This window comes from Thermobia domestica, chromosome 14 (genome assembly GCF_964235325.1).
Source record: "Thermobia domestica chromosome 14, izTheDome1.hap1.1, whole genome shotgun sequence".
NCBI classification, from domain to species: Eukaryota; Metazoa; Arthropoda; class Insecta; order Zygentoma; family Lepismatidae; genus Thermobia; species Thermobia domestica.
Genome location: NC_137467.1, coordinates 144455432 through 144558559, shown reverse-complemented (window position 1 = coordinate 144558559; position 103128 = coordinate 144455432). Strand labels below are relative to the sequence as shown.

At 36.6% G+C, this 103128-nt stretch overlaps 1 protein-coding gene and 1 pseudogene across 3 annotated transcripts; one reads left to right on the top strand and one right to left on the bottom strand.

The window, feature by feature from the left end:
• Nucleotides 1-5807: 5807 nt before the first annotated feature.
• On the bottom strand, nt 5808-6290 carry LOC145670031 (protein GVQW3 pseudogene; annotated as a pseudogene).
• Nucleotides 6291-9119: 2829 nt separating this feature from the next.
• On the top strand, nt 9120-99265 carry LOC145670386 (mediator of RNA polymerase II transcription subunit 25-like). Of its 3 annotated transcripts, none has more exons than XM_081739003.1 (15): nt 9120-9367; nt 12031-12181; nt 15470-15515; nt 24117-24241; nt 31429-31648; nt 37528-37673; nt 49699-50345; nt 53866-54292; nt 58699-58861; nt 61215-61391; nt 66701-66967; nt 67309-67536; nt 72869-72928; nt 80452-80628; nt 99048-99265. In XM_081739003.1, exons 2-15 carry the CDS (start codon nt 12060-12062, stop codon nt 99192-99194), a joined length of 2952 nt encoding a protein of 983 aa, XP_081595129.1. In that variant the 5' UTR covers nt 9120-9367; nt 12031-12059; the 3' UTR covers nt 99195-99265. The 3 variants fall into 3 exon arrangements, with proteins under 3 accessions (XP_081595129.1, XP_081595130.1, XP_081595131.1); XM_081739004.1 differs by lacking the exon at nt 9120-9367 and adding an exon at nt 9394-9934; XM_081739005.1 differs by lacking the exons at nt 9120-9367; nt 15470-15515 and having other exon boundaries at nt 12044-12181.
• The last annotated feature ends 3863 nt before the right edge of the window (nt 99266-103128 follow it).

Genomic DNA, 103128 nt, shown 5'->3' with positions numbered 1-103128 from the left:
GTACAGGATTGCGCACAAAAAAATTAAGCAGTTTTGTCAGAAGGAAAATATTTTCTCTTCTGTTATGTTTGTACATGTGTGTGACTTTATTGACAAGTAAAAGGTGTTTGCAAAAATGAACCCCAGATGGGTAATGTTCTCTCTTCTGTTATTTGTGTGTGTGTGTGTGTGTGTGTGTTACGATATCGACAGTGTTTACAAGAACTGACTACTGTAAATAATTAGACGATAAATGATGGCTCAGTAGCCTCCTCTGATTGGTGGAATGGAAAATGAACTTTTCAGGTAGCTAAAGTAATCATTTTAATTAGAGGATGAATCGGATTGATTGACTGGGATATGACGGTCAAAGAATCTCCTTATTTATACCAAAGGTGATGAGCTTTTATAGACAGAAGTGCTTGTATCTTTTTTGGGTTTGTGTTGTGACTGCCTTGTTTTGACACTGGAGAATGGCAGATTTCCGAGTAAGCGTTACTGAAAAAGAAGTTACTTGTGTGATTAAAGATGGATTTAAGTATCGTCGATTTCGGGAGAATAAGAAAGGATCACAGTGGCGGTAAGTAAAAGCATAGACTAACTATAAAAAGTCTTATTATAATTTTTAGTATTATAGTATAGGTATAATATATAGGAAAGTATTAACGATATATTACATCTATCTAACACTCTTGACAAATTTATTTTCCAGGTGTACGTTGAAATCATGTTGTGCCGTCATTGTCACCGATTGCGAGAGAACTATTATTTTAGAAGAAAGAGGACAGCACAATCACTTGAGAGATTTTTCAAATGTTCAAAGGCACGAGCTACGAGAAATCCGTAAGAAAAGAGCAGCGGAATCCGGAACGAGAGGCCGAATAAAATTATTAGGACTGAGCTATCTAATTTAGAAAATGCACAGGAATTAACACATAAAGACATGAAGAGGTGTAGAGAAGCTATGTACTGTATTCGGAAAAAACTCACACCAGTTCGTCCGAGAAGTATTACAGAGGCTGTTGAGCAAATGGTTGAAAGAGAAGATGAGTTCAGTCATGATGGAGAGAAGTTTTTATTTGTAAATAAAGAAGCTAAAATTATCGTCCTAACTTGTGCAAGTAACATTAGGTACGTGAACATCTGAATAGTATGAATTTTTACATTTGTAGTATTAATGTTAACAAATTTAATGGTCGGGTCGGGTCAGCTCGGGTCGGGTTGGGTCAGTTCACTTTGGCCAACTGAGTTTAGGTTGAGCTTAAACTCGGCTGGAGTCGAAAGCTGCTGTTATTCATTAGCTGCCTAATTAAAAATAGCAATTTTCAATTGATTTTATAGAAACCATAAATCTATTTTGAACACTTGCAGCTAGTGTTTTTTATTGTAAATGCTTATTTTTGTACTTGTGTGTACTTTAATTTTTAAATGTGGAAGATTGATTTTACCAATCGACTGTAATATTAATATCTACGCCAATATGGAGTCTGGATTTAGAACAAAACTAGAAGTTGTTTAAGCAAGGCCAAAAGAAAGATTGGATATGGACGACCAAGCCCAAACAGGGCCGCGGTGGCTCAGTGGTAGAGAATTTATCTATGGTGCATGGTGTCCATGGTTCGATCCCAGCTTGTGCTAAGTAGGCTTTGTGGTGGAGAAACGCCGTGTAGTGGGTTTTCTCGAGGTTCTCCTGTTTCCTCCCACTTTCTTTATTCCACCATTGCATTCATTTCTCATGGTCACCATATCCCTTAGCCTCGGTGCAGAATCGAGGGACCTTAAACTGAATATTTCATGTTATTTCACCAAGCCCAAGAACATCGATACAAGAATAAGATAAAGATTGCACATGCAATACGAAGTGTATAGTAATCTTGCTCTTGGCCTTGTTTTGGTGATCACAAAGTAGCGATGAGCATATTTTCTTGCTTTCCGTATAGTATGAAAGACCATAATCAAAATCACACTTGGTCTTCATTTGTACCGATGAGACGAGCATTCTTGGCTCTTGTATAGCATGAAAGACCACCAAAACTACGAAATGCAGGACCAAGACTTGACTGCAAGACAAAGAATAAGACGCAGTATTGATGACCAAGACCCAGGGTGCGAATTGTTTGAATTTCATTTGCTGGGCTGAAAATGATGAAATAAAATTAGTACTTTATAATTAATTATCATACTGTATTTTTAAATTTTAAATTACAAAATTCATATTATGTATCTTCTTACTTGCAACTATATATACTGTAAAAATACGTTTTAATTACCGAGAAAGAAAAATCAAAGTAGCGCGGGTCCCGGAATCGTAAGAACCTATTTTGGAATGAAAGTTGAATGGTTGGAAAATATCACATGTGTTCCTCCGTTTCCTCAAACCTTATCATTGTAGTTAAGCGATTTCCTTTTGTCTCCGCCAAGAGACTCTTGCTACTGCCTTCCGAGAAGACCCCCTGCCGTCCGAGCAGGTGAGAACACTGACCTTGAATAAAAATTTCGTCACATAGAACTAAAGCAATAAATAAATAAATAAATAAATTTCTCCCACATCGGACATTGGTATCAGTTATAAAAAGAAATAACCAAACCTCAAAAGTGCCAAATATTCATTAAGATGCATATACAAATCCCCCGCTTGATCTAGCTAGTGGTTAACGTGTAAGACTTCGGTACACGTGGTCCGGGTTTAATTCCCAATGGGAATGCATTTTGGCGTTCACCCAGTGTCGTGACCATAGTGCTCTCAAACGGGTCGGGTCGGGTCGGGTCAACTCGAGTCGGGATGTCAGGTCGGGTCAGCTCGGGTCGGGTTGTCGGGTCAGGTCAATCGGATCGGACCACGGGTCGGGTCGGGTCGGGTCAGTCAATTCGGGTCACGGGTCGGGTTGGGTCGGTCATCAACCCGACCCGTTGAGTGCACTATTCTACAGGTACTGGCTCAGGAAGAACCAATACATTTCCAGGTAGCAAGACAGGCTTATAAAATGTGGACAAAAAATAACGAAATGACAAAAATTTTAGGAATACTAGGACAAATTCCAGACAACGAGACAGAGTTAGATAAAATTATTGAAAGGAAATGGCAACAGGAATGGGAAAGCTCAAGTAAAGGACAAAAGCTAAAAGAATACATACCGACGATACAAATAAGGAAAGAGATGCCAAGCCTGAATAAGGAGACCATGGAGATACTTTCTGGGCATGCTCCTTTTAAGTCAAATTTATATTGGATCACAATAGAAGAAAATCAGACATGTATCTGCGGAATGACCCAGACACCCGAACATATAACACGGACTTGTCTGCATTTCATAACTAGGGAAGGTATAATAAATATCAGAGATAAACTCAAAAATGATATGTGGGAAAACATCAGACAGGATAAAATAAAGCTACAGAAGTTCCAAGAATTGACAAAACACATAGTGGGAAACATGTGGAATAGAAGAAATGAAAACAGAACAAGGACAGAACAAAACACGAACTAGATTTAAAGAAAAATATATCATACAGAATTTTGTTTACAAATAATAATTTTTAACAATCCTGGAATGAAAAGCGGAATAGGAAGACGCTACTTTTGTGTTTAGTGTTTAGTGTCAGTGTTAGTGTCATATTGTAATTTGTGTCTTAAATGTGAATGTTTGGTGCGATGGCAAGAAGTAAACAAAATACTAGCATAAAAAGAAGTAATAAAAGACAGGAATAAACTCAGAAGAAAGTTGTACAAACCAATATTTGTTTCGCACTGTGTCTTTTGTCGTTATATTGTTATTAATGTATATTCTTTTTAGTTTATTTTCAGGTGGCGGTAGAAGAAGCAGCCCAAAATAGTGCAATGAAAATTTTAATGAATGAGAAATGAAAAAAATATTTTATGTATATACAGATGGTGATCAGAAAAATGGAAATACCTGTAGCTGGCAACACGTGAGATGTATGGGTTGGCAGTGGTATCGTGGCGCTCGCAGCGCCGGACCGCTGGTGATGGTGTGTTAGGTCGGTCTCCATACTACGTTAGGCGCAGTGGAACAGCAGTGTCCAGTGGCTGCAGCAGACGGAGGTAGTGTACAATGGGAGACCTCTCAGATTTTCAAAGAGGGCAAATTGTTGGTGCGCGGTTATGTGACGGCAGTGGCTACTGTGTTAGGTGTGACGCGTGGGACAGTGTCGAAGGTGATGACGGCCTACACAACACACGGGAAAACCACATCGGGGAAGCGGAACAGTGGGCTGAAGAAAATCATGAGTGACAGGTCACGCCGGGTATTAAAGCGCATTGTCACGCAGAACGGTCGTGCCACTGCGGAGCAAGTGACGGAGGAACTCAATCAACACCTCCCCAACCCTGTTTCGACAATCACAGTCCGCCGCGAATTACATGACATGAACTTACGAGGTCGTGTTGCACGGGCCAAACCGCTCATCAGGGACCATAACGCTTTCGCACTCCGCAAATTGTGCCGCGACCATGCAACTTGGACCGTTGAGAACTGGAAACGTGTGATATGGTCGGATGAGTCATCCTTCACCCTATTCCCAACCATAGGCCGTGTTTATGTGTGGAGAACGCCCAAAGAAGCTTATGATCTGCAGTGTCTCTGCCCAACTGTGAAACATGGCGGCGGCTCGGTGATGCTGTGGGCCGCCATATCATGGTTTTCATTGGGTCCTGTTGTCACACTTAGCGGTGAATTTACTACGCTGAATTGATTACAGAAACCCACTTCTCGATTTCGAATACAGTTTTTATTCAATTTCGATCTACGTTAAATCCGGAAGTTATTCATTGTTGCCTCTTCCGGTTTGAACAGAGGTGGTTAAGAGAAGATTAGAACCTATTCTTAGAACGCTAAATCGATTCCGAAAACAATTTCTCACTTTCTGTTATTGTTTTTTTTTTTCTCTGTGTAAATCAATATTAAACCGGAAGTTCAAATGAATTTCTACTACTTCTGGTTTCAATAAAAGATTACAGATGAGTAGGTAGTGTATAGTTGGAATGCCCAATCGATTGCAGAAAACCTCATCGATCTATGAAATGTTTGCTTTAACGACCAACGTTAAAACTTGAAATGGTTAATTTCTATCACTTCTGCCTTGAATATCGGATCGGAAAACTATGTCCATTTTTAACTTTTGATCCTCTACAGTTTGACGCAATTTGTGATAATTGATCAATTAGTTCTTGAAATTTTTTTGTCTCCCGGACAGACGTCGGGTGTTCTAAAAATGACGCCCACAGATCACAGAGCACTATTCTACAAGTCAAAATAAACTAATATATATATTTGTATATCTTTCGGGTTCTCGTCTGGAAACGTACAGGGTCAGTCCTTACAGTAATATTACTGAGTCAATTAAAAATAAGATATTGACAGAAATAACACTTACGCTTAGTATTCTTCGAAATATGATCCTCCTACATCCACACACCGCTGCCAGCAGGATTTCCAGTTTTCATACGCTTCCTGAAAGGCGGAAACTGGAATGCTGTTCAGCTGCCTCGTCCCGGCCTGTTGTAATGCTTCCACCGTGCCGTGATGATGCGCATTGTCATGATGCAGTCGCCAGGAGTTGGCGATTCCTGGGCGGACGAGGACGATGCGTTTTCTCAGCCGTTCCAGGAGCTGGAGATAAAAAACTGCATTGACAGTCTGTCCGTGTGGAACAAATTCCCTGTGGATCACTCCTTGTAAATTGAAAAAGCAAATGAGCATGCTTTTCACTTTTGATTTCGCCATGCGCGCCTTTTTGGGGCATGGGGAATTTCGGGTGTGCCATTCCGCGCTTTGACGTTTGGTCGCAGGGTCATCATACTCAAACGTTCACGTCTCGTTCCCAGTCACCACATTGTCTAACAAGTTTGGATTTTCACTCACTTCTTCGAGAAGGTCCTGGCAGATCCGTTTACGAACGTCCTTTTGCTCGCCTGTCAGCACTCGCGGCACCAACTTTGCACAAATTTTCCTCATTTGTAATTGTTCGTGCACAATTTCGTGAACTTGGGTTTTAGCAATGCCAAGTTCATCGGCAATCATGCGAACAGTTAATCTTCGGTCACTGTCCAGGAAATTCTTCACTTTTGCAACATTTTCCTCCGTTTTGGAGCTCGAAGGTCGTCCTGACCGTGCAGCGTCTTCAACTTCTTCTCTCCCCTCCCTAAACAGCTTGTGCCACTCAAACACACTCGATCTTCCAATGGCGTTATCACCGTACGCCGTCTTGATCATTTCTTGAGTCTCTTTCCCAGTTTTACCGAGCTTCACGCAAAATTTGATGGCGTAACGCTGTTCCAAAAGATTGGCCATGACGCAACGTGACGAGGGTCACTCGGAGAGATTAATATGACGAGCGATCTTTACCCTTCTATGGCTGGCAGCCGACTGGCGCTGCTTCCTGTCTTTCCTTAGACCCACCTCAACCAACAACAGGTGGAGTAACCGCCGTCAGTCTGTAAAAAAGAAAAGAAAAAAATCAGTCGTACTACTTTAAGGACTGGCCCTGTAAATTACACTAAGTGGCAACGTCGCAGATAAAGAACCATAGATTAAATCTACCAATCCATCAAATAATTACATCGATTCTTCCCAGACGACAATTAAAGTCAATAGACGTTGACACTAGCACCACTTATTACCTTAACAATCGATGTAACTGTTTGATAAATTTGTAGAGCAATGCTAATGGCTCCAAGTTAATATGCGATGGTGTCACGTAGTGAAATTTTGATTCCCCATAACGGCTGAAGGAGGCACCAGAGGGTGTTCCATCATATTACATTTTCGCTTTATTTTGACCTGTAGAATAGTGCTCTGTAGTCCGGGCGCCATTTTTAGAACACCCGGTTATATATATATATATATATATATATATATATATATATATATATATATATATATATATATATATATATATATATATTGTGGGGTGAGAAGATTTTATTCAGTTATCTGGAATATGGGGATGTTCTGACTATTTTACGCTTGAAGCATTTTTTTTTTTTTAATGCAGGGTATCTAAATGTGAATACTTCTTTATTTTGGTTTGTGGGCTTTCAACAGATAACCGTTTTCACTGATTTCGCTGGTCATTGGTAAGAACATGTATAATAAATTAGCACCCTAAAGATCGTTTACATTGCCTTAAACCTTACTACACAGCAAGAAATGAAGTGTTGAAACAAGACAAAATGACTACCACTTTAGCGTGTTACTTGTGTGTCAATTCAAAAGCAAGCTTTTTTTTTTTATACATATATATATTTTTATTTTACCATGCAAAACCCGTAGAAGGGAATACCTTCTCTTGGGAGTGAAGTTAATTATATAGGGAAACTAAGGATAAAGTGGAAGGACAAAGAGGTTTTATTTCATTTATTTGATATCTTTATTTATTCATTATATGGGGATCTTTATTCATCAATTGATTAATATCAGCAAGCACATCGCCTTCAGAGCATATCAGAAATAACTCGTTACTACCTGGGAGAATTTGCATTGTTTTATATTGTTTGGTGTGAGCAAAGGCTTTGCGAAATATATATTTCGCATTTATGGCAATCACAATAATATTGTTGTAAACCTGTGAATCATCTGACAACAGTTACACAGATAGCAGTGCTTCCAGCTATTTTCTTTGTCTGTTATGCTTGTGTCTTAGCACGTATGAACAGAAGATGGCAGAACTTGAAATTCTTGGGGTGCAATGTCCCTCATAAGTTCATCATTGAAGATAAATCGCTGTTTAATATTTCGCAATGCGATGTCAATGATAACAAAATAAACATGTCCTTCAAATCTCTTGGATGGTGTAGTGTCTATCAATCTCTCCTTATCAGCAGCCAATTTCCCAGGTCTTTTGTTAGCAATCGATATTCGCTTTGTTGACAGGCTCAGTTCAGTTGTGATGTCGACTTCCCTTTCAGCTAATCGGTCGTAGATGTGTACCACAAAATGACTGGTGGTGTTGTGGAGTACTTCAGACTTTTCTCTCTTTTCAAGGATTGTCCGTAGAAAATATTTACCATTTGGCTTCCTGCCAGATGGCTGAGACCACTTGTCTGGAGATACTTGGAGGCAGGAGTTGAAACATTAAATAAGTCTCTATAAATAAAGGCCTCCATAATCTTCTCAAACTTGCACAAGCTTCCGAGCAACGTATTTGCTGTGAATTTCACATCAACTGCAAAATTGTTACTATCTGTAATTGTGAAGAGTCAGAGTAACACTATTAGATTTCACTGTTGCTTTTGCTTGCACCGACCTAACTCTGAAGCTGGCATGACCCATTCTTACTTTATAGAAGGCATGAGTCGAAACAAAATTTTAATGAAACGCTCAAAGAGCTTGATGTATGCCGATTGTCACCGTAACTGTTCTTAAGAATATTTGCCGCACACATTTTCTACATTTTTTCCCTCTTCCTCCTGACCTCTCTTTATTAACATTTTCATTTGCCCCCCCTTTTGATTTGGTTCCTGTCTGGGCGGCGATCGCCGCCTAGCCACCTGGGCCAGTCCGGGCCTGTCCAGAAGATTTATTTGGAGGAGGCGGATTGCATCAGGGACGATTAATAGGACTTTGAAATAGTGAGTTTTACATCAAATCAGAATATAGTAGTACAGTATTTTATATATAAGCCTATAAAAAGTAACCGTTAGGGAAAACGGTCGCTCCACCTCTCTGTGAATCCCAGATGGAAAAGTTCGGAAAGTGCATACTTATAGATACTTTGAATGAATGAATGGGGAAAATGGGGACGTCAGCAGCGAGGCTATTGTAAAGTATCGGGTGAGAGGGGGAGGAAATGTTAGGAAGAACGAAAAATATCGTTTAGTTTTTTTAGCAGTACTTTTATTACTCAGTAGTTACGAAACTAAATTCGAATAGCAAATGTAATACAGTATCCACCGATCCTCCTTCCATAACACCATTCACAAATTTTGTAGGGGTCAAAGCAACGCCAAACAAACAAACAAAAAAGTGGCATTCTTTTCATAAACACAAAATTTGTGTTACATTGACGCAAACCGTTACAGGAAGTCAACTATGCCACTATGAGGACGGAAAATTTAAAGAACATTTCTTTCTGCTTTCAATCAATTTGCCCTGCATCGACGTCCGTACTAAGGGAAACTGCATTAAAATGCTTTGTTTTTATTGTCGTTTCGTTGAAGAAAGAAGTATAGAAAATATATGGTTGAAAATTGTGACAAATCTTAAGCTCTCGTATTGTTATCATTAACTAAGCATAATGTGAGGGTTTTCCACAATGTTATCAACATAAAAACTCAAAGTTGTTAATGGTTGAAGCGGTGGTTATAGCGCTTATTTGCGGTGTAGAATGAAAGACCGGTGATTCGGAGTTGTAAATCATCGTCAGTTTTGTAAGATTTTAATTCATAAACTTAGTTGAATGGTCATTGATTGAAAGCGAAAATTTTAAATCATGGATAACTGTCTATTTTTTTTAATTATGAGGAAAACAGTACAAACAAATAGTACATGTATTTTTACTATGTGTACATACAATTCTTAGTAGTAGTTAATAATAAACAGTAGACGACGCTAGCGAACTAAATGAGCATTTAGTAGAAACTTTTATGGTAAAGCAGAATATTACACGACAATTTGTATACATCCGTGTAGGTGAAGTTTACAGTAAACCACTCGAAAGAATTGTTGCAAAATTATAATTCTTTCACTAATTTTCTTATTGTCCTCCAAAACACTTGTTCTGTGCGACATAGCTTAGAAGAAGTTCAAGAGGACCACTCGAAGTTATTGACAAGTTAGAATTCTTTCACGATTTGTGTATAGGTACAGCGTCGGGTATATGCCATAAGTACAAATGAATCAACCTGTGCTAGGTGGCAACTAAAAACACGAATGCTACCAACAACCTGAGCAGGGCGAAGCTGCGGGTTCAAAAGGAGTGATCCTGTAAAGAATAGGTGCGTGAACGACGATAGAGTTATGCGTAAGCAAGAATAGTGAAAAACTCATATTGCTAGATGCCTTACCTGTCGGGCAGCTTTATTGTAGAATAAGTTAGGTCAGATTAGAACAAAATGTTAGTGGTTGATACTATATATTGCATTTTCAACTACCATAGTATGGGTCTTCGCAGTGATACGAGTTCTGCACTGGTTTCACACTACTAATGCTGACATAGTCTAGGTAAATTCAAGTAGATAAAGAAAAAGATATTAGTGCAGATTTATTTTACGGATCCATATATAAATTCATTGCATATATACATCTTTTTTAGTTGATCAATTTTTTGTGTAATCACTTTTGGGATATGGACCTGCATGTCTCTGTACAGTTTCACTTTAAGGGGGTTTCAGCGTACGTAAACGATAAGAACTATTGTGCAAAAGACAAACCAAGTTGTGCTAGGTGGCGACTAAAACGAATGCTATCTAAGCGAATCAGGGTAGGAGTATAGCCGGGTGGCCCAAGGGGATGCGTCCGCAGGGAGCAGGCGTGTCAGTGAAGATGAGTACATGCATAAACGACGATAGCACTAAATACTGTATATGGCATAAAATTACTTATATTATGTGTTGAATTAGGTACTTGTACGTTACTAAGCCGTTAGAAATGATATTCGATTAGTTCTTATTGCTTGCATATTTATGATCGAAACTAACAATACATTACTAACGTAAATTTCACAATTATGTGACGAGCTCCATGGCTAAGCGGTTAGTGTACGCGCCTTTGGAGTGGGAGACCCGGTTTCGATTCTCGGTAGGGGCTCATGTGCTTTGGATTCCACGTTAATCAGTAGGTCCAAGTGTCCTATAGCCTTACTGCTGAAAGGGACATAAAACTCAAAATCAACATCATTCACAATTATGTGGATCCCTTAACTCTCGGACATTCTCTTTAGTTTGCGCGTCATGAGTTACACTAGCTACCTTATGGGCGAAACCGTGCAGATTCCCCGATGGCAGAACTTTCTGCGATGAGATTTTGTAAGTCAAAATTTTTGTGCAGAAATTCCAAAATAAAAATCAAGATGATACTATCATGTTTTTATTACAGCGTTACATGAAGCATAGTAAACGGTTTTCAGCGGTATCTGTAGTTCGAGTCACAACCTCTAAAGTCACATTTTTTCAGAAAGTTTCGCTAAAAGAAGCAGATTTAAAATATTTATGATACGATACACGGTATTTTGTAATGAGAGCAGCTTTAGGGAATTTTCTTGTTTTTTATGTCCTGATGGAGGTCCATTTAGGATAATGTAAGCTCGTGTGTTGTTCCAATATCATTACTAAGTCCATCCTTTGCTGCTGGCCTTTTCTCCGTCACATTAGTAATCACTGAGCTCCAGCTTTCACACATGGCCTCAGACAATGGTATACTCAAACAAAACATTAGCTTTACTGCGACAGAATATTTGTCTCGGAAATCTGTTATTGCAACTTTAGAGAGTCTTCAATTACGCTTTACGCGACATAAAAAAAAACAGTCCAAACTATATATTTATGCAAGTCGTCCGTAAAGTTTTTTTTTTTTTTTTTTTTTTTTTTTTTTTTTTTTTTTTTTTTTTTTTTTTTTACTGGCAATTTTTCTGCACGGCGCGGCAGATTTTCTGCGATGACATCGCAGATCGCGGCATGTTCTTCTATGGGAACAGGTTCGACATTCATTAATTTATTTTTAATGAAATACGGATCTCACAGGTAAGAACACAACACATTTAGATTGGTGCGAGTTCACTTTGTATCGAACATTCATAGGAATTATACCTAAACGAGCCCTGCGGGGCTTCTAACCCCCTTCGCTCGCTGCCGCTTGCTGAGCTATATTTTGTAAAGGAAGTAACACTAGAGATCGGACCAATTATTTAGCTTCTTTATCACTAGGCGAATGTTGGGATTGTGCCGTTAATAGGTTGTGTAAGTCCCTTTCAAAATCACTTTCCACTATGAGAAACGTAAACCTCTTATATTTCATTGTTAAGTGCTTGCTGCATCAATAGAAATCATTGCGGAACATGAATTAATTAATGTTACTCTTGTGTGTTTAATTTCAGAGTGAATATCTCGTGAAGACGACTCCAAGATGGTGGTCGGACCAGGAGAAATAGGATTATTAGCTGATGTAGTTTTTGTCATTGAAGGCACAGCAATAAATGGTGCTTACCTGAATGATATTAAAACTAATTATATAGTTCCTACACTTGAGTAAGTAGTTTTCATTTTTCCTAAGTTCGAAATGCACAAAAATCTTTAAAAAACCTTTTTAAATATTATCACCTATTTTTAAGTGATAGGATAGTGTCTTCATTATTGGATTAAAATAGTGCACGTAAACCTTTTTACTTCGGTTTTTGTTTTTTGAAGTCTGGAGGCATTGTAGAACACGTTACGAATGTTTTCACGCTTTTCTGCATCGAAAGGGTATTCTATTCTGAAAAAAATGCGGGTCAAAACATGACCCTAGGATAAATAGGGATGTCTCAGGAAATTTTTATATTACATCCGAGTCTTTTGGAGTAATGCATTGTGGGGCTCATTGGTAAATATTTTTTTCCCCTTAGTATTTTTCACTTGATTTTGAGATCTGTGTGTTGACACAAGAGGGGGGGGGGGTCCAGATGCGCTTATTTTTCTTTTTTTTAAATCCTGATTTCTCTCAAAATTTCTTGCCTCAGGGACATTATAGGGAAATGTGGATTATACTGTTTGAAAGGCTATTCTATTCTAAAGAGAATGAGATACAAACCATAATCCTAAGATAATAGGGATGATGCTGTAGCTGCTTGACTGAAAGTCTATAATAATTTACCTTTAAAAAAAGCCAAAATTTAAAAGGGCTATAAATTTTGCTAGATTATCTGTGTAAATGAAATGCTGATTATTTGATTTTGTAACTAGTGACGTCCAATAAATCATTGCAATTTCATGAGTCTGCAGTGGTTCAGTGGTGGAGTTTGTCTCTGGTGCGTTGTGTGTCTGGCTATATAACAGCTCTCGCCAAGTGGGCTTTATGGTAGACAAATACCGTGTATGTGTATGGGTTTTCTCGGAATTTACCTATTTCCTCTGCTTTCTTCATTCCAGCATTTCCTTAATTATCATCACCACCACCTCCCTTAGTCTTGGAAAATAAACGTGGGACGTTAAACTAAAAAGAAAGGGAGAAAAAAATTTAAAGGAGATCGATTACTGGAGATTTTAGCCTAAATAACGGTCATGTTTCCTCATTTTTGCAGACTATGTAGTTATTATAATGTGTTAAAGCACGCAAAGAACATGTGTTTTGGATATAAAATTCGCCAAAGTTGAAAATGTTCTTTTAACTGTATTGTTATGATATATTTAATTGACTTAGTTTGTTCTGTAGGAAAAAGAAAAAAAATCCTTATATCTTGAAGACTGAAGGATGATTAATGTAAGAAATTGGGATTTCAGCAGGTAATTTTGTAAACAAGGAACAAAGTAATTTACATCATTCATTAAACAAAGAAAGCAAATTAGAAGTACAGTATCGTAATTAATAATTCGTTGCCATAATTAAAAAAAATCAATGAAGCTCTTAGGGTTGTCTTGGTTATCGGTAATTGGCTATAAGGACTTGGAATTCTGTCACCCTGTTTTTTCATAATTACTAGTTTGCCTGAAGCTGCCTTATGTGACCTATCGTGTATTGCAGTGTATTAATGAATCATTTATTTATGAAACATGAATAAAAATCGCCTGAATAATTTTTGAAAAGATTATTCGGAAGTATCACCCTTAGAGTAAATTAACTCTTGTGGATTTTTCAGGACAAATGAGTTATGCTATATTGTTAGATTATTGATGAAATATTTATTTAATAAATGCGAACAAAATCGCCTGAGTATTTTTGAGAAAACCACCCCCAACAAAAAGAAAAATAAACTAGCCCTCGTAGATTTTTCCAAGAAAAATAACGTATATCACAGTATAATATGAATAAGATCGTTCATGATATATAATATATAAATAAGTTTTTTTTTTTTTTTTTTTGAGAAAATCCGTTATTTTTGTGGAATAATACACACAGAATAATAGAATCTTATGGAAAACGTAAAGTTTAAAATTTAGTGCGGATATGTTTTGTGGTATGTCCTCTACGCGAGTGTATATTCACCTGGATGGACAGAAATTGAAAATTACTTTTTCGATATGTAGGGGCCATAAAACTTGTAGATCTACCGAATCCTCGATTTTCAAAAGATGGTGCCATAAATTATTTAGATTTAAACAGTAAACCCACAATGACAGTGCCGTAAATTATTTAGATATAAAATAAAGAAGGCCTCTATTCTCTAAAGGCAGTACCACAAATTTACCAAAAAGAAAAAAAAAAAGTAAAGGATATAATTCTCTAAAGACGGTGCCATAAATTAGATTTAAACCAGTAAAGCCCCCGTTTCTCTAAACGTTATGCCAAAATTGTTTAGATGTAAACCAGTAAAGCTCCCGATTCTTAAGTTTTCGTTCAAGTTATCATGTTTATTAACAGATGTACGTAAGTCACCGTTACCCGTTAAAATGTTAACGGATCGACTGTTAACGAAAGTACGTACAGATATTACGATATTTTAAGTCTCACTTGCATGATCCTGATAAAAAAAATATTAAATGGTAGAAGTAAAGGATAGCGATAAAATCAGTGCTCGAAGAAAGAAAAAGCAATAAAATGAGTGGTCGAAGTAAAAAGAAGTAATTAAGTTCGTGGACGAAGTAAACAATAATGATTAGGTGGTCGAAGCAAAAAGAAAAGGAAAAAGCAAAGAGAAAAACGATAAAAAGCAATTATTGAAGTAAAAAATTTCTATGAAATTACAGAAGTCAGTGAAAAAAGGAATACATGTAAAATCAGTGATTTCAATAGAAGTCTGCACTGAATCGGACCGACCTCGAGCCTGCAATGTATTTAGAACTTCTAGTTCGACTTTTTTTGTACTGCTTGTATAAACTCCTCTAAGTACATAATAATTTATATGCTGCGAAGGGATAAGAAGCGCACGCGTGAGTTTCTGTTATGTGAACTCTGACTGGACCTCAGATTGTGCGAGTGGTCCCGGGTTCGACGCCCAGTGGGGACACTCGGTCGAAAAAGTGTAAAAACCTGTTTCAAGCCAGCATTTCTGAGTGAGCTTTAATTCATTCACACTAAACAAATGCCGGGATGATACCTAATATACGAGTCCCAGGCAGCTTTCTCCGGATAGTGTGATCGCTGAGGGATTCATCCCTCATACGTGACTGGCTAATGTGACCATAGATGCCGAAAGCCTAAAAACCTAATTTCTAATTCTTCCTAATCCTGAACCTCAGATTTTAAACTTACGAGTCGTGCCAAAAAATCCAGGTTCATAAAAACCTGTAGGTCGAAGTGAGATAACAAATGCTATTGAACGTAATTGTAGAATTTTTTGGTTGTGAAATTTTTTTTGTAAGGAAGTACTAAATATATGTTCTTTCCTTTTTTCTTCTAAGGTACTTTAGCCAAGGCTCTCTAGAAGATAAAGAGTATGTGTCTGAAGTAAGTATTAACTTCAACAGTTTTAAATGGAAAATAAAAAGTAGTTTCACGTAACCACTTCTATTCATTTAATAACATAGAAATGTGCACTCGATCCATCATCAGAAGCCGTTTTCTAGTAGGAAAGAGTAAAAGGATCGGTGAGGATGACTTTTTTTTTTTTTTTTTTTTTTTTAGATATAAATGTTCCATTAATATGAAGAACTGTAATAAATGATCAACGGAATGTCTATTTAGATGAAACTTGATCTCATTTTGTTTATTGTGTATGTCTGCTTTATTAAGAGTCTGGAAACAGAAAATAATGTATCTTATATACTGTCGCCATGAGGTCTTCAGCATATTTCTAATTTTTGAGAATAAAGACACGAAAATAAAATACAGTGTTCATTATTCCTTGAATACGTAACTTTGAAGACAGATGTTGGTCATGGGAATGAAGAAGAGCTGTGACCAATCTTAGTTGTCGCTGACTTGAACTCCAATTTTTTAATAATTTAATAAATAAACTAGATTAAATCGTATTTTTTCTTTTCTACATGTTTCATTATTAGTTAATCAATATCGGACATCCGAAGAAAAAATTTATTTGAGTTTATTGACCGTGTCGATAGCGATAACTCCCAGTCACGACTTCTCTTCAGTTTTATTTAAAAGTAAGGAAGAGTGAGGAAGAGGTTTATGAAAGTCGAGAAGGAGGTAGAAGAAAGGAGGAGAAGAAGAAGAAAAATAAAATGAAGAAATACTGAATAATTATGGAAATATAGTGAGAATGTTTACATAAGCATTAAAAGGTGATTCATACCCGAATTTTATTGTTCGAGGATCGATTCTGAATTGTTCTTGATGAGACACATGTTCCCTGATACTACTCTGACCCAGATCCAGGTAACTACACAAATGGGAGTTACCCTGACCCAGCCCAGATAAGAAGTATTAATTTAATTGGTTGTATATTATTTCTGAACATTAAACAACTTTTATCCAGTAACTGAATATCCATAGTGAAGATCGAACACACGTTTAAGTTAGCCAGGGGAAGAAAATAAATCCACATAAAACATGTGTTTCCACAATTTGAAGTTCTTGGAATTCTTGAAAAGACTGTTGTTATCCCAGCTCATTCTGCTGCTTCGGCTTTCCTTTCAGAGCCGATTTGTATTAGTTTAAAACTGGTTATCCTTCATGACCTCGGCCATGAACCAATACACACATATTATAGTAATACACACATATAGTAAGTACTATTATTGTAAATCGAGATTAGAGGTCAGATCAAAACTAAATCGAGAGATCAAAACTAAAATTATTACTCATTCACACACACAAGCATAAATACAGGACAATGTATTGATACAGGTAAATCAGCTTTGAAGAAAACTATTTCCTAACTACAGTTTGTAAACATGTATTATACCTATTAAGAAAAGCACAAAGAAAATGTCAATGACATGCAAATGAGTATACATATGGTTCTGTCATTACATATGAAATCTTAAATTACGTCAATATAGATTTAGTAATAAAAACAGGATGACAGAAAAAAAATGTAAATTTGAAAATTTAGTTACATTAAATTGTATCTTGTATGAGGTAAAAAAAAAAAAAAAAATAATATAATATAATAGCGAGTCTTTTCTCGTAGTGTCAGGTAATATTTTATGTTACGCGTCTATAATGCACCCTTCTGGTGTCCACGCACGTAATTTAACTTTATTTGGGTACACACTTGACATACTATCTGTGCATTTGGGAATTACACGTATTCAGTTTATAGTATCATTCGTTTATGCATTTTTTTCAATTCATAGATTAAAAAGCAAAGTTTTTTTTTTTTTTCATTAATTATAATGTAGAAACATCACACATTTCGTTACTTCATTTGTTATTTCAATTCACTAACTCTTAAATCACCATCACATCATATGCTGGGTGCACACATTGGCAGTAATATTAATAAAATGTAGAAAAGACGAAAATTTCCTGAATTCAAAGAGATTTCGGTTATAGGCACTTCTGTATAAAGACCACAATCACTAAATCGGAAAATACTATTCAGGTTCGAAGGTTGTAGATGACGAATGAAATGGAAACACAACTGTACAGGAAGATTCTAGGTTTATGGACTTGAGGATGAATATAGTGGTAGCTGAGGGTTACGATAACCTGCCTTAGTTACATGCCACATGTAATTAGTACAACAACAGTAGTTGTTAATACATACACATACAAGTTAACCACGTTACAAGGTTAAGGATAATGTTTAACATGGGGCGGTATATTCTAAATTTCCGCTTTACATTTGTCGAATTAAGGAAATTATGGCAACCAACTTAACCATTCGGGATAGGTAACAAAACCCTTTATACATATTTATCCGAGTAATTCAACATCATACACTTTTCTTCAATATCACATTTATATTCATTACGTATTTATATTTCAACATACATATATTTATTCATTATTTAACCTTTCAAATTAATTACTCCGCTCAATAAGATTCTTAGGTTGCAACACTACATACAATACAATAAATTCGACTATATAACTAGTGAATAACCGCGCATTATAGTCAACATTTATGTTCTTGACGATTTCAAAATAGTAAATATTCAAACAAGGCAGGTACGTAAACCAAATTACAAAACAGAAATTTTATTTTGACAATTTGTCATCGGATGATGAAACCTTAAAATTTAACAGCATGTGAACTTTGTGGTGGACAAACACCGTGTGCGTGGGTTTTCTCGGGGTTCTCCCGTTTTTTCCCACTTTCTTCATTACACCATTTCATTCATTACTCATCATCACCGCCTCCTTTAGCCTAACCAGCATAACCGTGGGACGTAAAACTCAAAGATTTCATTTCATTTCATTTAAAATTTAACAACACTTATGGACCCAAACATTCACACGAAATTCATCTCTATTGTACTCGATAGAAACAAAAGTGAAGACAACGAATAATGCATGGTGAACTCTAATCAGAGAATGGTAAAAGAGACGAAAGCAAAGTTAGATTGTATACCGAACAATCGCCCGCGACTGCAGTAGGTCGAATTGCGATGGAAACGGTCCCTTGATATCTGACGAAAGTGAATACCTCCACGAATTGTGTCTCCCAATTGAATATTCAAGTTCAAATAATGTATGTTACATGGTTAAAATTTTTCAAGTTAAAACGGGGGTTAGGTTTGGGTTAAAAAAAAAAAAAAAAAAAAAAAAAAAAAAAAAAAAAAAAACTCTCTTAGAGAAGAGAATAGAAAGATAGCTAGAGAAGAGGAAAAAAAAAGCGGCTCGCGAAAGGAAATAAGCTAGAATACTAAATACTACAAAGATAAGTGGTCGAATTTAACATATGATAATCGTCAACTTCATAGCCAAAAATATGTAAATATGCCGAAACAAGTGGCCTATACTAAATGCGTGGCCTAAAATAAGTATCTCCAAGTGCGTGACTAGTCCGTGCTCAGAATAAGATTTACACAAAGACAAGGGCTTTAGATCTTACTACTCACTGTATCCGGTCAAACGCCAATGGAAACCCCGGCACTACCGAAAGGTCACTGTGGTCTCTTAATTTAGAATCTGTAATAAAGAAAAATATATTCGACCCCTCAGAAACTGAGAAGAGTTCAGATAAAAGTATGGAAAACTAGTGTAAAAGTCGATAAAAATAGAGAAAATCCTGGGACTTGCCAAAATTAAAAGAATTTAAATAAAATAAAGTTTGTACTATCAAATTGTTTGCCAGATTCTTGCTAGAGCTCCCAATCCCTTCAAGGGCGCTAACCTTGAAGTGTCAATTAATTTCGATTACTACATAGTTTAGAACTAAGGAAAATGAAGATATTGGGGGGGAGGGGCATCGACACCCTGGTACGAGATAATGAGACTCTACTGTAATAAATTTACTATGTTAGTCACTCCTATTCATTTCGTCACCTCTGCGAACAGTAATGAACTCGACTTAGTAAGGTGACGTGGAAAAAAATCAATGTCACAAAGTACTATCGCAAGTGTAATGCGTATCCTTAAACTATACCAATTATAGAAACAGCTATTCTGTTCTGTAATTACTAGGAAATTATCCGGAATCATTTGCTACATAAACACTATTCACATCGTCGGACTAGATAAGCAGTTAGTATGTACGGTTACTATTAAATGTTAAGCTATGAAGTGAAAACATGGTCAGTCATTTTCACACGACACACTTCCTCACACGAAATTCTAACGTAATGGTCAGTGCTCGAAACATTCATCATTGTATATATGAACAATCAATACCTCGTGGCAAAGAATACTACTGGGCTCATATATATACAGGAGTCCTATTATTTATTCAAACTCACTATATTATATATTAATATATATAATAATAATAATAATATTACTCATTTATATTCATTCACATTTTATAACGTAGATTTATTTCTAGACACCCTATTCTATAATTATGTCCAAGACTGTTCAAAGCATTCTTATTCTATATGTTAAAATCAACAAGCCACTACAGGAATTATCACGCACTGATCAATACGTGGGAACTCGCATGAACCAACGCTAGATTCTTTCAACACAAATCACACAATATTCACACTTCACAGTTTAAAAATCATATATACGCAAGGAAAATTCAGTATTATTGACTGTACTCATGGATAAATGTGTTTATATTCTGAAAACAACAATGAGGTTAATCACGGAAAGCAACGAAAGGAAAAAAATTGAAATTGCAATCTGGCGGCGAAATAGCGTCATGTTTAAGCACGAACGTGAAGTTCGTTAATTATTTAATTACTAGACTACATAACGTATTGTGCTTTTCAGAACAGTTAGTTAGTAATGTAATTTATTGATTTGTCCACGCATACATTACACCTACTAACAATATACTAAACTAGTGACCTCCTTCGTGGCTAAGCGGTTAGCGTACGCGCCTTTGGCGTGGAAGATCCGGGTTCTATTCCCGGCGGGAGCTCATGTGGTTCGGATTCCACGTTAATCAGTAGGTCCACGTATCATATAGCCTTGCTGCTGAACGGGACGTTAAACTTGAAATCAACTCAACTCAAAATACTAAATTACACATATACACACTACATCACATATAAACTAAATCTACACATACTAATACATATTACTACACAAATTAACTACATGTATAAACCAAACAAATCACTGATATTACCACATCCTGAATCGGCTCTGATACTGAAAAAAGGAAGGGAATAGTCGGAACCAGGTGGCCCTTCTACCAAATTAACCCATGTTTTCAATTATAAAATTATTGTTAATGCCCCGGGAGGGACATATTGAAACTATTCAACGCATTTCAGTTAGAAGCTGTGATTAATTTAGGGGTAAATTAGAGTCCCTACAAACGCTTACACTGACGTTTTAGTATTGAACCTAACTAACACTAAATCATATACCGCCATGTTAAAAAAAAAATCACATAGACTACACACAAAACTATATATGGACATGTTTATCGTAACCTAACGGAAACTTTAGGGGTGGAGAGGATATCCTAAACGTTTTCGAAGCACCAAATCTTAGCTGCAAGGTTATACAGCTGGAAATCAAAATCCACACTGATGAATCTGTGCACAGCTATTCATATCAGCAAACATGGCGTCCCTGACTTGAAATACCATATTTTAAATTTTCTGACTGTTTTCAGATAAAATTCTAATAAATTGAGACTCCCGAAAGCTTCCACACTGTCTATTTATTTATAGCATTATTTTTTTTTCCTGGTTATTTCACAAAAATCTGGTCCTTTATAACAAATTTACTGCATCGCTGCGACGTATAACGTTTCTCCAATGAATGCTTTCCGACAAAGACGAAGTAAATCGCGGAGCTCCTCCCTGGCTAAGCAATTAGCGTACGCGCCTTTGGCGTGGAAGACCCGGGTTCGATTCCCGGCGGGAGCTCATGTTCGGATTCCACGTTAATCAGCAGATCCACGTCTCATATAGCCTCGCTGCTGAAAGGGACGTTAAACTCAAAATCAACTCAAGTAAATCGCACCAGAATACTGAGGCGGAAAATAGTTTTCAAATCAGAGCAAAAGAATTTTCGCGGAGAAAAATACAAAGCGAATAAAAAATTGTAAAAACTGGATTAAACCGGATTTTAGCAGGGTATGGTGGGCATCTAAGAGGGACGAAGGGAGTCAATTATTTTACCAAATATTGGATTGGTGGACAAATTCAGTAAATTCTGCCCGATTACTGACCTATGATTTATATTGCAATAAAATATATAATTTCAATAATCATTGAGGTTCCCACATACAGAAATTTATGAAGAAGTAATATATAAATAAAAAATTATTCCCGAAATATAGTTTTTTCCTAGTTATTATGAAGCTCCTGAGTTAATTTTTATTGGGACAAGAAACAAACAGATTTAATACATAGACCGAAAATTATGTAGTAAAAATTAACAATACACAGTACGTTAAAAATTTCGGAGGAAACAAGGGAGTATCATGATGGCAGTAGAAAATAAGAATGGGAAGGTAGTCAGCGAGAGAAATGAGGTCATAGGAAGGTGGAAAGAATACGTTGAAGACTTATATGAGAGTAGGGATAGACCGTGTAGCCTAAATGTTGAAGTAGAAAATCAAGTAGGCGAGGATGATAAAGGATTTAGTATTCTTCGGGATGAGTTTGAAAAGGCTATATCCGAGATTAGGAATGGAAAGGCAACAGGAATAGATAACACCAATTGAATTCATTAAAAATATAGGAGACAAGGGAAAGAAAGAATTGTGGCGACTATGCAATGAAATATATGAAACAGGAGAATGGCCAAGAGACTTTCTGAAAACGATCATGATACCGATGGCTAAGAAATCGAACCCAAAGAGATGTGAGGATTATAGAACTATTAGTCTTATATCTCATGCAGCTAAAATTCTGCTCCGAATACTGAACAGAAGGTTATATGGAAGAACAAATAAAGATGTTGAGGAAGAGCAGTTCGGGTTCAGAAGAGGCAAGGGCACAAGAGATGCTATTGGATTATTAAGGGTGATCGGTGAAAGATTTATAGAAAAAGGGAAAGAGGTGTATGTTGTATTTATTGATCTAGAAAAGGCTTTTGACCGCGAGAATTGGGAATTGTTGTTGGGAGTTCTAACAAAGATAGGGTTGGAATGGAAAGATAGAAGACTCATAACAAACTTATACATGAACCAGCAAGTAAGTGTTAGGATAGGGGAAGAACTGACGGAAGAGAGTGCAATTGGAAGGGGAGTTCGACAAGGATGCTGCCTCTCGCCAACACTATTTAATGTCTATCTAGAAGAGATAGTGAAAAAGAGCCTACATGATGATGATGGCATTTCGGTAGGAGGTAGAATGATTAGATGCATAAGATTTGCAGACGATATGGCCCTTGTTGCAGAATCTGAAAAGAAAATCAATAAAATGTTAGAAAAAATGAGAAGGGGCTTTGAAGAATATGGGATGAAAATAAATGCTAGAAAGACAAAAGCCATGGTGATTGGAACAAAGGGGTCTGTGTCAAATATAAAAGTAGGAGGGGAGAAAATAGAACAAGTGAATAGTTTTCGATACCTGGGTAGTGTTCTTAGTGATGACATGAAATGCGAACGTGAAATAAAAGCAAGGATAGGAATGGCGAAAGAAGCCTTTAAAAGAAAGAAAAGTCTGTTTTGTGGGACCTTGAACAAAGAGTTGAGAAAAAAACTCATAAAATGCTTCGTGTGGAGTGTTGTGCTGTATGGGGCGGAAACGTGGACATTGCGTAAGGGTGACGAAATCGACTGGAAGCCTTCGAAATGTGGGTGTGGAGAAGAATGGAAAGAGTTAGTTGGGTCGAGCGGAAAACGAATGAGAGAGTGTTAGAAATGGTGGGTGAGAAAAGAACACTTTTAGATATTATTAGGAAGAGGAAGAGAAACTGGTTGGGACATTGCCTAAGAAGAGATTGTATCATGAGGAACGTCCTAGAGGGTATGGTGGCGGGAAAGAGAGGGAGGGGGCGAAGGAGACTACAATTAATGGATGATATTAAAACAGAAAGATCATACGCGAAGACGAAAAGTTTAGCGGAGGACCGTGGAGCATGGAAGCTTCTAAGCTGCGGCAAGTGACCTGCCAATAAAGGCAGAATACCTATGATGATGATGATGTACGTTAAAAAAGTACTGGACTTCCCCCCCCCAAAAAAAAAAGTAAATTTACACTACCGTAACTGTAATAGCATATTACAACTTTTCTCTTTCTTACAAAATGAAGAAATATAAAAATGATTTTAGGTTGGAGTAAAATACACTGTCCTTGCCATAGAATATTTATGCAACCTGGAAGCGGTTATATAGGTATGCTTTATATACATACATTAAAAGTTTTTACGTTTATCGCACTTTTAACTTAGTACATTCTTAATTTGTCATCATGAGTAAGTCGGCTGTTCCTTGTAAAGCCGAGTACTCAGCGTGGTTTTATTGGAATTTTTATTAGATAGATTTAACTTATATAAAAATATTCATTTAATATTAAAGTAAGTAGTATGTTCTTACTTTTAATACATACTTTTTTTTTCTATTTACAGAATAATTGTACCCTGTATGCAATAGTAACATACCAAGCTGCTGATTGCTTACCATGTCCGAGTAGTGATTGTTATGGACCCTACTCAAACCCTCAGAGACTCCTTACAATGGTGGATAGATTAGAGTAAGTCATAGAAATTCTATTTAGATCTGCTTTCAAAGGTTTATAGATAAGATGTCTCAGATTTATATATCCACTCTTTAGATATGTATAGTTGACCACATAGTACAAATATAATTTGTGTTGTATTGTGAACTTTAAACTTTTAAATGTTCGAAATGACGTTCGCTAACATGAAGGTATCGTTGACAACGTCGAGAAGCAGAACTGCATAACAGACGTGATTGTTTGCTAGTGGAACAGCAGCTCAGGCACGTTGTCCCTTATATCTATCAGATTTCGGGGGTATGTTTGGGTATACACTGTGTCCTTTAATGTACCCGAAACGTAGATGTCCACGGGTGTTAAGTGCTGAAATCTAGGAGAGTGAACCACAAATCCACACCCTCCTATTCATATCTGCGGGGATGTGAGATCAAGAAAATATCTTTATGGCGGAGAAAATGTGGCGCACCATGCTGTTGAAAGTAAGCCAAATCTGCACCGGCAGAGATGTTAGTAGTAAAAGCTTTCATATTGCAACTTCTGCTAGGAGGCACATGTGATTGGTCCTTCGAAGTCCAGTCAATCCTTTGGATAATAGGCCACATCACACGGGTATTCGTGCTAAGTTGACGTAACATTCGACAACGATATATAGGTTATTCCTAGCCTAATACATAGAATTTTGTTGATTTACAGTGCCAGTAAGTGTAACATTCGCTTCATTAGACCACAGAACTAAACCTTTAAGTCATAGTTTTTCATACCATTCGCAAAATTCTACACAAGTGTCTGGTTATTTCTCATTCGAGGCATGCAACAATCTTGGGGTGTGTGGCCTCTACTTTCCCGTAACAGAACACTCAGATGGACACTGCCTCTATTGACACCAGTTTACCAACCATTTTTGTCTCACGAAATTCTTTCGGAATTGTGTGAATGCCTCCGTTACCATCTTACTCACTTTATTCCCTATCAGTGTACTGTTCCTTCCACACTGGTCGATTCTTATATAATACTCAAACTTAGCTTTTTTGCTCTTCACCTTTATGTACCGACCCGTAGTTTTTCTTCCTTCAGTAAACTGTCCGTCTGACAACACTATAACTTGAAATGTCATTAGGGACTGACATGTTCTGTAGCATTTCTTTCTTTCTACTATTTCCTATTTGACTATTCTTTTTGCGAAAGTTCATTTGGTTTTGTAATTTTTTATATGCCTATATCGACCTTCTTCAGTCATCAATCTTTCGATTGGTTTGACAAAACTTTCCCTGCTGTCTTGTCTTGAGCCAGACTTGACAATTCTTTGCTTTTCTTTCTTACATTTTATATTGTTTGTTCTGTTCATTTTAGTGTTGCCCTTTGAACATTTTTCTTTCGTCATTTCCTCCATAATCAATTGCGTGATTTTTCCGTGTCTCGCTGCTCGTCCAGTCAACCTATTCCTTCGAAATGAAATGAAGCTTCTAGTTTAACGTACCAAGGTTATGCCCTTCAGGCTAAAGAAGATGGATGATTAATGAAAGTGAATGATTGTAAAACAGTTAGTGAAATGAGAATGTGGGAGGAAACGAGAGAACCGCGAGAAAATCCACGGACACGATGATGTCTACCTAGGGTTGTCAAATTTTTAAAATCAAAAAGGATACTTTGCCCCTTCATCACCAAAATGTTCCGCGATTTGTCTATATTTAAGTTTATGTACAGTAAACCTGTTTCCCGGCTCACCAAGTGGGCTTTGTGGTGAACAAATATCATGCACATGAATTACTTTGAGGCCCTCCCTTTATTTCACGTTTTCATTCATTATCATCACCGTCCCCTTTAGCCTTGGTGCATAATCGTGAGACCTTAAATTCCAAAATAAATAAATAACGAAGATAATATAACAAGGTGTCTATCAGTCACGAAAGTCATGTAAAAGTCACGAAATCAGAAAACGGTCATGAAAATCAAGAAAAAGTTACGAAATTTAGCTTTTGGGTCACTTTTTTTTTTTTTCTTACAAGTATAAGTATAGACTGGAAAATTTTGTTCTGTATAACGTCAAAATTCACCATAAATAATGTCTATGGTCAGCTTTAGACGCTATAAATCGCAATCAAAGCATGGTTCTATCACTCGCATGAAAATTCGTTTCAATTCGCACCCATATTCGCTCTTGAGAATGTTACTAAATTTTATGGGTTGGGAAAGAAAAGGTCACGAAAAAGTCATGAAATTTCATTTTGGAATTTTAGTAGACACCCTGTATAAAGAGAAATTTAAATCTACTTGAGACTCACCACAAGAAAGCAGGTTTAGTGGTACATCCTGCCACTTTGAGCTTTGTCAATTAGAGCCTTGTAAATTAAAAATTTTGCTATACATTGTAGCACACAAACGCGTTTCAAATTCAATATCATCATTTTGGCCATAAATTATACAACCCTTGAAGTTCTGCTTTCACTGTATTGACTTTGATTTTGTTTGTAGTGTCTGTTAATTTATTTTTATTTTTTTAATTTTATTTATTTATTTATTTTATTTTTTTATTTTATTTATTTATTTATTTTTTTTTGAAAATGGTCCTTCATATTCAGCATTGCACTTGTATATGGGAAAACAAAGGTAAGAAGCTAATATTTTGTAGTGTTCTGTAGTGAATCTGTAGAACATTCCTTAATTAACGTATACTTTTCTTCGTCTGATGTAACATGTTTTAGCTTCTCCTCTGACATATTTCCTTAACCCTTAAGTACTCGCGCGGGGTGTACACAGACCCCCAAACAGGTAAATGTTGTGTTGCTAGCCAGAAGTCCTGATGAAAAAATATAACAAAATGTCTCAAAACGAGTACAAAAAAAAATCTAATTGCAGCAAATACTTTTAAAAACATGTCTTAGAGCTATGCTACATTGTCTTAATTATTTTAAAAAATATTTTTATTGTAAAAAAAAATATCAATTTGGAGGTCTACTAGACCCCCGCGCGAGTACTGCTGTCACAAAAAAAAAAAAAAAAAAAAAAAAAGGCGCGAGTACTTACGGGTTAACCAGACAATATTCTTCAGAGAATTCGTCTACATGAAGATCCTCAATTTTTAGCAAGAATTATTTTTAAATCTTGAAAGGAGGACAAGACGCACTCAGCTTACTTACAATGGGAGGCATCAAGTTTGCTTCTTCAAATTAGAACAGTCTGGCTCAAAGCCGGACATCTGGTAAACCTGTGTCTATCACAAACTCACGTGGACTGCGATCAAACTATGAACTTCTTTACACCAGAGGTGATCACTCCATCACTGAGCCACTTTACGTTACGTAAAAGAAACAGAAAAATATTAAAATGTTAAAATCTTCCTAAATACTCTTTTTTAGTTATGCTCTTAGTATGACTACATAGTTAAACATCAGAATATCGTTATCAGGCCTTTAGCCCAGATGTATCCAAAAATGTATATTGATTTCCGTCAAGTACGAACAGAAGGAATTCTCTTGTAAATAATCCAAAAGACTTAGGCCATTATTTAAGAAATTAATTATTTATAACTACTTTCCGTTCTCCACATGGCTCATGAGAAACATGTAATAGATATTCTGAAGGGCTTTATCCTTTTGAATGAGCTATAATCCACCTCTTTCTTTCTTTTTTTCCCTCTCTGCGTGTGTGTGTGTGTGTGCCTGTCTGTCTGTCTGTCTGCCTGCCTGCCTGCCAGCCAGCCAGCCAATCTCCACTCATTGGATTTTCATCAAGAGAGCATTGCGACATAAAGTCAATAAATGTACAGTATCATGTGAAAAATGTAATGATTTTTATATTGTTCAACAAAAAGAAAAGACAGTCCGGGGTCCACTAGGACTTTATCAATATGTGCAGATAATAAATTTCTGAGTAGTCACTTAATGCACAATGCGGCTAACTTCTCCTCTATTTGTTTTGCCTTCTAGTTACATCTACACAGGATTATCGATATCGGTTCTGTACAGAAAATCTTGATTACTTTAGAGCAGGGTTGGCTGGTTTAAACCAGATGTTTTTTCAAAAAACCTAACTGGTTTAAACCAAAAAACGAAAAATGTTCGTAAAAGTGTAAGTGTTCGTAAAATCTTGGTAAACACGTATTTGTAGGTTATCGCGTGTCACTCCCGCATATTATTCGTATTATATTCAGACCTAAATTCCCCATTCATTACTCAAAGAGATTATACTACGAAAGCAACTTTTTATGAGTTTATAAATGTTTCTTTTGTGATTTTTTTATAGTTTATTATTATTGTTATGCAATTGCAATCAAAGAAACATTCTAAATATTGTTTGGTTTTAATGGTGTTTACTATTGATAAAATACATCAAAATACCGTACTTTTTTGGGGGGGTCATACAAACCCCACGAGAATCATTTACTGAAATCAGAAGTATTTTTGGTAGCTATTTATGTATAAATGGGTCAGAGCCAATGTGGACTCAAATAATTCTAATCTTTATTCACTTTTCTTACTGATACGCAAATTAAGTCGTCGTGTTGCTTTAACTTGGACTAATAAAAGTCGTAGTGAACTAACTTGGACTTAATTAGTTCTTCTGTACTCTGCAGTATTTTGAAATTGTCCATATGTAATTGTGTATAATGGTTTCACTTGTGCAACTCCTTACCTTTTTGTCCTTCTCATATGACTCTTGACAATTACATTGACAAGTATGTAAAAATTAGTACAACGTATTTTTATCAGGAGTCCTTCGCGAGTGAGTCGGCAGACGTATCGCATTTATGGCCAATTAGTTCCGGTTTCGAGTTCAAATGGAGGACAATTTGTTTCGGATGTAAGTCGAGAAATGGTTTGGACTCCGCTTTAAGCTTATGAGAGCCCGTCCAGGATAATACGGTTGTTGCATAATAACACCAAGATGAAACAAACTTATTTCTGTCCAAATTATTTAAACCAAAAAAACCTGGTTTAAAAAAAAAACAGGTTTAAACCAAAAAACCCGTTGTTTTTTTTTTTTTTTTTTGTTTTTTCAATAAAAACCATGGTTTCTGCCAACTCTGCTTTAGAGTTAAGTTGATTTTGAGTTTAACGTCCCTTTAAGCACCGATGAGGCTATATGAAACGGGAAATACTGATTAACGTGGAATCCGAAACACATGAGCTCCCGCCGGGAATCGAACCTGGGTCTCCCACGCCAAAGGCTCGTACGCTAACCACTTAGCCACAAAGGAGCTCTTGATTACTCTAGAAAAAATGAAGGTTTTTACGTACCTTGCGTTGATTTGATGTTAATCTTCTTAATAATTTTTAAAGATACACTAATTATTTGCTGAGCAAAACTATATACTTTCATTAAAAACTAAATACGTGTTACAGTTTCACCATCTAACTCTTTGACTTCATCAGACGCTATGAGATACAGGATAACTGTACAATCTTATATACATACAACAGCTAAGACATCTTTTTTTCTCTTTTTCCTAATTTTTCTTCATTTCTTACTACATATATTCTGGAAGCTTCCTCGTACGAAATTGTCCCTTGAAGACATTCTTTTTTTTTATGCTCACTGCAAAATTCTCAGACAATTGTTACAATTAAACAAAAAACATTTACAGTCCTTTATACAAAACTGTACAGAAACTGTATTAATAGTCACTTATGAAAAACTTGTCACTTTGTTTCTTGTTACTATAAAAAATTACTAAAAGAAAAATCTTTCATAGGTAAGAAAAATGGGTGCTTCTTAAGGTTAGTATCATTTCCTGGATATCAGCTTTCATCTAGAGATCCTTGAACAAGATTTAATTCAGGCATCTTTTCCGAATGAAGTACGATTCATACTTGGGTTTTCTACTTGCGGTTATTTACCTTTTTAATGGAATGATTTGAGGCTGCCAAATGTTTAGATGGACTTGAAACTGCAAGGTCTTGGTGTTTTGAATCTTTTGTGTGTTCATTTATTTTACTTGTCAGATTTCTGTGGTCATACTTACATAAGTTTGAAGACAATTACATTCCACTAAATATGTGCCTCACGTGCTAAGATTATCCGCGTAGTAGCTTTTGTAACCTGTGAAGTTATTTTCTAATTTCAATAAAGGTTTAACTGTTTCATTAAGGGTATACCATCTTGCTATTGTCTGCAATACAATTCCAGTTAACAAATATCACTGATCGATCAAATACCGGATCCACCCATCATTGTTAACTCACATAACATAGTTTATTCGGTAGCAGTTCCTTTTTCAAGTAATTACCTATGTAACACAGTTTCCCCCTTATTTTCAACTATCTTAAGCTATCTCACCAACAATTTCGTAAAATAATTCTATATCAGGAAGTGATTAACCAAAAATTGAACAAACATGTCTCGCATCAAGATGATCTTAACTTATTTTTTTTATTTACAAGTCAAGAATATAATTTTGAAAGTTTTATTTATTTATTATATACGTCTGTAGTTCATACAGTGCCCATTCAATCGTGAAAACCGTGAATAAGGCGTGCATTTTGATATCGAACCTTAAAAATCTTGAAAATTTTCAAATCAATAGAAAAAACTTACTAGAAGAAAACAAAAATTGAAAAGAAATTCTAATTTTTTAGTGTTTTCCTGTTTCTTGTATGTATAGTTGACATTCTGACGTTGTATGAGGGCAGGTTTAGTTATTCCACTGCAACGTACCAACCGCCGGGTGGTTTTAATTTTCTTGCGGTGAGTAAAAGTTAATTTTATGAACTTTCCGACTATGAAATTGGAAATTTTTTATTGTAAAACCTGTGAATTCGATTATGTAGTTTGAGTGGGAACTCTGTTATATTTTACTCCTTTTTCCATCAAAGAATGAGCTTTACGAAATGCAATATGTGGCAGAGTTTATTATATTGTTTAGCATTACTTTTCTCCGTAGCAGTATGTTCTATACATTCAGTTTCAGAAGAAGTTATTATTATTTTCTGATGTCTGGGGTCCTTGGTTCGATCCCAGCTCGCGTCAAGTGAGCTTTGTAGTAGACAAACACCGTGTGCGTGGGTTTTTCTCGGTGTTTTCCCGTTTCACTCTCTTCATTCCACCATTTCATTCATTTCTCATCATCACCGTCTCCTTTAGCCTAGCTGGCATAACCGTGGGATGTAAAACTTAAAGATTTCATTATTATTATTTTTATTAAATATACAATTACATCCACTATAATGTGTTTAAAAGAAAGTTTATATGAGGTTTTCTTCCAGGTTAGTTGGTGGAAAGGGCGAATCGCATGCCAATATCGCCGAAGGATTAGCCACTGCTTTACAGTGTTTTGAAGACCTGCAACAAAAACGTGAGCCAAATGTAATTCCACAGAAACATTGTATATTGGTGTGTAATTCACCTCCGTACCAATTACCGGCAATGGAATCACCAAATTTTTCAGGACATACAGTAGAAGAACTGGCAGGAATACTACTGGAAGTAAGTCTCTTTATGTTGTATTCATTTTTATTACTGTTCTTAGTTTCTTGTGTCCATTGTATGTTATTTATTCTTCTATCTGCTGTCAGCTATCACTTCTGAACATTCATTTTTATCTGTTTCAATTTCTCTTATTTCCATGTCTGTTATGTTTTCTAAAATGAACATTCAGAATATATTAATGAATATTGAATGAATATTCGTTTCATTAAGCACAGTTACATTTATGTTAAATAATAATGGAAAACTATTCTGCATTTTATTGTGCTCCGTTTTGACTAATTGGTTTATGGCCTTGGTTTCGGCCCATCTAATACGGGATTCTATCCCGTTTACAATGAATGAAATGAAATGAAATCTTTACGTCCCATGATTATGCTGGTTAGGCTAAAGGAGACGGTGATGATGAGAAATTAATGAAATGTGGAATGAATGAAGTAGGAGGAAACGAGGTATCCCGAGAAAACCCACACAAACCGTGTTTGTCCACCACAAAGTTCACTTGGCGCGAGCTGGGATCAAACCCAGGGCCCCATGCACCAGAACTGAACGCTTTACCACTGAGCCACCCGGCCCTGCCCGTTTCATAATAAATATCCTGATAATTGGAATAGTGATTCGGATTCACTTTATACAATAGGTCTCGTCGTATATAGCTTCGGTACTGAATGGGGAGTAAATGTAATCAATCAATCAATCTGTAACTTGACCTGTACTTCTTTTTAATACAGCTTATATATTGAACTAAATGTGAAATGGAACTTACGCCTATCAGTGTATAATACTAAATACAGAATGTAAGAATTTTTAGTAAGAATTGTAATATTTGCTATCACGACTACAAGTATTTACTAATTGAAGGTATAGGATACGTTTTGAATCACCACTTTATATTCGGGGAGCAAAAACTTTTCCATATAATTTTGTCTTGTCTTGCAACCGATCCTAATATTTGCTAAATGAAGCTTTTTTTAAAAAAAAAGTGAGGATTCTTCACAAGAAGGAAGGAGCCTGCCTCCCTGGTATCAAAGTGCAGTTAAAGACATTGAAAAAGATGCTAGAGAATATCGAAACTATTTGAAGATAATTATGCTCTCCGGGTACAAGGTAAAGTATCGTGTGGTTTGGATTCCACGTTAAGCTGTAGGTTCACGTTTCATATGGCCTCGCTGTTGAACGGGACAATAGACCCCAAGTCAATCAAACAAGAACATAAGATCTTTTGTATCCCTGATTTATACGACCACAAGTAGTTCTTGAGAGTTTGGCGTTCAGTGATAGTTTAGCTTTTAACACATTAACACATGGGACATTACTTTACTGTTGTGAAAACTTTCTAATAGAAATTTTCTTGGTATTCGGTGTCCCCTCATAATAGGATCGTTTGAAATTATTTGTTCCTTTACAGAATTGTATTGTTATCAAGTAATGCTGTTGTGGTGAAGGTGGTTCATACATAAAAGTAAACAATTTCTTAAGACAGGTGCTTTATGTATACGGAGTGTTCGATCTTCTCTAAGATGCGAATCACTTAAATATACGGAGTCTATTTCAAAATGTATTGCAATGGTCATTTGCCATATAGTAGTTGCGGAGTTACCAGTCCTGAGCAATGTTTGGACATCATAATTTCTCATTCCGTCAGTAGATGGTGGGCAAATGCTCATAATCGTTCTCTAAGCATATCTTTATGCATGTGTGTTTTCATTTTGAATATCATCTATCATGTCAACTTATTAATTTTAATACATTTTATCTCACATATGGTGAAATTTCCAAGGAAGTCATGTCATTATAATGTAATGTATTATATATATATATATATCAGAATAAAGGGGAAGATTCAAAGATTTCAATAGTGTATGATACATGTATTTCACATTTCTAGATTTTGAGATATAATTTATTAAAAGGTTGCAAAAATGGCCGGCATTCTTGGAATGGCTTGCGACTTAGAGATCAGCACTGTAATGGTTACCCATTTATTTGTGATCTTTCGTGTTACTGGATTAGTGTGTTCCTTAGTTGTGTCTCTCTTCAGCATAGAGACAATGTGAGACGTCGACGTAACAGTTTTACGTGCAATCCGAACCATATGAACTTCTGTTGGGAATCAAACTCAGATTTCCTGCACAAGAGTTGAGAACGCTAACCGTATAATTAAGTGAGAGGTTTGACTTGGAAAAATCACGGCATTAAATGAAGGACAACTTGAATGTGTATGGAATTTTAAGCTAAAAGATTTTAGAATGATATTGTTATCCGAATTATACGCAACATTACCTTGATCTTAGATATTCTGCAGAACTCCCTCGTGGTTAAGCGGTTAACGTATTCGCCTTTTGCGTGTGAAACTCAGGTTCTGTTCCCGGCGGGAGCTTATGTGATTCGGATTCCACGTTAAGCTAGGTCCACGTCTCATATAGCCTCGCTGCTAAAAAGGGACACTAAACTGAAATCTAATTTTTAAAAAAAATAGATCTTCTGTACTTATTACTCGGTCACATGCCACAAATTGAAAAACTTCCGTGCTGCAGATCTTCAGCTAACTTCTTCGTTTTCACGTAGTGATTTCCTGTTTTAACACCTTCTATCGATTGTCAAGCCCTTCGCTGTCCTCTCTTTCTTTCGTACCACTTTACCTTCCATTACATCCTACAAGACACAATTTCTTCTCAAGTAAGTACTAGCCTGTTTCTCTTCTTCTTTGTAATTATATCCAATACTGTTCTTATCTTCTTTACTTATTCTGGCGCTTCGTCAATGGTTCTTCGTTTGACGTGCTAATTCTCTCCAGTCTTCTCCATACCACATTTCGAAAGCCGGCGGTCTTTCTTCATCGCTTTTGCGTAATGTCCATGTCCCCCCCCCCCCCCCAGAGTACAATACTCCACACAAAATATTGTATGAATCTGTTTTCTTAAGTCTTTATTCAAGGACCTGCAAAATATACTTTTCTTCTTAAATGCGTCTTTCGCTGTTCCTGTCCTTGCTTTTAATTCATGTTCGTACTTCGTGTCCTCACTATTAATGTTAGGAATTCAACCTACTTCACTCCCTCTAACAATACAATTGTCCTTCCGTAAAGATCAGCTTTAAAGTCTTCACTCCACTCTTCTAGACACACTCTTTCGATTTCTACAGTGAGTGCTCACTGATTGCGATCATCTCTCCACGCAAGAATGAGTGGCCAGCAGCCAAGCTGATAACATGACCACTTTGACTGAGAGTATTGCAGAGAAAGAACATACTCGAGGTTATATGTTGGCAGACAGCACGCTGTTAAAATGGAGATGGGCAGGATTTATCCGTATTCTAAAAGGGCATGATTGTGGGTACCCGAGCAACAGGTGCGTCAATGACCCAGTTAGTAACACTTGGGTGTGTCCGCTCCAGTGTAGTGAAGGTGTATAAGGAATGACAAGAAAATGGGGTAACGGCCTCCAAGAGACGGAACTGCAAAGGCGTACAGAAGGTTACATCGCGGAGTGAGCGACGCAACAGAATGGTTTGACAGCCAAACGAACCATCAGTGTCCGGGAATTACGTGACCAATCCAATAGTGGATGCACAACACCATTATGTGGCGTACACTGGCACGCACGAAGCTTCACAGCAAACGACGACCCACTCCTCACGACTCGTTACCGACGACTTCGTCGCGCTAAGGCACAGGAGTGCGCTAATTGAACAACGGATGATTGGAAAAGTATGTGTTGGTCCGATGAATCACTGTTCGTGCTACACCACTCGGACAGGCGAGTGCATGGGCAGTGACATTGTTGTGTATGTTCAGGTGTTAGGGGATCACGTACCCTACAATGCAGCAACACTACTATCTACACGGAGACGGCATTTTCCGGGACGACAATGCACAGTGCCACCGAGACAGAACTGTACTTCATTGACTTGAATATTCCACGGAGCTGCAGCATGTGAATTGGCCACCTAACTCACCGGATCGAACATCTATGGGATGTTATGGAACGACGAGTTATGACTCTCTCACCGACATTTGTGGGCTCATTGTCGGATGCCATGAGGAATATGTAATGTTAGATTCCCATAGAAACATATCAGCAACTTGCAGAATCCATGCCTCGCCGTGTCCAGGGACAAAATGAAAAAACAAAGTATTAGGTAAGTGGTCGCAGTTCAGTGATCACTCAGTGTACATTTAATATTTTATCCAATACTATCTATCGAATGACCAATTTTCTGTGATTCTTGAATTTTTTAGAGTGCAGTAATTAAATGCTTTATTCGTGCTATAAAGGAGAGAGAAAAATAGAACGTATTGCTACCTATCCACTAAAATTGTAATATTTAAAAAAAATTCAGGCAAAAAAAGTCTTGAAAAAACTTTTCTTTCTTTAGTAAAGCCATTTACTTTTTTCTTTTTTGTTTCTTGGGCTTTTGTACCTCTGCTTGTGATTCAAATTACCATGTACTGGTATTTCAGATCCAGAAAAATCGGCAACTGCGAAAATAACCTGTGGAGCAGACCAACTAGAGCCTTTCTGTTTCAAGTGTGCCGCTGTTGTCGATGTATGTTTACCCGTACGTCCCTCGAAAGAGGAGAGACAATTTACTGTGGCCGATATCCTTCAATGGTTGGATACCGACAGGGTTGCCACATTTAATTACTTCAAGAGCTTCGCTGTGCACCGTCTTGTTAACCATTCTAAGTAACCTACAATCGTCCTTCGCCAAGACCAAATGACTGAATGACAAATTGGCAACACAGCTGAGCTCATTCATGTCTTTTCCCAAAGCAAAGGGAAGATTCCTCCGTAAGAGGGTGGCGGGGATGAAGCCAAAGAATGTTTCACATATTTTCCGAGGGCAAGCTTGAAATTGAAAGCGTCTAAATTATATCAAGAAAGTAACTGAGGCTATGGAAATGTAGAATGAAGAAGTCGAATCGTTTTATGTACTTTGTCCCTCTTGTCGGCATTCGACATTAGCACAATTACAACACGTTGTCTTTTTATAATATAAAGAGCCATCTTTGTCAATATATTTTTAGCAAATTTTCTCCGTAACCAATATATTTTTAAAGCATATGATGCACGAGAGTTATTTTTTAAGTAAGGTCAGTTTTGCAACTGAAAGGAAAAAAAAAAATAAACATTGTTGAAAACATTTATTTTCTGAATTAACTTGTAATTCTTTATTTTTTCTTGCTGGTTTTATCATAACAAATAAGTTTTTGGATACCGTCCCCATAGAACTTACCACGTGTGATGATAGCCGATTCTTTACTATCGTTTTCACTTCTTGATCATTGTCTAAATCGTTGCCGCCCAGGAAGGCTCGATGGGAACTTCAAAGTTGTACATCTCCTGTTTCCGTGAATTTTGGTTTGAACAACCTGCACTAAATCCTGAAATCATTAACAGATAATAAATCACAACTCGATTCGTCATGGACGTTTTCTATACCTCCCTTAAATATTCTGACCCATTTCCGCTCTTGGTTATACTCATTGTATTGTCACCGTGCACCGTGCATCGCATTTCTGGCGATGAACCTTTCCAGCTGTCATGTTTCTAATGTAGGGACCTGAGGTCTGACATATTTCAGTCAGCAGGTTCGATTTCTTAAACATTTGAACCTCGCACTACGAAGCGTACAGACTGACGCCGTGAATGCAAATGGCTTCAATTTGTACGCAAGAGATGCCAAGAGCCTGCGCGCATACTTTCAAACTGTATTCACCATTAGACCTGACTTAAAAGTAATACTCGTTTCAAAGATAAACTACTTAGTAATGTTTTAAATGAAGAAATAAAAAAGAAAATATCTTTGTGTTATTTCATTTATCCTTTTGTTTCCCGATGAACATTTTCAGTGCCTATTCTTTTGAAACTTTCCAGAGAGGGATCCATTTATCTGTATTGTCACCAAGAAAAATACCTGCTCTCTTCAAGTTATACGAAAAGGCGGGAGGAGATTTACAAACGTCTCAAACAAAAAATTATGCTAAAGATCCCAGACATTTGGTATTATTAAAAGGTTACAGGTTAGTGGTTCATTTTCTTCGACGTTGCTGTCTTCACTATTTATATGTCTTTTTTCTTGATACTATATCTCTTAAACTATCACTTTCTTTTTAACTTATTACATTACACTTTAACACAGATACAATATGGAACAGTTTGTTACGATTAACTAACTCCCAACTAGTATAGCCTTGGGAATTCTGATAGGATTATTATATTTCTGGTACTAGCCGTGAGCACTCGTAGTTGACAGGTTTTAATTGAGAACCTGAATATATATCCATACATATAAACGAAGAAGAATGTCCTTAAAGAATTTCTCTACAAGAATTTGATTGCCGCATAACACGGAAGTAAGGTAGGTTGCATACAGGGTGTACTAGAAGTAGTGACTCACCTTTTGAGTAATCAGTACCTTTTTATTATAAAACAAGAATAGCATGAAACAAAATTGTAGATACAGAGGAATAATGTAAAAATCAAGTGCTTTGCAGTAACTAATCCCTATTCTTCATTTGAAGGTCCACCTGGCGGCCATTAACATTGATGCATCCCTGCATCCGGAGATGTATATTTCTGCACGCATCTTGGCACATCTGAACGGGAGTGTTGTTGAATTCCTCGGTGATTCGCGCCGTCAATTCCGCAGCACTGTTATGGGTTCTGCGTATACCTTGTCCTTCAAATGTCCCTTGTTATTGTTTTCTGCTGTGGCGCAGGATCACCGTAGAGCTCCTTCATTTGTCACAGGACTTCGTAACGTTGTCTGTCTCAAAAAGTAGGCGAACGCATTGGAAACGTTTTTCAAATGTCATGCAAGCCGCCATCTTGTAGTGTTGCCAACTGAAAAAAAGGAAAAACAAGACAAACAAAACAAGAAACAAACAAACAACAAGAATCGTACAGCTTAACCTACCGCACCTAACAACAAGTGAGTCACTTCTTCTGGGACACCCGGTACAGATAAACAGAGAAGAAATGTACATATGTTTGAGTTCTCAAATCCCCTTTCCAAGCCGAAAATAATAATAATAATAATAATAATAATAATAATAATAAAATGAAATGAAATTTTTGAGTTTTACGTCCCACGGTTATGCCGGTTAGGCTAAAGGAGACGTTGATAATGAGAGATGAATGGAATGGTGGAATGAAGAAAGTGGGAGGAAACGGGAGAACCCCGAGAAAACCCACACACACGGTGTTTGTCCACCACAAAGTTCACTTGGCGGGAGCAGGGTTTGAACCCGAGACCCCTAGCACCAGAGGTGAACGCTCTACCACTGAGCCACCGCGGCCCCCTATAATAATAATAATAATAATAATAATAATAATTAATAATTAATAATAAAACTGCTTCATAGACGATTAGATGTGCTGGCTAAGCTCTATGTGTGTTAACAATGTTAGTAGCTCTTTACTATGCGAAAAGCTGATGACACACACACATAGGCCTATACCATTTTATTACTATAAAAGATGATTTCGGCAACCAATTCTGTTGCATACAACGCCCAAATACTAATGAAGAAAAGAAATGAAATTAAATCATTCAGTTTTAAGTCCCACGATTGTGATCTTTATGCTAAGGGAGGCGATGTTTAAGGCAAGTGAATGATGATGGAAGAATTGGTGGAATGAGAAAGTGGGAGGAAACGGGAGTAACCCGAGAAAACCTACGGACACGATGCTGTCCACCACAGCACTAATTAAGAGTTTCGGCTTCAGAAATATTTATACATTTTATTCAATTTTGTCATTTTCGCCGCAGAAAACTCTGAAGTCAGCTTTAACTTTAAAATTTTAGAGAACACTGCACACATTAACTCGTAGCTTAGCGGTACGTATATATAAACAATCTAAGTTGCTTCTAGTTACACACACTTCATACAGTTGAGAGTGTTTCAAAAGCAGCTAAAGTGAAACGAAGTGTAAGTACCAGAAATATAATAATCAAATTAGGATTCCCAGTTCATATTATAGGTGTTAGTTAATCATTACAATACAGCTTCTAATTTCAAGTTTGTAATTGCGCATTTTGTTTTAAATATTTTACAATAATAATAATAATAATGCATGCATGTCAGTGTCAGTCCTTTTAATGATATGTATATTCACATATAGATCAGTTGTAAATGATGTACTAAATAAAGCGCCTGTTTGCATGTCGGATAACTTTGCATTTGTTGCATTAAAAAGATAAATCTTCTCGTTTGTCCCAACCAGAGCAACATTTGTATGAAATGCTGTATGTGTCGAATGTTCTTATAGACTTATTTGGTTTTATTTTTGTCATATCTACCGCAGCTGGTCTCTGAGGATTTAGTTCCACTATTTTGACGTTCTAAATATACAGGGTGAACCATTTGTTTTGAAACACACTTGTATTTTTTAAAGTAATTGATTTCTTTTTTTAAAAAAACTGAAATTTTGTACGATGTAATACCAACAACGGGAAATAGTTTAACATAATCTGCAGTATCTTCAGATTAACAGTGTGGCCAACCGAACATAAAATTGTATTTTTCAAATAGCATTACATCAGATTATTACATATTCAAATCTGCATATTAAACGTAAACTAAAAATACCACATTTATCGTTCAGTGTTACAAAATAAAGAATACTTCAATACCATGAACATCCAAATTTTGGAGATCTCTACAAAAGCAGTAACGCAAGTAAGTCCAGGAAATTACAGGGTGTATCAAAAAGAAAGTTACAACTTTGAAAATATATATATTGGTTTACTCATTTATCTCATAGACATGGTTTTGGTGTCATTTTGTAGCAAAATACATCAAGTTTTGACTCATGTAGTACACTAGTTTAGAGAGAAGCCACCGCAAGCGCTAGCCTTTACTTGTCCAGGTAAATGGATCGTCCGAGCTGGATCTGACATCTCTTGATTTCTTCTTTTTGGGGTTCTTCAAGGATACCGTGTTTGTTCCACTCTTACCGGCTTCTCTACTAGAACCCAGAGCTAGGATTTACTTCTCAATTAAACAAGTCACACCTGATGCTGCAAGTAATCGTCTTAGAAGGGATGTGTGCCCATCACCAATCGAAGCCACATTGAACCTCTTTAGGTATAAGGTAAACAACTTGATGTATTTTCTATAAATGACACTAAAACCATATCTGTAAGCTAAATAAATAAATCAATATGAGTTTTCAATGTTGTAAAGTCCTTTTTGATACACCCTGTACTTTAGTGGCTAATAGTATGGTCGTGATATGACATATTTCGAATGAATAATTACGAAGTAACAAAGAATTGGAAACTTGACTTTTTTTTTTTTTTTTTTGAAAGACTGTATTTCATAAAACTGTTAACAAAAGCATCACTTTCAGTCGTATACACTATGTGATCAAAAGTATCCGAACACCTGGCTGAAAATGACTTACAAATTCGTGGCGCCCTCCATCGATACTGCTGGAATTCAATATGGTGTTGGCCTAACCTTAGCCTTGATGGCAGTTTCCACTCTCGCAGGCATACTTCCAATCAGGTGCTGGAAGGTTTCTTGGGGAATGGCAGCCCACTCTTCACGGAGTGCTGAACTGAGGAGAGGTATTGATGTGGGCCGGTGAGGCCTGGTACGAAGTCGGCATTCCAAAACATTCCAAAGGTGTTCTATAGGATTCAAGACAGGATTCTGTGCAGGCCAGTCCACTACAGGAATGTTATAGTCGTGTAACCACTCCACCACAGGCCGTGCAGTATGAACAGGTGTTCGATCGTGTTGAAAGATGCAATCGCCATCCCCGAATTGCTCTTCAACAGTGGGAAACAAGAAGCTGCTTAAAACATCAATGTAGGCCTGCGCTATAAGAGTGCCATGCAAAACGACAAGGGGTGCAAGACCCCTCCAAGAAAAACACGACTACGCCATAACACCACCACCCCCGAATTTTACTGTTAGCACTCCACACGCTGACAGATAACGTTCACCGGGCATTCGCCATACCCACTCCTTGCCATCGGATCGCCACATTGTGTACCGTGATTCGTCACTCCAAACAACGTTTTCCCACTGTTCAATCGTTCAATGTTTACGCTCCTTACACCAAGCGAGGCGTCGTTTGGCATTTGGCATTTACCTGCGTGATGTGTGGGTTATGAGCAGCCGCTCGACCATGAAATCCAAGTTTTCTCACCTCACGCCTAACTGTCATAGTACTTGAAGTGGATCCTGATGCAGTTTGGAATTCTTGTGTGATGGTCTGGATATATGTCTGCCTATTACACTTTATAACCTTCTTGAACTGTCGGCGGTCTCTGTCAGTCAACAGACAAGGTCGGCCTGTACGCTTTTGTGCTGTACGTGTTCCTTCACGTTTCCAGTTCACTATCATATCAGACACAGTGGACCTAGGGATGTTTAGGAGTGTGGAAATCTCGCGTACAGACTTCTGATACAAGTGACACCCAATCACTTGACAACGTTCGAAGTCCATGAGTTCCGCGAAGCGCTCTATTCTGCTTTCTCACAATGTCTAGTGACTACTGAGGTCGCTGATAATGAGTACCTGGCAGTAGGTGGCAGCACAATGCACCTAATATGAAAACAGTATATTTTTTGGGGGTATCCGTATACTTTTGATCACATAGCGTAGATGTTTTCAAAAGAAAAAGATAGTAATGTCTTAAAGTAATGTAATATTTCGAACCGTTCCGGAGGTATGAAAAACATGGATAAAGATTGCTATACTTTACAAAATGACATAGTTGTGGGAAATGTTTAAAATTATTTTGCTTTCCTTTCTTCTGTTCAGTGGTCCCAGGTTCGATTCTCAGTGGGGGCACTCGGTCGAAAAAGTGTAAAACGTTTTTCAGGCCAGCCACCTTGACTGAGGTTTTCCTGGATTTTCTTAATTCACACCAGGCAAATGCCGGGATGGTACCTAACTTACAGGTCCCAAGCCGCTTTCTTCCTTCCTTCCCCTTCCCCGGATAGTGTGCTCGCCGATGGACGTCATCCCTCAAACGTGACGGGCTAAGTGGCCTTAGATGCCGAAAGCCCAGAAATCTAAATCCTAAATCCCCTTTTGCTTCTATAGCATTACAGGAACAGTTTTTTGGTAGTTGTAATTACAAAATGTTGTCCCAATTACGTATTAAGCAATATAGCAAACTTTACCAATGTTCATCGTATCTCCGGGACGATTTGAGTTATCAAATTGCTGTAAACGGCAGTGTGATCTTTACACCTTTTGAAAACCATCCATGTGATTGAACGTGATACTTACCTTAGCTGTTTTCCGAAATAAAAACTTACGAAAATAGGCAAGTTTTCAGTATTTTCTTATTTTTCTCTCATTTACTCGAAATACGCCACATGACTATTGTAATATTCGACACGAAAGTAGTTTGGTTGTTCATTACCCCATCCGTCTCAATTCCGCTATTACTGTTGTAGAGGTCTCCAAAATTTTGATGGTTGTCATTTTTATTTATTTATTTATTTATATGAAAGTACACAGACATACATAATTAAAGGCAACATAAACCTTACAAAGAAGAAAACCTAAAACATGAAAAGAAAGAAAAATAAAAGTAATCCAGCTATGTGAAAAATAATATACATATATATCAGTACGTTAACAAACAATGATAAATCATACATGGTCATTATTCAATATTTTATACAGAAGTTTAACAAATTTAACTTTTCTATCTGAAAATAGGTCTATCCTATCATTCAATTTATTATAGACTCTCAGCATTCGTATAGTGGGTGAATGTGCATGAGTTGAACTTTTCGACAAAGGTATATAAAAAGATATTTTGATTTCTGAAGCGATATTTTGGTACACACATGTCCAAAATTATTGTCGCATGTCTATAAATATGTTGTTGTAGAAAGATAATTTGATAACGAATTCGCCTGATATTTCTCACAATGTTAGTACATGTATAATCGGCAAAGACATGTATGTGTCAGATTTCATGTCAAAAGAGCAATAATAAGAACAATAAAACTTTCTTGTCCATTTAGTAACATTTTGTTTTACTCATTCTAATTTTCGTATTTATAAATCCTTTTCCATGAAATTTACCACAAAGATACATTTCCCGATTATACACATAGTATCAGTATTAAAAGTACGCTGCAAAATCATTATCAAATTATATTCTTACATAAAGGCAGTTATAGATATGCGACAATCATTTTGGACATGAGTGTACATAGAAAGGGATATGTTGAATTATTAATTCTATTTGTCAATATATTTCTTAAAATAGTAAGAGAATATACAATTCTTCTATCCTTTAAGCTACTTAGGTTACTTAGGTCATATTAGCGTCCTTAGTTTGTAACATTGAATAATAAGCATGATATGGTTTCGTTTAATATGCAGATTTGAAACATGTAATAAGCTGAGATAGTGTGTTTTGAAAAAAAAAAAAAATATAACTTTATGTAGTATTAATAGTAATATTGGCAGCATCCTATCGCACTCGGCTGTGATTGGCTGAGGAACGTCATGTGACCTGATCACGTGGTATAACGTCATAGGGGTCGATGTTCTCTTGATTTTGACAGCAGTACCTTGGCCCAACCCCTAAATTTTGGCAGGTGTCCGTAGGACCAGCCCACTTAAATTTTGGAAATTGCCAAATGTAAATGTTTGGTATGGTAGCCTAGGACCAGGGTATGTACCTCTTAAGTTTCGGGGATCCATTTCGATCCCCCAATAACTTGGGGGAACGAATAAGTTAGGTCAATAACCGAACACGTGGTTGTACTAACTTTTGGCAATTTGTTACCCATGAAACGAAACGAGATGGACCACCCAAATTTATAATGGTATTTATTAGGGTCCTATACTACTATACCACTTTTTTTTTAAATTTGGCAATTTCCAAAATTTAAGAGGTAGGACAATGTACCCCTCCCAAATTTTTAAAGGGCTGCACCAATGTGCCCATGCCTTATGAAAGAGAATGGATCCTTGTACACATCCATATAACCACATAAAAGAATAAGAGATCATGAAAAGGGATAAATTAGGTCAAAAACCTTTGAAATTTGAATTTTTGGCAATTTTTACCCATGAAAGGGAACGAAGTGAACTCCAAAAACTTACAGAGATACATATCCTGGTCCCTGGTCCTAGGTTTCCACACCAAATTTTTGAGTTTGGCAATTTCCTACGTACCCCTGCGAAAATTTATGGGATGAGCCAAGGTAGCCCTGCCAAAATCAAGAGGATATTGACCTATATGACGTCATACCACGTGATCAGGTCACGTGATGTCCCTCAGCCAATCAGAGCCAAGTGTGATAGGGTGCTGCCAATACTAATTTAAGAACACCGTTAATCTTTGATATTACAGAGTATGTCAAACAATGCCCCCGTGGGGATATTTGCATAGTGCAAAATTTCTTACATTTTTAGTTTAAAAGTTTTTAGGTATTTCAAGATAAATGGTCCATTATGTATGTAGCTAATACCTGGTATTGCCATAAATTCTGTCACACATATACAAAAATAAGAAATGGGCTTCTTTTCTCCATATTATTCATCAAAGTGCAATTAAAAGTATTCAAATTGACTTCCTTATTCTTAATTAAAAGTCACAAACGGTCAGGCCATGCATCTGTGATATCATGGACCATTTACAGGGGGGATCGCTTCAGAGTTTCGACAAGGAATCGTTTTACAGATTGTGCGATGAGGTGACGTTTACTATAAATCATCCTCTCCAGTTCATACCACAAAGTGGATTCAAATCCGGACTCGCAACCGGACAATCCATATAATTAGTAAACTCGATTACATTGTTCATGACGTGAGCCACTTTTGTGTTATTTTGGCCTTGTGTGTGAAAGCAGAGTGTTGTTGAAAACCTGATGTCTATTTTTATGGAGTATTGTTAAAGGATTTTATTACACTGTGTAACACACACTGCTCACACATCTTTGCCAGTGTTTTTATCTCTTGTTCATAAAAATTATTATATTTAACCCCATTTCTATTCATCCATCCAATTCATTCATTCATTCATTCAAAGCGACACAGATTCTACGATCATAATGAATAAGAGTAAGAGAAATATATTTGCATCGTATGGCTGTGGTTTTTGGTTTTGCACAGGGTCTGGAGAGATACATTGACAGCTTGTATGGTATATAGAAGTCGCACCTTACGTGGTTTGTCCGACCTCAGCTTATTGTTGATTCTGTTAACCTCATTAAATCTTGCAGGGAGCCGCGGTGGCTCAGTGGTAGAGCGTTCACCTCTGGTGCTTGGGGTCCCGGGTTTGATCCCAGCCCCCGCCATGTGAACTTTGAAATGGACAAACACCGTGTGCGTGGGTTTTCTCGGGGTTCTCCCGTTTCCTCCCACTTTCTTCATTCCGCCATTTCATTCATTACTCATCATCACCGTCTCGTTTAGCCTAACCGGCATAATCGTGGGACGTAAAACTCAAAGATTTCATTTCATTAAATCTTGCAGTAGTTAAGTAGACAAAATTTTAGGTAAGTCGAAATCTTTCCAGAAGCCTTAATAGCGTTGATGCATCATGGTCAGTCTTCTGCAAGCCGATAATCGTCGTTATGTTTTCTTACAGTCCCAAGTCTTTTTTTATTTACTGATATTGTTCAATCTTCTTCACCTGCAAGTGCTCATGAACAGAATAATATGCACTGGAACATGTAAAAATTATTTGGAGCAACTATGTAAGTGGCGTTTGGGAAGAACTTACGGTACTATGTTTATATATACTTTAGTTTTAAATGTAACCTTGAAGATACTGTTTTAACAATTGGTTATGGAAGCCTTTCTTATTGTTCTAATAATGCATGATTATTGTAACTGTTGATCGTTAAGAATTATATTCCTCAGAGTACTGGCGTAGTAGTTTCCTCATTTCCTTCATTCTTTGTAGTTTCCTTTATATGATCATACTGTTCACCAGCTATGGCGTTCCCATTTTTTATTTTTATTAATTAATTATATTGTATCTTTTGCAAATTAATTCTTTTTGCAAAATAAAGAAAGGTGGTTATTAATTTATTTTGTTGATTTTTCAGACAGTTGATTTGTATAGGAAAGTATTCTCTCTCTTTTTTTTTAATTGTTTTATAAAGCAGAACAACTTAGCACTAATGTTGTGTGAAGAATAATGACGGGGCTATTTACACAAATTAACAAACTAAACATAATAAATATGTGCAAGAGACAAGGAATATACAGGATGAACCTGAAAGATGTGCACAAACTCCGCGAGGTGATTCGTTTCTTGCATGTTGTCGAATTCCGCGTCGTGTACGAGTGACAGGAGTGCCAACCTGAAAACGAAAATCGAATCCTGACAATTGGAACGGAACAAACAGATGTGCACACCAGTCACGAATCACCTACCGAAGTATGTGCACATCTTTCTGTTCTGTTCCAATCGTCTACCGACTCACTCACGAAGTAATCCTGATAAAAAATACGCTGTACTGAACTTTACATGCTTCTTAATATAACTGTCAAGAGTCATTTCAGAAGGACAAAACGATAAACAGTTGCACAAGTGAAACCATTATACAGAATTACATATGGACAATTTCAAAGTACTACGGAGTACAGAAGAACTAATTTAGTTCAAGTTAGTTAACAACGACTTTCATTAGTCCAAGTTAAAGAAGTACGACGACTTAATTTGCATATCAGTAAGAAAAGTGAATAAAGATACGAATTATTGAGTCCACTTTGGCTCGGACTCATTTATACATAAATAGATACCAAAGATACTTCTCATTTCACTAAATGCCTCTCTGGGGTCTATGACTTCCCCCCCCCCCCCCCCCACGCACACAAAAGTACAGCATTTCGATGTATTTTATCAATAGTAAGCATTGAAACGAAACAATATTTAGAATTTTTCTTTGATTGCAATTACATAACAATAATAACAACTACAAAAAAAATCACAAAACAAACATTTATAAACTTATAAAAAAAAGTTGTTGCATTTGTAGTATAATCTTTCTGAGTAATGAATGGGGAATTTAGGTCTGAATATAATACGAATAATATACGGGAGTGAAACGTGATAATCCACAAATGTGTGTTCATCAAGATTTTACAAACACTTACACTTTTACGAACATTTTTTTTTTTTTGTTTTGTTTTGTTTAAACCAGTTTTTTTTTTTTTTAAACAGTTGGTTTAAACCAGCCAACCCTGGTTCAAATTATTTTAATACTCTCCCACCGAAAATCTAACCCGGTAGAAGGCACACGTGCTAGCCACTAGACTAGCAAGGAGGCCTAAGGAGTATAGTCTCTCTCTTTCAGTTTTACGTCTTACGGTTCTGCTGTCTAGGCTAAAGGAGGCGGTGATGATGATAAATGAATGAAATGGTGGAATGAGGAATGTGGGAGGAAACGGGAGAGCCCCGAGAAAACCCACGTACATAGTGTTTGTCCACCACAAGGCTAAGAAGTATAGTTATAGCCAAAATAATAAAGAGGAAAAAGTACTAATTTTCGTTATCAAGCAAAAGAATATGTTTGTTGAATTAAAATTATGCATGTGCAGACCTGTTTATCCCTGAAAACGCAATCCACTGTTACATTCATTATAATGATAACACACCTACCACGTTGCCTGAGTAGATAATACAGTAGAAAACTATGCTCAAAACTGAGACAAGATTAATAATTATAACGGCAGACGTTAATACAGTAAAACCCATTTTTCAGGATAGTGAGAGATTTAATTGATTTAAGCCAAATAGCACGGATGAAGATCATTCATGCGGGTCCTAGTTCTTTACGTACTTAAAACTTTAAGTTGAAACAAATGATGTGAATATCTTTGGTCTTCCAAGGGAAAACAGAGACCAAAATATTTAATTACAAGTCCGGCTGTAGAATCTCTCCGAATGTAGAGGTTTTTCTAAGGTGGTACAGTACCCTGTATCAGTGGTTAGTGCTGTGCCTTTCAAGGTGCGTATCCCTACGATTAGAGCTTGAAATATAGGTATTTTCACCTCTAAGATTGATTTTTATTTCTTGAAAGATAAAAATAAGGGCTCATTTGTTTAATTACACGACAATATAAATGGGATTTTTGAATGGTTCGATTTTACCGATTTCTTCGTCAGGTTCGTTTAAATGGCTCATGCTTTATAAAAATGACTTTCACAATACAAGGAACGTGTGAAAAAATGAACAAAATAAAACTGTTAAAATCACCAATCGTTTCATAGAAGAAAGAATATTTGCCCACATAGACCAATGTGCTCAAGAAACCAAAATGCAGCAGGTATTCAGCAACTTTGTTTTTCCTCATTAAATATATGTATGAGTTTCGTTGTGTAAAATCTTTTACATATCATTTCAAGATGAAAAAAAAAATTATCCCTGTACATAAAATGGTTGTATACTTAAGTAATAGAAATGAAAATGAAATCTTCAGTTTTACGTCCCACGGTTATGCCGGTTAGGCTAAAGGAGACGGTGAAAATGAGAAATGAATGAAATGGTGGAGTGAAGAAAGTGGGAGGAAACGGGACAACCCCGAGAAAACCCACGAGCATGGTGTTGTCCACTACAAAGTCCACACGGCGCGAGCTGGGATCGAACCAGGGACCCCAAGCACCGAATGTGAACGCTCTACCACTGAGCCACCACGGTCCCCATACTGCATTTAAATTAGCCTTGAAGATGTAGAGAGAATCTAGCTTTCTATTACTTAAGTGGGGGCGTGGTGGCTCAGTGGTAGAGCGTTCACCTCTGGTGCTTTGAGTGGGTTCGATCCCAGCCTCCGCCAAGTGAATAAACAAGCACCGTGTGCGTGGGTTTCCTCAGGGTTTTCCCGTTACCTCCCACTTTCTTCATTCCATCATTTCATTCGTTACTCATCATCACCATCTTCTTTAGCCTAACCGGCATAACCGTGGGATTATAATTTTTAATGCAATATATATGAAAGTACTACAACTTCCGTAGTTTCTTGGCAGATTTGCCCCTATACTTTCAAGCTTGGCTTACACTTGTTATTAATAAAGTATATCTATACATTATTCTATTTCAGTTTGAAAGAAAGACCGATCAGTCCTACACCTAACGTTCCACCTCATCAAGGTATGCCAGCTGCTCCTGTTCCAGTACCTCCTGGAGTGGTATCAATGCCTAATCAACCTTCTCCCGTGGGACCTCCTATGGACATTCCAGTGACAGCACCTAATATGGCTAACATATATCGGCCTCAAGGGCAAGGATCACCCATTCCACCTCCGCCTACAGGTGGCGTCGTTCGTGCACCAGGAGCTCAACCTAGTCCTAACACGTTCAATCAAGGTCCAGCCGCACAAATGCAACCAGTAAACCAACAACAAGCTTTCCGTTTAAACGTTTCGAATCAAGCTGTCGGACCAAGAGCACCGAATCAACTACCAAGCGGACTTCAACCAGATACTCATATGCTGAGAGGTCCAGGTCCAAGATGGCCACAGTTTCAAGCTCCCAATCAAACTATGTCTCAACAAGGATTAATGTCTGGTTCTATGCCACCTCAAGCAATATTCCAAAACGTGGGGAATTCAGCTGGATTTCAGCCTATACGCCATTTTGGACCTACTGGTGGTGCTCCAACAACCACCACGAGTGCTTTAATAGATCATCTCAATAGGCCAACGCTTCCCCTGCCTAGTCACTTTCAAGCAATGGATAATAATATAGGTAACGAACATAATATTAGATTTTTTCTTTTTTAAGTAGAAGAATAGCTACAATAGTAACTTCGGTATACCGAAGTTTGGTGTATATTTATATTGGTTAGTTTATAAAAGTGTTGTTAGTTGCGTTAATATTCCCGTTACTTCTTTGAGTGAGCTTCTTCAGCTCTTATGAATATTTGAACTTTTTTGTGATCATTATATATATATATATATATATATAGGGTGTTTCAAAACAACACCGACAACCTTTGGCAGGTGATTCCTGACATCAAGATAAGACAAAAAGTATATACCAACCTGGGTGCACAAATGCTTCCTTTCGGAGTTAAAGGCTGCCGAAAACATGAAAAAATTAAATTTAAAAGTCCATAGCTCCAAAACTATGGGACCTACCGCAGTCGGGTCAAGAGTTCACTTAGGAACTAATAAGTGTCCTATCCAAATAGCCATGTTTCAGAGTCTTGCGATACTTCCGCAACAATTTTTGTAGAGGTAGTTGTGAGTATTTCAAATTATATGCCCACAGCCAAACTCCGTTTGTAAAAGCTATTGTGGAAGTATCGCAGGATTCGGAATTATGGATATTTGGGTAGGGCACATATTAGTTCCTAAGTGAAATATTGACTCGACTACGGTAGGTCCCATAGTTTCGGAGCTAAGGACCTTTGAAGTTCATGTTTTCGGCAGCCTATAACTCCGAAAGAAAGCACTTGTGCACCCAGGTCGGTCTATACTTTTTGTCTTATCTTGATGTCAGAAATCGCCTCCCAAACGTTGTCGGTGTTGTTTTGAATATATATATATATATATATATATATATATATAATGTAAACTCCAAGCGTGCTATAGTCGCGAAAATATAGAATTTTCTTATTTTCTTCTGTTCCCTCGTGTTCAAACCATCTTTTCGGTCTCATTAAATGATATTTTAAATATATAAGTTAGCAATTGATTCGTCATTAAATGTTTTGTTCTGTTAGCTTCCAGTAACGCTCAACAGGAGCTACCCATGAAAGTTTGTGTGACAGGCTATAAAAATTGCTTGTTATATCCGTCATTACATCATACATCGTATATAGATAATACAGTATTTATTTTTATATTAATTATGACGGTTCTTATTTTGAACTGGTTATTGATTATTATTTTCAACATGACGTTCCCTTGTATCAACTTACGGGGAGGAAGTTGCAGATCTCAACCTCAAACATTTAAATTTATCTCCACAATTTCAAACACTTAATCTGATATACCTGCCAATTCTTGTCTTAGAACATGCTGTAGAATCACATATTCTAACACATACAATATTGTGTTGCTGGGCTTCTGCAAGGTTCTTCCACAACTTTCTGTACTATCTGTTGTTCGTGTCCCTAGGTTTCTTCGCGGTTTTTCCATAACTTCCTCTTCTATCTGTTCTTTGTATCACTGAGTTTCTTCGAGGATCTTCCACTAATTTCTCTTTCTTATCAGTTCGTCCAGATTCGTTATATATATGTTGTCTCTTAGAGTGTGAAATTATGTATTGCATTTGTTCGTGTCACAAGCACCTGTGGCGGTAATCCTGTAATTCGACCCTCATGTATGCAATGTAGCGTATTGAAGACGATCTGCCAATGCAAGATGATCTTTCCTGATGTCTCCCCAAGTTTAACTGTACCGGATTTAATTCTTGAAGTGACTGAGAGCCTATGTAAAGAATTAGTCTTATATATCACTGCTGAACCGTTACGGACGTCATACAATATGGGTGAAAGACAACTGCAAAAGAAAAGCCACTATTTTATATTTAGCCTCCTCAGAGTTGAATTGAGTACTTGTTAACATGTTCTGTCGCTGTCCCGAGGATTAGTAAAAATCTTAAGTTTACATCTTTCTGCTGGAAAGCATCGATATCTTTTTCAAACGATATGTTTTTGAAAGTAATGATTATATATTAGTATTTTAATTTAATCAGTTTATCCTTCTGTAGATACGAACGACAGCAGGCTACGCTGTTGTATAACGTTTTACTATGTATTATATTATGTAAGCATTTATACAACGCTTTTAGTTATTCGGCGGCTTTTTATTTGTAGTGGCATGATCAATACTTGTGCCCGAGTCTGATATCGTCTGATTGAACTTGAAAACTAATTACGCTACCGGAGTTCGCGGTTCAGGCGGACCCAGGTCAATGTAAATTATTGTTATACGCTTAATTGAATATCACATATTCCGAGAGTTAAATTTGCAGTCATATAGCCACCATTCACGTACATTAATCTGTGGAAGTGTTGCAAGCTCTTCACCTGGCTGGAGAGTTATCATTCGCCCGCCGCTGATATAATAGAATTTTAACATGATGTCTATCGGTCATGAGATTTGTAAATTTGAGTGGTTGGTCCTGGAAGTCTCGAAAAATAATAAATTTTATTGAAGTTATTATCTAGCCAAAAGTTCCACTAGAAGGAAAGTAAGGGTAGGGATGGAGAGTTTACCCTCCAGTTTATCATATGATAGATTTTTTAAAACATTTTATTTTCGGTTTGTATCATTTTCGAAGTAATGTTTTCTACCATGTAGTTTCTTTTTTCTTTAAGTATGCGTAAGAGTAAGAGTTACTCATATTTCTTACTCACGCAAGCATTAACAGATAAAAATGTCTCTCTTAATGTTTCAATGACTGTTTCTCGTCTTTTTCTTTACGAATTCTTTAAGGAAACAGCGTTGATAGAAAAAATAACGTCAGTTGCCTTCCATGTTGAAGCAAATTAAAACTAAAGTGTTCTTCTTCCACTAGCCTGTAGACCCGGCTTCATGGGAAAGCGCATGATGCAATTTACTTCTAGAATAAAATACAAAGCAGAGTCAAATGGTTTCTGCTTTGTGTCTTTCAATAACCTAGGGGCTAAGATATTAAGTTTCAAATTATGCAAACCTTTCAAAACAAGTGTAAATTGTTCCGCGTTTAAAGGGTTTCCTGCTTTTAAAAAGCCCACTGTATGTACTTCTTTACAGAAAAAGAAAGTTAATGTAGCATATTTTGAGGTATTCTTTGTCTTACATTTGTTTTGCTTCCTCTTCTCGTGTGTTGAAGCTGCTGAACAAGCAAGTGACATGTTATATATCTACGCCCAACTATTCAACGCCTACTAGAATAATCATTCTAGTGATATCCTTGAATGAATATTCGTCGTAGCACAATGGATGAAAGATATCTAGAACTGTACTAGGTTTACCCGTTTAAGGTTTTATTTTCACAGTAAAAAACACATACATACAAGTAAGGAACAACACTTCGCTTATAATTTGTTTACACATGGAAGGAAATATAGTTCGAATAATGTTTACTTAAAAAAATGTATTGAAGAAGATGATAAACCATCATTGAAACGTCTACGGTAAAGAGTGTCATTGTTACTTGTAAGTGCGTATGTGAATTAAAAAAAAAAAAAAAAAAAAAAAGCTTCTATTTATATTAAACGTGTGTCCTATTAATTTACATTCGTTAACTCAATAGATTTTTGTAATCGTTTCAGCGAATACAGTAATGGTGACAGCAGTTAGTCAAGCGGGACAACTGAATCCACAAAACACCCAACAACAGCAACAACAACAGCAGCAACAGCAACAACAACAACAGCAGCAGCAGCAGCAACAACAACAACAAGGAGGCCTCCCTCCAGGAGGTCAAGTCGGACCCATGCCTCCTGTCTCTCTACAACCACCAAGTACAATGTCAAATCAAAATCTTCCTTCTGCAACAACCACTGCGTCAAATCAAGTACCTCCCGGTGGTGGTCAAGCACCCAATGCCAATCCACAGGCAGTCAGGGAGAGACGGACGATCTGGCAGGGTGTTCTTGAGTGGATAGAGAAAGCCAAGAATCCATCAGATCAACAGAAATTAACACGACGTGTACCTTGTCAAGTACTGGAGAACCCCAAAGATGGAGATCCAGAATTGTAAGTTTTGGATAGAAAAGCTGCTCTTTTTACCTAAAGTTTTTATAATACTGCAAATAATGACAATACTGTGAAACCTCGCTTAACAGACACCTATAGAATACGGATAGGCTTCTTTGTTCCCAGCCAAAAATACATATATTAGTACGAAACAGAGGGTTCCCATCAACCTAAAAAACCGTGAAAAGTTAGGGAATTCAACTTACTCGTAAAATGTCGTGGTAAAATCAGGGAATTTTAAGCACGGATCTTCAGAATCAAGAACTCAGAGAATTGTCGGTCTGCTGGATTTCTGTTTTTTTCCTTACCCAGCTATTTGGTAGGGGATATTTTGTAAAATAAGTTAGTTTATTCTACGAAACTTATCTAGTTACACAATACACACACTATATGTGCATGCATAGTAAATAAAGAACCCCCTGATAGGAAGAAACATACGTGCTTTTTAACATTTTATATATATAGTCCTGGAAATTTGTACGAGGGGGTGCTGATAAAGATTTAGCCTTATCAAGAAAAAAAGAGCTAGGAAGCTGAATTTAGCAGGGTATATAGGGCAGGATCTGTATAGACTATGTTGCAAAACACAGTGATATATGGTATTAACATCCTTTTCTTTTTCATTTCAGAAGTGAACATGGCAGCACCTCCAGCAAGCTTCAGTCCAGAGGCGCATAGGACCGTCATGAAGTTTCTCTTCCTCCAAGTGAAAGGTGTGACACAGATCTCCGATGAAATGAAACAAACTTTGGGGGACCGTGGGCCGTCATTTGCAACTGTCAAACGCTGGGTGGCAAACTTCAGAACTGGCCATTTTGATGCTGATAGTGCGAAACCCAGTGGCAAGCCTGTTTCTGTATCCGTTCCCGAAAATGTGCAAGCCATTCAGGACATGATAATGGAAGATCGTTGAATGTCAGCAAAAAGGATTGCTACATATTTGGGCATATCACGTGAAAGAGCTGGTATCATTATTCATAATGATCTGGATATGAGGAAGGTTGCAGCAAGGTGGATCCCCAAACTTCTGACGAAGGAACAAAAGCAGGAAAGAGTGAGAACTTCGCGGACAGTTTTGGAACATTTTGTAAGAAGTGAGTGTTTTTTATGAAACTCGTAACTGATGGTGAGACGTGGATCTAGTGTTATGATCCCAAGACTAAACAGCAATCTAAGGAATGGAGTCACAGTTCTCTCCAGCCAAAATAGTGCTGTGTGCAGAGGTCTGCACAGAAACAAATGTCAACAAACTTTTGGGATAAGGACGGAATTCTGCTGGCGTGGTCTCTTGAGAAAGTGACGTGAAAACATCAAGGAGAAATGTCGTGGTAAGATCTCCAAAGGTGTTGTGCTTTTGCACAACAATGCCTCCTCACACACAGCATCTGAAACACAGGACACATTGGTCACCGTAGGCTTTGAAGTGTTGCCTCATCCTCCTTATTCGTCTGACCTAGCTCCATCCGATTATCTTATGTTCCTGAATCTCAAACAACGTCTCAAAGGTCACCGTTTTCAGTGTTCAAGCGGCAACTGATGTTACAGATCAGTGGGTATAACAGCAGACAAAAGACTTCTATTTACAAGGACTTAAAAAGTTGCAGGACAGATGTTGCAAATGCATTGACCTATAGGGGAATATGTGGAATAGTGTGAGAGTTTCAGCTTCCTAACTCATTTTTTTCTTGGTAAAGCTCAATCTTTATATCAGCACCCCCTCGTATATTGAGACCTTGAAAAGTCACCGAATTCGTGCTCACCAGTTAAGTGGGAACCTTGCTTCTTCTTTACGGACATTCAAACATGGATACAGAAAGGAATTACTTTTTGAGTTCATATGTATTTAGCACAGTAAATAGTTTTTGCAATTTGAAAAGTAGTATGTGATGCAGTACAGTTGTCTTTGTCATTTACCTAGCGATCCACCAAAAAGAACAGTTCCTAGCTGAACGTGAAACTTTGGTCCACAACAAATTTTCAGTATTTAATAATATTGTTACATCAGGGTGTCTATCGGTCACGAAAGTCACGAATGTCACAAAAAAGTCACGAAATCATAAAACGGTCATGAAAGTCACGAAAAAGTCACGAAATTTAGCTTTTGCTCACGATTTTTTTTTTAACTGTACAAATGTAAGTGCAGATTGGAAATTTTTGTTCTATAAAACGTCAAAATTCACCACCAAAAATGTCTGTGGTCGGCTTTAGACGCTACCAAATCGCAAGCAAAGTACGTTCCTATCGCATGGATGAAAATTCGGCCTAATTCCCACCCAAATTCACTCTTCAAAATGTTAGAAAATTTTATGATTTGGTAAAGGAAAGTCACGAAATTTCATTTTGGAATTTTAGTAGACACCCTGTACATGTTCTGGGATATTTTAACTGTTTCCTTTAGTTCTAGTACACCTAGTATGTAAATGTATGAAATGATTACGTACATGTGCTTCGGAAGAAAATTACCACACATGCAGTATATTTTGCATCCCGCGTAAACATATTCGCCAGCGCTACTTTTGTTCCTTTACAGAGAATACCTCTCTCACTCCCCCAGCACCAGTAATTCGAACACTGAGTACAGTACTTCGATATTAGACTATATTTTCATGTATAAATAACATAGTTACTGTGTTCTTCATGCAATACCCCATGAGCTGTAATATAAATTCATGCAATCTTTGTGTAACTAACACCTCTCGTTTACGGGCAAATAATCACGTCCCATCGGTGTCGTGTTATTCATAGGTTTCACTGTATTAAGAATGTAATGATGTATGTCGTAGACTGTAAATCATTAATACATGCAGATTGTTGGTAAAAATATCCAGTATTTTGAAGAAATTAGTCGTTCATAAGCAAAACTATGCTCTAACGTTTCACAAGCACTTAAGATTCAATATGTAACCAAAATTCAGTTTATTTCCTGATCATCTTTCTTAGCATGCAAAGAAATTGAAACAGGTATTTTTTTTTTTTTTAATTATGTGAAATTCTTTTTGAAACCAAGATACACATTTTTGTTTTAGAATTATCTTTCTACATTTGTGGGTGCTAGCAGCATCGACTTCGTCCGGAACCAGGGAAGGCAGATAAGAAAAATGTTGGCAGAAAAGGGAACTTTTTTCAGGATTTAAATATTGTATCGTTTTCCTTAAGCCTATAATACACGCATGATACGTATATTCTTTGAAAATATGTTCCATTGATGATATATCTCGAATCAGTTCCACTTCTTGGTTTAGTGGTTTCGTACTTGTCTCAGAAACGAACATGATTAGTTGTTTGAAGCCCCTTTAAACAATAGTTTTCGTCTCATATAGCCTCGGTGCTGAAATGGGACATTAAACTCCATCCAACTAATCATACGATATCTCTCTTCGGTGATTTAACTTCACTTTTCCGCCCTTCGGATTTAACAGCTCCGGACTGTTTACTTTCGAGCTATATATAGGAGAGCATAATATTTAAAGAAATGTTACTTTGATATCGTGGAAAAACCTTGTTAGCAGCATACGATCTTCTTCAGTCTTTCACGATATATTGCATTCCATTCGTTGATGAATCAAAAACACATCAAAGGCTATTTCACAAGGGATACACAAGCTGGCTACATTTTTATTCCTTGTTTGAGTTAATCAGGATTTGTCAACACGTTAATTTGTAGATTTGATTTTATTATTATTATTATTATTATTATTATTATTATTATTATTATTATTATTATTAACACTTATTAGAGTCCGTAAAGTTCAATTTCTACGAAATGAATATAGAAATAAAGTACAGAATTATCTTTGCATTTACTACTCGTGTATTTCAGGAAAAAAATCCTTCTTCTGAAGGAATAGTAGAGAGAGAGAAAAAAATCAGAATTAAGAAGAGAACCGTGCATGAATTCTTCCGCGTGTAAGTAATTTTACTGAAATAAATTTCCGCGGAGACGTCATCTTCACAGTGATATGGCCATGTTACGCCATTACAAAGTTGTAGCTGGCTTGCTACATTCGAAAAACATATCCAGAATTATAATCCAGCCCTGGTCCAATTGTCCCTTTCCCTTTTGTTCTGGATTTCTGATTTGAACAAGAAATTATTCCTTAAGAAACTTCTCTAGTAAATATCTGGTAAATTGATGAAATGCTCGATTTTATGTCATATTAATTTCTCCGGAGGTGTGACTTTAGTTACATACAGAGTAAAAATAAATAAAAAATGCATGATTAGGCATAATAAATAATGCACTAACTTTTTATGCTATAGCTTAGTATTATATCTTACCTTGTTTGAAATCCTGTCCACGGTACTTCAAAGGAAACTTTGTGAAAGTTAGGCGAAATAATAAATAATACCAATGATTTTAGTTAATATAAGGGTAATATGTTAAATTCGTAACTTTATTTTACAAGCAAAGCGGATTCTTGGCCGCCAACTTTGATAATGCAGTTGATGCCGAAGCGCTTGATTGGAACTATTGGTGGAGCGTACTTAAAGAACTCAAAATCCGTTCTGTTCCATTTACAAAACTGTGATGCCTTGGAAGCACTCACGAGGTTGATGAGCACCGGATTTGTAAGTAGATTTGTGTTTTCTGTTGTTTTATTTTATTACAATATTCACATCTGTATAATGATAGGTAAATTTATTATTATTATTATTATTAGTAGTAGTAGTAGTAGTAGTAGTAATAATAATAATAATAATAATAATAATAATAATAATAATAATAATAATAATAATAATAATAATAATAATAATAATAATGCCTAGCAGGTTCAAGAGAACTGTCTAATTGTAACATACTTAGTCGCGGTTTCGTATGTACAAGTTGAGGTACAGGTCTGGAGAATCTCTGTAGGAACCTATGCCTCAACTTGTACATACAAAACCTCTGTATGAGTCGTATATAACCCTTCTAGAAATAATAATATGGAATGGCCCCCTTTTGGTGGGGTATGAGCATCATGACCGCCATCAAGAGTTCAACTTGATAATAATAAACAACACTGTAGTTCCAGAAATTCTCAACTAGCAATAAATCATTTGGCTTTAAGATTAAAATCACTTGCAAAGTCTTTATATTATATTTGTGGCAAGAAAGAGAGAGAGAGAGAGAGAAAGAGAAACTTTAACCATAGGAAAGTTTAAGTACCGTTTATTTAAAAGGCAATAGTTAATAGTATCAAATATGTTAGCAGCCATATTCTCAAATTTTATATGTGCTTTCAACTAATTTAAATTACTGCATGAATGGTTACTGACATCTATTATAGTACAAAAAATGTTACAGTAGAGTTCTGCAAACTCGACCTAATGTAGACCGAGAGGCTGACGACTTACCGAAAATCCAGTTTTACGGAATAAAGGGGGAAATAGGTTATTTGCAACTTATAATATTTTACTCCGTATTACTCTCATGTGAATGTTGACCTTACATTAGAGTACAGCCATAAACCTTCAAGCAAGCCTGGTAATAGCTAGCAACAATAGAAAGAAATGTGAGTGGTAATTGACAGTGAATACCTGACTTTCTTCACCCACTTCGTTACGGAGAAGGATTTCCACAAACAGAACAAAAAATTGTTTCCAAATTCCTTAGATAATTTCAAGAATTATTGTCACAAAAGGAAAAGTACAAAAGCTCCAAAAATTGAATACCGTAACAAATCTCTGAATAGATAGGGAAAACGTGCGGACATTCAAACGTATAAATAGTGTCTACTGTAATTACAATAATACATTAACTATTATAAGATGTAACTAATACAGTTTATCCGTAGAGGCGATGTTAGAAATTAGTACAGACTAACTATTAATGGACCACCATATTACATTGTTTCAAAAATGATGATTTGTTTTAGAAGCAGAAAACATGTAGAAAAAGAAAAAATGTGGAGTCATATGGAATCTTAAGGTATAGAAGGTCTAGTTTGCGAGACTACTGTACTGAGTAACACGACACAAGATAAAATTTCTTACTATAGCATAAGTTTATAAACTATCAGAGTGCATTATAAAATCTCACTTTCAGCATGCTGATGATAACTCAACAACGCGTTTTAAATTCGCATACATATAAATGAACCTTTATTTGACTCCAACTTTTCCTAGACTGTGTATGATTTTCATGGTATTTGGTACATAAGTAGACCCTGCCCTAGCATAAGTGTTAATGTCATTTTCGGCAATGCTATTTAAGTCCAAATTCATCAGCTCATCGGCATGATAATATGATGGTGGGAGGTAGAAAGAGAGTGGCATGTAAAAGTAATCGAAAACGACCGATGTTAGTGTCCAGCCCATAGTTTTCGTGGTCACTGATATGAATAATGACACACTCAGTGCCGTTGAAGTGTAACAGTTTGTTGTTCTCCGTAAATCTATCCTCCTCGTGCAGGATATTTCAGCTCGTAAATCGGATATTTCAGCTAGTTATAGAAAAAAATACTTCAGTGAATAGTTTGTTATTATTACAAAATATTCATCATTCAATGGTTTATGTATTTTGTTTTCAGAATGTTACAATAAATTTAACTATACTGGCAATGCCTTTTCATTCTATAATAGAAGGCATGAGATGTAATCAGAACAGCAGTGTGTGTTTACATAAAAAATTAGCCACTGATAAAGATGGGGCTTTCCATGAAACATTTCGGCATTAGTGAAAATTTTAGACGCATTCCTGAGTTGAAGTTAATAAGATTTGTTGATGTTATAATTTTTACATGTAGCTAGGAGCATCTCTACAGTGTTTGCAGCACCAAAAGTTTCCTAATCCATCCATATTGAACGCTCATAAAAGGTTAAAGTGCTGGTTGCCGAAATTATTTGTTGCAATTAAGTGATAAATACGACTTTTTTTTTTTAAAATATTTACTATATTCAGTCCATATTTATTATGTTTTTTCTTTGTTTTTTGAAACAGGCTGGTATTATAAGCATGCCATCTTCCTCTGCGTCTGATATCAAGATACTTATTCTTCTGTATACTGTCGACAAGAAAGCTTATCTGGGCTTCATACCCAATGACCAGCCGGCGTTTGTAGATCGCTTGAAAAAGGTTATTCAGCAACAAAAGTCGGAGCACCAAATGCAGAGGCAGGTAAGCAGAACAAAGAAAGAAAGAAAAAAAAAACTTAGTAGGAAGCGAGTATTGGCCCAATAAAACTCGTAACTCGTACCAGCAGTCAGTAACGTGCCAAAGGAGAATTTGAGCTTTTTCAATACCTAACTGTATGTAAGGTTCTCACCTGTCCCAAATTAGGCGAAACATTCCGAATTCTACGAAAATATTCAGGGTCCCAAATTACGTCTAAAAGGAAGGGATATATGATGGGACGCCAAATTATCAAAAATACTTATAAAAGACGCGAGTCACATTTGTAAATTTCGACCACGATGTGTACCTATGATTATATCAAGATATCGATATGGTTCTATCGCTAAAATTTTTCGTCTTGGCAACACTGAAGTCGCCCCCAATCATATTATTCTTTATTTGTATCTGTTCAGTGGTTCATTATCTCGCTTCAACTAAGCACCAAGAAGCTAACGCGGCAAGTTCTGTTTCGACTTTTTTAATTTTCATTAGATTTTCATTGATGAATATGTGTCTTTCTTTGTATTATTCTTAATAAGTTGTACCATGTACGAATTTGAGTGTGAGGAACCGCTGATCTGTGTGTTCTGCTTTCAGCTTATCAAAAAATGATAACCCTAACTGTGCATCAAGTTGAGCATAAACCTTGGAAGAAATTCCAGAAAGAAGTAGAAAAGCTAAGTTTGTGTAGTTATGTGCTTGAGCGAGAACGTATCGTGAAAATCTTTAGAATGCCGAGTAGCCGTTTCGCAGAATCGCGAAGCACGTTGTTGAAGAAAGATGTACACACAAACAGGGCCGTGCCGTGGGGGGGAGCGGGCGTCGGCCCCGGGCGCCGAAGTAAGGGGGCGAAAAAATCGGGAGAAAAAGGGGCAAAAGAAAGGAAAATTACTTGGAATATATGTATGGGGGCGCCGTCGTATACTCTCGTCCCGGGCGCTGATTTTCCACGGTACGGCCCTGCACACCAACAAGCCAGTTTCGGATAATAGCAATGCATAGATTCACAGCGGGGCCGCCACATCGGACGAATAGCCATTGCGGTTCGTATGGCGACCATAAGTTAGAGCCAATGTCTTGTCTGGGGTGTTGGGTAGTACTACTTGTAGCCGTTTGCTGAACACAGAACTACAATCATAGATATCAGTCTTTAACCTTTCCGTACTTGCAAGTCACCTTCTACCTCGCCTCTGATAGTGTCGCGAGCATAATGTCCAAACTCGTGATTTTGTTACTCGGGCTCAATCGGCCTCGAGCTCAATTATTGAGAGCGACCGCAAGAGTGCAAACCTAATATAGGATAGCAGTCCAGAGCTCTTAATGAGCTCTCGCTCAATGTAGTTAAGAGCTCGAGTTTAATTGAGAATAACAAGCCTAAATTCACGAATACGACTTTGAGTTTCCTTTGGTTTATTGAGTGCAAGTCTTATTGAGAGTAGTAAGCCTGAACCCGAATGAGCTTCGACAGCAAAACGACCATCTGTGATTACGAAAGAAGCAGTTGGAGGTATCAGTGGCGCAGCAGTTGCGTTTAGTAATGAGATCTGAATCTGCCTTGGCGCTGGTGATAATGAAAATATTGCTTTATGCTCAATTTACTCCTTTTATGAATTAGTTCCCTTTCTGAGTGAGAATGAATACAGATGCCGATGTGTATATACTTGTAATATAAATATCTAAACGTTGAATTGTAAGGCTAATGGCTGACAATTATGTGTATTCAGAGACCAATTAATTAGTAATTAAATGAATATTGTTGGGATAGTGTATAACTGTAGTTGTGAAAAGGAATGTAATTGAAAAATATGATAGAATGCCATAAAAATATTTTATGAAGAATGTAAAGTTGTGATTATAAGATGAATATTTCGATAGGTATTTAAATTTTAACAATTTTAAGGTGTCCGAATCGATAAAATAGTAATTAATATGTAATGTTGTTTTTTGATTATAGTCTATTATCCAATCAATGTATAAAACTACATAGTTTAACTTGTTCAACTAATAGAGCATATTATATATAAGTAGAATATGACATTTCACTTTCGTAGCACTTGTTGCTATATTCTGTTGTTCAGATGATAACACCTTTTGAATTATTTCAAACGTGAAGTGTATCAGTGCGGCAATTGGAAATCAAGACGAGCTATAGAAAAAAGAGAGTGAACATAGAAAGTTTCTTACCTTGGATCATTCAAAGTACAACCCTTCTACATCCATATATAGTTGCGCCCTGGCTGTTAGTGCATAGTAGGATTGCTGGAAGTCCTTTTGTGGAATGCTGCTGAAAACTTTGTCGTAGTCCTTTTGATGGCCGTTGATAGCAGTCATCGAAGTACGAACTTTTGAGTGAAGACTTGATTTTGGGAAATAGAATATAATCACACGGGGCCAGATCTGGTGAATAGCGAGGGTGTGGCAACACAGATTCCCTTTTCGGACAAAAATTCTTGCACAATCACTGCCTTGTGACTTGGGACATTGTCATGGAGCAGACACCACATGTACATCACCCCGATACTCGGCCCTCACACGTGTAATAGTTGCAGTACTGCAACTCAAGATAAAATGAGGCATTAACTGTCTGTCCTGTAGACACAAATTCCTTATGCACAATGACCTTATTATCATTTTTTTTTTTTTTTTTTTTTAAAGCAAAAGTTTGATTTTGAATTTTGACTCGCGCAGATGTTTGGCCTGTGGAGAGTTAGGAGACTTCCACTCTACACTCTGACGTTTTATCGGCGGGTCATATTGAAAAACCCATGTCTCATCCCTAATAATGAAATTCAGGAGGAAGTTAGGATCCCTATTGGCGGTAGCAATCAGTTCTTTGGTTTCTGTTGGTCATTTGTTAAGGAATGAGGCACGAAATGGGCACAGACCTTCCCTCTGTTGAGTTCATGGGATAGTGTATGTCGCGCAGTTTCTTTACTTACGTGCAACTCGTCACCAAGAATTCTCAGTGTCGCATTTCGGTCTTTCGTGATCTTACTTACTCCAATTTCTATGTTCTCACTGTTCTTGCTGCACCCGGATGTTCGTCGTCTTCAGTTCACTCCCGTTCCTTCCTGAAACGTCTGTGCCATGCACGTGCACTGGATAAACAAGTGACCCCATAAACTTTCATAAACTTGTTGCAAGATTTGATAAGTTTTTGTAGCAGTCTTACCCAGACGAGCACAAAACTTGATGTTCACTCTTTGTTTCATGTCGAACTCACGACGCAACTTAACAGGATCTGTCTACATCATCACGCCCATCACGTAACCGTCAGTCAAGATCAATGCACTTGGCACCGGTATCAGTTACTTATGAAACATTCCTCTTGTGTTTGCACCCCAGCTTACTTGCACAGCTGGGCCACATGTTGTGAAAAAAAATCAGTCTCGATTTCAAAAATTGCCGCACTGTGTGTGCAAGACTTAAAAATATTTACATAATAATGTGTGCAATTGATAAAATGATTTTTATCGTAAGCAATTTTAAAGTAAGTTAACTTTAAGAGGTACCATTCGACACAAAACGATTTGGTATTACTGAGTTTGGTCGTGATATTAATTTTATGAAGTACCAAAAGCAGGAGGACAGATAGTTAAAAGGAGATTACTTTTAGCGTTGTTCCATTAAATATTCTAAACTTGTTTCGTGTAACTTACTAATATTTCTTCTTTCTTTCGTCCGCTTTTAAAAAAATAATCTTCCAACAACTGTTCTTGTTTAAGGGATGGCTTTTAAAGGCCTTAAAAACACTTTGAGCTATCTACGACACTTTTACCTAGTTTGAGCTCATTTATTGCTAACAGGCGAAGCTGCTTTTTTTGTCTAATCAGTCAACATTATCTAGAAAACACAAAAAAATATTCATTCAGACAATGAACGACTATGCATTTAAATATATGTTGAGATCGTCGTTTATCCAAATGCTTATGTAAATAACGCAGTAACTTTTACAATAATATAATAAAAATTGCTCTTAGCTAGTTTCGAATTCAGGATTTTTTAAAATTAATTTTTGAACCCCCTCTGAAGATCTTCCTCAAATTGTAGTACAGGTAATATAAAACTGGGTAAAATATTACTGGTAAGTTGATAGATACCTCTTTTCGCAATCCTGTAGTCTTTTTATATATAACTATCACTTGTGACCATGATCTATGTGTGTGAAAGATTGTTGACAGAGGTCAAAGATGTTATGAAAACAGTAAATAAATTGATGCACTTAATTCTCTTTTAAGTTACTAAAAATGGAAGTTATTGAAAACCAAATTTACTCTGTTCAAAACGAACGCACTACTTTTCTGGTAAAATAAAATAAAAACAATTTTGTGTGTGTGTGTGTTTTATTTCTTTAAATAAACGTAAACAAAATTTTGCTTCCTTGTCCATTTCTTTTTCCATTCTTCAGAGTAAATAGTATTTCAACTGCCTGCCTGTACCTTCGAAAAGCCTTGAGATCCACTTAGAGATAAGATTTTCATCAAACACAATATATTCTCTGCTTTTATCAAGCCATTATGAGAAGTCTAAGCGTGAAAAATATCGTGTCCACTGTTTTGAATTGACATTTTTTTTTTTTTTAAATCTCAATATCACTCAACAAAACTTTCTTTGGGATTTCATTTAATATACTCTTTTCGTTCTCATTCGGAGGCACGGTAGGTTAATGTAGAGCGCTTCTGGTGCATGAGGTCCCTGGTTCGCTCCCAGGTCAAATAAGTTTGTCGTGGACAATATCATTTCCGTGGGTTTTCTCGGGATATTCCCGTTTCTTCCCACTTTCTTATTCCACCAATTATTCTATTATCATTTACTTACCTTAAAGCATCCGTATTCCTTAGCCTAAAGGGCATAATCGTGAACGTTAAACTTAAAGATTTTCCTTCTCAGTCTATTGAGTACGGTATAATTAAATGGTTTTTAACAGTGAGATAAAAGCCTGAGAATCATTACATTTTTATTTATAGGATTGTTTAGATTTGCAGCTACGTATAAGTAGTATTGATGAAAGATCACAGTTAAAAAAAAAAAAAAAAAAAAAAAAAGGAAAGTGAACATTGAAAAAAAGATAATTGAATGAGTTAATATCTTCTTAGGGAACAAGCAATGGAATGCGTCTTTTAAGGAGACGAGAAATAAAACTAAGTTCGTTTTTAAAAGAAATCTCCCAAACACTGAATTTACTCCGAGAATTGTGAAAGTTATTTTACACTTTCCGCCCTAACCTCACTGATTGGAATCTTTTTCCAGAACGATTTAGTATTGTTACTGAGTTGGGTCGTGATATCATGACTATGTGGCTTTCGTTTCAGGGTGGTGCGCCTGGTACTCAAGGCATGAATGCAATGTCCGGTGGCCAAGGAATGAATCTACCTGTATCTACGATAGCAGTCACTACTACGCAAGGCATTATGATGTCTCAGACAAATACAATGGCCATGGGAGGCGGACAGATCACGCAAAATGTGTCTACAGGTCCTCCTACTATGAGTGCAGGGGGTCCAATTCAACAAGTGGTATCGATGGCACCGGGTACGACAGGTTCTAGTCAAACGACTAGTGGACAGATTGGATTGCAGGTATGTTGTTTTGTAAATTACATACAGTTGCAACTGGTACGTTATTTAAATTGGGCTTTACCGAAATATGTCTCGTAATAAACCCAAGAATCATGACGATAAATTAATTTTGCAGATACCGCGTAGAATCATTTTTCAAAGTAAGTAGAATCATCTTATGACAAAAAGTAAACTTTTCATGCTGAAATCAAACGATAGCATTGACAGCGAAAAATAATAATAATAGTTTCTCCTTTATCCTTCAAGTACAGTGTTTTTGTAAAATGTGATGAAAGCCATGTTCAGTTGATGTAAACTTGTAAATGTAATTAATTATTTTTTTTTAATTTCTTTTCTGATAGCAAAATCCTGACAGTCATATTGGTAACCAAGGCCCCGCTACATCATCGAGTGGAGGTCAGATGCGTCCTCACGGAATGTTGGGGGCTTCGGTTGGAACTGGACAACAGCGTCAGCCTTACAACCAGATTCATGTGGACAGACAAAAGAATTTAATGAAAATACAGCAATTGAAGCAGACACTAGCAGATGCTCAAACCAAAGAGTTGCAATACAAGTCTCAATTAGAGGTACGTGGATTTCCGTAATTTTTAACATTTATTTTTGATTTAACGTTCCAAAGTTTGTCCATTAAATAGGAAGGCCGATGATTCGAAGTCCGTTAAATCAAGGGTTTACTGCTTTTAAGAGCACTTGTAACAAATTAGAAAATTAGCTGAATAAGTCTACAAACAGGTGGTAGCGCAACATGCATGTCACTACACGCTACAAAAACACTATCGTAGTGATTAATATTGAAGAAGTTAAAATTTATAATTTACAACGTCTGTCCAGAAAGTAATGTGAGTGTGCGGACTGATTTCCTTCGGCCAATCAGGAAGGGCCAAGGGCGTAGTATCCGGGCGGAATGTTAGATAAATGATCGAAATTTCTCATCAGTTGGCTCTCAACTTTTACCGAATGCGGATTGCTTGTGAGGTGCACAGGTGTTTGAACGTCGCGAGTCAAAATGCAGAGAAATCTCGAGCAGAGATACATGATAAGATTTTGTGTTGAACTTGAAAAATTTGCGACCGCGACGCTTGCTGTGATGCAAAAAGCCTACAAGAAGGATGCTTTATCAAAAGCTCAAGTGTTTCGGTGGCACACTACAGAGTCTTCTCGGCCAACAGTTGTTCGTAAGGAATTCGTCAGAGACATCTACACCTTCACGGAGACCAATACCCAAGTTCTGTACAACAAAACTGCTTAGAGAGGACGCGGAGACGTAGTGATAGAGCATTACTTCGCTTTGGTGCGTGGTGTCACTGGTTCGATCCCAGCTCTCGCTAACTAGGCTTTGTGGAGGACAAACACCGTGTGCCTGAACTTTCTCCCGTCTTCTTTAAGCGTGAGACGCGTTTTATTTCAATACTAGTGAGATAATTTTGAAGGAAACAAACTGTGGCAACGCTGCCCAAACTTCCGTACAGTCCGTACTTGATCCGGTTGAGTGCTTTGTTTCCCCGGTTCAAATCCAATTCGAAAGGACACCATTCTAGAATTTAAAAGCGTACTAGCTACCATGACAAGTGCTTTGAGAGTTCCCTGTTCAAGTAGAATAACAACGCGTAGCAACGATGTATTGATGCTCAGTGATAGTATTTCGAGAAACATTAACGGTTAGAAGCGTATCTTGAAATAATTGAATTTTATGGAATCATTCTCATTACTTCCCAGACAAATCTTGTATAAGAGTCTGTATATTCCTTGTGGTACTCTGTGGGTGCGAAAGTTGATCATTAGTGCAATGGAATGGCTATAAGCTAAAGATATTCGAAAATAAGATCTGAAGAAAACATTTGGAGAGGAAAGGGGCATAACGTGGAATTCCACATTATATATACATGTCATAGGATATTATAACTAACTCAGTCGACTGTTGAACTCTCGCTCAGAAAAGCTGTCCGTTGACTTCTGTCCTTAGCTAACTCGATCCAATGTCTACTTTGCATTAATATTTCTCGAGATCATTTTTACATAGTTTTAATATTGTCCTCCCATCTATGTGCCTAGGTCTTGTTAATGGTCTTTTCATATTGAATTTCCAATTAAAATTTTGAAAGCGTCCCTGTTTTCTTTCATTATAGCTATGTGATATGCTCACTTGAAGCTCTTAAAGTTAATGACCGTAACAATATTAAGTAAACTGGATTAATTAGGCACTTCCTCGTCACTACCCATCCCCGGCCCACTTGGGTCCGAATATTCAAATACTCAGGCCTTTGTTTTCTGATACTTTCAGTCTGCGTTCATCCGGCTATACCTCGCAGCGCTACAGCACAAGAGGTAACGTAATCGTTTTATATATTTTAAGCTTCAAAATTATTCGACAGAATTCGCGAAGACCAACAAGTTTGGACTCAATAATTACACGAATTCCCTGCTCTCTGTCGACATTTTATTTCTTCGTAAACATGATTTTGGTTTGTTAATGTTGATCGTAAACATTTGGATGTATCCACTTTGTCAAGAGTATTACTTGATATTTTATCGTAACTATAATTTGCAGTATTTTGCAGTATTACGTCACGACGAATTTCCTGTTTTTAGTTTTGTCTATATTTACCTTTAACCTATATCCCTGCGAGCGTTCAATAACGCATTTCTTTTTGCTGTCTTTTAAAAAAAGTTGAACACAACAATAGGTGTAGAATAAGATGTAAATATTTTGTAAAATAAGACTTTTGGAAAGTAGACTGTACCAATATTATTATTATTATTATTATTATTATTATTATTATTATTATTATTATTATTATTATTATTATTATTATTATTATTATTATTATTATTGGGTCGATGCATAAGTTCGTGTGGTTTTTATATTTTATTTTTATTTTGCTGTTCTGTTAATTCAAATACAAATTCAACATTGACATAACATTAACATATTCTACGGGTGTAACAATACATTGCATACATTTAATATCACTCACATTAACTCACAATCACTCAGTGATGTATTCACTTCCACTACCTATGACCTTCTGCCAACATTCAGGTAGCAGTTCAATGCCTCGCCTGTAGAATTGTTTTGGTTTTGACTGGAAGAAATCTGTTAGCCATTGGTCAAGACAAGCTTTTCTGCGTTCTTTCAGCAAGCTTCATTCCCGTACACTGCACAAATTGTCCTCGCAGCTTCTGTTGCACTGGATCCTCGGTTAAACTCGAAGAGTAAAATATGACGGAAATGATCATTTTTCTCAACTTGACATTCCATATTAGTTTGTCTGAAATATATGTATATAATAATACGGTCACAGTCAAGAAAACCTGTGTTTCACAACACACAAACTCCAAACTACGATAAAACAACGGAATAACGATAAACAATTGCTTCACGCTGCATTGTTGCCTACCCAAAAGCAAACCGCACTAACTTACTCATCGACCTATTATTATTATTATTATTATTATTATTATTATTATTATTATTATTATTATTATTATTATTATTATTATTATTATTATTGTTATTATTATTATTATTATTATTATTATTTGTAACACATCTCGTATAGTGTTACAAGTAGATAAAACTGTTTAAAGAAATTCGGTGAATATATCAACTGTTTAGACAATATTTTATAATGGCTGAATTTATTTTAAATGTATAAATAGACACAAAAGAAGAAAAAGAAAAATGTAAGAAACTTGTACTTTTTTTTTTTTAAAAAAAAAATAGATATTTAAACTAATTCTGTAATATAACAAAGATTTGAAAAATTCCATCTGATAATAAAATATTTTAATATGTAAATCTTCTTTGTAATTTTTATATAATTGAACTGTTATTATAATTATTGCGATTGACGAAATGATAATGGTGTAAAGTTTAAAATATGGTGAGCTATTTCCATGTCTTCACCTCCCATTACCATGGGAGGGAGAATATTGCTCTTACTTTCTTGTGAAATATCTTCACTATTCGGTCGAAATAATCTGCCAACTTGGAATGAAGTTTGGCAAATGTATTTTCTACTAAGTTATACAAATTAAGCGTAAATTGCAAGGCGTTAGTATTAAATACTAAGATTCATGGTTGTTTATAATCATCTGATTGTATAAGGCAATTTATTACGTCAGCTACAATACGAAAGTGTTTCCAGTATTAGTATACTTGAAGATGGCTATTCTTATCCGTTTTTATTGTAACGTTCTATGAGGGAATCTTGTTAAATTCTAATGGAAATGAATTGAGAAATGGGCTGCGGTGGCTCAGTGGTAGAGCGTTCACCTCTGGTGCGTGGGGTCCGTGGTTCGATCCCAGTCCGCGCCAAGTGAACTTAGTGGTGGACAAACACCGTGTGCGTGGGTTTTCTCGAGGTTCTCCCATTTCCTCCCACTTTCTTCATTCCAGCATTTTCATTCGTTTGTCATCCTCACCGTCTTCTTTAGCCTAGCCGGCATAAACGTGGGACGTAGAACTTAAGATTTCATTTCATTTTCATTTCTAATGGAAATAAATTGAGAGGAGTTTTGTGTGTGCTACCCGAGTCTGCCTTTTTTGACTGAACTTCATGCATTTTATTAATCTAGATTTCTGTTGCCTTTCCATGTGGGTGCATTTTATTAATCTATATTTCTGTTATTATAATTAAATTACCTTTCCATTTAGGTGCAGTACATGTAAAAGAGTAAAAGTAATACATTCATCAACACCCAGCCTTGCACTATTTCAGTTAAAAACATGAAATGTGGGCAGAATATTCCGTTTGTCACGAATGCAACGGATAAGAAAGGATTTTCTGAAATATTTATCCTAAGTAAGGATAATAAGAATACAGGTTCTTTTTTTTAAAAAAAATAGAGTATCTTATGAATCCCTGAAATTAGAGAGATGAAATCCAATCCATCAACTGCTCATTAAAAGTAACTAAACACTTTATTATTATTATTATTATTATTATTATTATTATTATTATTATTATTATTTTTATTTATGTTATTTTATTCTATTTTATTATTATTATTATTTGCATTTTCGAAAATTCCATTCCTAAAGGAGAAGAAGAGAGCAATTTATATAATTTCAAGTCCCTCTTCCTTTATTCAGAAAGTGCTCAATGTAAGATTTCCTTAAGTTGGAGGTATGAAATTGAGTACACAAACTCTTCATTAAAAATAAAACGGAGAGAAAAAAGAATATTTGTTTTAGCGTCTTCAAAACTTTTAGCCTCTAAACGGAAAAGGAGTATAATTACTATAATATTCAAATTTCCTATACTTTATTCAGATAGTTCTCAATATGGGGATTCCTTAAAGTTGGATGTGGAAAATCTGTGTATAAAATGTTAATTGAAAATAAAGAACACTTGTTAAACTGTTTTCAGAAACTCCACTTCTAAAGGGGAAAATTGAAACAGTTTCAACAACATTCATTCAAATTTCTGGTTTTATGTTTGTTAAACTTTACTTTTCCTGTGTGAAGAATGAGCACTTATGCTAGTACAATGGTTCTCAACCGATGTGTCGCGACACACTGGTGTGTCACACAGTCTCCTAAGGTATGTCGCGAAATTATAGAATTTAAAAAATATGAAGAATTTAATAATAATTAGTTAAAAATCGAGACAGACTGTACAGACAACTCCTCCAGCGGTGGCAATAATGCTCAGTGCTACATAGAGTCATTATAAAAACTAATTGCTTACACAATTATAATACTGTTATTATTATTATTATTATTATTATTATTATTATTATTATTATTATTATTATTATTATTATAATACTGTAATTCTCAAGAGAGTAAGTTTTAAAAAAAGATTAAATTATTCATTGCTATTTCTGCTTTTTGAGGCAAATGTCTGTGATATGAAGGGTTTAACCTTTTTATTTTCTCAACATTTATCACAGATAATGAGTCACTTAGAAGCTGCCCAACAACAAGAGATGCAGTTCAAGGCTCAAATGGAGGTAAGAAATTCTCAATTGATTTCGTTATTCATCAATGAGAATGCTTGTTTGTAGTTTATTATTATTGTTAACAGCATGTATTGGCATATTAAATCGTGAAATTTGAATAATAACTTTTGCATGAGACTAGTCAAATAACAAATTTGATATGCATGATCTTAGTAGCTTTTGTATCTTGATATACAAGTTAGTACATTATGTTACCTTTTTGTGCTTTAGTATGTTCCACTTCTTAACTGATTCACTATAATTTTCTTCGAGTGAAAAAGTAGGGACTGTTACTAAATCCCAACGCACTTCTATAATATAGTTCAAAAGAGAATATACTTCCTATATATATCTAAGCGCAGCCCTCTCCGCTAATCTAGTAGCTAGCGCGCGGATCTTTCATGCACGGATCCCCAGGTTTGATTCCCGGTGGTAGAGTTTTGGATCTTCTCTTTACCTGTCCTCACCTTCCTTTGTCTTCGCCCAATGAAGATAACATTATATTAACAAAATTGTCTTTAGCAATTCAAGAAGTAAGTCTTACTAGAGTGAGTAAAAAACTTTTCTAATCTAACACATGTTCCTTACGTTCAATCTTAATTGCAATACAGATATAAGAAGTTTCATTTTACGCATAGTATACTGTATAAATGAAATTAAAATTATTTTATTACTTTTTTTAAATTTTATTTTATAGTATTTTATTTATTTATTTATTTTTTGGACCGCTATTACTTTCCTCTGTTCTTCATCAGGATGTAAATTTCTTCCAAGCAATGCGTGAAACTTTATAAGGAAAATAGCCGAAGTATCGAACTGAGACTTTGCCCAAGTGTATATAAGATTTCGGTGATTTTGTTTACAACTTTATGGCAGCAGGCGAGAATTTGTATCTGGCAACAGTGATATAAATTGACCAGCTTGTTTAAAGAAGGTTTTTTTTTTTTTTTTAAAAAATTCTTTTGGTATTCTGTAAATGTAAATATTTATTTATTAATTTCACAAGAAAGAAGAGGAACTATGAATATATGAACTTCCTAGAAATAGTTTACACCTTGATGAATACCACAGAATACTGGTCGAAAAGTCTGTAAATAAAAAATAAAAATAAAATAAAATAAACTTACGCAAATTAAAGGTAACAATTGAAGGGAAAAGGGGAGAGGAATGTCACAAAACTGGATTTTCGAGAAAACGGCGTTTTGATATTTTAAACCGCGTAAAAAAGAATAGGGCAGTTAAATCTTTTGCCCCTTTTTACATGGACATTTTGACATCTACGCATAGATGTCATATACTGTCAGATAGTACCAAGAGTCACCAACAGATAGGACAAAGCACCTGATAAAGCACACAAATGGACATTCCTTGTTTTTTCTTCCCTTACCCTTCAACTTTAGTTTAATTTATACAATAGAGATATTTCGTTATATACATAACTTTCACTTTATCTTCATCTGATATTTAAGTACCATATTACCGTTATAAACTTACATCGTCATAGACACAATAAGCTATTCTTGAAAAAGTAGCAAGTGTTTTTTATTACCTTCGCAAAATAGTTACGTTGCGTTTGCTTCCTCAGTACATATAACGAAGGCATCGTTTAATTGATCTCTCTCTCTCTTCAGTGACCTTAGTTATCTTTCATTGAATAATATGTAATATAATATAATTTCCTCTAGAAATAATCTCATTAATTTAGAAGCATTGGAATAACTATTTATTTTTTAGGAAAAAATAATATTAAAATAGGTTGACTTGTTTACAAAATTCAGTTTAGAAATTTGCATGTCGAACATAATTGTATTAGACATTTTCATTTTATGTTAGTTAAAAAATAATCTCATTAATTGTAATCAATCTTAATATCAGGTTACGTAAGTCTGGTTTTCGTAAACGTAAAACATAATTGCTCCACTGGGAAATTATAGAAACTTACTGAAAATTTTAACAACGAAAACTATGGATCTGTTAAAAAAAAAAAAAAAAAAAAATGGAAATTTTTTTTGAATTTGAAAATATTTATTGCGAACTCGAACAACTTGGAATCCAACGAAAAATTTCAACAAATTTTACTCAGGAATATGACCGCTACATTGGGATTCGAACTTCCATCACTTTAGTGTCTGTGTATGCATATGTTTCCCCATTTATACAGTCTGGTTAACAGATCTTCTCGAGGTTAGCAGACCATAAAAATGAAATGAACTATATATAGAGAGAAATACATAATCTAACATATACAAGGGTAAGTGACAAATCAATTAGTACATCAATTATTCAAAATGTCGTTCCTCTGCCTGGACAAAAGCTCGTAAATGACACTGCCAATCATCAATAACAGCACGCATCACATTCATGTCTATGTTAGCCACTGCTTTCACTATAGCAGACTCCAAGTGGTCCACAAGTTATGTGTGGTTGAGCACACACCTTGACCTCCAAATAGAACCAGATCTTGTAGTCAAGAGGATTTAAGTCTGGATTGGACGAGGGCCATTCTTCAGTGGTGATGAACGCCATGGTTGCGACGAAACCACTCCTGCGTCGTTTTTGCCTTGTGAGTTGGTGCTGGATTCTGTTGGAACACCCAAGGCTTATTTTTCAACATAGTGGTGGCAAGGGATTTCACCAGCTTGTCTTCCTGGTATACTTTGGCCCCGTTTTCACACCCTTTTAGCAAAATTGGACGTCAGTGGGATCCAGATCGACACACTCAGCCAAACCATCACTGGTGCAGGGTGATGGTCTCGCTGGACTCGAGGAACTTGTACACATGCTGCAGCACTGGTTGTAGTATACACCCTATCATTCTATCTGTTGAGGTATTTTTCAACTGTGAAAATTTTCTCATCTGTGAACAAAATTTGTCGATGCTTGTTATCTGCGTACTACTGCAGGAGCAACTTTAGTCTGTCACATCGTACTCTCAACAAGAGCTGACTTAACTAATGGCCTGTCCTTCTGCGATAGGCATGCAGTCCTTGCTCTTCATTAATGATCACGACATGTTCGTTTGCAAGGCAATGAATTTCTGCTTACGGACCGGATTTCGAGCGATTTTACCTTCACTTCCTTAATTATACCTGGTGTCCTAACAAAGTTAGATCTACCAGTGAGGCTTATCTTCAACAAACGATGTTTCATTAATATCGCTGTATGGTGCGATAAACGAATTTCTGTGCAATGTTCAGCTTTTGCAGTGACTTAAAGATGGTTGTCGGGGGATGTCCGCACTTGTGTAAGACCAAAAATGCAACACGCTCTCTCTCTTTCCCTAGTGCATCTTCACTCTGCAAGAAACAAAGGATGATAATGGTGTAATGGTGTTGTAAGTTCTACCAACATTAGAGTTTCACAACAGTATTGATTATTTTCATACATAATTTCTAACTGCTGGAATGTTTCGTGCATGTTCGGAATAAAACTTTTTTACAAGACTGTGTATTATTAAAATCATTTTGAAAATTCGAGTTCGTGGTACTCAGGAACAGGTTAATCGAGATTCTATTATTTTAAGGGGAAAAATTGAAGGGTCCTCTGCAATAAGAAGGTATGGCGAGTTACCTCGATTCCTGGTGAAACATAGATATAGAAGGCCTGTGGGCTTATTTTCCTTTTCCGTCACCTCTAATGCATATTCGAAGCGTCTGTTGTGAGAAAAACACAATTCATCTACATCGAGTCGCCGTTTCCCGATGTGGATAACAGAGGGTGCCGCTGTCTGCGGCTAGTGAAGGGAGCACTGATGGATGCGAGGAGGTGACGCGACGTGTCTGTAACTTTGTTTCCAAAGGTCGGTTCAAGTAAAAGCACTGGTACGGAGACATACTTGACCATTTTGTTTCGAAATGGACAAAATCGAAGCAGTCGTATCAGAATGACAGAAGCGAAAGGGATGAAAGAGAAAAATAAATCGTGAACTCTGGCAAAGATATATATATTAAGATCAGGGCGAAACGCAGTGTTTTCTTTCTTTCTTCGATGTTAATATGGAAATTCAAACAGTGCTATCAAAAATCCAGATATTAGATTATTCGGGTTTTGAAAAATTCGAATTCCAGATATCCGGATTTAGACTTAAATCTGGATTTCAGATGTCGGATTTGAAAATCAAAAGTCATGATTTGTAATTCGGATATCTAATCCGAATCCGGATTTACTAGTAAATCGGACTAGGGGGAAGGGGATGAAAGAGGTTGTAATACATAAACGTTGTCACATACGGCGTTGTCTTCCTACTGTTCTTTTTCTTTTCATCATTAGTTCAAGTTATGCAATAACAAGATAAATGCTCACTTTTCCACCTTCTTTATTTATTTTATTTTATTATTCCGCATTTTCGGTGTTCGCCATTTTATGCTCGAAAACAAAGAGCAGGTGCTTCATCACTTCTCTCCATAGGCATATATACACAAATTTACTCCTGTTAGTTAGCACGTTGCACTTTAAGTTTATAAGCTTTGTAACTCAAAACTTCGATTTTTCATTTACCTTATTATAGGAGAGGGCCCTTCAATTGTCTTGGAATTCGAATGATTTGAAACTTTAACGGAGCTCTGGAACGGATTCCAAAGTATCACTTTAAATGTTTATAATTTCTCTCTATAAATTACTTATTATGCAATAATTTAAATACATTTCAATAGCTCGAAAACAAGACTTTATTACGAGTTGAAGATTATACACAGAATTTTGAGCTATTAGAAGAATATTTTCATCTCACCACCATTAAATGAATTATCAACACTGCATGATAATTCCTTGTCAGTTTATTTGAACACAAAAATTGAATTGCACTTCATTTGCAGCGATCATCTTCTCCAAGTTCTGTTATACTCATGATTGTATACTGCTCAAAATCTGGTGAGTTTTTACGTTATCTGCTATTTATTTAAGAATATATTTGCATGTTTTCACATCGTAATAGCTACTCTATGTCACAACAAGTAAGTTTTTATTGCGAGTGCAGCGCTACATTGTCAGTGATTAATCAGTTTTGAGGTTAGTAATACCAGAATGTTACCTATAAGTGGAATCACGTTGAACATTTAACAAAGTTACTTGTAACAACGTTTAAATGTGTGTATTTCAGGGTAATTGCCGGTTGAAGGAACACCAAAATATTAACAACTTTAGAGAATCTGGAAGATATTCCAGCAAATAAACACTATATGTATATAATGGTCGTAAATGAAATTGATTTTCACCACTATATACATACCGTATTTGCGCGAATATAAGCCGCACTTTTTTCCTAAATTTTGGCTTGAAAAATCATGGTGCGGCCTATAATCAAGATTTTTCCCCTCACATCATAAATCGTAAATTTCAAAATGATATGTACACGTATCTTGTGGGTTGAAATTAATAACATTGCTGCAGTTACGTTCATAAACCATCAAAGACTTAAGAAGAAAATAGCAGAAAAACATATCTTGTTCGCAAAAATTGCCACCTTCATTGGGTAACACTTTACGCTAGCACAAAAAGCACTTGTACACTTATTAGTTTTATTAACAGGAGTACATATCTTTGTTATACAATATATATAATATATACGGAATAGCTATATACAGTAGCTGTTCTTGAAAAAAAGAAAAGCAACTTTATTTCTCAAAACTGTGTCAGCTTGTTTGTACCCACCCAAATCACGCACAATCACTTCCCACCATCTCAGCATCACCAGCGTCTGATTCTTTACCCTCGCTAGACGACCCAGAATGCTGTTCGGAGTTACTATCACAAAAAAGATCATCTTCATGTGTTACCTTTAGTTATGTGAAAGTTAAAGAGGGAGATAGAAAGACATACATTTGAAAGTACTAATTGAACTTGCTCGTAAATTCAGTACCGCGGCCTATATTCGAGATTTACTTTTTCTATAATCTCGTGTCAAAAGTTTAGGTGCGGCCTATATTCGCGCAAATACGGTATATATAAAAGTAATGGTATTCACATGGACAAAACAAGAGCTGAAACATACACGTTCCTTGTCGAAGGAGCTAAGAACACTCGTGGGTCTGTTTTCTTACAGGGAAGCAAACATAAGTGAACAAAGCAAGAATATATATATATTCATTGAAACTAAAGAATATCTTGACTTGCTGTTAGCGTTTTTGACATTATGCATAAATGCAAATTTGAATAAAATAACCAAAAATTAAAAGTTTACCACATGTCCTTTTTAATAATTGTAAAACTTAACGAAGATCGATGATACATCATAAACTGACATCTTGAATTCATCCTATTTTGTATTTTTCAGAAAATACCAATTTTATATATATATATATATATATAAAGACAATTCGGAGTAATATCTTACCCTCCGTAATTGTCACCTATCCTGGTAACTCGTTTGTGAATGCAGACGAAATCTAAAGTAGTTGAAATCAAAAGTTCAAAACATTTATGTGGGTGTAATATATTTTAAGTTGTTCAAAAATACTGTACAAGTACTGATGACATATACAGGGTGCGGAAAAAGTCACGGAGCGATCCAATATCTCGCAAAATATACAGATCAGCAAAGCAAACAAAAACATGTGTTAAATAATTTTGAAAAAGCTATCCAATGATACCAAACGCAGCTTCCTATCCTCACCCCCCTTCGAGGCTTAGAGGAATAACTTTAAAATTTTAAATAAGAACCCCCATTTCTTGTTGCACATTTGGATTCTCCAGAAAAAAAGGGACAGTGATTTGACCCAGAATCGAAAACAGTGTCTTCACGGATGGCGCTTAAATCGACACACAAAAAAAGGAGGGAACGAAAACGTTATGAAATGCTATTTATCAGTCTCGTACTCTGTGGCCATATGGTTAGCGTATTAGACTACTGGGTCAAAGGTCTTCAGTTCGATTCCCGCTTAGAGTAACATTTTTTGTGTATTTTTGTACCCAAATAATGAATTCATACATTTTAACTTCGATAAAAATAATGTATTTTTCTATAATTTATTAACTTGTAAGAAAATGTCCCTTTTTCTGGAGAATACAAATGTGCAATAAGAAATATGTGTTCTCATTTAAAATTTTAAAGTTACTCCTCGTACCCCGAAGGGAGTGGGGATAGGGGGTTGCGCTTGGTACCATTGGACACCTTTTTTTTTTAAAAAAAAAAAAATTTAATATGTGTTTTTGTTTGTTTTGCTGAGATCTGTATATTTCGCGCGACATTGGAGCGTTCCGGGACTTTTTCCGCACCCTGTATATATGAAATACAAATGGTATGGCGGGCATCATTCCAAATTAAGACATATTGCGTGCGTGCTAACCATAAACTGACTTAATCATGTAAAATATGTTAAAATTTATCATGTAAAATATGTAATATATATATATATCACATTTCCAAATTTTTCGTGGCTGTTTATCCAATTTCTAGTCTTTGTTTGAACAAAAGAACATGGAAGCAGGATCTGAGCTTCGGCCTCGATACCAAAATAAACATTCTTTTGAAGTACTTCCACTTGACTTCAAATTAAAATAACTTTATATTTCTATATTTGTTACTGTCTTCTTATTAGGAGCAACAGAAGCAGCAGTTGAGAGCCCAGCTGCAACAACTTCAACAGCAACAGCAGCAACGACAGATGGCGCCACAGAACCTTCCTGTACAACCCCAGGGACTTCAGCAACAACAGTCACGAATGTTACGACCGAGTCTTCAAGGGAATCCGGGACTGCGACACTTACTTCAACAGGTGAGTCTTCTTTCTCACAGATGAGTCTTGGTAGAATCGGATACTTAAGGAGAGGGGAGGGATCCGTTATAAGCATTTATTTAAAACAATATCCAGAATATATAAATGAAATAAAGGTTCGCTCGTTATGTTTGCGTGAGTATTGACTTGGTCAATATCTTTCACCTACACAAAACTAGGTAACAGAGTTTTACTTTAACGTCCCATGTTTATACTGCGAGACTAATGGAGATGGTGATAATAGACAAAATAGTGAAATAAAGAAAATGGGAAGCAACAGGAGAACTCTAAGGAAACCCACGCACTCGGTGTTTTTCCAACACAAAGCGCACTTGGAGGGAGCTGGGATCGAACTAGGAACTCCATGCGCTAGAGATGAGTGTTCTACCACTGAACTACCGCAGCCGTTGATTTTATTTATATAGTACAAAGTACAATTTGTGTGAAGTGAAATACGTTATTTTTTATATACGGAATATTTTGGTGCTTTGACTTATACTAAAATGTCATAAAAAAACAAATCAAACATGATTTCGCTTTAATTTATAATAAAGAAAATGAAAGTTTTTACATACATTTCGTCAGACACGTACGCAGGGGGTGGGTCCTGGGTTATCCGTACCTCCCCCCCCCCCCGAAATTTTGACTTGTGTAAATGTAGCCTAATTTTAGGGGCAATTTTAGTAATTTTAATGTAAAATACCCTCATATTGAGTTTGGATTCCCCCCCCCCCCCCAAATAAATTCCTGTGTAGGCTGTTGCATTTCGTCTTATTTTTTGTTTAGGCTTCCTGATATTTCACGCTTGCTGCTGCGAGCACCATCGGAGGAAAATAAGCAATCGAGTCGAATTCGCCTATATGTTGACTTTTCCCATCTTCTCACGTTCTTCCCTTGGGCTGCGGTGGCTCAGTAGTAGTGCGTTTACATCTGGTGCATGGGGTCCTTGGTACGATTCCAGCTCGCGCCAAGTGAGCTTTGTGTTGGACAAACACCGTGTGCGTGGGTTTTCTCGGGATTTTCCCGTTTCCTTTAGCCTAGGTGGTATAATCGTGGGACGTAAAACTTAAAGATTTTATTTTTTTCACATATGTTTCCACGCAGAGACAACTTCTTAAAATTCCACTGCAAAAGTTAAATACTCAACACAATTATGATGACATGTTTAGAAGTAATTATGAAAAACAACGATTTTTCACTCATACCACCGTAGATCATACTTGACAAACACACATACTATTTACACTTATGTACACGTACATCATCATCATGTAAGTGTTTGGCTAATGTAATCCATGATGATGTGAGTGAAGAATCGTTATTTTTCATAATTACGTGGAAATACATAATTGCGCTGAAGTATTTAAATATTGTAATGACATTTTAAGAAGTTATCTAGGGGGGAACCTAATGTAAGAAGGTGGAAGAGTCATCATGCATGTGATTTCGGCTCGATTATGTCGTCTTTAGGTTATTTCCTCCGACGATGCTCGGAGCAGCAAGCGAGTGAAAAATCAGGAAGTTTATAAAAAAATAAGACGCAAGGTACGTAAAAACTAGCATTTCTTTTATTATACATAACTTATGTAAACAACATAAAAATATTAATTTATTATTGCTCTAATTTAATTTAAGTATCAATAGAATTGTCCAAAAACAGTGTCTAGTGATGTTAAATGTAGCTGTACATTGGTTCAAATGCACATGTATAAAAGAGTTGGTTTGTCAAGTAATTACGATATCGTATAACTGCGTATCTAACACAATCTTACTGTTTGCAGGTAGCGTTTCGTGACTTGTTGACTGTCCTGTAGACTGTGCTTTAACTAACTTCCCGAGAAAATGCGTAATAAGTATTTTCTATTTCAGTATCTTTAAGACCCTCCATCCAAACTCTTCTCACTTCCTCACCAACGGATAGAAACCCATACATTTCTATTTTATGCATCTGCTGTTTGTTATTTTTCAAATTCCTAATAAGATCAGCAAAGAGTTTGGAGGTGCATTTGTCTCACTGTGAAGAACATAGCGTGAATATGAAATGTAATAAAGAGTTTGATAATAGAAATTATATGGAAACAATGTGACAAATAAAAATTACGTTTTTCGAGTCTGCATATCATGATGCTCAAAAATAATTCAAAGCAAACTGATTTTAGCTTCTATATACAATGGAAATATTATCATTATAAATATTGTAGCCTGAAAGTATTCCTATCGCTATCAAATTTCTGCAAATGATCACCCATATTTCGAGCAAGCTTCTCGAGTGCTTCCGATCGGGATGATTTAACAAGCTTATGTGGTGCAAGGTGATCATATGCTGTGGTTTCAACCTTCTATGCATATATAGTAATTATCAGAACTAATTGGATAACAGTACGTAGTCACAATAACCGAAAACCGCAATAATGGGATTCAAAAATACACTTACTCATTTGAAAGTTAAGCTGCTCCGTTATGTGACCTAAGCATGTTAAACCACCCTAATGAGGAGCACTCGAAAAGCGTGCTCGAAATATTGGTGACATTTAAAGAATTTTAGTTGCGACAAGAGTACTTCCAGATTAGTAATTATATAAATGTTAATTTATTTACAAATCTGTTATTGCTATCATTCATTTTTAATATTTTAAATGTATTCTCCTTTAAATATTTTCGTTTGTTCGATTATACTCTTGGCTCAAATATATATGTATGTATAAACTTAGCCGCTATATTGCCTTTATTTGCCTCTCCGTTCGTTACTCTAAGAAACCTCTCTGCAAATAATATCGACCTTTAGTGTTTTTCTTTGAATATTTTTTCCGAAATGGATCTGACTATTAAGGTTTTCTTTAACTCATTTCTCCCGCCAGTGATCTATTGGTGATCAAAATTTCAGTAATTTGTTTTGTATTTTATTTTATTTTTATTTTTATTTATTTTTTAGGTGTTACTGAAGATAACCAGGCAAGTATTTATATTGAGGGGAGTGTGCATGTATTATATAAGCAAATGGGAAAATAAACTTTGGTTTATTTATTGGCAAGGAAGTCAGTAAGTTAACATGAAAAATATGAGAAAATAACACAGTGCTAATACCTTGCATAACGTGAATTTTGCTCTAACGCATTTGTTTCGTTAAACATATTTTCGAATTGACAGTAGGTTTGCTACCTCACATTTTCAATAAAAAAAATACCAAATAAAAGTAGTAGATAGGACGTAAGCATATATAATATGCATGGAGATACCGTGTAAGGCGAGTCACATATTGGCTTGTGATATGATGGTATTAACGACAATTGATGATTGGAGGCACAGTAGCTCAGTGGTAGAGCGCGCATCTCTGGTTCGAGGGATCTCTAATCAATTCCAACACATGTGAGCTTCTAGTGGACAACATCGTGTCCGTGTGGTTTCTCGGGGTTTTCCCGTCTCCTCCCACAATTTCATTCCATCAATTCCCCTACAGGGAATAATCGTGGAACGCAAAACTGAAAGATTTCATTTTTCATTTACATTTTTTTTTTTTTTTTTTTTTTTTTACAACTTTTATATATTTAAAAGGATTATCTGTATTATACATGCGTATATATGATTTTGAAAAATATAAGAAATGAAACCTTTAAGGTTATTCAGAACGTCCAAACAGTTTGTGTCTAAAACGATAGATGGCGCCACCGTCACCAATGTTAACAATAAAATTAAAACAATCAAATATAAAATTAACAGTTCAAAAATTAAGCAAAAACGGATATAATCTGGTTAATGGACGTTACAAAATCTAGGGAATGGTACGTGTCGATTTCAGATATTGTTATTAGTTTCATTGTTAGAGGCCACCATTGTTAAGTAAACAATCAACTTTATCTGCCGTACTTTCTACCAGAAACTGACCAAACTTTGCACACCCATTTAAGATTGAGATATCTAGGGAATGGTACGTGTGGATTCCACATATTGTTGTTAGTTTCATTGTTAGAGGCCACCATTGTTAAATAAACAATCAACTTTATCTGCCACACTTTCTACCACAAACTGACCAAACTTGGCACACCCATCGGATTAGCACAGAGATATCTACTGAATGGGACCTGCCGATTTCACATATTGTTGTTAGTTTCATTGTTCGAGGCCGCCATTGTTAAATAAACAATCGTTGGATTTCTCCATTGTTAGATAAACAATCAACTTTATCTGCCATACTTTCTATCACAAACCAACCAAGCTTGGCACACTCATTTACGATTGAGATATCAATGGAATGGTGCGTCTTGATTTCACTTATTGTTGTTACTTTCATTGTTAGAGGCCACCATTGTTAAATGAACAATCAACTTTATCTGCCATACTTTCTACCACAAACTGGCCAAATTTGGCACACCCATTTAAGATTGAAATATCTAGGCAATGGTATGTGTGGATTCCACATATTGTTGTTAGTTTCATTGTTGAAAACCACCATTGTTAAATACACAATCGTTGGATTTCTCCATTATTAAATATACAGTCAACTTTATCTGTCATATTTTCTGCCACAAACTAACCAAACTTGGCACACTCATTTACGATTGAGATATCTAGGAAATAGTACGTGTTGATTCCACATATTGCTGTTAGTTTCATTGTTGAAAGCCACCATTGTTAAACAAAGAATCAACTTTATCTGCCGTACTTTCTACCAGAAAGTGAAGAAACTTTGCACACCCATTTATGATTGAGATATCTAGGGAATGGTACGTGTGGATTCCACATAGTGTTGTTAGTTTCATTGTTGAAGGCCACCATTGTTAAATATACAATTAACTTTATCTGCCACACTTTCTACCACCAACTGACCAAACTTGGCATACCATCGGATTACAACTGAGATATCTAGGGAATGGTACCTGCCGATTTCACATATTGTTGTTAGTTTCATTGTTCGAGGCCGCCATTGTTAAATAAACAATTGTTGGATTTCTCCATTGTTAGATAAACAATCAACTTTATCTGCCATACTTTCTATCACAAACTAACCAAGCTTGGCACACTCATTTACGATTGAGATGTCAATGGAATGGTACGTGTCGCTTTCACCTATTGTTGTTACTTTCATTGTTAGAGGCCGCCATTGTTAAATGAACAATCAACTTTATCTGCCATACTTCCTTCCAGAAACTGACCAAACTTTGCACACCCATTTAAGATTGAAATATCTAGGGAATGGTATGTGTGGATTTCACATATTGTTGTTAGTTTCATTGTTGAAGGCCACCATTGTTAAAGAAACAATCAAGTTTTTCTGCCACACTTTCTATAACAACCTAAACAAAATTTGCAGACTCATTTAAGATTAAGATATCTATGGAACGATATGGGTCGATTTCACATATTGCTGATAGTTTCATTGTTAGAGGCCACCATTGTTAAATAAACAATCAACTTTATCTGCCACACTTTCTACCACAAACTGACCAAACTTTGCACACCCATTTAAAGTTGAAATATCTAGGGAATGCTATGTGTCGATTTCACATATTGTTGTTAGTTTCATTATTGAAGGCCACCATTGTTATATAAACAATGGTTGGATTTCTCCATTATTAAATATACAGTAACTTTATCTGTAATATTTTCTACCACAAACTAACCAAACTTGGCACACTCATTTACGATTGAGATATCAATGGAATGGTGCGTCTTCATTTCACTTATTGTTGTTACTTTCATTGTTAGAGGCCACCATTGTTAAATGAACAATCAACTTTATCTGCCATACTTTCTACCACAAACTGGCCAAACTTGGCACACCCATTTAAGATTGAAATATCTAGGCAATGGTACGTGTGGATTCCACATATTGTTGTTAGTTTCATTGTTGAAGACCACCATTGTTAAATACACAATCGTTGGATTTCTCCATTATTAAATATACAGTCAACTTTACCTGTCATATTTTCTGCAACAAACTAACCAAACTTGGCACACTCATTTACGATTGAGATATCTAGGAAATAGTACGTGTTGATTCCACATATTGTTGTTAGTTTCATTGTTGAAGGCCACCATCGTTAAACAAAGAATCAACTTTATCTGCCGTACTTTCTACCAGAAAGTGAAGAAACTTTGCACACCCATTTAAGATTGAGGTAGCTAGGGAATGGTACGTGTGGATTCCACATAGTGTTGTTAGTTTCATTGTTGAAGGCCACCATTGTTATATATACAATTAACTTTATCTGCCACACTTTCTACCACCAACTAACCAAACTTGGCATACCCATCGGATTACAACTGAGATATCTAGGGAATGGTACCTGCCGATTTCAGATATTGTTGTTAGTTTCATTGTTCGAGGCCGCCATTGTTAAATATACAATCGTTGGATTTCTCCATTGTTAGATAAACAATCAACTTTATCTGCCATACTTTCTATCACAAACTAACCAAGCTTGGCACACTCATTTACGATTGAGATATCAATGGAATGGTACGTGTCGATTTCACCTATTGTTGTTACTTTCATTGTTAGAGGCCGCCATTGTTAAATGAACAATCAACTTTATCTGCCATACTTCCTTCCAGAAACTGGCCAAACCTTGCACACACATTTAAGATTAAAATATCTAGGGAAAGATATGTGTCGTTTCCTCATATTGTTGTTAGTTTCATTGTTGAAGATCACCATTGTTAAATAAACAATCGTTGGGTTTCTCTATTGTTAAATAAACGATTAACTTTATGTGTCATAATTTCTATCACAAACTAAGCAAACTTTTCACACTTATGAACGATTGAGATATCTATGGAATGGTATGTGTCGATTTCACATATTGTTGTTCTTTCATTGTTGAAGGCCAACATTGTTAAATAAACAATCTTTGGATTTCTAAATTGTTACATAAACAATCAACTTTATCTTACCTCTTTCTACCAAAAACTAATCAAATTTGGCGAACTCATTTACCATTGAGATATCTATGAAACGGTACGTGTCGATTTTACTTATTTTTGTTAGTTTCATTGTTAGAGGCCACCATTGTTAAATAAAAAATCAACTTTATGTGCCACACTTTTTAACAGAAACTGACCAAACTTTGCACACCCATTTAAGATTGAAATATCTAGGGAATGGTATGTGTCGATTTCACATATTGTTGTTAGTTTCATTGTTGAAGGCCACCATCGTTAAAGAAACAATCAAGTTTTTCTGCCACACTTTCTACAACAACCTAAACAAAATTTGCAGACTCATTTAAGATTAAGATATCTATGAAACGATATGGGTCGATTTCACATATTGCTGATAGTTTCATTGTTAGAGGCCACCATTGTTAAATAAACAATCAACTTTATCTGCCACACTTTCTACCACAAACTGACCAAACTTTGCACACCCATTTAAAGTTGAAATATCTAGGGAATGCTATGTGTCGATTTCACATATTGTTGTTAGTTTCATTATTGAAGGCCACCATTGTTACATAAACAATGGTTGGATTTCTCCATTATTAAATATACAGTAACTTTATCTGTAATATTTTCTACCACAAACTAACCAAACTTGGCACACTCATTTACGATTGAGATATCAATGGAATGGTGCGTCTTCATTTCACTTATTGTTGTTACTTTCATTGTTAGAGGCCACCATTGTTAAATGAACAATCAACTTTATCTGCCATACTTTCTACCACAAACTGGCCAAACTTGGCACACCCATTTAAGATTGAAATATCTAGGCAATGGTACGTGTGGATTCCACATATTGTTGTTAGTTTCATTGTTGAAGACCACCATTGTTAAATACACAATCGTTGGATTTCTCCATTATTAAATATACAGTCAACTTTACCTGTCATATTTTCTGCCACGAACTAACCAAACTTGGCACACTCATTTACGATTGAGATATCTAGGAAATAGTACGTGTTGATTCCACATATTGTTGTTAGTTTCATTGTTGAAGGCCACCATCGTTAAACAAAGAATCAACTTTATCTGCCGTACTTTCTACCAGAAAGTGAAGAAACTTTGCACACCCATTTAAGATTGAGATATCTAGGGAATGGTATGTGTGGATTCCACATAGTGTTGTTAGTTTCATTGTTGAAGGCCACCATTGTTATATATACAATCAACTTTATCTGCCACACTTTCTACCACCAACTGACCAAACTTGGCATACCCATCGGATTACAACTGAGATATCTAGGGAATGGTACCTGCCGATTTCACAAATTGTTGTTAGTTTCATTGTTATAGGCTACCATTGTTAAATAAACAATCAACTTTGTCATACGTTCTACCAGAAACTGACGAAATTTTGCACACAAATTTAAGTTTTAAATATCTAGGGAATGCTACGTGTCGATTTCATGTATTGTTGTTAGTTTCGTTGCTGAAGACCACCATTGTTAAATACACAATCGATGGATTTCTAAATTGTTAAATAAACAAACAACTTTACCTGCCATACTTTCTACCACAAACTAACCAAACTTGGCACACTCATTTGCGATTAAGATGTCTATGGAATGGTACGTGTCGATTTCACATATTGTTGTTAGTTTTCTTGTTAGAGGAAACCATTATTAAATAAACAATCATCTTTATCAGCCATACTTTTTAGCAGAAACTGGCCAAACTTTGCATACCCATTTAAGATTGAAATATCTATGGAATGGTATGTGTCGATTACACATATTGTTTTTGTTTCATTGTTGAAGATCACCATTGTTAAATAAATAATCATTGGATTTCTTCTTTGTTAAATAAACAATCAACTTTATCTTACATACTTTCTACCACAAACTAACCAAACTTTGCACACCCATTTAAGATTGAAATATCTAGGAAATAGTACGTGTTGATTCCACATATTGTTGTTAGTTTCATTGTTGAAGGCCACCATCGTTAATCAAAGAATCAACTTTGCTATATTTTGTACCAGAAACTGACCAAACTTGGCACACCCATCGGATTACCACTGAGTTATCTATGAAATGGTACTTGTCGATTTCAGTTGTTGTTGTTAGTTTCATTGTTAGAGGCCACCATTGTTAAATAAACAATCAACTTTATCTGTCATACTTTCTACCAGAAACTAACGAAACTTTGCTTACCTATTTACGATTGAAATGTCTATGGAATGGTACATGCCGATTATCAAGGGCTAACAAGCCCTAGCCAAATTGTGTGTAATACGTCATTATGCTTGGGATCAAACGATAATTATTCGTAATCAAACGAGCTGGCCAAATTCCGATTGAATTTGTTTTCATGGTGGCTGTGGTGGAGGGGCTAACAAGTCATCGGTAAATGTTATTGTTCGGAAAATGGAATAGTGCAAAAAAATAAACATATTTCATTCAGAACTTTGTTGTGCCTGCTTTGTAACCAGTGTGAATTAGTTGTGTGCCGCCAGATTTCTTTTCATTTTTTTTTTTTTTTTTTTTTTTTTTGTCTCAGGTGGAGCGGGATGGCCCCCTACAGCGTTCCTAGAATTACACTCTAAAAGCCCACAGTGTTCCTAGAGCTGCACTCTAAAATCCCCTCCCATATAACTGACCTTTGTTTCACAGCAGACACCTCACATTTGAACTCTGTTGAGATTCTGTGTAAGTTTGTCGGTTGTACGCACAAATTGAGAGTATAAACATGTATTAGGGAATGAGAAGTTCTCGAAATAAATTTGCAAGCTGAATATTTTTTCGCGACATAAGTAAAGAGTAATTGTATATCCTTGAAGAGTACCCTGGAGAGTAAGAAAACTCTAAGCAAAATAATCATTGAATAAATAGCAATGTAATCACAGTAATGTACATATGGCATGTTGTATTTCTACCAGATTGTCAGAGCACTAATTCTCTCATTTTTTGATGTGAGCGGTCTCGCTATCGAATCTCCAGAAGAACATTAAAAAAATATGTATTTAGGTCTATTCCATTTTAAACAAACGAAATACGTTGCGTAAAAGAACTTTCCATGTTAAAATATTTGATGGGTAGAGTAGTTTGTGTGGGATTTGATTGTTATTGCATGTATCTATTGCATGCTGATTGGGTAGCTGGGAAGGCAGCCAAGATATTCATTCTGACGGTTGCAAGCCCGTGAAAATACAGAGCAACAGTTACTCCAAGGGAGTAGATAATAGATAAAAAAAAACTTCCGTGAGGGAGAGAGCCGAAAAGAGTTTATAGTATGAAATTTTGTCCGCAACTAGGGAAGTTCCGCCAGGAACGCAGGATCACCTGTATATGGCTCTCATTGTTGAGACACTAAAATTTTTCAATTAATCGTATACGGAAGATAAACATTAATAAACTATTTTTATTTATTTACTTATTCCTCGGGGGGTAGTCTATCTCAGAAGATTACGATTATCATAATTCTATGTTTCAGGGGTGCGCTTCCAATCCACCTCCCAGAGGCGGTTTTTGGGTGGGCGAACCGGACCTTGTCCTTAGATCCACACATTAATTAAAGTATATGTAACACACATGTACGTATGTGTGTGTGTGTGCGTATGATATGTGTATATGTATGTATGCTAAATGTAAAATATTTTTGAACCAATGTTTCCAATCCAAATAATAGAGCCCCACGTCTCCAACTCGCCAAAAACAAATTCCGCCTGTATCACCTTCTACACATCAGCGGCTATGCCCATAGTATATTCTATGATAACAATTGACTGAATGTGCTTTTCAAGTTTCTAGCTCATTTTCTTGGAAAGATAATGCGTAAGACTCTCTTAGTGTTGCAACGAGACGAGACAGGACTCTTTGAAGCGAGACACGATACAATACGAACGTTTCGTAAAACGTCTTGTCTCGTGTCTCGAAAAATACAAACACAGTTTCTGAATTTGCTTAAAAATTTATTAACTCGGAATAAATTATTTGCCTTCGAAATGTATACCATCTTTTATTATTTCAAATGATCCAAATGATTCAACGTTTCAAACCCTACAAAGAACAGGGAATACCTAAAGCACTTTTTAAAAATGATTCTTACAAACAGCTTTCACTTCCATTTTTCAATCGATTCAAGTTTAATTATTTTGTGATAGTGCTCCAGATTCAAATACAATGTAAAGCGTTCATTGAGATCAGTGTTTCAGAAGATTTTATTCCGGGGGCTGGTGGAGATATCTACGTATAAAAATCCTTTAATAGAAGTACAAGTATGCGTAGAAGTGGCAATTTTATCAGTAACTAACTATTGTTTCATGGTCTTTCTCGTTCCGAACCAAGACAGAAACGTGTCAGCCTTTCTCGACACTGAGTTTCGAAAAAGATTCTGATTTGACAATAAAATTTATCTTTTTTATCCTTTTATGCTGTTATTCGAAGATAAACCATTTTTTAAATGGGAAAGTTACATAGGCCTCCTTATTTGTTGAAGTGGCGCCAGGGGTTCTGAAAAAAGGATATCAGAATAAATGGGGAAATCTTGCCTTTCGTCTGTACTGACGGTATTGACAAATGTTCCTATCGAAGTAATTACGGGTTCAGTCGAAACTAAGCAGTCGTTGCTGGAGGATTGCAATCGTGTTTTGTGTTGTGCTCTGTTAACCAAACTAGGTTAAAAGTTATAATTTTAACCACTTGGTTTAACAGCTCTTTTGTGGGCCTCAGCCTTTCTGGTGTTGCCACGAGATGAGACAGAACCATTCGATACGAGACGAGACGGACACATCTTTTCTAGACGAGACGACACAGCCAGAAGTCTCGTCTTGTCTCGTTTCGTCTCGTGGCAACACTAGACTCTCTAGATATATCAGTGCAAGGTATGACAACGTTCCTCACGGAGCACATGTTAGCTCTCAGCCTCTTTCTTTCACTGATGTTTGTTTACGTAGTAGATGAATATATAGAGAGTAACAAAAGGATGAGATATGCAGATTCTCCTGAAACCACATTAAAATTGTAGCAGTATTTGGAGCTTGTTATAAATGGATTTACCGGGGAACTAAAATAATTCTGGGAACTGATCATACAGTATTGATATAAATAAACATGGAAACAAGTAAATACAAAGAACTGAAATCGTGAATTGTTTTCAAAATACAGAAATCGCGAAGGAATATCTGTTTAGGCGGCTTTAATTGTAAAGGAATTTTGAATAAATTTGCATCCCCTGAATTCCTATACATAAAAAATAGAAATCTTTCTTTTAGCGTACGAATGAGATGCTTTAGGAAATTAGGTTAAGATAATTAAAATGATACTGTCCTTTGCAAAATTTAAGAGGAATACCATGATCGAAAAAGCATGAGTCAAACTATAAAGGTCAGTGGTAGCTTTTGCCATTTCTTACGACCACTATACGCACCTTCTTGCGAAAAATTTATTCGTATTATAAAACCGATATCATTCAATAAATGTCAAATTTAACAGATCTTGAGAGATGAAATGACAAAAATTGTCATTACCTCTGTCGCATAAGATATTCTAGCTTTGTGACCCATGTTATTATATGACTTTCACGATAAGTGACAAGGAGAATATAAATCCCAAGTTCAAAACGTAAGGAAAGAAACCGGCTGTTCGCGCTTCAAATTATGAAAAATGTACCAAAATGGTTGAAATTATGATTTTGTATTTCTTTACGAGAAAGAAGAATAAAAATAAAAATTGGAGCAATTCTAATCATGTATGTATAAGTCCACTATCTTCTTCAAGTTACTAAACTAACTTCAAGTGTTTCAACCATTTCTGACACATAACTCGAAAACTTTTAGAGATATTAGAGGCAAGAATACGTGGTTGATAATGAGCTCTTTAATTATGTCACAATACTTTTGAACTTTACCTTATGAGAAATGGCATATTCCAAAATTAATTCAGTACCACCCTAACCTGAATTTTACCAAATGATTAGCGAAAGTGATACGGTGTGCATCGTCCAGGGATTAATTCCCGGTGTGGCACTCAAACATTTCTGTGTTGACCAAATATCGAGAGAAAAGTTGGGAAACTAAAAGATAGCGGACTTCAATCTAGACAGCCGGCGACGTTGGGTGTGGTTGTGCTTACTACTAACATAAGCCCGCTGCAGGCTCAGATCACAAGGGACTGTTGCGCCAGGATTATCTATCTATCTATCTATATCTATCTATCTATCTATCTATCTATATATATATATATATATATATATATATATATATATATATTGGTGTTATTATTTTACCTTACATTCTCTCAGTAGCGTAAGTAAGGACGAATGGGCCTCCCCGCAAAAATGTGAAACGGACCCCCCCTTTCCACATTCATGAGTCACGTAAAATTTACAGAGAACAGTTTTGACTTTCTATGTTCTATCTAGTGAGTCACAACTTGCTCATATGCAAAAAAATGCACATTATTATTATTATTATTATTATTATTATTATTATTATTATTATTATTATTATTATTATTATTATTATTATTATTATTATTATAATAATAATAATATTGTGCTATAGTTTTCGTCTATTCTGCTATACCAAATTCGAGAGTCTACGACATCCGACATTTTTAATGAGGTGTGGTCGTCCCATTTTTTGTTGTTTGGTTCGATGCTGGTTTCACTGTTCTTTTCCCATCTTTGAAATACATAAGCACGGCAGATCTCGAAAACTCGACAAGTCGCGTTGTTTCCGAAATGAAGCTCCCAGCCACTTAGTCACCCTGATATATCGTCGTCCTTCCCCATTCAAGGCACAAGCATCACACTGACTAATCGAGTGAGATTCTTGTCGTGTTTGGCGCGCGGTTGTGTTATGCCTTGTAGCTCTTATCTCAGCCCGATGATTTCGTTCAAAAAGTAGCGAGTGGTCATAATGTTTTCGCTGATCAGTAAAAGTTTTGTTGGCATTTAATTTACTAAATAATCGCTCAGGTGTTACCGTCTTCATAGGTAAAAATGAGATATAGTTGGAACATCACATAATTTTTAACATCTTAACATTATAAAGTTTAACTTCGAAACTGAAATGGGCCTCTTTCTGTTCTGGGCCTCTCAATGTTGCGGGCCCTGCAGGCCCTTTAGTTGCGCCACATCATTCTCTCTACTGAGAAGGATAGGGACAAATAGAAAAGTCAAAATTCATTTTGTCCATTTTTCATGCATCATACACTTCAGAAAAAAAAATCATATAATACTGATATGTAAGAAAATATTAGTATCGTTTGTCTGTTTTCTGTATACAAAGAACCATTTAGGTTCTTTTTATCTCATATTCTGGTAATAATCAAAAAAAGAAAAGAGTTTCATGTGATAAACGTACGAAAGATAATTTGTCAACGCGATGTGAATGACGTTCTCTGCAACCTAATTCCCGTTTTTGGTACAAAACTCTATTCCTACCTGCAAAAAGAAAAGATTTATGTTACTCATCAATGGTTGAGGTTTTGCCCTGCGGCTGAACAACACGGCTTGTATAAATAGACTCTGACTGACTGCAGGTGCACGAAAAAAAAAAAAAAAAAACTGTTGGATTCCTCTCCCCGCCCACTTCAAGTGTGGATATCCTGGACACATTCAAACTGAGCGGTACGATCTTTCAGTTCTTCCCAGTAGAGGTACCAGCAGTGATTGCTAAATGAAAAAGTGAGCATCTGGTGGCGAAAAGGCGAAGTGCTCGGACAAGGGGAGTTCACAGGAACCTTAATTTAACGTTCCACGATTATGCCGTTTAGGCCAAGGGAGACGGGTGATTAAGACAAGTGAATAATGCCGGGAAATCAAACCAGGGAGCCCACACACGAACGCTATACCACTGAGATACCATCTCTCCCTTATTACTTGTGATGTTAATGAACTATACCGACAGACTGTAAGAGGTGACTTGTCACACCGAAATTAGAAAAAAAAAGTACATACGAACCTGTGGGGAAAAGTTCCTAGTTCAGGGCTAGGGCCAGCGAAAAGTGTGAAACACATATATTGCAGCACGTGTTATTTCAAGAATGAGGAAAAGTGGAATGACGGTCTATACCAGCGTAAATGGAGTCGCTCACAAGCCATCCAAGAATGCAAATTTCAAGAAAGTGCAATGGGTGCACAAGGGATTTATTTCCCACAGGACGTAATTCCTAGACATGCTTCTAACAGAATTCTCAGGAAAAAAATGAATGAAACATGCCGTGGAAGCAATACACCACAGTACATATGCGATCTGATACAATGTGATGTGTGATTCCCTTCACGCTGCTATGGACCACCTCCTTACTTTTCCTCGTCTTCGAAGTAATGCGTCTTTCAATTTATGTCTGTCACCCTTTTCGACAATCCTAATTCTAAAACTATGCACTTTTTACCACAAGTTTTATGAACTTTTTTCTTATTCCGATGTGAGAGATCACCCCTTATAGTTTAATAACACCCTATATATATAAACTGTACAACTTAAATTTGCAGCACTCAAAAGGAGTTATCGGAAGAGCACGAAATTTGCACACTATGTAGGGGTGATTGTAGAAGGAAATGATTAGGTGGCCAAGGCTGTCGTGCGTCACGTACACTTGCCATGCCAACTGGAAAGAGGTACCTCGATCAGGCCAGAGAGGCGCAGAAGAGCGGTGAATGTGCGTGGTCGTGAGTGTAGTGCGTCAAAAGCAGTCAGCAATGCCTCGTCGTCGAATACGGCAGCGCTTCCAGCAATTTTCACAGTTCGATCGGGGCCAAATTGTTGCATACCGTGAGTGTGGTTTGCCAGGCGTATAACCTTAGATCCGTTATTTGCCATAGATGGAGTTCGTGCGCGTATGGGCACGTCATATCTGTTGTTTGTATGGGTTGGATAACTGGAAACACAAATCAGTGCACATCGTCAGCAAGTGCAGACAACAACACATAGTGTTCCGTTGGTAAGCATGTCTAGTTTTGTGCAAGACAAAGATCATACGCGGGAAGCTCTGCCTTTCTGCTTCCATTTGAAGAAATGGGTTGCCGAATCGCATCGAATGCTTGTGGAGGCCTATAGTAACAGTACTGCATCAACATGCCGATGTTGGTTTCGTCGGTTCAAAGACGGTAAATTTGACTTGAGCGACAAGAAGCGTGAAAATCTGTCCCATAGTTTAAGGACCATCAATCGCAGGCTCTTTTGAACGAAGACGATACCCAATCGCAAAAAATGCTTGCCGAGTAATTGGGTGTTACTCAAGCAGCCATTTCCATGCATGCCATGGGAAAGGTTCAAAAGATCGGAAAATGGGAGCCACATGAATTGACCGACCGGCAGCTGGAGAGACGTCAAAACATATACTAAATCTTGCTCACCAAACAGAAAAGAAAGTCGTTCTTGTATCGGATTGTGACGGGCGATGAAAAGTGGGTATATTTCGGGAATCGTAACGCAAGAAATCGTGGGTTGATCCCGGCCAACCTTCAGCATCTTCCTCGAGACCAAATCACTTCGGACGGAAGACGATGCTGTGTATTTGGTGGCATCAGCAGGGTATCGTCTACTTTGAGCTGTTGAAACCTGGTGAAATTGTCAATGCCCACTGCTACCACCAACAACTGATCAGATTGCACCGTGCTGTGTATGAAAAAAGGCCAGAGCAGGGGAAACGCGGGGGGACGTCGTCCCCCCACTTCAAGAAGATATCTGTGGCGTCCCCTATGCTTTCTAAAAAAAATACAGTGGGCAAAACTAGGCACGGGGGATGGCTTGCGTCATGCGTCCCCCTACCTTTTCCGGTCTACTCTTACCCCTGAGCCGGAGTATCAATAAAGACATGACAAGCTGATTTTCCTCCACGACAACGCCTCATCACACACATCAAGAGTGGTCCAAAACTACTTGGAGACACTCCACTGGGAGGCGCTACCGCATCCCGCTTAACACCAGACCTGGCCCTTTCTGACTACCATCTGTTTGCGTCGATGGGCCACGCCCTCGCTGAGCAGCACTTCGATTCGTATGCAGACATCCGCAAATGACTTGCTGAGTGGTTTGCCTCGAAAGATGATTTTTTTTTTTTGGGGGGGGGGTAGTATCCACAAAATGTCCGAGAAGTGAGCAATATGCGTATCTAGCGAGGACAAGTACTTTTAATAAATTTCTTTTTGCTTTCTATGAACAGAACATGTGTTTTTCTGACTACAAAGTAGCGGATTTAAGCTTATACACCTGGTATCGTACCGAAAGATCGGTGTCAGAGTAGGACGAAATACATCTACCGTGGCACGCGTGTGGAACCAGTGGGTACAGGAAGGCACAGTAGGGCGACGTAGAGTTTTCCAACGTCCAAGTCAGACGACGGACCCTGAGAACAGACGCCTGGTACGCATGGCCCTAACAGACCCTACGACCACATCAAGACGGCTGACGCAGGAACTAGGGGCGATTTTATGTGTCCCTACCAACCGTGCTTCGTCGTTTGGCAGAGCGGGGAATTTATTCTCGCCGCCCATTGCTGCGGATTTCTCTGCGGGTACAGCATAGACGTCCACGCCAGAACACCATCGTGCATGAATTAAGGAATGGAATGCTGTCCCGCTGATGAATCCCGCTTGCCTCCAGCACCATGATGGACGTATACATGTCTGGAGGCACGTGGCACCAGACTTCATGACACCTGCACCACGCATCGTCACACAAGCCCTTCACCGGGCATCATAGTATGGGGTGTCATCGCTTTCGGTATTCGCTCACGTTCTCGTACGCATTCTAGGGACATTGTCCAACGGTACATCACAGAGGTGCTCACCCCTGTTGCTGTCCCATTAATCTGTGGACTGCAGAACGTCATTTTCCAACAGGATAGCGGGCAACCCCATGTTGGAAGGAATGTCCTTGCATTCTAGAACGTAACCACGTGACCCTGTTTCCATGGTCCACACTTTCGCCAGATCTGTCGCCGACTGTGCATGTCTGGTCCATGGTGGGTCACCATGCTGACTCAACACAGGATTCCTCCATTTAATGATGAGGAATTTTTGGCACCGACTTAAAGCCACTTGGGACGCCATACCTCAAGCAGACATCGATGGGCTCATTCTCTCCATGTCTTGTGTTGCAGTAGTTCTGGCCGTCCGTGGAGACTGTACACGCTACTAGCTCCTGGAATCTTGCTACGCATGTCACATCACCGACCTGTGTTATCATTTTCGTCTCCTATTATTACCTTTCTGTCTGCCAATTTTCGCATTTCTACCTCATCTCCTTCTGGGTGTTTTGCAATTGTAATGGCGAGCAGTAATATATATATATATATTTGGATCTTGTTCATTGTTTTAAATTTTTGTTATGAACAAACTCACTCCTTGTTGTAAATAGACCAAATAACACAGTTTTGCATAGCACGGATGTTTGTTTGCAACAGTTAACCGCGTTATGCAAGGTATTCCTCTACACCATGAGTAATATTTCGTGTTTACCAATAAAGAAAGAATCACTTAATGAAGTTAAAAGTAAACATAACCCTAATGCATGACTTTGTTCCCAGCAGCAGCCGCAATTCCGTCAGCAACTTCTGGCCGTGCAACAGTTGGGTGGTCCCAGGGGGCCTCTGAGCCAACAACAGATGCAAAATGCTGCTGGACAGCAAGGTGGACAACAATTTGACGACGTCCCAAATTTTGACATATTCCAGTGAAAAATGCCTTCTGTAACTATTTATTTCTATGCAATTTTTCTCTGTAATAAAGTGTTTCCTCAATAATTAAACATGGCTTTTCTTTTTCCTTCCTGATTAACAAATCAGTTCGTTGAAACACAACACTCACAACAATGGTCCTGTTTTGTGCGTTATTGTCGTTCGCGCGGAAAAACAACTCCGTTCCCAGGAAGCCACTGCACAACCCTGTCTTCTTTTCTCTTATCGCTGCTATTTTAATTTCGTCCCTTAATTCTTTTGCTATAACACGGCAAATTGTTCCTATTTCTTTCCGCTTGGACATCTTTAGAATTGCCAGATGATTTCGAATCGACCAGAAGATCGAGTCTACAAGCAGCATTCAGTTTCAGCGGTCGAAATAATTGAACCCAATCCATCGATTTGATTCGGCCTAGTCGCAACTGCAGAGTCGATTAGCCGTGCAACCAAGTCGATCATTTGAATACAGGGTTTAAAACAGTAAAAATTGTGTGTAGAAACAATATAATTGCTTCTAGAGAATTTAAAAAAAAAAAAAAAAAAAAGCTTCAATCTCACCTCCACTGATTACATCGTGTTTATATTAAATGTGAAATCTTAGTTCAAGTCGAAGGTGAAATTTGTTACTTGTACGATTTAGTGTTCGTATCGTATACGTTCATTTTTATTTCGTGTATCTTATTTTATTTTAATCTTTTTTACATCGAGAGTTCTGCATTTTTATTTCGTGTTTGCTACTTACCATTAGTTTACATTAGATCTTATCTAATACATTACGATTGCTTCTGTCTGCAGACACATGATTAGCGCTGTTTGTTATGGTACAAAACATCATGATTCAATGAATCAGCTGAAAATTGTAATTCTTACTGTCATAGCTATCTCAGCCAATAAGATGACAGAATTCTATCTTCCTACGCTCAACGGTTTGGGATTAACTAATATAGAGAGAACAGATTAACCTTCATACACCGAGCAGGGATTTGAGCGAAATCGTAGACACTCACGTTGGGAACCCTGGTGACCCTCCTAATTATCACAGAGTAATGATTGATACCTCGTTTGCAAGCTTATGGAACAAGATTCCAACAAGGTATCACTTCTGGAATTCCCACCCTGTTTGTAGCAGAACAAAACTTTAAAAAGTATGAAAAAATAGAATTTGGGGGCCCTGGTAACCCATACAGTCACCCTACACTGACAAAATAAAGCTAATGTGTAGGCAATACACTTGTGACAATAATGTTTTAAAATGGTAGTCATTGCTGCAATACAGAGAGAGAAAAAATCAGAACAAAATTCCTATAAAATCAGGAATATATATAATGATATAAAAACAGCCCTGTGTATCATTTTCGGACTGTTGAAGGCCTTCACGTTGTCGGACCTCGTGACCTCCATAATTATCACAGAGTAGTGATTAATACATCGTTGGAAAGCTTATGGATGAGAGATTACAGAGGTAATCGTAGAAGAAACAAAAAGTACGAAAAAACAAATTTGGGGGTCCTGACAAGTGTTTCTTCCAGACACGTTTTTTGGTGGGGCACTGCCCCCCGGACGAGACCAAAATAATTAGTCTATAATAAAATAGTACCAACAGTTCCCCCCCCCCGGATTTTTATTATTATTATTATTATTATTATTATTAAAGAAAGACATATTGGCAACCCTTACAATCACTCTACGCTGACAAAATGGAGCTAATGGTAGGTATGTCGAATAAGGTATGGTACAAGCTACTATAGAATTCTCTACAAAAATGAATTTCCGACAATTTTTTTTATGAATTTAATGTATCACATGCACCTATTCCCGTTTGAAAAACCGAAAGTTGAATCCAGTATGGCGGCTGGCGTGGATAACACGTGTCAGTGAAGCAGTACTTGATCCAATTTGTTTTGTATATGCCCACATTCATGTTCAGTTACATCTAAAGAAACTAAAAGCAATTTTGTGACCACGCGTTATAGTAGTGTATGAATTCCGGATATATGAAGGCCCATAAAGACACAAATTACCCATATGGGCCGCTAAAATTAGTACAATACACTTTGGTCCGCGGAGAACCTTGCATTTAAATCAATTTTAGACGAATCCCGAGGGGACACGTCTCGCGTACTCTTCACTATCTCCTAGTGTAGGACAGTATCAGTTCAGGAATGTTCAACTACTACATCAAATATTACTTGTTTCAGCACGGTATTTCCATTTTGCCGGAAACTACCTTAGATTACATCAACAAACATCGAACATGATACTGTAGTCGTTCTGACAAAGGTAAGTCCAAATAGATTTTGGGATATAGCTTTTTCAAAGTTAAAAAAGAGAAAAGGTAAAATAAGTTCGGCAATATGAATTAATTCCAATATATAAGTTTAACGTTCTTCTAGTCTTGTGTTATGTTCTTACTCCTACGCATTTTTTGTTGGGTTGCTCAGTTTTCTGTATGTATTACCGTATAAAAAAAAAAAAGAAAAAGAAAATCATGGAGTTAATTACTTCTGCCAGAACAACAACGCCAGGATGATATGATAGGGAGATAAATACTACAAATAAACGCAGAAAAAAAATGTTAATTTTTACAAAATTATATTTTATATAATAGCACAGTAAGTAGAATGTTTTTAATTTATATAGTTTTTATAGCCTGAGGTATGAGTACAGTCCGCATACAACCATTACTGTACACACATTCACCCGCGCACATACATTACGCCATAGCACCAATAGATTCCAAGTTGCAAAAAACGGTATTAAAACGGTATTAATTATTAATGAGAAATAGAAATATTAGTACATGTACTATATGTGAAGGGAATGAGATTTCTTTTTAAAAAAACTTTAAGATAAAAAAAACATTTAGTTTCGAAAAGATAGTAAAACAAAAATACAGAATATTTCGCAGAAAAAAAGCAACATCGTCCCAATTACTTCACGAAACTGAATCAACACACACAATATTATATGGTACTATCAGAAATCACATCTATGTATAGGGTTTACCAAAACAACAATGTCAGAAATTTAATATAAAATAGAATAACAACCACAAGTGATGATAAAACCATTTGTGTTTTATTGTGAAAAAACAATCACCGGATCACCGGCATCATGTTTTGAAGGTGGTGTCGTTCAACTCTTCTTCCCTGCTTCGGTGAATGGAACGGAATCTGAAAGCCCATTCTTTGCACCACTTTTGCTCACATGTTGCGCGGAAAATTTGCAGCTATGCGTTCATGTTTTCTTTCAGTTTACAAAATGTCCTTGGCTTATTTTCAGGAAACCTCACACAATCTCCACAGAAAATAATCCAGATGGAGAGAGATTACATGACCTGAGCCAGTTAACCTCATTTGTCGACAGAATGTATCCGGTTCTGTCGCATCTTGACGATAAATGCGAATTTCTATACGTTATTGACTTGCAGTAGTCTGTGCCAAATTAGCATAGAAGGGATACACAAGCTGTCAGTTTTATACTAGATTTAGTATATACCCTAGATGTTGCATAAATAGCCTGAGCCGACCCCAAATTGAACGAGATTTTTCCCATGTTACAAAGATGGCAAAAGACACAGACTCTAACAAAAATGACAGTCAACAAAGCTGCCAACCGCACAACAATTTTCGTACGGATAACAATTTCTGATCGTGTCTAAATAGTACGCAACAAAATATCAAATTTTAAACATCCAGCGCATAAGAACTAGAAACTTAGTTGGCAATTCTGTTTTTTGCCATCTGAATTGTGGCCTTCAATTTGGGAACAATTTTCGCATTCTACGCTATTCAGTGCTGAGGGCTTGGTTTGATCTTGCCAATCCAGTCATCTTCACAAGAATATTATTTCAAAATTCTGACATTCTTATTGAAAACCCTTTACATTTTTCATAGTTGTATACTGACAAATACAATGCATGGCAAGCTCAAGT

Excerpts from the sequence above, each read along its gene's own strand:
- LOC145670386 (XM_081739003.1), top strand. The coding sequence starts at position 12,060 with ATGGTGGTCGGACCAGGAGAAATAGGATTATTAGCTGATGTAGTTTTT. Across the intron at positions 50,346-53,865 it reads AGCAATGGATAATAATATAG|CGAATACAGTAATGGTGACA; the intron begins GTAACGAACATA and ends TAATCGTTTCAG. Across the intron at positions 72,929-80,451 it reads AGTTCAAGGCTCAAATGGAG|GAGCAACAGAAGCAGCAGTT; the intron begins GTAAGAAATTCT and ends TCTTCTTATTAG.